The 128,490-nt window shown below is 49.4% G+C and overlaps 5 protein-coding genes and 1 long non-coding RNA gene across 10 annotated transcripts; 4 read left to right on the forward strand and 2 right to left on the reverse strand.

The window, feature by feature from the left end:
* The first annotated feature begins 17,582 nt into the window (after positions 1–17,582).
* VAX2 (ventral anterior homeobox 2) lies at positions 17,583–45,847 on the forward strand. Its single transcript, XM_049651664.1, has 3 exons — positions 17,583–17,820; positions 35,924–36,111; positions 45,130–45,847. The coding sequence occupies exons 1-3, from the start codon at positions 17,583–17,585 to the stop codon at positions 45,574–45,576; spliced, it is 873 nt and encodes a 290-aa protein (XP_049507621.1). The 3' UTR covers positions 45,577–45,847.
* Positions 45,848–48,175: 2,328 nt separating this feature from the next.
* On the forward strand, positions 48,176–75,244 carry ATP6V1B1 (ATPase H+ transporting V1 subunit B1). The gene is made up of 14 exons (XM_049651663.1): positions 48,176–48,372; positions 54,188–54,243; positions 68,100–68,198; positions 68,397–68,490; positions 69,063–69,140; positions 70,027–70,166; positions 70,575–70,676; positions 71,261–71,358; positions 72,745–72,868; positions 73,049–73,199; positions 73,447–73,529; positions 74,357–74,461; positions 74,660–74,789; positions 74,893–75,244. Exons 1-14 carry the CDS (start codon positions 48,255–48,257, stop codon positions 75,054–75,056), a joined length of 1,542 nt encoding a protein of 513 aa, XP_049507620.1. The 5' UTR covers positions 48,176–48,254; the 3' UTR covers positions 75,057–75,244.
* A 2,080-nt stretch (positions 75,245–77,324) lies between these two features.
* Positions 77,325–89,347, forward strand: ANKRD53 (ankyrin repeat domain 53). Of its 3 annotated transcripts, XM_049651652.1 has the most exons (7): positions 77,350–77,483; positions 77,680–77,938; positions 78,271–78,470; positions 79,755–79,919; positions 80,324–80,444; positions 82,443–82,844; positions 89,324–89,347. In XM_049651652.1, the coding sequence occupies exons 1-7, from the start codon at positions 77,419–77,421 to the stop codon at positions 89,330–89,332; spliced, it is 1,221 nt and encodes a 406-aa protein (XP_049507609.1). In that variant the 5' UTR covers positions 77,350–77,418; the 3' UTR covers positions 89,333–89,347. The 3 variants fall into 3 exon arrangements, with proteins under 3 accessions (XP_049507606.1, XP_049507608.1, XP_049507609.1); XM_049651649.1 differs by lacking the exon at positions 89,324–89,347 and having other exon boundaries at positions 77,325–77,483; positions 82,443–83,199; XM_049651651.1 differs by lacking the exon at positions 89,324–89,347 and having other exon boundaries at positions 77,325–77,483; positions 77,734–77,938; positions 82,443–83,199.
* TEX261 (testis expressed 261) lies at positions 83,698–92,580 on the reverse strand. Of its 2 annotated transcripts, none has more exons than XM_049651656.1 (6): positions 92,400–92,580; positions 90,677–90,756; positions 89,389–89,542; positions 87,445–87,512; positions 86,614–86,716; positions 83,698–86,446 (listed from the first exon to the last, which is right to left on the reverse strand). In XM_049651656.1, exons 1-6 carry the CDS (start codon positions 92,416–92,418, stop codon positions 86,331–86,333), a joined length of 540 nt encoding a protein of 179 aa, XP_049507613.1. In that variant the 5' UTR covers positions 92,419–92,580; the 3' UTR covers positions 83,698–86,330. The 2 variants fall into 2 exon arrangements, with proteins under 2 accessions (XP_049507613.1, XP_049507612.1); XM_049651655.1 differs by lacking the exon at positions 92,400–92,580 and adding an exon at positions 91,696–91,835.
* Positions 92,581–105,862: 13,282 nt separating this feature from the next.
* Positions 105,863–115,266, reverse strand: LOC125937091 (uncharacterized). Its single transcript, XR_007462251.1, has 2 exons — positions 110,723–115,266; positions 105,863–106,063 (listed from the first exon to the last, which is right to left on the reverse strand). It is a non-coding gene; the product is annotated as an uncharacterized LOC125937091 (long non-coding RNA).
* Positions 115,267–115,358: 92 nt separating this feature from the next.
* On the forward strand, positions 115,359–127,659 carry NAGK (N-acetylglucosamine kinase). Of its 2 annotated transcripts, XM_049651653.1 has the most exons (10): positions 115,359–115,546; positions 117,303–117,387; positions 117,541–117,639; positions 118,214–118,355; positions 119,161–119,271; positions 119,972–120,084; positions 121,542–121,629; positions 122,626–122,723; positions 123,217–123,295; positions 124,140–127,659. In XM_049651653.1, the coding sequence occupies exons 1-10, from the start codon at positions 115,518–115,520 to the stop codon at positions 124,328–124,330; spliced, it is 1,035 nt and encodes a 344-aa protein (XP_049507610.1). In that variant the 5' UTR covers positions 115,359–115,517; the 3' UTR covers positions 124,331–127,659. The 2 variants fall into 2 exon arrangements, with proteins under 2 accessions (XP_049507610.1, XP_049507611.1); XM_049651654.1 differs by lacking the exon at positions 117,303–117,387.
* Positions 127,660–128,490: the final 831 nt, after the last annotated feature.

The following is a 128,490-nucleotide window of genomic DNA, read 5'->3' on the forward strand; positions in this document are numbered from 1 at the left end:
ATGGTTGATTCAAGAGTTAGCACATGGAAAAGTACAATGGGAAATTGAAGCATCTTATGCCAGAAAGTCACGAAATGCTCAAATGATAAGGACATGTCAAAAGGAAACAGGAATTTTTGACAAGGGTGCCAAGACAATTCAATGGAGAAATAACAAAGGTCTTTTCAACAAATGGTGCTGGAGTAACTAGATGTCCACAAGCAAAATACTGAAGTTGGACCCTTCCCTTACACCATATACAAAAATTAATTCGGGGTGCCTGGGTGGCTCAGTCGGTTGAGCGTCCGACTTCAGCTCAGGTCATGATCTCACACTCCATGAGTTCGAGTCCCGCGTCAGGCTCTGTGCTGACGGCTCAGAGCCTGGAGCCTGCTTCAGATTCTGTGTCTCCCCCTCTCTCTGCCCCTCCCCTGCTCATGCTCTGTGTCTCTCTGTCTCAAAAATAAATAAAAAAACATTTTAAAAAATTTAAAAAAATTAATTCAAAATGAATCAAAGATCTAAATGTAAAAGCTAAAATTATAAACCTCTTAGAAGACAGTATAGGGCTAAATCTTCACAACCTTTGACTTGGCAGTGGTTTCTTAGATACAATACCAAAAGCAACCAAATACCATAAGCAACGAAAAAAATAGATAATGACTTATGAAAAGTAAACACTTTTGTGCTTCAAAGAACACTATCAGGAAAGTGACAAGACGACACACAGAATGGGAGAATAGATTTGCAAAGCATATATCTGATAAAGGACTTGTATCTAGAATATGCAAACAACTCTTACAACTCAACAATATAAAGACAAGTGACCCAATTAAAAATGGGCAAAGGTCATGATCTCATGGTTCGTGGGTTCAAGCCCCATTTTGGGCTCTGTGCTCTGTGCTGACAGCTGAGAGCCTGGAGCCTGCTTTGGATTCTGTGTTTCCCTCGCTCCCTGCCCCTCCCCCTGCTGGTGCTCTGTCTCTCTCTGTCTCTCTGTCTCTCTCAAAATAAAAAATAAATAAACATTAAATTAAATGTTTAAACAACCCAAATGTCCAACCACTGATAAGTGGATAAACAAAATATGGTATGTCCATGCAATGGGACATTCTTTGGCATTAATAAGGAATAAAGTGCATGCTATAAGGTGGATGAATCTTAAAAGCATCATGCTAAATGAAAAAAGTCAGTCACAAAAGACCGCATAGTGTACACTTCCATTTGTATGAAATGTCCAGGAAAGGCAAAGCTATAAGAGACAGGAAGTAGACTAATAATTGCCTGGGACCTGGCAGCATGAGAAGATTGAGAGTAGAATAGTTAAAGTTTCTGGTTGGAGTGATGAAAATGTCCTAAAATTGATTGTGGGGATGGTTGAAGAGCCCTGTGAGTATACTAAAGACCACTGAATTGTACACATTAAATAGGTGAGTTGTATGTATGTGAATTATATCTCAACAAAGCTGTCACAAAAAAAAAATGGGGACTCAGAAGCCAGCTGAAGGGACTCCCACTGACTACCTGTGGGACAATTTGCAAATTACGTAAATAATTATAGTAACAAGTTATAACCCATTGAATAAAATAGGAACCTGTTGTACTTATTGATATAAACAATGCATAGAAAATTTGATGAGGAGCAGGAGATATATGTAGTCTCAAATTCCTCCCTGAAAAACATTTATTAATTACAAAGGTAAAAAATACTAATTTTACAGAAAGAAGCTTAGCAGACACCATCTCACTCAAATGATCAAAGGTGACATCGCCACTAATGGGATAAATGAAAATCATGCCCCTTCTGATAGGATACAATGAAAGAATTCAGCACCATTTCAGTGGTGTTCCTGCCAAAGATGCATAATCTGAATTGAATCATGAGGAAATATCAAACAAACCCCTGCTGACGGACATTATATGTAATAACTGGCCATGGAAGTCAAGAAAAGACTGAAACTGTTACAGCTTGAAGAATAAGGAGACAATGACAACTAAATAAAGCACCTAATCTTGCCTGGATCTTTTTGCTATAGAGACGTTGTCAGGACAACTGGCAAACCTTAATGAGGTCTGAGTAGTCCATGGCGAAAATGTTCACTTTATTATTTTGACGACTGTATCATGACTATGAGGGAGAATGTCCTTACTTGTTGGAAACAGAAAAGAAGGCATAGGTCAGCAATTTATGCTCACTTGGGTCCGGGGCAGGGTGAGTTCTTTATACCTGACAATTTTTCTTTAAGTTTCAGATTGCTTAAAATAAAGCAAGAAAGCATAATACATATAAAACAACTGGCTCATATTCTTCAAGAAATGTCTATGTTTCAAAAAAGCAAAGAAAAGTTGATGAACTGTTTCCAGCTAATGGAAACTAACAGGAAGTGGAAAACTAAATACAATGAGTGATACTGGGTTAGATCCTAGACTAGAAAAAAAATGATAAAGGATCTTATTGGCACAATTGGCAAATTTTGAATACAATCTGAAGATTATATAACAGCACTGTTACCAATGTTGTTAAATGTCCTGATTTTGGTCATTGCACTGTGGTCACGTAAGTAAAGGACTTCTTTCTCTGGGCATGATGTCTGCCATTTATTCTCAAGTGCTTCAATAACCATAATTTAATAAATACATAGAGAAAGAGAACGATAAAGCAAATGCAGCTCAGAAACAGGTTTACTGAAGTTCTCTGTACTGTTCTTGTAACTTTTCCATAAATTTAAAATTCTTTAACACTACACTTTTTAAAGTAACGTTTAAAAAACAAAATGAAATATAAAACCCAATGTGCATGAGTGAAAAGCACACACACAAAACAATGCATATTTTGTGAGAAAGCATAACACAGACATACACACTAAGCACAACTCAGTGGTTCCTTACTGAGGGGGGCGGGAATGGGAGCGAGCGTGCAGGCTAAAGAGAACAAATAAAGCGATTCTTTTAAAGACTGGAGTTGTTGTCTAGAGGAACAAAAGCCAAATTTCTGACCTCAAACTTCTGAGGCATCAGGTGGGATAAGAGTGGAGGCAGGCATGAAGAGGGGAAACCAGACAAACACACTGTTTCGTGTTTTATTTTTATGTTTGGTATTGTCTGAGTTGTTCTGTGATATAAAATTTATTCACATATTATTTATGTAATTTATGAAATAGAGAAAAATGGAACATCCATATAATGCTATCTAGACAGCTATCAAAACTGAGATAGAGCGACATCCACTGATATGTAAGAATGTGGTGGCCTCTTGTTAAATCTGTTTTCCAATGGCAATTTGCAGAGTAGCAGGAATAGTGTAAACCGTTGTTGAAAAACACATAGCACATGCAACGCTGTAACTATCAGCTGCGCTACTTACGAAGGGAGGATTAAGAGAAGAACTTCTATACATCTCAGCCTGATTATTTTACAGTGAGTCTGTGTTAACTTATAATTTTTAACCACAAAACGCATGAATATATTCTCATTATGGAAAATAATAAAATATGTATTGCTTTTAAGATACGTGCACTACTGTAGCTAAGGTAAGGAATTGTTTCTTAAAGGACAATTGGTATTTTTTAAAGGGAACGCAACCTCCTTTTCAACAAAACACAACTTCAAACAATAATGATTATGTAATTACGCCTCTATTAATATAGCAACAGTTTAAAATCGTCCGAATGCCCCACGAGGAGATTGTCGGTTTCCAATTTCGGTTCCCGATTTCGCCACCCTCGCTGGACACTTCGCAAAGTATAAGCCACTGCGTGCCCCTCCAAACCCACAAAGCTCTCCAGATACCCAGCACATGAAGGTCCCTGTGTCCTTCCCTTAGTGTCTACCTAACATACTTCAGCCTGAGGTTGTCGGGTCCTCCCCTCCACTGGAAGGTCTTACCTTTCTCCAAGCCGGGGAAGGAACCTCCGTCCTCCTCTCCCCTAACCCCAACCTCACCACTCCACCCCACCAACCCCACGCCTTCCCCCACCTTCACAAGGCTTCCATTGTCTCACCTTCCCTCTCCCTAGAGGGCTCAGCACTTTGCGCGGTAACTCTTGTTCCGGAGACCCGTTTCAGCAGAGGCTTAGGGTGTGGGGAAAATGCTTTAAGGCAGTTTGGCGCGATATTAAGAGCAATGAAAATGTCCCTACCCTGTTGAGCCAGTAAGGATCCTAATGAAATAATCCTCCCCAAATAATTTGCTCCCCAAAGGAGCAAACGATGTATTTGAAGATTTTTGTTTGAGCATCATTTTAATGCTGAAAAACTGGACACGGCGGACTATTTAACAATTGAACAGCTAAAGTAAATTACACTAACAAAATATCTCTCGGCCGTTGAAAAGTACGTATGAGGATCATAGCACACGGCAAATATTTAGGTGAGGCAAATGGAAACTGCAGAATACAAAACTGCATGTTCACCATGACTGAAACGATGCAATTCAAGTGTGCACCGAAAATAAGTCTGAGTGATTATATTTTTCGTCTTTTTTTAAGAAGAGAAAGTGGTGAATTTAGGTTTGGGCCCCAGGATTTTTTCCTTCTTTCAATTCTATTATTGTTCTGACTGTATGACTAGTGTGCAAAGGCTGGAAGCGGCGTTAAAAAGAGCCTCAATATTGTCAATACGATTTAAAAACTGAGACAAGTTATTTTCAGCAAGAGGACCGCATTTCTAACGGAGGGACTCTGGCACCTAGACCTGCCAGTGGGGGCTGGGAGCTGGGAACAGGAGTCCCAGGGTCTTTTAGAATAAAGCCACGACCACCGAGTGAACCTGGACGAACCGGTACGAAAGGGACCCGCGAAGGGTCGCCCACTACCCATCTTCTCCGCACCCGCGACTCGGGTCCGGCTGAGCGGAGCCGATTGCCCGTTCGTGGGTTGAGTGAGTGTATTTCTCCAGCGATCCATCCCTTTAGACTACCTTCCCCATTAGCAACCTGCACGTCCCCACCGAGCCCAGCCGCCCTGCTGACCAAAGCGAGGGAATCGAGGGAATCCAGGGAAATTGCGGGAAAGGCAGATCACTCTCGGTGGAGACCCTGCGGCGCTTTGTTTGGGTCGCGCTTGGCCTCCCCATTTCCGGCCCCGCCCCTTCCCACTCTCCCGCCCCCTCTCCCTGACCCGGCTTTCCCTCCCGGGCTCCTGGCACCCTGCTTTCACTGCTTCTGTTCCCCTCTCCCCGGCCTCCTTCTTCCCTCTCTTTCCCTTTCTGCCAACGCCACACACACACACACACACACACACGCACACACCGCTCTCATCACCACTACCTCCTGCACTGCCTTCACCACCACCGTCTCCCCAAGCATTTGCAATATTTGCCCCAGAGGAGCAGACTCTAAAGAGGGTTCTCCGCGGAAAATCAGCAGGACCCAATCCCAAGGGGCGGGCTTTCGCGAAGACCTGGACGCCGGCCTGAGCCTCCCGCCTCCATCTCTCCAGGCGGCGGCCTCGCCCCCGGGGAAGGGAAGGCGAGAGGCAGCTCCCAGGGGAAGGAACGACCAAGCATCATCAAGGCCACTAGAGACGGCGACCAGGGTGGGGGCCACCTCCACTTAGTGCCGTTGAGCGCTATCCGTCGTCTGTCCGTTTATTGGGGCTTGGGGGTCATCTACCAAGGCCAGGATTTCAGACTGGCGAGCCCACTTGGCATATCTCCGAACTCCCAAGTTCTCCACGAGTATCAGGGGGAGGTGAGGGGAGAACGAGCTCAAGCAATACATTCTTGTTCTCCTAAAATTCGTCGGGTCAGGGGCTCACAGAGTGACACACACTCCCCCAGCGCTCACTTCTTTCGGGGAAGGGCTGTGCTTCCAGCTCTCCCTCCACACACGTACAGGACTCCGAGACGTGTGAAGGGTGGGTCGTGAGTATGTTTACACCAACGGTGTGACGCTCCCCTATTGCCCCACGGCGCAGGCCGCAGATGTCTGCCTCGGGAAGCGAGAGGGACAAGCCCTTGGCAAAACAAATTCCTTCTCAATGTCCGGGGCAGTCTGTTGAATTATTTTTTGCCGAAGAGGTGTTCCTTGCCAGAAAGAAAACAAAAAAAAAAAACATATATATAAATAAAGAAAAGGGAATGGGATTCAAACCTACAAGAAAAGTAGGTAAGCCTTGTTCCTCAGACACACAGGCGCACGCACGCGCGTCGGGAGCTCGGGCACTTGTTCTCTTTATCCATTGAAATTGCCTCGGACTCGTTTCGGGGCTCACGTCGCTGTCCCCTCCTTTCGCGTGGCTGAGGCCCAGAAGCGGAGGTGTCTCAACGCCACGGCCGCCAGAACAGACGGCCCTCGCTCCAGAGCCTGCCGAACCCATCCACGCGCTCGGAACTCGGTCCAGCCTCCCCGCGATCGCAATCCCCCTGCTGCTGTCCCCTCGCGCGGCCCGCTGCTACCAAGGACCTTGACCTCTCGCGGACCCCGTCGCCTCCTTTAGCTCTCCCTGACCTGCTTTTGAACCCGCTAATCCAGTCCGAACTCTCGCCCCGCAGCGATCCTTCGCCCGGGCCCGGCGCGCTAATTCCCACTGACCCCCGCCGCCTCTCACCGTTCTGCAGGCTTTGAAGGGTGCGGCCTTCGCGTGCGGTGCTATCCGGTGCACGGGCTCAGACCGCCCGGCCTCGCTGCAACCCACGTACACGCCCTGGGACCCAAACTAGCAGTCTCGAGTTGCAAACATTCTTTCCTTTCCTTTTTCTTTCTCTTGTTTCCCCTCACTTTAATTCGTTTCTTTAAGAAACCTATCAGACCCACAGAGATCAAAATTGTAGGTAACATACTAAGTTGGCGAGGCTGTTGGGGAAGCGGACACTTTCACACGAGGCTGGCAAGCAAGGAGGGCGCAGAAGGGGTAAGCGGAGTCGGGCTACCAAGGAGCAAGCGCCTAGGGTGACGGCGGAAAGGGCAGGCGGGAGAACAGAGGACAGTGGTGACTTCATTCCTGTTTTTAGACGGGAGCGGGGATGTCCGACATGCGGCAAGAAATTGGGGCCTCTGTGATGGGGCTGAGGATCTGGAAAGACACCTACTTGTCATTTTATAATCCTTTGTGCTGGTTAGAATTTTTTCCCCCCTCAGATGAATGTTTCCCTTTTTTAAAACAAAATTAAAATTTAAATTAAAAGTTAATGAAATTACTGGGGCGCTGGGTGGCTCAGTCAGTTGAACGTCTGACTTCAGCTCAGGTCCTGATATCGCTGGTGAGTCCCAGCCCCCGCATCGGGCTCCCTGTTGACAGCGTGGAGCCCGCTTCTCTTCCTGTCTCCCTCTCTCTCTGCCCCTCCCCAGCTTATGCTTTCTCGGTCTCAAAAATAAAAACATCAAAAAACAATTTTTTAAGTTAGTGAAATTAGTGCTCAACAAACACACTTACAAACAAAAGCCCCCCACCCCCACCCCCCAAAAAAACACACACCTAAGGCATGGGTCTGCATGTTCCGGGGGTTTTTTGTTTGTATGTTTGTTTTGCTTTTTTTTTTTTTTTTTCCCCAGCCAACTGAACAGGAAAAAATGTGTTTCCTTTCTTAGATTTTTCTTTATTACAGAATCACTGAGGCTGCAGGAAAACACCTCTTTAATGGAAGTTATTTTCAGGGGCCATTTTCTAGCCACCAAAACAAACCTGTGCTTAGGCACCAGGTGGTCTGTGTATCTCTTCCAAACCATCAGAGGTGGAGTGGCACCTCAGGATCAACTTCAGAGGTTCCCTGCCATGACTCCATTTTGGGTTTCACTATCCAAGAAGATGTTAGCTGTCTCCAGTAATGTAGGCTCTCTGACTGTGGGGATTTAAGTCTGTTTGGTTCACAAGTGTCTCCTAGTGCCTGGCATCCTATTCAGAATATAGTAGTAGCTCAATAAATATTTGTTGGAAGAAGGATGTTCCAAAGAGTGCAGCAGCTCCCAGAGAATAGTTCCCAGTAGGTATAAATTCTTGACAACATCTTGGGGGTAATGGAATAGGCTCCCTAAGGGACTATCTGGAGGGGACCTTGGCTAGTGCTCAGGGCCTTCCCAGCATTCCAACAAAGGCACAACAGTCACCCAACATAGGCTACCACACAGCTTCTTGCCCTTCCACTTCTGAAGTCCTTTCTCAAGATCAGAAGATGGAGAATTCCTTCCTACAGGCTCACCCCCACAATCATCCCCAGTTAACTCCCTGTTTGCATGGCAGCAGGTGCCTGGCCACATAGTGGAGGGGCAGAAGATGCTCCAATCTGGACCAATCTGACCCAGAGAGCAAGGAAGCTTCTTTGGGTGGAGAAGCAGGGGAGTCCCCAGAGCCAGGGTAACCACTGAAGGGGTGCCAGACATCATGCTTCCTGGCTTCCCTTTCCCCAGCTTAGTCTGGAATCCACCTTCGGGTGATGCTGATGGCAAATGACCTTTCTTAGGACAACAAGATTCAAGACTAGCGAGTTCCCTGGCACTGGGGACTTGGGACTGGGGTAGTTGGTGACCCTGAATGTGCAGTGTGACAGCAAGCATAGCAAAGAGAAGAAGGAACCAAGTCTACAGGGTAAGTCGCTGTGGGCAAGCTTTTCTGAGGCACAAAGCAGGGGAAGAACAAATGAGCATCTGCCCTTGATGCAGGCATCAGAACAAAACGCCTCTTCAAACTTATTCTAACAACATTTAAAAAATTATTTTACTAGATTCATTTGAATTGCAACACCCCAAAATTCAAAAGGCATGAAACGATATAAAAGCCACCATTGCTGGCCTCCAGGCCACTCCCCAAAGGCGGCCCAAGGAGCCGCTCTGGCTCTCTCCTGGCCAGGCCTGGGGGGAAATGCCTGGGAAAGGTGGGAGGCCAGGACACTGCCTGTGGGGAACCCCCTGTCCCCAGGCTGCGGGAAGTAGATCCTTCTGGGGCTTGAGTTGCCATTCCTTCCACTCCCAAGCCATGGACCTACACCTTGGGAAGGACCATGGGCTGGCTGGGGTTCCCCAACAGGGAAGGGAAAATCTGGCTTGGGGGTGGAAGCATGAGTGGCATTTTAAACACGGAAAACTCAGCAGTGTCCAGGCCATTGGATGACTGAAAGCAGGGTTCAAGTCTCGGCTGCACCGCCCACTGTCTTTACGGAGCTCGGTGTTTGCTTTCAAGAAACACGAGGTTGGATGAGAGCAGCTGATTAGCTATCCAGAGGCTTTGGCAGTGAAAAGCATTTCTCCTGCACCCCCACCCCCACTCCACTTAGGCAGCTGGAGTTGAGGGCCTGGAATCTGGATTCGCAACCCCCAGGCCAGACAACCTTTCCCTGTCCCTTGGGCCATGGCTAACCTTTTCATTCTTTCATCCATCCAGGTGGAAGGGAAAGGGGGATGAACTAGTGCTACCTGTGAGCTCTGGCTCTAAGCCCTAAATGATAAAAGCTTAAATTTACCTCCCTCTAGCACCCATTGAGGGCCGGGTATTAGATAAAGTGCTCCACACAGATTAACCTACTCCTCAAAACAACTCTGGGAGTTTGGTACTAACATTATCCCCATTTAATGGGTGAGGATGCTGAGGCACAGAGAGGTTAAGCAACCTATTAGCAAGTAGGTAGTGGTAGAACCAGGATTCTAACCCAACCTAGCCAAGAATCAGGGCACTGAATTTTTACCACAGAGCCTCTAATTCCTACAAACCTCCCAGTCCAACCGTCTCCTCCTCACTGGACAGGAGTGGAAAGGGGGCTTCTAGAAGGTGACCTATTAGCTGGGGACAAATAGCCAGTGTGTGCCCTATCCCTGAGCCTCACCATGCTCCTCCAGCTGCCCCCAGAAAACTTCCTACCTCTTCTGAGCTGCGAGTGGAGCACCCCAAACTAGGGGTACACCCACACTCCCACACAGATAAGGTAGAAACCACCCAAATGTCTATTAATAGTGAATGGATAAGCAAATGTGGTATAACCCATACAATGGAATGTTAATCAGCCATGAAAGGAATAAAGTACTCATATATGCTATAACATGAATGAACCTTGAAATATTATGCTAAGTGAAAGAAGCCAGGTGCAAAGGCCACTTATTGTATGATTCCATTTATATGAAAAATCCAGAATAGGCAAATCTATACAAACAAAGTGGTTGGTTAGGTTGCTTGGGGCTGAGGTTGGGGTGGAAAGTTGGGTGATCGCTAAAGGGTACGGATTTCCTTTTGAGGTGATGAAAATGTCCTAAAATGTACTGTGCTGATGGCTGCACTGTACATCTGGACATAGGCTACATATTTTAGTATGTCGGTGAAAATACTAAAAACTTTTGAATTCTACAGTGTGTGAATTGTAGGATATGTACGTTATAGCTCAATAAAGCTGTTACCAAAACAACAAAAGCAAAACAACACATAGTGAACCCAGCCACGGTAAACTCAGGTTCTGCTCTTTGAAAGTCTGCATCCTCACAGTCCAGGTTTCTTTTGGTTTCTGGAGAGGCCACAGCTCCCCCTTGAACGTGCCAAGGTACCGCGTCACTCAATCTGAAAGTCCCCACCCCAGTGTCTGTGCGAGGAACCGCCAAGTAGTGCCAGGCTGGTGGAATCCATCGCTGAGTGTGGGGGGGCAGCCCAGTTCTCAGAGTGAAGTGGGAGGGAAGGGGAAGAGATTTTTGCCTTAGTAGCACCTTGGGACCTGGCACCTGGGTGTCAAGCCACACAGACCAGGTTTGTGACCTTGGTCTGTTTCCTCCTCTGCACAACGAAGCAACCAAGTCCCACCCTAAGGGTTGTCACGACTATTTCATGACAATGCAGCACCTTTTGGGGGCACTTAGGCCTGTATCTCTCGCCAGAAAACAAATAAAACGCTGATTGATTTAAAGAATGATCCAGATAAAATCAGACTGCGGTAGGGGTGAGTGAATTTTGTTTGTTAAGAAAGAAGGAAAATGTTTAGAAGATTCTTTCAAGTCTTTTCGTTGGTTTAAACTCTGCACCTGGATGGGATGGTAATGTCCTAAGAAAGACAAATAAAAGAGGGTGCTTCTGCCCCAGCGCGGAGAGGGCTGATGGGAAATGGGGAATGTAGGAGCCAGCAAGGGGAGTCAGAGGGAGAGAGGATGGAAACAGCCACGGAGGCTGAGGGGCTGGGTGGGAAAGACCGCGCAGGGAAGGGAGGAAGGCTGGAGAACCAGAAGGAGAAAGGAGACAGAAGAAGGATGCGGTGGCAAATCACCAAAGGAGAGAGAGGGAAGTTAGAAGATTCACAGGGCACTACCAGGAAGAGGAACAGGAAGCCAAGAAAGCTTTGGGGGAAATCTGTCTGGAGGAAAGCAGGTGAGAAGATCACCAAATTAGGAGTCCCCCCACCCTTCACACCAAGTCCCTGTCCTAGAACCTGGGGGCACCCATTCCTGCGCTAGCGGCTGACTCTACCTCCAGCCCTGCCCCGCCAGCCATCTCCTCTCCTCAAGAGAATCCCGAGTCCTGTGGGTGAAGGGAGCTTTTCAGATCAGGTTGGACACCTTTGAGTTGGGTCCAGTTGTATCCTGACCAGGCCTGTTCACCCTCTCTGATCCTCCCACTGCCAACCTGCTCCCACCTTCCAGGCCTCTGCTGGCTTCCCTCCTCCCCCACCCACCCAAAAGCCTGGCTGAAATAACCATATCTCATTCCCTGGATTACCACATACTGACCACCCAAGACCTGGGTGAAAGCTCCTGGCTTTCATCCAGCAATGCCTTCTTCCCCTACCCTTAGTCCAATACAAAAATTCCTTCACCTAGAAGCCTCTTAACTATCAGAAACCCACTGGGGACCTGATTTGAAGTCATTAGACCTAAACTGAAGCTATTTGGTCTGCAGCCCAGCACTGCTGATTTTTTTTCTAAGTTACTCAGGTGATTTAATACATGGCAAGTTGAGAAATCCTTTGCCCCCTCCTGTAAGCCTTCCTGGCACTGGTCCAAAGTCAGAGGCAAGGCAGGAGTTGCCTACTGGTAGCCACTGGGTGGTTGGTACCTGGAAAATATTGTCAGCCCTGCCCTGCTTGCAGCTGTCACCCCAGTGTGGCCCTCTTTACAAACTAGACCCATAGCCTCCCCTGGGCAGCTCTCCCCATAGGCCTCAGGACTCACAGGCTCAAGAAAGGCACCAGCAGATTGTACCAGACTTGGCACTGGCAGATCTTGACAGCCCTACAGCTCGGAAAGCCCGCCTGGGATCCTTGCCTAAGAAGAGGGGGCAAAACAAAGCAGGGGAGTGTTGCCTTGAGAGGCCAAAAGGTGGTGCCGCAGCTGGTGCCTCCCCCATCTCACCCTGTACCAGCCCACCCTAGCCCAGCTAACTTGGGTTCCCTGCTCTGCTCAAAGAGCTGACCTCTGCCCTCATGGTGGGCACCACTAGGGCCCAGAACGTCCTGTTCCCTGCAGAATCCTCAGAGGGCAACACTGGCATCCCGCAAAGACAGGCCTCGGGCATCTTGTATTGCCTGAAATTAGTAAGTGACTGACTTGCAGTTCCTGAGCCTGCAGGTGGTTAGCTACCTAGGAGGGACCTAAACACTGGGATCTGAGGAGCCTCACTCTGCCCCAGCACCTCTCCCACCAACCCCAGGAACAGGTGTCTCACCATTAGAGCACCCCTGCTTGGGTTTTAGCACCATTACTCTTCTTAGAAATGAACACATTGTACTGTCTTTTACAAAAATAACAATGCTCATTGTAAAAAACAAAACAAAACAAAAACTCCAACAGCACCCTAGCTCCTTTTAAAATGCCAATCCCTTCCTACCAGACAGGGGGACAATAGGTACCCTCTGAAGTGCCAGTACAGAGATCTGGCTCCCAGGCACATAGGGGTGCATGTAGGGTCAGGGGAGGAAGTGATGCATGGATTTTTTTTTTTTTTTCTGCCAGCCTGGTCTTGTGCTCCCCAGCCGAATCTTCAAGGAGTGTCCTTCCCTGTTCACCCAAACCCCTAACTCCCTTTAGCTGCAGGAGAAACCCATCCCAGCAGTAATAGTGGGGGGCCAGAAGAATGCCACCCAGCATCTCCCAGGGACCCTTATATGGGACCCCAAAACCAGAAAGAAGAAAGACAGGAGACCCAGACAAAAAAAAAGGATCAGGCAAGGCAGAGGAACCCGGACCTCCTGAGTTTCTAGGCCTTAGGGAAAGGACCGGGGAGAAGCACGGGGCTGAGAGAGGGGAGTAGGGAGGTAGAGACAGAGAGGCCAAGGAGGAGTACAGGAAGGAAGCCAGCTGGGGAAGGCACCTGCAAAGGCTGCAAGCTCAACCCAGGCTTCTACCATGAGCCTCAGCAGAGGGAAGAGGCACCAGAAGGAGCAGGGCTGATCTGGGGCCAGGGCTCCAGGCCTGGAGGGCTGGTCTGACGTGCTTGCCAGAGCACTGTAAGGATACAGAAGAAGGGAGAATAACCAGACACAGAATGGGAACTCCAGTATTTCAGGTTCTGAGGACCAGAAGGCGATACTGAAGGCTCCAGCCAGAGCTGCAGGATCACTGTCAGTGAAGGACCAAAGGGCTTGACTGTGAGATACGGGTAGCATGTGGGGGAACCTAGGCCCCAACTCCCACCCAGCCATATGCACATGTTGGCTCCCCTAGAGCCCAGGATGGGTGGCACACTTCTGATCCTAGAGGACCTGCTGCCCAGCAGGGTGAGGGTAGGAGAACTATTTACCCCTAGGTGCTGGGGACCTAGCTCTCACAAGGACTCAGGCTTAGGAAGTCAGTCTCATTTGCTGAGCTGCTAGAAGGCCTGGTGAAGGTGGATGGGAAGGGCCTGGAGAGTCCCTGAATCTCCACACCAGGGGAAACCTCCCTCCACACCAGGGAGACTGAATCAAGTCCACACCAGGGGAATGAGTGGCAAGAATTGGAGACAGCAGTTAAGCAAGGTGCCAAGCAAGGCAACACCTGAGAGAGGACAGCCTCTTACCCTAACTCAGGCCATTTGGGGGAAACCCTCTAGAGACCTAGTCCTAAGGAGTATCTGTGCAGAGGTGGGTTGGTGGAGCTCTTTCCTGACTGACGGTCTCCCCACTCCTGCAGCTGAGTGGAGGACCAGGACCACCATGTGGCCGGGGAACTCCTTACGGCAGAGCATCATGGGACTCCAGCCCAGGATGCGGCAGTTCCTTGTGACCAGACCTGCTCATCCTGCAAAGCAGAAGCCCACTAATTCCCCAGGACCAGCAGAGGCCAGGACAGACACTGATAGCAGGGATGGACCTTGGGCCATGAGCTGCTAAGGCCCTATGGGACCCAAAAAGGGCCAGATCAACACCTGGAGTTTGTCTACACTGGAGCCCTGGCAGCGACAGAGCCACTGAGAAAGCAAGTTTAGGCCATAGCCCTGCCCCCTATCGGCTGGGACTCCCTTCCCGCCTGTCCCCCCACACATGCCTCCCTGCTAAGGATCCTGAATCACTTTATGAAAAAGGGGAGACACAGAGATTTTCCAGATCCCTGGGATCTTGCCCCGGTTGAGATGACTGTGAGACCGCGAGTGTAGACTGGCAGTGAAAACATAGGATATAGGACACATAGGCCATCCAATCCCGGATCCCACTGCGGGGTGAGGAATCCCAGATCCTAGTGAATTCTGGCCAGGCGGACTGCACCCCTGGAGCTCTGTGTCCAGCTTACCCCGGGGCCAGAGGATCTCCCAGAGCCAAATGGCATCCCAACATGTGAGCGCGCGCACACACTCAGCAAGGCCAACCCTGTATCTCGCTGCCACGTGGCCATACTCAGGTACTGGCGCACCCAGCGATCCTCACCCAGCACACTCAGGAGCTAGACCCGAAGGATAAAGTCTCCAGAGAGAAAAGGATGTGGGTGGGAGCCCAGTGGCCCCGCACAACCTGCCTACTGGCTTGGCAGTGGGCCACCCAGGCGCTAGGATGTCCTGGCAGGCATCTCCGTTGGGCCAGAGCCCGGGCTGGGTGAGTAGATCTGACACCACCAACCCCCTCTCCCCTGGCCCACATCCACACAAGCACACCGCACAGGTTCCCTGCTTCAGCATGCAGAACCCCTGAGTTCCTCACTCGCTGGTCATGGGTACAATCACCAGGAAGGGGGACCCACCTGCTAGGCCTGCGGAGAGGAGAGCGCCCGAATGCCCTTGGGACGCCAAATCCCACCCCGCAAAGAGGGAAAGTGAGGGGGAAAAAAAAATAAAGGGCTGGAGAAAGAGAAAGAGTGGGACCTCCGGAGAACCAACCCTCCTCCTGTTCTCCCAGCAGGGCTCCCCGAAGCTAGGGAAGGAGAGTCCCGAAGTGCCTGGGTCCTGTCTCCGTGGGATTCTGCCTCACCAGACAGACTGGCCCGGATCACCCAGGAGGGTGCAGATGCTGGAAAACTGATCCCTGGACCTCAGATGAGTTTGCTGGAGGGAGACTGGAGTTACCGGCACTGAGAGCACTGAGATGTTGTGAAATTGAAATTTAAAGGGCAAGAACAAACAAAACCCGGCAGGGCTCAGCAGGTGTCGTTCCCTTTTTCTTTGAACACAAACTTGGCCGTGAAAGTGGCAGGGGAAGAGTGAGGGCTGGGGAGCCGGGAAGGTTCCAGTCAAGTTTTTGCTTTCTGCTTCCTACTTGAATAATAAAAACAAGTAAACTTGAGAGAGAGGGCCAGAGAAGAGAAAGACTGAGGTGCAGAGCGGAGGCCGGATCCCGCGACCAGCATCCCACTGGTTTGCGGTGGAGGGCGTGCTGGCCCGTGTGGGTGGGGGTCTCTGAGGAGTTGGGCCCCTCTAGTGTGCACTGCAAGGGTCCTTCCAACCAAGATAGGTCCAGTTGGGTCATACTCCCCAGGTTCTCCTGTTACTATGAATTTCCTTTCTCCCAGCCCCCCAGGTGCCACCAACTGGCAGCACCCGCAGCTGGTCCAGACTGCTCTCCCTCTGCACAGCCTGTCCAGGATCCTGGCCACCAGCCTGTGCTCCTCTGCCCCACCCAAAGTACCTAGTGGCCAAGTTTTTTTCCTTCCTTCCTTCCTCCCCCCCCCCTTTCTGTTAGCAGGTAGCAGCAGTGCTCCTCCCCTGCACTCTTTACCCTCGCCTCTTCCTAGGTCTCAACCCCTTCATTATCAGCCACCCAATTAAGTAATTGGGGCATCCAGTCCACCTGGCCTTCTGCAGGGGACATTTATGACTGGACACAAATACATGCACACTGGACACACGCTAAGGCAGTAACACACACACATTCATACACTGGCTCACCCAAATCATGGAGGCTGCACCAGCAACAGCTCAGCTCGGACACAGTCACTTACCCTCTCACCTCACTCCCCACCCCCACACACGCACACCATGGGCCCTGCCCCCACAAACACTCAATCAGCCCCCCAGACAGACCGAAGCACCCTCGCTCACCCGGGAATGCGAGCCAGAAAAGAGAAGCAAAGTCTGCAATCGCGGCGCTTTAGGGGAAGGGTCATCGGCGCTCCCGCCCACAAACAAGTTGAACACACATCTTCACTGGGGTCTCTCAATCTCTGTTCGAGCCCCTTTCTGAGTCAAAGTAAGGGAACGAAGGGCCCGGCCTCTCGGCGCTGGCAAGGCAGAAGCTAGACTCAGGCGGGCACGGGCTCCTCAGAAAGCGCTGGGGGAAGCCTCGGAGGGCCGAGCACTCTGCACAGGAACCCCCACCACCTGGCTTCCCAGCCCAGCTGGCTTCTAGCCACGCGGACCTCCGCGCCTCGATTTTCCAGGGAAGGTGGGACCTGGGACCAGGGCTGGCTGGGGTGGGGGGCATCTCCACAGTAGCGGGGTGAGGCTGGCACAAGGAAACGCCCATCTGCTTCGCAAGTCTGAGGGTGCGGGCCCCGCGTGAGGGCCTCCAGGCCGTGGGGGAACCGGGCGTTTGCTGCCCACCACAGTCTCGGCCTCACTCGACCCTCTGGGCTCCTGGCCCCTCTCTGCACGTGTTTTCTCAACCCCCCGCGAGTGCGGGTCACTCTGTCAGTCCCCTGGCCTCTCTCGGGGTCATTTACCACATTCTAGGCCTTGCTCTCCCAGGATCGCCGGGACGCGCCTTCGGTCCCGCTTCGAATGCGGGTGGCGGTATGAGTCTGGGGGCAGGGGTGGGGCACTGAACCCCAGACCTGAGGCCCTGCCTCCAGCCTCCCCCCCCACCAGCCGAGCGCCCGAGCAAGGCCAACCTCCTGTTTTCTGCTGGGTCTCGCCGGGGTCGCCTTCCTGGAGCACTTTGGTTATTGATCCCGCCGAAAGAGCTGGAGCGCGGAGCCTGAGCGTCCCCGGGGAAGGAGGGAGTGGGAAGCACAGAAGGCAAGGGACTGGGGGAGGGAGTTGATAAACTTTAGGGGTGGCCGTAGGGCTAGGCCAGCACCCCCAGAATACCGCCCCAGCCTCCCTCTGCCGGACTGGGAGTGGGGCTAGATCCGGGGTGGAGGAGTGGGACCACCCTCCCATCCTTCGGCGCTGCTCCCTCGTGAGCCGCTGGGAGTCAGAGAACCCCGACTCGCGCCCAATCAGCAGGGATGGGTGGAGCAGCCGGGTAGGGGCGGGGCCCGAGGAGTAGGGGCCGGGCGGGGGGGCGCGAGGGGCGGGGAGCCACGGGCTTGGCCAGCTCAGGCTGGCCGGGCGGTGGAGAAGGCGGTGGTGGCGGCCGGCATGGGCGATGGGGGCGCGGAGCGCGACCGCGGCCCGGCACGCCGGGAGTCGCGCGGCGGGCGCGGCGGGGACCGCGGCGGAGCGGAGGACTCGGGCGCCGATGCCGGCCGCCGCAGCCCAAGGGAGATTGCGGGGACCTCCGCCTCTAGCCCCGCGGGCTCCAGAGAGAGCGGCGCCGACAGCGACGGCCAGCCCGGGCTCGGAGAGGCAGACCACTGCCGCCGCATCCTGGTGCGAGGTAAGCGGACAGTTCTCGGTTCTGGCCCACCGGACCCCCACCCTAGCCCTTCGGCTGCCTCCACCTCCCAGTTCACACAGACAGCCAGTCATCAGTCAGTCATTCATTCAGCAAATACTATTTTGAGCTTCTATTGTGTGCTGAACACTGAGCTGAGTGCAGGGGACAAAGCGGCGAACGGGACCAAAGAGATGTCCGTGTCACTGCCTTACAGTTCTCAGCCTCTCGGGCCGGCCGCTCACCCTAGGCCCATCCCAGCTGGGTACGGCGGCGGGGACCGGGATACAAGTGCGGGGCGCGGACAGCCGGGTCCCCGCCCCGCGTCCCTCACGGCTGGTGCGGAGAAAAGCGTCACGAGCGCTCCGCGGGGTCAGGACGAGGAAGGACCAGCGTCCGGGACCGCGGGAGGGAAAGGCCGGCGCTCCGCTCAGCGGCCGGGACGCTTCCCGGCCGCCTGCCCAGGCTCGTTTCCCGTTCCCGGCGACGCAGACCGCACCGGTTGCTCGCGGGAGAGGGCATCGGGACGCGGAGGGCGGCGTGCGGCGCTTGCCCGCCTGGGCTTTGCTCTTTCGGCTCGCGCTTCCTCTCGGCGTCTGGGCCCAGCCGGCTCTCGGTGCGGCCTTTCCCCGGCCTGGCCTTTCGCGTCTCTCCCGTTCTCCCTCGCCCTTCGCCCTCCTCTCTTCTTTCCTGGCTTTTCGCTCCGCCGAGCTCTCCTTCCCAGCCCTCTTTTCCTGCAAGCGCTTCTGGACTGCGCTCGAGTACCCAGCTCTGCCTGGTCTCCTCGCCGCGAGGCCGACCCCCAAAGCCACCCTCACGCGAAGCTCTAGATCAGCTTTCGCCGGATCCGGGCCTCGCCCAGAGAGATGGAAGGAGAAAGGGGATTCCGGGCACTTGCCTTCAGGCTGCCCCTAGGCCGCGGCCAGAGCCTGAGATCTGTTTCCCCCACTCTGAGCGCCGGCACCCGGAGACCGAGCGCCCAGAAGACGCCACACGCGGGGAACGGCTCCCCCGACCTCCTTCTCCTACTGCCTGGCTCGGCTTCCTCCCGCTGCCCTTTTACTGCCTCAACTTCCGGAGCGCCCGCCTGCCAGCCGCGGGGCTTTGGGAGTCGACCGGCTACAGCTGATTTCCGCAATCACCGCGGCCGCCTGGGGAACAGGAACCAGCTTGAGACTGGCTCCAGGACCCTCCAGCGCCAGGATCCCGAGTTTGTCTGATCTGAGCTGGGCCACCCACACTCAGACTGGGATACTGTGGCCCGGTTGCCCACAGCCTCCCCACGGCTGCTGAGTTTGGGTAGATCTGGGAATGGGGGACAGGGCCAGGGTAGAGCACGGAGGCAGCCCAATCTAAAGTCGGCTGATGACCGTCTTGGACACAGACTCAGCGACCCATGCCTTCCTGAAACACTCCTGGTGTCAGGTGTGGTCACCTAGAGATGGGGCGGTAATCGATGTTCAGGACACAGGCTGGAGTATGAGGGTGGTCCCCACCCGGCAGCAATTCCATCAGGTGTGTGGACCTGCTGGGCACCTGGGGTTAAGTCAGATCCCTTTTCATAGACTATGGGGAGTCCTGAATGCAAGATGTCAACAGCCACCTTGGAGCTCTATTGAGAAAATTTGCCTGGCTTCCAGAAATGGAGAAATCAGTCCCTTAAATTACCCACACTCCCTGTTTAAGACCCTCAAATCCCTGCTTGTGACACTCACCACCTCATACCCCATCTATGGGTATTTGTGAGTTGTGGACAACTGAAAGTTCTGTGCCCACCTACTATCCCTTCCACTCTACTAACTCTGCTTGTATAACAAATAAGTTCTATGTACAGATGTCAGTTTAGTAACTCCCAGGTGTAGACTTAGAGGAGGTAGGAGTCAAAAGTGACCCTCCACCCTGTGGGATGGGAGCCACCCATGCTAGGAGCAATCTAGAGCTGAGTAGAGATGGACACCACCCCCCCCCATATGTGGGATAGCTTGTGTGCATTGTCAGGAGATATACTTTTATAAATGCATGTATGCATACACAGCAATGCCATTATATTTGTACAATATAATGGTAATATAGTATAGAGGGTGTATTTACATGCCTAAAAGAAATAAAAGGTAAACAGGGCCCTCGTAAGTCCCTCTGCCCTTTCTCATTTAATGGAAAGGCAGTTATTACAGGCCTGAGATACCGGGCACGTCATTTGGCACTAATCCCTCCCAGCCAGGGTCACCTGTGTCACTCCTGGCCCCACAGGGACTCAGGGTGGAGGCTCTGACAGATGAAAGGCTTGGTACTGGTGAAGGGAAGTCTGCAGCGCATTGGCCTCCAGATGAAATGTCCCTCCAGTGTGCTCTTAGCAGAGAGTACATTTCACCCTTGATCTCCCAGGACACATCCTCCCAAAGTACTTCTGGAGGAAACCATAAAAAGGTGGAAGGGAGGTTTTTGCCATCGCATCCCGTCAGGTTGTGGGGAAAGAACCCCACTTCCCTTGGGTCTTTGCACTTCTTTCTGCCTCTTTTCCACTAGGGACTTGCTACCTGAGGGCCCCACCCCAGCATAGCGCATCTGTTGGGGGAGTTCCAAGGCACAGGGGAATAGAAGGAAAGTGTGGGGGGCTGGAATAAAGTGAAGTTGGTTTAGAGTCCTTTAAACTTGAGCCAGTTCCTTTGCCTCTCTGTGCCTCAGTTTCCACATCTGTACAGAGGAACCTATAGCTGTTACTTGAAAGTCAGTGCTAAAGGTCAGAGGTGATGTCTATAAAACTGCAAACACCCAGCGGGACCTCTATAAATATTCTGTTAAATGAAAGGGGGTGCTCTGAGGTGACCTACAAACCACTCTGGGAATGGGCCTCCTTCCTCAGAAGCCTCCCCCAGCTCACCCCCGCCCCTTACAGACTCCAAGGACTCTGTGCCTTTTCCCCTTGGCTAAATGCTGCCCTCCGTTGGGAGGTGGGCAGCCCTGGGGGTTGAGAACAGCTGATGAAAGGAGGATTAGTGCCACCTTGAAGACCACGAGGTGTGGCCTTCCCCAGTCCCCTTGGAGGAACCCCTCACTCCACCAATCACTCAAGTTTCCGGCTGCCTCCCCGAAATGCGGGTCAGGGAGCCAGGGAGGCCGACCGTGCTGCATCCCCGCCTCAAAATGGAGGCCACTTCGTGCCACACATGGACACAAACAAGGCCACAAGGATGACAGGGGCGTGTGCACACAGGCAGGCCAGCGCACCTCACCGCACACACAGCTAGGCTTCTACGGGACCAGACGGTGGCTTAGGCCACCCCACACCTCTGCGTGCACAGCCCATTGGCCAGTGACGGGTATGGATGGGGGTCCTTTTGTTTTATATTTAGGAAGGACGCACCAACTGCGAGGAGGAGGAGGAGGAGGAGGAGGAGGAGGAGGAGGAGGCGGAGGCGGCAGCTGGAACAAACAGGCCTCCTCCCAGCTGTGGCTGTAATCGCCCGGTGCAGCCGAGGTGCAACGGCCCTTTCGGCCCTTTCGGTGGAGCCGGGATACCGGCGGTTAGAAGAGGTGGACCAACTCTCACCCACAACTTCCTGCAACCTCAGTCTCTGCTGGCACCCGCGCACTCAGATGCGCCTACCTGATTCCCAGATTAATCCAGATGCAAATTCAACAATCCATCTGAATAGAGCCCGTAATGGCCACCTGTTGGTGTCACCGAACTTTTATGAACAATGCACGGCGCTGCTACCTGCTCTCTTGAAGCGGTCCCTCAGGCCTATGCATCTCAAAACACCATTTGGGCCGCATCCTGTGTCCTCAGCCCTGTGGCCTGGTGAAGCAGGATCAGGCTGCCCCCAGAGGGCTCTCCCTTTTAAGAACTGCGGCCAGAGCTCCCCTCCTCATTTCCACACTTCTCTGGGAGCAGGAGGGCAGGAAAAATTAGGGATCCCTTGGCTGAGTGAACAACCGGCCACCACACCACCACCCATTATCCGGAGTGCTTTCACCTGGGAGCTTTATGGATGCACCTGGGAGCTAAGGACGTAAGAAAACCCATAAAGACCCAGACCTCCGGCTCCTGCTGGCAATTCTCCTTGTGGATGTGGGTGTGGGGAAGGGAAGCATTTAGCGGGGCCCACCGCCCCCCACCCCCATCAGAGAGCAGTGCTGAGGCAGTCCAGAACCGGGAGCCTCTGAACACTTATAGACTGCACAATGGTATACACCAGGCAGGGTCCTGGCAGCCAGACTCATCGGAAGACGCTGGGCAAGGCGCCAAGACTTCTAGGGCTTGAGCTGAGAGAGGCCTGGGGAAACAGACTCTCCCTCCCACTCCAGCAGCCAGATCTGGGTTTAGCGTCATTCCGAATCTGCTGGCTTTCTGCTTGGATTTACTGAAGCCACTGGACCTACAGGAGCTCAGCTGGGACCTTGCAGGCCTCACCCCGCAAGTCGCAGTGGCTCTACAAGGGCACACCTACCCACTTGCCCAGTAGGCATTTTGGCAACTATGAAGGTGGGGCAGATTGTTGTATCGAAATGAGCACTGGATTTGGGGTCACAGCTCTTCCACCCTGGATGGACCTCCGACCATAACCTCAATATGAGTCTCTTAATAGATACAATAACCAGGACCAGGCCTCAGGCAGCAGTTGAAAGGTTTGAACGGTTCATGCAAGGGACTGCACTTTGAAATTTTTTTATTTTCATTTTTGGTTTTGGGATTTGTGGGGGTATTAGATTTCTTTTTTTTTTTTTTAATTTTTCTGGGTTTGTTTTGTTTTATGTTTGTTATGTTTTTCCTTTTGTTTTGTTTGTTTTTGGCAGAAGGACCCACATTCTTAGCAAGGGTCTGACGGGGCTCTATCGCTTTGGTCTTATTTTTCCCTTTGTTTACATGCGCGCTGCGCCCCCCTCCCCCCACCCCCAACTCGCAAGCAGCCCAGCAACCAAATGTGTTGTCTTGTTGGTGTGTTTTGTGTGCACTGTTTTCATTTTCAGGGAACTATGCGTGGCTCCTTGTGTTCTCATGCTACTTTTGTTGTTCTGGGCAGTGGCTTGGACTCCGGTTCCGTGCACCCATCGCAGGGTCAGAGCTTCTAGGTGCCCCCCTCCACCTTCACCCGCTTTGGCCCTGCTGGGCAAGGAGGCTGATTTTCCCCGAAGCTGGGGCGATGAGTGAGTACATGCACTGGCAAGGAGGAAGGGGACCACGGAAGCGTGTGTCCTTGGGCTTATATAGGTCGTTTGGATGTCGTTTGGGGCATTGGCCCACGGTGCACCACCTGTAGGGAGAGAGCATCTATGGGTCCTGTTGGCTCTATACCATTTCCTCAATTACCCCTGACTGAGCCTGGGGTCAGAGTAGCCCTGAGCTCCCTCCCTATATCTCTCCGATTTGTATTGGGGGTGGGGTGGGAATACGAATCATATTAATTTTGTTTCTATTTCCTGTTTGCTTAATATAAAATAAAGATTGGCCTTACGCTTCGTAAAGCCGGTAGCGGGTTACCGGCAGTGTATCCCGCCGAGTTCCCTACCCCAGTTTGAGAAACTGATAGAGGACGAGTGGGCCTGTCCAGGAATCCCTGCAAGCTGGGTAGTCTAGGCGCCCTGTTCGTCCCCCACCGCATCCAGGAGGGAGGTTGGAGGATCTGAAGGTGCCTGAGTGGCACTGAATAGTGCGGAAAGAAGTCTCGGCGCCAGGCCCGGATCTTGTCCCCAAAGCAGAGGAGTGGGCGGACCTGGGAAAGCCCGGGTGGCCAGCGCAGGAAGTGGGGAGTCAGTCGGTTGTAAGTTCCTAGTTGGGGCCCCCCCGCAAAGGCCTCTCAACCATCTCTCTCTGTCACCATGTTCACCCGCGGTCTTGCCCGTCACACGTTGATTCTTTCCACGAACATTAATGAATACCTACTATGTGCCAGACCAACCCGGCAGGGGCTGCTGGCTCCCAGCTTCCCAACCGAGAGCCTGTCTCTCTCTGAACACTGCGGGGTGCGGGCTTCCTGACCCGCCCCCCGGGGCGGCCCGCGGAAGTGGCTGGGGAAGCGATGCCCGCGCTAAGTTTGATGGGGGCAGGTGTCCGAGGCCGGGTTCCCTTGATGCCGCCCCCGCACCACAGACGAGGCTGTCACCGCGCCCAGCCAAATCCATGATCTCCACAGATATGTTCTTGGCACACAGTATACACTCACTAAATATTTGTCGAATGAGTGAAAGGAGACAAAACTGTCAACATCTCTCATCTCATTTGGTAAAAGACCGCAACGCCCTTCCCCCCCCCCCGCCCCCCCAAGACGTTCGTTCCAAGAGGACATCCTCATTTTTTGACGTTACAATGTTGTTCCTTACAACTGTTACAATATAAATTTGACAATGCCACATTTTTGGCATTTTGTGCAGTCCTCAACTTTGGGAACCACCGAAATATAAAACCTCAAATATGGTTCTTTTACTGGACGTGGAAAACCTCAAATACGGTTCTTTTACTGGTAGCTGGGTCGGCAGGGCCTCCAGCTGGGACTGGAGCAGGAGGTCGCTCCAGGAGCAGGGCGGCGAGCGGAGGGTAGTGAGGCTCCCGCCTGTCTGCGGCTGCTTAGTGTGTGGTTCCACCAGCAAAGCCAGCCAGGGGGCGAGAAAGAAATAGCTGGATAAATCTGCGCCCCTCCTCCCCGCTCAATTCACAGGCCTCCAGTTATCCGCTGGAGCTTGAAATCACTGGGTGACTAAAGCCTGGGTTTGTTTGGTGGTTTGCTCCTGCGGCCGCTGCCCAGCCACCCACCCTCGCGGGGACCAGTCGACTCGTGGAGCTGCGGGGAAGCCAGGGCTGGGCGTGCAGGGCCACACTTACAAAGTAGATAGGTAGCTAGAGGATTGAATTTCAAAAAGTTATGCGTGCTCAACATAAAACAAAACCGAACCCGAAGCGGTAGAAGGCTCCCCCAAATAGCCACCATTCTCAGTTTCAGGTGGGCCCTTCCAGATTTTCCCACTCTCATATGTAAACATCAGCAAAAGTGGAATCGTATTACATAAGACGTTTTGCAACTTACCTTTAAAAAAAATTTAATCCGCAGGGGTCATCTTTTCGGGTCAACCATTTCGCGCTGTTCCGTGACCGTGACCGAACCGAAAGTATCCCTTTGGTTGGGGAAAGCCGAATTCTCCCCACCTCTGCAGGGAGGGTCCAGTTGGTTTTCCCTAATATAAACACTGTGGAATAAACTTCCAAGACACAGGTCTTTGCGCACTTGAGTATTTCCGTGAAATAGATTCCTAGCAGTGGAACTGCTGCTTCAAAAGGTTTACACACACTACAGTTTTTAAAAACGTGTTTTGCTTAATTTGAAAATGGTAATTAGCTCCTGTGATTCCGACATCAAAACGTTGTGTTGTTAAGTACACCGTGAAAAATCCCTTCCATCCCTGCCCTCTCTCTTCCAGTTCCCACCTGGCTCTAAGGCAGCCATTTTTTACTTTCTGGTTTGTCCTTCCAAAAGACATTCACCCTTATGCAAGTCAGGGCTGCTCTATTGTTTTCTTGCTTTTATTTATTTATTTTTTACTCATATATGACACCTCCCTATATTTTTCTGCACCTTGCTATTTTCACTTACCAGTACATTTTGGGATGTAAAGAACGTCTTGTCCCTTTTTTCACAGATATATAGTATTCCATTTATATGGACTGGGTGGGCCATAATGCATGTTGGATAGCCCATGTCCTATTGGTGGAACAGTTAGCTTTTTTCTCATATGTTGCTATTATATACAATTCTGCAATAAACTTGTTCCTTGGTCATTTCCACGTGTGTAGGTATATGTCAGAGAAGTTCCTAAAAGGTGGAAGAGTATGTTAGTTTGTAATTTAGAAGATAATGCCAAATTCCCTCCATACATGATACACCACCCATGCCTTATCTACCCACCTCTGCTCCCCCACCCCTCTCCCCAGTCCCAGCAGCAATGCCTGAAAGTGCTTGTAGCCCCAAATCTTGCCATCACAGTTTAGGCTTTATATCTTGAAAGATACTGTCAAGTTGCTCTTTGTGGGGGAAAGTTTGTAGTTTATACCCCCATCTTTTTCCTCTGCCCATATTAGGCATAGATATCTTTTCTACCTTTGCCAGTCATATAGGTGATAAGTAGTACCTCACTGACATTCTAATTTTTATTTCATTGATTATTAGTGAAGTTGACTATCTTCTCATATTTGCCGGCCAGGGTATTTCTTCCGGTGTTATCTAACAACTCATTTCCTTTGACCACTTTTAATTTTCAAATATTCCCTTCCTTACTGATTTGTAGAAACTCAGCATTAAGGGTAGTAGCTCATTACTTTCAATATGTGTTGCAGCTTTTTAAAATTCATAATTTGCTTCTAATTTGTTTCTGATGCCTTTTGTTTTCTAAAGTGTAAAATAACTTTCTAATTATAAATCCAACCATGTTTGTTTTGCCATATCATGTATAAACGGAAAGGTCTTCATTTTTTCCTGCATAAAGCATGTACACTCCCAAGATGGAACCAACCAAACACTCATTAGTAATTGAAAAAGATAAATATTTTCTTTTCGTAATATGTTGCAAAAGTGGGAAATTTTTTGCAAATTTTTTTCCATTTAATAAACATTTGTAGAAATCTTGCTTGCTGTTTAAAACTGCCTCATTCTTTTAACAGCTACATGGTATTCCATTCTGCAGATATCATTAATTTAACCAGTCCTCTATTGATGGGTATTTAAGTTGGTTCTACTTTTTCACTATTACAAGCAATGTCTCAGTGAACATCTTTGGATCCTAATTTGGACAGATGGTTTTTTAAAGTCTCATTTATGAGACAATCTGAAAAATGTGTAACCAAGTGGGACTTTTTTATATTAAGGAATGATTGATAATGTCTTTGGTTGAGACAGTATTGTTATTTTGCAAAGGAAGTTTTTTTTTTTCAGAGACACATATAAAAATATTTCTGGATGAAATGATATGATGTCTGAGATTTGCTTAAAATTATGAGGATAGAGAAGACACAGGATTATTCATGAATTTATAATTGTTGAAGTTGGGGGATAGGTATGTCAGGGCTCATTATACTACTTTCTCTAATTTTGTGTATGTTTGAAATTTCTCATAATAAAATGTTTAAAATAATAGGCATTATTTCACACATATGTTAAAGTTGTGACATATTTCTGAATTCCATGCCCAAAATTTATACTCCCAGCAATTGCATATAAATGTGTCATTTCACCTCACCCTTCCAACCAGGATAAACTGAATCTTTTAGAGTGAGATCTTGTCAAGTGAAAAACATTTTTATTGACATTTTTAATCACTAGTAAGGTTAAGCATATATATTCATGTACTTATTCTTCATCTTAATTTCCTCTTCTGTGAATTTTTTTATTCATGTGCTTGGTTATTTCTCTATTGGTTTATTGTTTTCTTATAGTTGTGAATGCTACTTTTATACTAAGGAAGTAATCCCTTTTTCTGTGATATGTGCTGTAAACATGCCCAAATCTTTTTCTTTTTTTAATATTTTTTGTTTAACATTTTTTAATGTTTATTTATTATTTTGGAGAGAGAGAAACAGACAGAGTGAGAGTGGGAAGCAGAGAGAGAGAGAGACAGACAGACAGACAGAATCTGAAGCAGGCTCCAGGCTCCAAGCTGTCAGCACAGAGCCCGATGGAGGGCTCGAACTCATGAACCATGAAACCATGATCTGAGCTGAAGTCAGTTGTTCAATCAACTGAGCCACCCAGGCAGCCCTCTCTTTCTTTTTTTAAACTTTGTTGTGAGGTGTTTTTTTTTTTACTGAACTCAAATTTAAATTGTAATCACATCTAATGGTCATTCCTTTTGGGGATTGTAGTTCTCTGTTAGAAAGGTCTTCTACCAAAGATAAAACTGCATTTTGCTACATAGTCTTTGTGACAAACCAAACAATAAAAATGTACACAAGGTAAGATAGAAGAAATCTTTCCTCCCTGACCAGCTTTCACTCCTAAACAGTGAAGAGAGGTGTTCATCCTGCAGACTTGATCCTACACAAACACAAGTTCACACACACACACACACACACACACACACACACAGTGTTGTTTTACTCGTTGTTCTTTATAAAAATAGGTTTATACATACTTGCCATTTTTATATAGCAATATGTAATGGACATCCATCAAGTCAGTATATGGGGATGTACCTCATTCTTGTTAATGTTGACATAAAAACCAAAGGCATCACTAATACTGTGATTTTATTAACAATATTTCCATTGATAAACATTCAACTTTTTCTTTTATTTTTCTCTTACAAACTATTCCACAAACAGTAAATCTATCTTTATCAAGTATATCAATATTTCTCTGGAGTCAAAACCTTTATAAAATTTCTAGGACAACAGAACTATGCCATTTTTAATTTAGCTAGGCATTGTGAAATTGCCCTCTAAAAATATTCTCAACAACAGAGCTTGAGAGAACCTTTATTTCCCCCAGCTTTGCCAGCACATTTTCTCTAGTCTGATAGGTAAAATACGGCATCTGGAAAAAAGAAAAAACTAGCTGTCTTTTGCTGTTCTAACTTTTCATTTTCTCTGATTCTCTCTAAGCTTGAGTACCTTTTCATAGTTATTAGACACTTACATTTCTTCCTCTCTGAATAACCCATTCATATAATTTGCTCAGTTTCCCACTGGGTTGCTCGACTTTACTCCTTGGTCTATAGAGGCTGTGTATTTAGACATTAAGGCTCTGCTATGCATGTAGTATGAATATTTTCTCCTAATCTGTCCTTTGTCTTTCAACTGTCTCTCATCCTGCAGAAGCTTTTATTTCTAGGTGCTCAAATCTATCATTTATTTTTTAAAAATTTGTCTATGTGGGGCGCCTGGGTGACTTAGTCAGTTAAGTGTCCAACTTCGGCTCAGGTCATGATCTCGTTGTCCGAGAGTTCAAGCCCTGCATTGGGCTCTGTGCTGACAGCTCGGAGCCTGGAGCCTGCTTCGGATTCTGTGTCTCCCTCTCTCTCTGCCCCTCCCCTGCTCACTCTCTCTCTCTCCAAAATAAATAAATATTTCAAAAATTGTTTATGTATTTCTTTAATTTTTAGAGCTTATTTTTTATATTAAAAATTTTCTTCTATATTGTGTTTATTTTTACATGCAGTGTGAGATGAATTATTTCAAATAACGAGCTAATTGTCCAAAAGCCAGGTCTTTAATAATCCTATCTTTCCTCCCACTAACTGAAATGTCCTCATATATGCATGAATTTGCTTCCAAACTCTCATGCCAGCATCGTACCATTTTCATTGCCATATATTTGTAATATATTTTGCTGTATGGTAATGCAAGTATTTTCTCCTCATTCTTTAACATTCCTTCCTTAACTGGTCCTCCATTTTCAATTTTCCTATTCAATTTGAGGATGAATTTTCCATAAGGAATTTTTATAATAATCACATCGTGGATCAAGGAAGGAAGGACTTTGTCACACGTAAAAATAAGCACCTGAGCAGCTTGCCGTGCAAAGGAACTAGTCTGGTGCTGGGAGATGAAATCAGTTAGGGTTTTGTGGGAAGCTACTGGGAGGAGTACCAGAAAGGGGTAATAGTTCATCCTAGAGGTCAGGGGCATTAGCTAGCCATTATCAGAGATCACCACCCCTCCCAAGGCAAAGGCTGGTTGGACAGAATCACCCTTTCCTGTCCCCCTAGGGCTCACTCCTCCTTGAGGAGACCAGAAAGGCAGCCAGACTCAGGAGTCATTCCCTTTAGACTCCTGCATTTTCACCCTACCCACAAAAAGACCCTGGAATTAAATCTGTGTCCTTCCTTCCTGGTGCTTCCCCCAAACTCCACCCAGAAGAGGAACAATTCAGGAAAGGGGGCTGTGTCAGTAAGGATGGGCTAGGTTTTGCTGCAGAGACAACCCCAAATCTTAGAGTTTTAACAGAACACAGGTGTGTTTCTCACTCACATGATAAGTCTATCACGAGTGGGCATAGGCTCATCTTCATACTCAGAAATTCAGGCTGATGATGCTTCATCTTGACTCTTGATTCCAGGACCATCACAGTAGGGGCAAGAGGGTGTGGCAAATTATGAACCAGCTTTTAAAGTGTTCATCTGAAGGTGACTTCATCTTTTCATTTTGGCTGAAGTAAGTCATGTGGTCATATCTAATTTCAAAGGGCAGAAAATTAGTGCAACCCTACCATGTGCCTGGAAGGAGTTGGGAACACTGGTGAACAGCATTCATGATTTATCCACTATCTTAACTTTGATGAGTAGCCTTCTCTGGCTGTCATAGCTAAAATAGCAAACACACACACAATGGTTATTGGGTTTCGGTTATTTGGAGAGGATCAGTAATATCCTCTTATCTTGTTTTATTGTCTTCCCAGCATTTCTCATTACATTACATATTCATTTTTTAAATTTATTATCTTCCTTGCTCTGCAATAGAAGGTCTATGGAAACAAGGACCTTGTTTATTTTGCTCATTTCTATACCCCCCAGACCGTGGAAAAGTATTTGGTGCATAGTAAGTGCTCATCAAATATATGTTGAGTGGTTGAATATGCCTAGTTGTTTATTTACATAAATGAGATATTACTACATATTTTATCCTATAACTTTCTTTCTCTTCATGTCAGTTCATATTGATATTTTGTCATTCTTTTAAATTGCTACACAGTATTTTGTAGTATATGCATTAGTGTGATTTGTTCAGCCGTTTCCCTTGTGGGGAACCGTGAGGTTGCTTTCAGATTTTCAGCATCTTGAACACTGCTGCAGCAAACATCTTTGAATATACCTTGGAGCAGATGAGCCCATGCTTTGTCTGGATAAATACTTACTAGAATAAAATTGTTAGGACAAAAGTTACATGCGTTTAAGGTTGACAAATGCAACCTTAAAAGGTGGTGACTATTTACGGCCCTACCAACATTGAATGGGAGTGTGGAATCCCCTACAGCTCACCACTGATCTATTAATCATTTATTAACGTCTTTCCAATCCTACAGGAAAGAAATGATTTTCCATTGTTGTGTGAATTTACATCATCCTGATTTCTGTGAAGCTGTACTCATTTTTCATATGTTTATTGACCATTTGGCATCTTTTTCTGGGAATGGCCCACATAAATTGTTTGACCATTTTTCCTCCTGGACTATTTCCCTTTTAAAAAATCATTTATTTATAGTTGCATTATTTGTCATTTCTTTATCTTTTTAAAGTTTTTCCTTCAAGTCTGTTTTATTTTACTTTGGCTTTGGTACTTTTGTCATACAAAAGGGTTTAGCTTCGGGGCGCCTGGGTGGCTCAGTTGGTTAAGCAGCCAACTTCAGCTCAGGTCACGATCTCGCGGTCCGTGAGTTTGAGCCCCGCGTCGGGCTCTGTGCTGACAGCTCAGAGCCTGGAGCCTGTTTCAGATTCTGTGTCTCCCTCTCTCTGACCCTCCCCTGTTCATTCTCTCTCTCTGTCTCAAAAATAAATAAAAACGTTAAAAAAATTAAAAAAAAAAAACAAAAGGGTTTAGCTTCAATATAGTTGGTTATATCCTTTGTCTATGTCTCCATATATCCTTTGTCTTTATGGCTCCAGTTTTATATCTTGTTCTTCCCAAGCTTAGGATTATAAAAATATCATCCTATGTTTTCTTTTTTAAAAATTTTTTAAAGTTTTTATTTATTTTTGAGACAGAGAGAGAGAGAGCATGAGCAGGGGAGGGGCAGAGAGAGGGGGAGACACAGAATCCGAAGCAGGCTCCAGGCTCTGAGCTGTCAGCACAGAGCCCAATGCAGGGCTTGAACTCATGAACTCTGAGTTCATGACCTGAGCCAAAGTCAGATGCTTAACTGACTGAGCCACCCAGGTGCCCCTCATCCTATATTTTCTTTTAGTGCTTTTATCATTTTATGGCCTATGATTTTCCCTCTAATCCATTTGAAATTTGTCATTTATGATGAAAGACAGGAATTTAACTTAATTTTTTTACAAACAGGTAATTTATGGTTACCAATCTATGTAACTCCATTTATTGACTACGCTGATCTTTCTCCATTTAGAATGTTCCTGTTATCATAAATCCTATCAATATATATAGTGGGTCTAATTGTCCACTCTTGATTCCATTGTTTCCCACATTTCAATCACTTGAATGTTCACCATTTCTGTTATGTTCCATTTATTTACTTAATATTTTAGCATAATACATTTAAAAAAATTTTTAATGTTTATCTATTCTTGAGAGAGAGAGAGAGAGAGAGAGAGACATAGTTCAAACAGGAGAGGGGCAGAGAGAGACAGAGGAAGACACAGAATCTGAAGTAGGCTCCAGGCTCTGAGCTGTCAGCACAGAGCCTGACATAGGGGTCAAACTCATAAACCACGAGATCATGACCTGAGCCAAAGTTGGACGCCTAATCGACTGAGCCACCCAGGCACCCCAAGCATAATACATTTTAAAATTAAATACCTACTTCTGCATTATCCTAAGCACATAAAATCATAGGTTTAAATTTTTTTCTAGTAAACATTAAATTAAGTGCATAACTTTTGAAGTAACAAGTGTTTATTTATGTAGCATTTAAAATCATCTTACAAACCACAAGTGGAATGCAGAGGCACTTTAGGGAAATGCTGTTGTTATTTTTTCCACCAATGGATTTGTCCATCTCTGTGACAAAACCTCATGGTAGCTTCATGGTATGTTCTGTTGTTGTTGATGTCTTATTTTGAAATCATTTTAGACTCACAAGAAGTTGTAAAAATAGTACAGAGAGGTTTGGCAGAGAGGTCCTGTGTACCCATCACCTTCTCTCGAAGGTGGCAACTTACGTATTTATAAAAACATTGTCAAAATCAGGAAATTGACATTGGTACAATATAATTGACTAGACTACAGACCTTCCTCGAATTTCACCCATTTTTCCATGCACTCATTTTTTGTCTTCATATATAGTTCTATGAAACTTTACCACATTTATAGACCTATATGACCACCACCACGATCAAAATACAGGACTGTTCTGTCACCATCAAGGAACTTCCTCAGGCTACCCCTTGACAGTCACACCCTCCCTTACCTAACCTCTGGCAACCATGGATCTGCTCTCTTCCTCTATAACTTTGTCATTGTGATAGTGTTCTATAAATGGACCCATGCAGTACATAATCTTGGGAACTGACTTTGGTTTTCTCCACTCAGTAGAATTCCCTGGAGATTCACCCAAATTGTCATGTCTGTCAATAGTCATTCCTTTTTATTGCTGAGTAATATCCCATAGTATAACTGTACCCCAGTTTGCTTAACCATTCACCTATTGAACATTTGGCTTGTTTCCATTTAGGGACTATTATAAATAAATAAAGCAGCTATGAGCATTCACGTATAGGTTTTGATGTGAACCTAAGATTTTGTTTCTCTAGGATAAATGCCCAGGAGTGTGGTCACTGGGTTTTATGGTAAGTGTATGTTTAACTCTTTGAGAAACTGCCAGGTCGTTTTCCAGAGTGACTGCACCATTTACATTCCCACCAGCAGTGTAGAAAGATCTACTTTCTCTGTATCCTCACCAGCCTTTGACACTCTCAGTATTATTTCTTTTAGTTATCCTAATATGTGTCTCTCGTGGTTTTAATTCGCCTTTCCCTAATGGCTGGTGATGTTGAATATCTTTTCATATGCTTATTTTTATGGCACGTTTTGATATCTGGCGGGCAAGTTGCCTTTCTTATATGATTCCTGCCTTCCTTGACCCTGAGAGGAAGAGCTAACCTTGGCTGTTCCCTGAGGCAGGAATGCTTGTGTTAGCTCTTCCACAAAGAAGAAAGGGCGAGGGACATCTATGATTTGACCTCAGTGGTCTGGAACACAGGCTTAGAGCTCTAGGTGGGCTCCAGGAGGCTCTCTGGGAAGAGGATGTAAAGCTTCCAGCACCACATACAACACCCACCACCCCTCCTCCAGTCCCCCCCCCCCAAAACACTTCTAATAAAATCAGTGCCTTTGGATATGGAGTCATTTGGGTTTTGTGAGGGAAGTTCTGAGACCGGTCCCACAGTTGGAAATAATAGGATCTGAGCAAAGGGGACCCAGTTGATGGGGCCGCAAATATTACCCCACCTTTTCAGAATGTAGAAAGTACCGGAGAGGGAAAGCTTGAGTTGTCCCAAAAGGCCTGTGGGGTTTCCACCTCCACTCCAAGAGCTGGGCCCATGTCCATCTGATGTGCTCTGCCCAGTGTGGGGGGGAGGGCCACCTCTGAGAGTGACTGCATCCCCTGACCCAGACACATCTTCCTCCCAGGGCTGACTGAGCACAAAGGTTCTTGAGAACCTCTGAGATCAGGGGCAGGACTTGCAAGGCAGGAGGAGCTAACACATACCGTGGAGGAGTAAATGTTAGCTGGCCGGGGCAGGAGCCAGGAAGAACCACTCTCATAAATCACATGGCGGAGGATTTGGAGGGAGAGATGTTAGACTCATTCTCTAAAGCAGGGATTCTAAAAGAAGAATCTATAGTGGTGAGGCTCACAGGAGCCTCCTGGCAGACAGCAACATTCCAAATGCAGGTCCTTTCCTATGTCTTCCAGGGCACTTGATGAACCCATCCAGAAGATTCCATTTTGTTACCCATGACCAAAGGTCTCTTCATTATAACCCATCCATTGAATCATTCAACATTGCTAAAAGAGGGTATTCGTAAAGGAAAATAAGGTTGTTTCTAGAGCTTATGGAACACTGTCAGTGTGACCTCGGGGAGGTTATTTAAAATGTGTTCCTCCTTTTCCCTATCTGTAAAATGGGACTAATAATAGTTCCAGCTTCACTGAGAACATTGGGAAGTTTCAAGTCCTCAAAACAGTGCCTGGCCTCGAGCAAACACGGCCCAGGTGTCAGCTTTCGTTATGACTGAAACACGAGCAGCCAGGCCACTAGCTTCTGGCCACACGGCAGAATGTGTGACCCCCGGGGGAGGATTAAAACTCCCCCAACCGTGGAGGATTGCTCTGTCACCTGTGCTTGATCAGCAGTGCCTGCGTTGATCAGGGCTGCCTTGAGCTGGTGGGTTTTCTGCCGACACTCATCTTTCTCCCTAATGGTAAACTACTGTTAGTTCAGCTTCATTGTCAGCAGTGTCATGTGCTGGAAATGGTTTGCTAAGTCCTACAGAATACGAGACTGCATATTTCCACGTGCCAATTTTTGACACAAATAGCTAATAACTAGATTTCCAGCTATCCGAGTGTGTGGTTCAAACATGTTATCATCTCTGCCCCTATTGCTAAAGCTGATGTATATATACAACCCACCCTCCCCCAAATCATATTTTACTTTTGCTGAACACTTTGTTGCCATTTCTCAGTTCTTTAAGTGGAAGTATCTGGTGAACGTAGGCTGCAAGGTGTTCAATGTCTCTTAAGTAGCCTCCAAAATTTTGGAGACCCTGTGCATGGATGGCATTGGTTTAGGATCCAGGGGGGTGGCCTATTGTTCAGGACGAGGTACATGGGGAGTGGCAGAAATCTCCTCTGTAGAAGGCACCCCAGCAGCTTGATGTAGTGGCAATGGTCCTTGGACTCCTTCCTGGGGACCCCAGCTTCCCAAGCTGCCCTCTGCCCCTTACCAGCTAGCCTCTTCATGGAACCCAAGAGGGTCTGGGGACTCAGGTGCTCATGCATGCATACACACCCAGCACAGGACCTGGCTCAGGACATCTCCTCCAGTAAGCCTTACCTGCCTGGTCATACACAATTCTAGCCCATCCTTTCCTCTACACTTGAGGACTTAGTATATCTGTTTCCATTTATTCTTTTATTCTACTGAGGAAACAGAATCCTGGCTGGGTCAGAGTGAATTCTTTCTGCCCACGCTACGGTGGTAGACTTGAAATTTGTAACAAGGCCCATTCACACACATATACCCAATAGACACGATATACTGCGTTGGATGATTAAAGAAGCTAGGTCCAGAGAGGGTAAGCAACTTGTCAGAGGTCACAGAGCCGGGCCCCGGCTCAAAGAGCTCCCTGTTAGATCACACTGCCTCCTGTTAATATGACTTTTGGTGGCCTATATCCTTAATTAGCGAACTAACCTGCCTCTTGTCATGGCCCCTGCAGATGCCAAAGGGACCATCCGGGAGATTGTCCTGCCTAAGGGTTTGGACCTGGACCGGCCCAAGCGGACCCGCACATCCTTCACGGCTGAGCAGCTGTACCGCCTGGAAATGGAGTTCCAGCGCTGCCAGTATGTGGTGGGCCGAGAGCGCACCGAGCTGGCCCGCCAGCTGAACCTCTCCGAGACCCAGGTAAGAGTGCAGGGCCAGGCCACTCCACCCCTGCCCTACAGCCTGGGAACTTCATGGGGTGTGAGGCCTATGGGCTGCTGCAGGGAGACCCAGCTTTTGAGGAGTTCAGACACACATTAGGGAAACGCTTAGAGTTATAGGCAAACCAGAGCAATGAATATAGCGCTGACAAGAGAGAGCTGGCATATGCCAACAGGGGGCCTTCCAGATACGTCAGGCACTTTGGATGGAACATGGGAAAAGGCCAGAGAAATAGGAAGGAGGGGCATCCAGGATGCAGGGAGTTACTCGGGGCTGTTGGTGCGTGAGGGACCCTGCAGGAAAGGATGGTGAGGGGTTGGCTTGCTGGGAGCAAAGGTTCCAGGGAAGAGAAGAAATGATCCAAAATTGGATAGGGGACTTCTCATTTTCCCCTCCTGGGCTTCTCCCCAACCTCCGTACCTGCCCTGCATCCCACTGTGCCTCAGAAGCTCTTGCTGGAGAGGAGTCTGAACACCCCCTTTACTCAGGAATGCCTTTGCATTTTAACAATAATAAGCTTAACCCAAAGGAAAAGCTTTTGTAAAGTGAGCACCCCCTCTGCGCGAATGGAGGCATTTCAAGCTGGTAACAGAGACACATAATGATAACAATAATACTAATAATACCTAGTACTCACGGTGCGGAGGCAGGGCTCTAAGTGCTCTGCCTGCGGTAACTCACCAATGCCTCCCAACAACCCCGATGATGTAGCTGCCTGTATTATCCCATTTTACAGAGGAGGAGAGGTTATGCCCAAGGTCATACAAAGAATACGCTCCAGAGCTAGGATTGGACAAGCAGTCTGGCATCTTTATGCCACCCGTAAACTGGCAACCATCCTGGGGCTTATAAAGAATGACTCGAGACCCTTAGTCAGGCAACAGCTCTGGTAGTTTAGCCTCATATATGAGGGAGCTCATGGATAGATGTATTACAGACATGACCAAAACAGGACTTACACAGGGTAGAGGCGAGGAAGGAGAGAGTGAGCAGGCAGACAGTCTGGAAGGGTGCGCTTCCTGGAGAAGGCTGTGGTGGGATATGCAGGGGTCCCTGCTGTGTCTGTTGCCGTGCTTCCCTTGGCACCCCCACTGCAATTCAGTCAGGACCGGCTGCTGTCCTGCAGGCCCAGGCCGTCTCCACCTGGACCTGTTGTCCAGCAGAGCCCCAAACAACACGGCAGATGGCCTGGGGCAGCACGGGCCCTCCCTCCAGCGACACTCAGTCAGGAGGCTGGAAAGTCAGACTCTGCCAGAGAGAGGGCTGCGGTGGCTGGGCCCGGCCAGAGCTCCTGGGGGAACATCAGGCATAGAGTCACCCCTCAATACCTGCCCCTCTCGTCCTATCTGCCCTCCGCATAGCCTAGTTTTGCCAGCACACTCTACCCTGAAACTTTGTTCTCCAAAGGCACCTCAGATGCCCAGGCCAGCAGCTCCTTCCCTGTCCTCATCTTTCCCCTGCCCTGCCCCCTATACGCCCGACATTTATCTGCCCTTGGTGGTCAGGGCCAAGCCCCTCCTCTTCCAGGAAGACTTCTTGACTTCATCCCAAGAGACCCTTCCACATGTCTTGGTAGTGTGTGTGTGTGTGTGTGTGTGTGTGTGTGTACGTGGTGGGCACCAACTAGCACACACTTCCCAAGAACAAGAATGTGTCTGAAAGCCACATCTCCTCTTCAGGCCTCCATGGGGAGCTCAGAACACAGCTGAGCAAACAGTGAGCCCTCAGTGAATCCTCAACTTACTGACTTGCTTACCACTCCCCTTTCTTTTTCCCCCGTCCCCGGGGTCTTACAGGTAACATATGGTACAGGAAACCTCTGTTGAGACCTTCCCCTGTACCGGGCACTGCTCCAAGGGCTTGACGTGTCCTAACTCATTTATTCCTCTCACCACAATCTTATGGGATGGGAGTGAGGTTTTCTCCAGACAGCACTTCTGACACCAAATGTGTGGTGTTTTCTAACACGAACAGCAACCAAGTCCCCCTTTCTCAATCACCAACTGGTACTCAAACTATTCAATTCAATTCTGACACTGGCTCCTGGAGTTAGCACAGACACTATAGGTTACAGCTCAGTCTCACAGGACAGTCCCACATCAGATGCCAGTTGCATGTCCCTGGGGCCACCTGTACTTCCGACTGGCCAGCTGAAACATTGGGGGTTCCCTCATCTTCCTCCTCGGGCTTGTCAATTTGTTGGAATGACTCACAGAACTCAGGAAAACACTTTACTTTCCTTTACTCGTTTATGGTAAAGGATACAACTCAGGGGGGCACCTGGGTGGCTCAGTTGGTTAAGCATCCAACTCTCGCTTTTGACTTAGGTCATGATTTTGCAGTTTGTGAATCTGAGCCCTGCACGAAGCTCTTAGCTGGTGGTGTGGAGCCTGCTTGGGATTCTGTCTCTCTCCCTCTCCCTCTGCCCCTCCCCCTGCTCTCTCAAAACAAAGGAATAAACTTAAAAAAAAAAGGATACAACTTAGAAATAGCCAAATTTTTTGGGGGGGGAGGGAGAGAAATAGCCAATTGGAGAGATGCACACAGCAAGATGTTGGGGTGCGGGTGTTCAAGGAGCTTCTATACATTTTATGGATGTGCCACCCCCCAGAACTTCCTTGTGTTCAACCCAGAAGCTCTCTGGATCTCACTGTTCATGATTATTTATAACCCAGCCCCTCTCACCTCCCTGGGGAGCCAGGGTGGGGGTTCCAAACCTCTAATCACAGACGTGGTCTTTTTGGAACCAGTGCACATCCTGAACTATATAAGGTCCACCCTGAGTCACCTTGTTAGCATAAACTCAGGTGTACTTTAAAGGGGCTTATTATGAATGACAAAGGGCACTCCTGTCACTCAGGAAATTCCAAGGGCTTTAGGGGCTCTGTATCAAGAATGAGGAACAAAAGTCAAATATGTACATGTTTTAATTTTTTTTTAAGTAGGCTTCACACCCAATACAGATCCCAACACACAGTTTGAATTCATCACCCTGAGATCAAGACCTGAGCTGAGTTCAAGACCTGAGCTAAGATCAAGAGTGGGACACTTAACCAACTGAGTCACCCAGGTGCCCCGAATATGTACACTTTTTAAATAACAGAATGCGGGACACCTGGGTGACTCAGCCAGCTGAGCCTCTGACTTGATTTCTGCTCAGGTCATGATCTCACAGTTTATGGGATTGGGCCTTGCATCGGGTTCTGTGCACTGACAGAGTGCAGCCTGCTTGGGATTTCTCTCTCTCTCCCTCTCTCCCTCTCTCCCTCTCTCTCTCTCTCTCTCTCTCTCTCTCCTTCTCTCTATACCCCTCCCGAAATTGTACTCTGTCTCTCCCTCTCAAAATTAATTAAATAAATAAATATTTTAAAAATACCAGAATAGGCCTTTATTATTCCTGTGTTAAAGAAAGGGAAACTGAGGCACAAAGAAATTAAATAACATGCTGAAAATTTAAAGCAGGAACATTTGGGGCACCTGGCTGGCTCAGTGGGTGGAACACGTGACTCATGATCTCGGGATTGTGAGTTCGAGCCCCATGTTGGGCACAAAGATTACTTAACCATAAAATATTTAAAAAAATAAAAATAAAGCAGGCACATTCATTAGCTCACCAGATTAATCTTTATTAAAAGCTGGCTTTATGGGTAATATTATCCCCATTTCAGGAAACTCAGAAAGTTTATTAACTTGCCCTTGGTTATATAGCTAGAATTCTGTGGAATTCTCCATATATTCACCCATACGTTTGTTCAAAAATATTACTGAATACCTACTATATACTAGGTACTGTTCTAGGCACTGGGGATATATCAGAGAACAAAATAGATCAGGCACCTAGCCTCAGGCAGCTTCCATTCTGCATGAGAAAGACAAATAGCATTTATTTATTTTAATGTTTATTCTTCTTTTTTGAGAGAGAGAGACAGAGTGTGCGCGGGGGAGGGGCAGACAGAGAGGGAGACACAGAATCTGAAGTAGGCTCCAGGCTCTGAAGTGTCAGCACAGAGCCTGACGAGGGGCTTGAACTCACAAGCTGTGAGATCATGACCTGAGACAAAGTCAGACGCTTAATCAACTGAGTCACCCAGGTGCCCTGACAAATGGCATTCAAAAGAGTGATGAGTACTATGAGGCAGATAAAATGTGATATGATAGAGACTAGGAATCTTTGACTGGGGTCATCAGGAAAGGAGATGAATGACAGTGGGCTGAGGTGTGAATGACAGGGAAGAGACAGCCAGAACAAGCGCCAGAAGAGGAGTCAAGACACAGGGTAACAACTGTGAAGACCTGGAGGTGGGAACTAGCATAGAATATTCTGGAAGTGTCTGAAGGCCAGCGTGGCTGGAGTCGAAGGGTAATAGGGAAGGTAGGCGGCAGAGCATATAGTGTTTGGAGGCCCTGATGAGGTGTTGAAGAGAGAGTGCCATGAGAGGACCAGCATTTTACAGAGCTCACTCTGGTCACCATCTGGAGAGTGGTGAATGAGTGGATGAGGTGGGGGCCACTGCCATGTTGTCTTGAACTCTGAGTGATGGTGGAGGAGAGAAGTGAACTGATCTGAGATGTCATCTAATTTGGAGATAGAACTGTTAGGACTCGTTCACCATGACTTACGTGCACAGGGCAAGGGAAAGAGAAATGGTTTGGGCTTGAACTGGTGAATGGTGAGAAGTGGTCAGTGATGCCATGTAACAGGTTGAGAAAGCTGGGGAGGAGCAGGAAGGTGGGAGAGGAATCTGGAGTTTTGTTTTGCATCAGTTCAGTTTGAGATCCAAGCGGAGATGTCAGGAAGGTATGTCAGATATTTCTCCAGGGGCTGGTGTTTCTCTGATTTTACCTAGGAGTCTTGGTCAGGGCTCTTTTGTGGGAAAGGTAAGAGATTCCTTCAAGGGTGCTCAAATAATAGAGGGACTCCTAAGGGATAGAACAGGAGGCACAATCTTGTGTAAGTCCAAGAACAGGGACCACGGTGTAGCCAGGCCTCATAGGGACCGACCGAAAGCTGAAGACCATGTTGGATCCCAGGACTTCAACATCACATGCAGCTCTCCCCCTAGTGCTCTCCTGAATATGCCCCCAACTGCTCTCCAAGTGATTGCCTCCCTCTCTGTGTCCACTTCTCTTCCTCCTGCCAACCAACATCTTTACCCCCTTCCTGGACATCAAGAGGGTCCTAATCCAGACAGAGAAAATGAGGACTTACTCAGGACCCGTTCTCACTCTAGATCTCTTCCTTAACCACTATGTGCCCAGTTAAGTTGTCTGCATTTTTATTATTTTTTTAATGCTTATTTTTATTTTGAGAGAGAGGGGGTGGTAGAGACAGAGTGAGAGAGTGGGGGAAGGGCAGAGAGAGAGAGAGAGAGAGAGAGAGAGAGAGAGAATCCCAAGTAGGCCCCACACTGTCAGTGCAGAGCTCCATGCGGGGCTCGAACTCACAAACAGTGACACCATGACCCGAGCCGAAATCAAGAGTCAGATGCTTAACCGGAGCCACCCAGGTGCCCCAAGTTGTCTGCACTTTTAATGAGAACCCCCCTTATAGGACCTGGTGCGCAGAACCATGAAGCCTTCCCTTCCCACCACTTACAAAGTTCTGCAGGATGAAGTGTCCTTCGGATATACGGACAGGGACCCAGGCAGAATGCAACTGATCTCTGGGCCTGGCCTTGCCCAGACCCCCAGGCTGTGCATTACAGGGAGGCCCTGGAGAGCAAGGAAGGGGTCTTAGAGGGATCTAGTTCTTGGACACACCAGAATAACTCCCACCCCCCACCCCAGAGTGGCATGTGCTCTTCTCCATATCTGAGAACAAGGATAGTCCCACTTAGTCTAGTTCTCCTTGTTTTTATACTTTATCACCATGCTTTGTTTCAAGGAAAACATGTGGTGCTTAATTAAAGCAGTGTTTCTCAAAGTATGGTCTGCACACCACCTATATGTAGGACCGCTGGGGTTCTCATTAAAATACAGATTCTCGCTTAGATTCCATGTTCAGCCCCCAGGCTCCAGTCAGAGTTTCTAGGAAACACCTGACAACCTCTATATTAACCTCTGTATAACCTCAAACTAGATTGACCACATTAACCACATTGCTTAAAAGACTTCAGTGTCTCCAGGCACTTTGCTAAATCCATGATTATAGCTCACTGAGTGATTACAACAAACCTATGAGGAGGCATGATTATAATCCCCATTTTACAGATAAGGAAACTGAGGTACAGAAAGGTTAAGGAACTTGCCCCATGCCATTCCAACTAATTAAGGAGAGAACCATAATTGACTCCAGGTTTGTCCGACCTCAGGATCTTTTCTACTATCTTGTTTGCTACTTCTACCAAAACACTTACTGTCTTGTAACACTTACTGACCTGTCCATTTCCCCCACTACTGGTGTCTGAGACCCATAGAGTTTTAGGTATTCCTGTTTTCTCAGCACCTGGCAATGCCTACACCTATTGGATGCTTGCTGTTCATGTGTTGTATGAATGACCACAGTCAGAGCAGGAAACAAGAAAAGAAGATGTGGCAGTAGAGGAAGGAAAGGTGGGAGGCTGGCCCCAGGACTCCCCTCATTCTGCTGGCATGAGGGACTTTTTTAAGGCCGGGCTCCCAGGATCCAGGCTGAGGACAAACTGCCAAGTCCCAATACTGACAGCATCACCACTTGGCTTGGATAAGAGCAGCTCTGATTCTTCAGCAATTGTCCTCAGCCCCTTACCCATCACCTCTGCCCCAAGATGGCTTCTTCCAGAACAGCAGAATAGGCGGTATCTTCCAGATTACAAAAACCAGGGCCATCCCAGATACACAAGTGCCATTCATAGGAATGTGCCCACAGTCACAGGAAGCAGCCTCTTAGAGATTCATGCCATTTCCAAATCAACAAGGAGGCTTGGGATTTAACACCAACCATGAGCCCAAAGAGGGTGATGGATGATCTCCCAGAAAATACCTCCCTAGTCCGGGCAGCCAGTTGAAAACCATGGCTCATGGACCACGGTGTGGTCTGGCAAGGGATTAGGGGGTGAAAGGTACCAAGCATTCACTGAGTTCCAGGGGAACCAGGAGAGGGAGGAGGCAAGATGCAGCCCACAGGAAGACCACAGAAGGGCACCAAGAAGACAAGCAGAGGCCAAAGCCTCCGAAAGTGTGCTTCTGGATAGCACCCTGGCCTACCCAGCATGCAAATGAACTGGGCCTTGAAGGACCTGTACCCAGATTTAACCCTGAGAGAGGGTGACCCCTGTGGTGGAACTGAAAGCTTCCTGGAGGAGAGGAGGGATGAGCCCAGAGGCTCTGAGCCCGTCTCTCACTCAGTTTGTCCCTTGTTTGGTGAGCCTTATGAATCAGCCCTTTAGGGACTATGGGACTCATGGTAGGAGGTAGACAGGCAGGGTGCCTCTCCCCGACCTTTGCAGTTCTAGCACCTTCCATCATAGTTCACAGATTAGAATCACACACAGAACTTAAAAAAAAAAAAAAAAAAGAGGATACATAGGCCCCTCCCCCTAGAGATTTAGTGAGTAGGCATGTGGCATGGGCATTGGGATTTTGAAAAACATGACTCCAGATAATTTTAAAATGCAGCCCAGATTGACAAGCCCCAGTGTAGCCCATAAGGGCCCAAGACATAGGCCTGCCAGATCCCAGCCCCTGCCTCACTTCCTCTCCAGGAGCCTCCTCCTCCCAGAGCCAACCACATCCACCCTATCTTGTACCCCTGGAGCTGCAGAAGGACAAGACACTTTGCAAAAGCTTTGTCATTCCTTATTGGTCACACTCCTTATTACTGCCACTCCCTTTGTTGCTGGGAGTGGGTTAATGCCACCATCCCACTGGACCCTCAGCTTCCCCAGGACAGGAATCATGACTTCTGGGCCTGTCCTCTCCCACTAGTTCAGAGCTGTGAACAGAGAAGGGAGCAATAAATGATGACTCCAATTCAGGGTGGGCCAGGCACCACGTGAGGCCCTCTACCTGGACTTCCTTATCTGATCCCTGCAACAGCCCAGGTATTTTTGTCCCCATTTTTGAGATGAGAAACTGAGGCTGGGGAGTTCGTGGGGTGGTGCCTAGGGCCTAAAAGGGTGGCTGCTCACCGGGGCAGAGAAGCCAGGGGGGCTTCCCGGCAGGGGAGGGAATGCAACCACACGCAGAGCCACTTTCCCAAGGATCTGGTGGAAGGAGCAATTGAGTTCCGGGAGTGACAAACATAGAGGGTTTTCTTCTTTCCAAACGCTTCCTTCAACCATATTTGGCCGCCTGTCCCTTGGCCTTCCCTTACTGCTATTTCCTTCAAATGTCACCTCTTCAGAGAGGCTATGTTTGCCACGCATTAATAAGCTAGTCCCCTCCCCGGCCACTCCCCTCTTTATCCTGCAGCCTTTTTCCAAACAGTGCCCCTCAAAGGGTGGTTCTTGCGCTGCTGTGCACCCCGTTCTGTCCCCAGCAAACTCTTATCTGTCTAGGACAGGTTAAGTGCAGAGATGGAAGTAAGTGTAATCCATTTTCATTGTATTTGACAAAAACATTGGTCCACAACAGACTGGAAAACTTTAAAAAGTGGTTCCTCGGCACAAATAATTTGAGAGGTGCTGCTCAAAGCACTCAGAGCCACCTGACAGTCACGGCTGTTTGTTTTCATTTCCTGTGCACCATCTGCCTCCCTGTCTGCGCCGTCCCCTCCACACCAAGGATTCCCTCCACTCTGGTCACTACTGATTCCTCGAGTCTAGAGCAGCACCCAGCAGGCAGCAGGCACTAGAGGGCGAGGGTCCCTTACTGGTTCACCCAGAGCAGGCTGGTGTGGAGAGGCCTTAATGACACTCTGAATACTCTTCTTCCCCCTTTCACTCCACCCTTATCCCCCCACTCTCTGTCCCCTTGCCCTCCACGCCCTTCCTCTTCTTTTCTCCTCCCACCTGCCCCCACTTTGCTTTGCCTGTCCCCTCTCCCTTCCTGACACCCCTCCCTGTCCTCCACCCCAAGGTGAAGGTCTGGTTCCAGAACCGACGCACCAAGCAGAAGAAAGACCAGAGCAGAGACCTGGAGAAGCGGGCGTCCTCCTCGGCTTCCGAGGCCTTTGCCACATCCAACATCCTGCGGCTGCTGGAGCAGGGCCGGCTGCTGTCTGTGCCTAGGGCCCCCGGCCTCCTGGCGCTGACCCCTGGCCCACTGGGCCTGTCTGCCAGCCACAGGGGCACCTCACTGGGTGACCCCAGGAACTCCTCCCCGTGCCTCAACCCACTGACCTCAGCGTCCACGTCCCCGCCCCTGCCACCCCCTCCACCGGCCCTCTGCTTTTCCACTGCCCCACTCCTGGACCTGTCTGCCTGCTATGAACTGGGCTCCTCGGCCTTCGCGCCCTACAGCAGGCTAGAACGGAGAGTGGGCAGCCCCAGCGGCAGCGGCGGTGACAAGAAAGCCAACATTTAAGCCTCCACCTCCCTGCGACACCGAGTCCCCAAGCATGGCACCACCCCTGCCTCCCCTGCCCCATGGACTGCCCTGAGCAGGCTCCCAGAGAGGCGGGCAGCCTCACATCTGGCCCCACCTGCCTTTCAACTCAGAGACTGTTGCCAGAAGGCCTTGGTCCCGCAGCTTGTGTGTGCGAGTGCAGTGTGCGTGTGTGTGCCTCTCACTGAAATAAAAGGAAAACAATGACAAGAAGGGAAACAGAGTCTCCACAGCACCACCACTGCCCCTCGATCCCATCCCTCCCTCTCCTCACCGGGAAGGAAAATGGGCTGAGCCAGGAGGCCTCTAATGGGAGGGAGCAAAAACTGAGCCACGTTCACAGTTACGGGGGATGGGGTACCACACTCCTACTCCCAATTAGAGCTTCTGCCTGGGCATTGCAAAGCCCATGATAGCCACATGGACGCTTCTGCTGGTTAAGCATTGCTCTTTGCAAGCTCCTCTTCGAAACATAACAATATTTGAAAGGTAGAAATGTCAAATTCTTCAAGAGGGTAGACAATGACAGGTGCCTGGGTGGCTCAGTTGGTTAGGCCAGGCTGTTAAGTAACTCCTGGTTTCGGCTCAGGTCATGATCTCATGGTTCAAGAGGTCCAGCCCCACACTGGGTACCCTCCCCCTCACCCCAACAGCACGGAGCCTGCCTGGGATTCTCTCTTTCCCTCTCTCTCTGCCCCTCCCTGGGCTTGCTTGCGTTCTCTCTCTCTCTCTCTCTCTCTCTCTCTCTAAGTAAATTAAAAAAAAAGGGGGGGGGGCGCCTGGGTGGCTCAGTCGGTTGAGCGACCGGCTTCGGCTCAAGTCACGATCTCACGGTTTGTGAGTTCAAGCCCCACGTCGGGCTCTGTGCTGATGGCTCAGAGCCTGGAGCCTGCTTCTGATTCTGTGTCTCCCTCTCTCTCTGTCCCTCCCCCACTCATGCTCTGTCTCTTTCTGTCTCAGAAATAAATAAACATTAAAAAAAAAAGGAGGGTAGACAATGCAAGGTGAGATCAGGATCTAGAAGAGAGCCAGAGAATGGATATAAGAGGTAAATCCAGGCAAGATCCCACATGCCTAAGAGGGCATGCTCATCACAATCCCCACAACACAAAGCACTTTTTTTTAAAAAACGTGGTTTTTTTCCCTCAAGTAAGACACTTGTATTTAACTTTTTGTTTTGCAATGACCGTGGATTTACGAGAGGTTACAAAGATACTTTAGAGAATTCCCTGTACCCTCCACCCAGTTTCCCCCAATGGTTACATCTTCCATAACCAAAGTGTAATATCAAAACCAGGAAATTGACATTGGCACTGTGTGTGTGAGTGTGTGTGTGTGTGTGTGTGTGTGTGTGTGTGTGTAGTTCCCTGTCATTTTGGCCCCTGTGTAAGATCTGTGGAACCGCCACTGCGATCAAGATGTAGCACTGCCTATTACCACAAAGCTCTCCCCTTCATAGTCACCCCTGACCCACGAGACTTCTTTGAAAGAATGGAAATCATGAGAGAGGGCCCAGGGACCAGAAATGGGTCCTCAAATCAGAGGCCAGAGGTGAGATTTCAACTCCATTCCGGGAAAAAAGATGGGCACAGTCTGTTCCAGTCTGCTCTTGGAAACACGTTTGGTTTCAGATTGGCTGTCCTTAGTCACCCAGACAGGGATCCCCAGACAACTGTGCTTCCTCCCTTCCCTCTGCATTGGCAGTATAGTTTGGGGAGGTGCTTAGAAATGCCAGGACATCCTGAGTCTGGAATAAAACATGGGGTGACCAGGGCAGACCTTGGGTTCAGCCAGCCCCTAGTGTCTACCTTGCCTTGTCCAGCAGACCTGTGCCACACACAACTCCTTTAGCCACTCACACAAAGAGGGTTCCTCCATTTGTACTCTCTGTTCTGGGCTGAAAAATGTCAGGACAGACCTGCCCCATGAGACCGTACAGGTGAAATATAAAGAGGTAAGACAGAGTCCTCTGCCCAGATGGAGAGAGACCTGCCCTGCTTCCCTGGGAGTTCTGGATACTGTGAGAGAGAAAGGGTTAAAGAAACCCAAGTCTGATGCAAGAGACAAACTCAGTTCTTTGGGGGCTCAGAGCCTAGCAGCAGTGACAAGAGAGAATTCTCCAAAACGGCATGACAAAGGAAAGACACCACATATGTGGTGAATCAGGAGTGCTGAGAAGTCTTCCTGTAGGAGGTGGCACTGAAGTTGGCACAAGAATGATCCTCTATAGATGTTCAAAAAAAAAGGTGACGATTGAATTGTGCAGGGGAAGAAGTATGTAGGTATGGTTAGGGCAAGGGGTACAGGGTGAGGGCAGGTCAGGGGGAGGGGGGGGCCGTAAGGAAAGATGTGGAGAGAGGGCAGCCTGCCAGAAACTGCATGTGGTGGGGAGAACAGGATGAGATGTGGCCTGTGAGAGTGCCTGAGGTTCCAGGGGGAGGAGCTGAGTTCACACCAGCACCTCCCAGATCTGGAAGAGCTCCAGGGCCAGAGGCTGGTTTCCCTGTTTACAGTCAACTCCTGCAGGAGAGGAGGGGTGAGGGGAGGGGTGGCCACAGGGGCAGTCTGGTAAGCTCACTCCGGCTCCAGCTGGGCCCGAAGTGTTGCACTCACCACCAGCAGGCTCAGGCACTCGGGTCCCGGCCTGCCACCGCGCCATGGCCACGAAGGCAGACGGTAGGCCTGGGGGGCTCCCCAGCGGTGGCTGTGACCTGGGCATAGCCCAAGAGCACATGCAAGCGGTCACCCGAAACTACATCACCCACCCCCGTGTCAGTGAGTACAAATCCCCAGAGGGTGAGGTTGGGGTGGGCTGCTGGGTCCCCAGGCTCTGCTTCTCAGGCTCAGGGAAAGGGGAGGACCGAGACTGAGGAAGACCAAGGGGGCTCTTGGTCCAGCAGAGTGATGTGGTGGACTGCCTGGACGAGGAGTGACCTCTGCAGATGGAGGGATGGGGTCCCCAGCCCAGGCTACCCCAGAGGAGAGGGCAGGGGTGTCCTTGCAGGAACCTCTCAGTCATCACCCTTATCCTGCACTGAGACCCCAAGTTCAGAGAGAGCTCCCAATGGGCCCAAGTGTGTGTTTGTGATGCACGCTCCTGTGTGAATATGTGTGTGTTTGGAGTACGAGCATGTGTACCAGAACATTCAGCATGAGGAAATTATGATCAAGTGTTCTTAGGGAATATGTGTGGCAAGGCCAAGTATGTGCATTTTCAGGATGGAGAAATACATAACACTGTGTGTGTCACGTCAGTGGGCACATGTCATGTGTGCCTTACACGTGTCTGTGTGTATAATGCAGGGGAAGGATGTGTGTGCTCCCCCACTCGGGTGCGGATATGTGTAAATATGTGTGTGACAGCTTGCATGTGTGTATGACCAGAGTGAGGAAATGTGACAGTATATGTGCATGCTTTTACACTCAGACTGAGGGGGAATGTGTGTGTATGTGCACGAGTGTGCGTGCTCATAGGAACAACATGGGTATGCGGTCAGGTGATGTCTTATGTCTGTGTATGTACAGTTGGGGGAGGGTGAGTGCCTGGCATGGCCATGGGTGCTGGATTATTTACCCTTGTAGGCTTCCTAGGTGTGCCCAGATGTCTGGGGCACAGAAAGTGGTGAGGTTCTGAGGACCAGAGGGAGAGCCCCCTCCATCTGTCCTTGCCAAGGTCATTCTCCAATTCTCAGATTCTTAGACAGCCCCACACTGGAGTAAACCGGCCTGGCCAGCACCAGCCAAGCAGAGCCAGAGGCTCTTAACAGGGTGTGTATGGAGAGAAGCTGGCCCTCTCTAGTTACCTAGGCCATAGTGGGAGTGACCTGACGGGGCAGCTGCGCGAGCTGGGTCTGCATTGAATGGAGTTGGCACCCACCCAGAACAGAGCGAGTACAGAGGGGGCAGGTCCAGAGAGGGCAGGTCCGGGGTGCTTAGGAGCAGAGCAGGGCGTGAGCAGGCACCTCCAGAGGCCTGAGGCAGGCACTGAGGGGTGGAGTACATTCCAGCAAGGAGAAACTGAGTGAGACCGGATGTACCAAGGAGGCCCTGCAGGCCCTACGTCTTGGAGGTATGGGGGAGGGCAGAGATCCAGATTCTCCCCTGGGGCAAAGCAGGGGTCATGAAGGCCCAGAAATTTGCAGTGACTGGAGGCCCCCTGGAGTCCAGAGCTCAGGCCTGGAGACCTGAGCCCAGTTGTCTCAAGTTGTCTAACTCTCATCCAGACCCAAGTGATGGCCCACCCCTGCGGGACCCTCCCCCACCATCACTCCCTGCAGTGTGCCCTCCCAGGGACCCTGTGGGTGCAACCTCACCCCAGGGCCTCCTGCAGCCAGTTCCCTCCAGCCATGACCTTATTTAGAGTCAACAAGCCCTGGAGATTTGACCCAGGCTGGAACCCAGGGGTGTCAGCGCCCCCATGCCTGCTTGTGTGTCACTCCATGTGGCCCCCACCCGGGTGAATGTGTCACACCCAACAGCTGACCCAGAGACCAGGGTCTGCAGAGGGGGAGCCCCTCCACCACGACTCTGCTCCCTGTGTTAAAGATGTTCCCGCAGTGACAAAGGCTACCTGTGCTTTTGCTGCATACTAGTGTCCTCACAGGGCACCCCCAGGGGCCAGCCCCAGCCTGACAGCCTCCACCCCTAGGAGCATACTGAGTTCCTCAGGGTGCTTCTGCACCCACAGCCTTCTCTGTTCCCACCTTCCGCCTCTGGGGCCTGAGGGGTTTCCTCTCTGAAGGGTGAGGACCAAAACCTAGAGCTGCTACCCTCAGTTGGCTGGAGGCAGGACTCCTGCCCTGGCCTCCTACCTGAGCACTGTATGCGCTCTGGGCAGGAGAACTTTATGCAGAGACAGAAAGAGCCCAGGAGGAGAGCTGGGGATCCCAGGGGGACAGGGGATGGGGCAGCTGGCTCCCAACTCCAGGGCTTCCTCAGCCAGAGATGGGGTGAGTCCAATAGAAGGCTTCCTGGAGGAGGAAGTGAACCAAACAGGCCTGAGGCATTAAGGGTGATTTCACTGCAGTGGCTGAGGGAATGGGCCAGAAGGGAGGGGGCAGGGTAGAATAAAGTGGGGAGTGAACCCTAGCAATATCCACCCTGGGCAGAAAGGAACTCCTTCTCCTCCTTCAGAGCTAGAACTCTCTCCCTGAGGGGAGGCGGCAGCTTGGGGCTTCATCCATTGTGTGGGGCAAAAGATGCTAGGTGAGGTGGGAGGGAAGGGGGGAGGGGAGTAGTGCGCAGCACGAGCAAAGGACGGATGTCAGGCTGTCAGCCCTGCTGGAGGGACAGAGCCTGGTCAGATGATCACCCAGAGGCTGGAATGCCAAACCACTGAGGCAGGCTTTGCCGCCTGCCTCAGTTTCCTCAACTGAGAGGCCAGGAAGGTCACACTGAGTTTCACCGGGCAGGGTCTTGGGCTGATTCTAAGAAGCCTGGTCTTCCAGCCCCTGCCCTCCCTCCCCTAATCCCTCTGGAGGGGATCAGGGAGGAGGTGCGGGACCTACTGCCCCGGGCTTGCCCCCACCCCCACCTCACGCATGGGCGCCTGGCTCAGCCGGCTCCCAGGACGCTGCAGGTGTGGCTGGGCAGGCCCTAATTAGTGGGCTGCATGGAGCCCCGCTGAGCCTTTGACCGGGAAGGCAGTGGGGAGATGGGGGCAGGGAGGGGCTCCAGGCCTGCGGCCCTAAGTGCAACCCAAAGTGTCAGCTGGGACAATGGAGCAGGGGAGGGGGCAGAGCAGAGGGAGGGAGTGTCTGCAAAGTCTCAGGAAGGCCTATTGAGGGAGTGCCCCTCAGAGGTCTTCTGGGCCAGCCCACTGCCTCCAGCGCTACCCCCACCTTTCACCTCTCCAGGGTTGAAGGGTATGTCCCAAGGCTGGGGGAGTGCCACAGGATGCAGACTGATTTGTGGTGTGCCCCAGGAGAAATCAGCCAACTTCTGGGCCTTAATTTGCCACTGCATGCAATGGACACAATCAGTTGGGGGTGGATGCAAACAAAAGGCCTAGCTTCATGTCAAGGACACTTTGGTTGCTTAGCCACCACCTTGGCGGTGTCCAAACTAGACAGCTTCTAAGAAAAGATATGGTCTAGTCTGACTGGGGAGGCACAGAGTTCTGGTCTGAGGGGAGAGACATGATCCATCTCATTAAGGACTGACAAGCTGGAGAACAGGATGCCTTCTACAGTGGCATGGCTGAGGGCTGTGGCACTTCAGTGGGGAGCAGAGCCAGTAGCTGTCGGAGTCAGTTAAGGGCAGGGCACTGAAGGACGTCAAAAGTCAGGTGATAAACAGAAACGGCCACAGTGGAGTATCTGCAGTGAAAGGTCTAGGCTGTGGAGTGATGGACTCCTCCAGCAAGCATTTGGGAAGTCTACTAGAGCTAGGCCCTAGGGCTCTGGAAATCCAGAAAGGCAGCTTATAGCTGAGGCTGGTGGGATAAGGTAGAGGCTTACAGACCACACGCTGGGCACCCAGCCCAAGGGCCCGGCCAGCAAGCAGCACTTCGTCCTGGCCCCTTGGCTACTCCCTGCCACTCACTGCTGCCCTCCCAAGGTAGAGTTATTGGATGTCCAGGTTAACAGGCTTCCCTCGACAGAAGCTGTGAAATGTAGGGAACCGCTGTGAAGGAAGAGAGGAAGTTGAAAGACCCGTCTCCTAGGTAGAACTGGAAAGTGTTCCCTGGGGCTTTCTGGACCTTGGGCTCCTTCCCCTCCCACACTCTCACCTCCCATCCAGCCTACCCACTCTGCATCTTGCTTCTGCCATCTCAGCCCTTTTGGCTTGTCTGGTATTTTCTCTATAGCGCCAGCAAGAGGCTTGTCCCAGTGCTTTTTAAAATGAGGCTCTGATCCAGTGTACCTGGTCCTGTGGGGTGGCCTAGAGAGAAACCAGGTTGGAGAGTGCAAGGAGAGGGTGGAAGGTGGAGAAAGGAAGTCAGCAATGGAGCCCGACTTGCCAGAAGTTGGGCTGTGAAGGGCAGCAGCTTTGGAAGGACTGGGGCAGAGGGAGGGTTTTAAGATGGGAGATACCAGAGTTGCATGATGGAAGGGGCACAGAGAAGGAGGCACTGGCCTTTGGCCCTAGGGAGTAGTCATCTCTGGGGTCTGGGCCTCAGGACCAGGAGAGGCTGGCCTAGAGGGAAGGTTGGATACCTCCTCTATGGGAACTCGGAGGAAGCTGAAGGAGTTCCCCTGCTCCAGGCCCAAGCCCTAGAAGAATGGATCTTCTGGCGCCTCTTGTTCTTGAGTTTTCCTAACAGTCCATAAGCTCAGAAGAGCCTTGCAAATATCCCCGCAAGGATCACCTTGCCCAGTCATCATCCTAGCCCATGCCCTGGTGAAAGGAATGCAGATCAGACAAAAACAGGGGGATGATCACTGAGCCCCATACTGGGGAAGGTGTGAGCTGGGGGCATTTAGTTTCCCTTGGTGTGGGGTGACTTGGCACCAGACTTGTATGAAAGCATGAGGGCTGGAAGCCTATGTGGTTTGACGGGAAGCAAGAGGTGGGGTCCCAGCCCCAGCTCTGCCACAAGCATGTTGGGTGACCCTGGCGTAGGTTTTCACCCTTCTGGACCCCATTCTCCTCCCCTTTTGAAAAGAGGCTTAGACCACTCTCTTCCCTTTGATGTCCTTCCAGTGAGTGACTCAGTGACCTCACGGACACTCTGGCCATCCTGCCATGCCACAGTCTCCGTGGTCTCATTTGTGCTTCACAGGGACCCCAGGGAAGAGCTATGTCTCCCAGGTTGTAGTTGAGGGAGAGTCCTAGGATCTCTCAGCCAGCCCCTAGCAGAACCAAGAGAGGCTTCCTGTCTGCCAGTCCATGGCTTTCCTATTGGGGTCCCCAACACTGGAGTTTGGGGCTCCCCAACACTGGAGTTAGAGGCTCCCTGTAAGCTGAGCTCATTTCCCCATTTGTGGATCTCTCCAGCCACTAGGGCTGGGACATTCTACTTCTTCCTCTTTCCTTGTCACTCTCTCCCCTCTCCCACAGGCACCCAGGGAGCCCAGGTTGTCCAGGAAGGAACTCTGGCTGGTTTTTCTCACCCATGCATGCACCAGCCCCCACCCCTCACACACCCAGACATGCGCACATGCACCATGCTCAATGAGTGTCAGGTGATAGAGGGAAGTGTGGTCCTGGTGGGGGGCAGGGAGGGCAATTCTCTACCCATTTCTAGCTGGGGACCAGAAGCTTTTGGAAAATGTTGTGGGTCAGAGATGTAAGATGGGGGCTGAGGCCAGAGGGGAAGCAGCTTCAAGATAAGAAAGACCTCTTCGTAGTTGAGAGGGGAGGTGAGGATTCTGAAGGGCCTCTGCCCTTGCCCTGGCCCTCCCCCCAGCCTCCTGCAGGTGTCCAAGCCAGCAGGGAGCCCTGCGGGCAGGGGCATGACCCTTACAGCAATGGTGGCTGGCCCTGTCACAGCTAATGACCCTGACAGCCCAGACTGGGAAGGGGGTGGGGGTGGTGCATACAGGGAGAGAAAGCAGAAGATGCTTCTGTGTGTGTGTGTGTGTGTGTGTGTGTGTGTGTGTGTGTGTGTCTGGGTGTGAGACCTCACCTACCTCCACTCCTCCCCCAGCCTACAGGACAGTGTGCAGCGTCAATGGGCCCTTGGTGGTGCTGGACCAGGTCAAGGTAAGATTCTTCCATATCTTCCCAGGCACCAAGGCCAAATCCCAGGGCTCCCCAGCCCTGGGTGCAGATCTCTTCTAAATTGCCCTACCTCTAGCTGTCCGCCATGGGCCCATCTGTCCCTTCTAATTCCCTGTCCCCCATCCCACACTCTTCCTCCCCAGCTGTCTCCCCCACCACCCTGGGTTTCCCTTCCTGCCTTTTCAGTGTCCCCCTCTGCCCGCTCTGGGCCCTCAGAGACCACTCTTTACTGCCAAGGGCCTGGGGGATCTGGGCTATTGTGCCTCTTTCTACAACGGTGGAATGGTTGTACTGAACTTCCTCACAAAGCTGGACTCTTCCACCTGCTGCTCCCGTGGGTCTTCTTTTAAAAGGAAGAGAAGGCAGAAGAGCCATGCCAGCTAACTTTTCTCCAGAGCTCAAGGTTTTCAGAGGCTTTTGGACTATCTTAGCCTGGGAACCAGCAGCGCGGGTGGGAAGTGAAGCGGGCCTCACGGAAGGAGATGGGATGTGGGCTCCTTTGTGTCCCCTGGGGCACCGCAGGACCAGGGCAGACTGACGGCATTTTGAGTTTGGCTTTGGGGATTCTTAAGGCATAAAGGGCCCTGCAAAGGTGCCAGATCACTCTGCTGTCCCCCTTCCACCCAACAGTTCCACCTCTCAGGCTCCCGCCAGACACCACCCTCCCCAGCCTGGAAATCTGGGGCCACCCTTGATCCCTCCCTTCCTGGACCCCATCTGTCAGTATCAGTGATCTATCAGCAACCTCCTACCCCACTGCTCCCTGATTATAGCCATGGTCTCTGGATCCCCAGCCTGGTGCCCTGCCATCCTCCATGCTGCCCCCCTGCAGCATTGACCCCTTTGCTCCCCTGCTTCAAACTCACCTAGCACGCACAGCACCTTCACCTTATAGGCCCCATGTTCTGTAAGTGTCCCTCCACACTTTTCCACTCTCATGACGCATCCTCTCCTTCCCCGACGCCCACTGTGCCACTACTTGGAAACCCACCCTGCCTCTGCACGGAGCTGCCTTTTGATGTCTCTAGGCCTTTGCTCCTACTTTTCCCTCTGCCTCTCCAACTACCTTTCCTCCATACCCTTTATTCCTCTGACTCCTCCCCAAGGCTAGCTGAGAGGTCACTTCTTCTGGGAGTTTCACCCAGGCCCCTAGACAATGAGCCTGTCCCTCCTCTCCCTCTTCTGTACTGTCTTGTTGGCAACATCCATCAAGGCATCGATTGGATCACCACCTGGCCACATGTCTCCTCCCTGCCCCCACAATGTCTCTCCTATTGGATATTACTCTTGAGCCCCCAGAGTCCCATACCACACTTTTACTGAACACCCAGTCCATTGTAGGTGTTCAGTTTGTTCAGAGGAAGGGTGACTAAGTGAATAAGATGAATGAATGAGTAAGTGTTAGAATGACTAAACCAGACCCTCTTGTTTCTGGAAACCAGATCCCAAGTTCATAGAGACCTTACTGTCTGACCCACTAGTGCTGGGGATGCCCTGGGAGGAAGTGTGATGGAGTGGTTATGCATGTATGCAGGGGGCTCACAAGGTCTGATTCAGACCTCTTCTGTTTTCACCTCAGCTCCATCTAGCTACCTCCTACTAGCTACCTGACAACCCTAGATTGGCAGCATCAGCACAGAACTCGTTAGAAATGCAGGTTCTGGGGCTCCTACCCCGGACCAACAGAATCAGGAACTCTAGAGAGCTGGGGAGATACAGAAGTCAGACTTTAAAAGCCCTCCAGGTGATGTGATGCTTCCTGAAGTTTGAGAAGCAGCTGTTTAGGTTTTCAAATCCTAGTTTCCTCATCTAATATAGAAGAGAGTTGTTGTGAGGATCAAATCAGATAAATGTATTTTTACTATTCCTGCTTGAGAACAGCTAGCGTTAGCTCTGCCTGGAAGACAGAAATGCTAATATGCTGGAGTAAACAGCTGGTGCCATCTGCCGCCCCCGCTCATAGTATGGAGAGTCAGTACCTATGACATCCACTTTCCCAACTATAAAATGGGGCTAGACTGGGAAATGAGATAGACCCCCAGACCCATGGTTCTGCGATTATTGGATGCATCTCTCTCATAGAACAGAATAACTGGGTGATGGAGATACCCAGGGAACCCTGGACTTGCAGAGGGCAGGAAAAGAAGCAGTAACGTGTAGTCTCTTAAGTTCAAGAGGCGGAGAAGACAGCTTTCCGTACTCCTCTCTGCGGCCCCACATCCCTATCCCCAGGCTAGAGTTGCTAGGGTAAAATACCCCAATTCATCCTCTACAGCGCCACCTTCTGCCCAAATTGAATCATACCCGCAATTAGGCCTCCCACTTCCATCCTTCCGAAATGGAAAAATTCTTGGGGGAAAACTTTTGTGTAGATCAGAGGTTCTGAGCCCAGGCAATAAGGGACTCGAAATCGTATGCAAACCTTTGAAGCTGGGTATTCGTGTGTCTGTACATTTTTCTAGGGACAGTTTCCATGATTTCATCTGATTTTTGGAGGTCTGAGTGTAGAGCATAAAATGTTAAAGCCTAAACCCCTGAGTGTAGAGTGTAAAAATGACTCCTCCAGATTATTAAACAGGCCCAATATGACAAACAATTACACAAGAGTTTCACAGGCATTAAAGAGGAGTCTGGTTAGCTGACGTCCACCTGCCTGGGATATATTAGAGAGATTTCACTTGAGCAGTGGTTTTTAAACTAGAGCATGCATGAGAATCCCCTGGAAGAACCCAGAGTTATGATTCATCAGTCTGAGGTTGGGGCCCAGGAATCTGCATTTCTGACAAGCTCCCAAGCTGCTGCTGCTGCTCGCCTGGGGCCCACACTTGAAGATCCCCTACTCTACAAGATCTTCCGACTGCCGTATTTTGAGAAACAGCAGTCCTTACTGAGACTTGGAGAAAGCTCTCCCCTTATCCACCAGACTTGGCTCCAAGTGTCTGTGGCCACTTCCAAACTTTTAAAAGAAAAAGCTTTCAGAAGTATGTGTATCAGCTCTGAAGACAGTTTCCGAAGAGGGGCTCCAAATTGCCCTGGGCATTGGCAGAAAGAGAGGCCTTGGAGGCCAGGGCTTCCCTGTACAAGTCCTGCCAGGCTTGCCAAGAACTTCCCAGTCCTCCGAGTGTGTAGAGCAGCTCCCCTCTGCCCCCCCCCCCCCCCCCCTCCCCCCGGCTGGCTGAGAACTCAGTGAAGCACAGAAGGTTGTACTGAACCATCCGCACCCTCTGCGGTCCTCCTAGTAACCAAGAATGGGAGGTGAGAGGATCAGGCTCTGAAATGGGGCTCCTTTGAGTATAAACTCATTGTTGCATCCTGGAATTCTCCCCCTGCACTCCCTGTCCCAACTGGCTATGGGCATCCCTGCCCCAAATAACTCACGCACGCACACACAGAGCCTAGTATTCTCTTCCTAAAGGATTCCAAACTATACACCCTCCATGACTGGGTGTGATGGTTCTGACAGTTCTTTCAGGCATCTGACTGTAATCTCTCTGCTATTTAAAGTTCATTTCCTCTGATTTCACCTCTCAGGGACACACAGGGCGCCACCTCCTCCACTCTCCTTTCCTTCCGCCCTCCGTCCCCCACATAAACCCACATGAAAAATGATGGCTTTTTATCACCCGGCTGCCTGGTTTCTATTGGGCCCATGGCCTGATTTCTTTGGGGCCCAACCTGGCCTGTGCTCTGTCCAGCAGTTTTCCTCCTGAGGTTAACAGCCCACCATGCAAGGAGGCCAGTGGCTGCGTCAGGTGGACAGGCCAACAGAGCGGCAGAGGAATGCCCCGACTTTTTTAAAACTTCTTTCCGCGGGGGACTTCCGGCCCTTGCTCTTGGGCCCCCTCTTGTGGTTGATGAGCCAAAGACCGCTAGACGTGAGCTGCCCCGCCGACCTCAGCGCATTCCTCCTGGGGGGAGCCCAGCTCTCTCAGCAACCCCACTCAGAGGGGCTGGTTTAGGGGGCAACGGAGGTCGCCTTCCTGGCATCCTTTTCACAGGACAAGGAGGGACCCAAGCTGGAGATTCCTCCAGTGACTTGTCAGAACTGCAAACCCTCCTGTCTCAGGTTTGACGCCCCCCCCCCTCCTCCCTCGCAGGGATGCACCCTGTCACACCCCACTGGGAAATTGAGTCATAAACCCCTCCTCCCAGACACTTAAGGTCACTATTTTGGGTAGAGCGGGGATTTAGTGATAGTAATGATGGTGGTAACCAGTCGCACTGTACTTGAACATCCCAAATTTTTATCACATTTTAATTACCAAAAAAAAAAAAAAAAAATGCTCCTTATTACTAGTGAAACAAAAGACACGCAAATTTAACTATTTGTCCCTAACCTCCTTCCTCCCAGCCTCTTGAGACAGCCACTATAAAGATCCTGCTGTAAAGGGGCAAATAGATAGTATGTTAGAGGTTTACATTGGTGTTAGTCTCTTAAAACATATCAAGGATTTCCTCCATGTCAGTAGTTGCCCATTTTATTCATTCTTCTCAAGAGCAACATAGTAGGCGATAGCATGGATGTACTGTGGTTTATTCAATGGTTCCATTTTTTTAATGGTTCCATTATTGATAGACATTCAGTGTGTTACCAGGCTTTGCTATTGCAAATGGTACAGCAAAATAGAGCCCCTTTACACTAGTGCCTTTATTGCTATAAGATAGATCCTCCGGAATGAAGTTGCTGGTTCAAAGTGTATATTGCTTTTAAAATAGATTTCAAATAGATATTGATGATTTGGGGCAACATTGCTAGCCCGGCAATGTTAAACAACCGTGTGTTAAAGGACCCACCCTCCAGCATCCTTGCCAGCCCTGAATATGTTCTTTCCTGGAATTTTGTCTATCTAATTGATGAAAACTAGTACCTTCCTGTTTTTATTTACATTTGAGGATCTTTTTATAAGTTTGGATTTTACTTTGTCCTCTGTGAAATCTTCCTACATACTGAGGTGTACATTTTGAGCTATGGGTGCTCCTTTTTTATTGTTCACGTTTGTTTTTGGTATTTTGCCATGCAGACATTTCAAATGTTTGTACAATCAAATATGTCTATTTTTGCATTTATGGCTTCTGGATTCCATACCTTGTTTAAAGACATCTCTCTTATCCAGCTTTTCTAGGAAAGCTGAGAAAAGGAAAGAAGAAAAACTCTTCTGGTTTTCTGTTTGTTTTAGCTTTGTATTTAAAGGTTTTATATGCCTGAATGTATTTGTGTTTATGACGTGGGTATCTTCTAAGTCGATACCCAGTTACGTTAGCACCCTTTGGTCAACAGATTTTGGTTTTCCCCATGAAGTAATATACCGCATTTGTTCTATAACAGTTTCATAAAATCTGGGATCTGTTTCTGGACTCTAATCTCTCCCACTTCTCTGTCTGCTTCACACCAACACTTAACCATTTGACTTTAGCAGTTTTAGAACACGTTTTAATATCTGATACATCAAATCCTCCACCTTGACGATTTTTGGATATTCTCAGACACTTATGAATTTTAAGATGTTTATTAAGTTCCAGAAGAAACAGCAATTTGCTGGAAATGCATTTAATTTCTATGCTTTTGAAAAGGATTTATATTTTTATGACAGTAAGTCATTCTGTCTTGGAAAACACTGTTGTTCTCCATTTGTTCAGGGCTTGCTTTATATCCTCAGTAAGATTTTATTATTTTTTTGTACCTTTCTTGTTAAATTTTTTTCCAGATATTGTATGGCTTTGGGCCCTATTGTGAATGGATGTTTTTCCTAATTTCCTCTTTCGTTTATGGCTGGAATAGAAAAAAAAAAAAAAGAGTTGTTGTTGGTTTTTTTAAAATCAGTGTATAGGTGACACACAGTGGTACAAGAGATGGATTTTTATATATTTATCTTGTATACAACCAACTTCTTTTATTAATTCTGGGCATTTTTTGTTTTGTTTTTTAAGTAGAGCCTCTTGGGTTTTTCTAGGTATGCAGTATCATCTGCAAATGAAGGGAATTATGTCTGCTTTTCTATTGGCAGACTTTAATTTTACTTGTGATTTTGAAGCAATTTCAAATTTATAAAAAGGGGCAAAAATAAAAATAGTGCAAGGAACATGCATATGGCCAATTGTTAACACTTTATTCCATTTGTTGTATCTTCTGCTCTGAGTGTGTGTATGTGTGTGTGCATAATTTTTTCCTAGGTCTTTTAAGGGTAAGTCATCCCCCAAAACTCCAGCATTTATTTCCAAAGAATACGGATATTCTCTTACATAACAACAGTAATTATCAATATCTGAAATTTACACTGATACTTTTACCTAATCTACATCTATATTCCAGTTTATCAGCTGACCTAATAAAGTCTTTTATAGCATTTTTTTCCCCTCCTGCAGGGGATCCAGCCTCATCATGTCTGTTTAGCCTTCTGTAATCTGGAACATGTTCACAGCCTTTCTTTGACATTTCTGAAGAATACAATCTCCTCTCACTACCTTTAAAAAAAAAAATTAAATAAATAAATAAATAAATAAATAAAGCATTTTCTATTTATGTTTATTGGTATACTTTTTCTTTTTTCTTTTTTGGTCTTATTGTACAAACTACAATTTCCAAAACACATTAAGTAACAATGGTGACACAGACATCTCTGTGTGTTATTGATTTTATTAGAAATAAAAATGGATTTAGCATTTCACCATTTAGAAGCTTATTGAAGTTGGTTTTGTAAATAGTCTAGTGTTCAAGGAGTTGCCTTCCATTCCTGTCCTACACAGGATTGTATAAGAAACGCTGCCAAATTTTATCAAAAGCCTCTGTGGTTTCTATTTACATAATTCTGTAGCGTTTCTCTTATAATTCATACGTACAAACTCCCTATTATGAATTATATTGTCAAATGTTGAGATTGCCAGAAGTTGATTGATCTAGGCTTGCATTCTTTTAATAAACCCTATTTGGTCAAACTTGTTTGTTTATTTAATACACTATTTGATTTCACTGGCTAATAGTTTATTTATAACCTCTGCATCTATAAGAGAAATGGGTCTATGGGGTTTTGGGGAGTCCTATCTTTACTGGATTTGGGGTTGGGGGAGTTTTCTATTTTAGGTTTTGTTTCCTTCTAATGTTTATTTTCTGTTCCTCTTATTATTTTGGCTAGTTCTTCCAGTGTAATGTGGAATAGAATGATGATAGCAGGCATTATTGTTTTGCTCCTAATTTTAAAGGGAATGTTTTATACATTATATCAGAGTATGGTATTTTCTGTGTTTTGTGGATGCTTCTTGGAATTAAGGAATTTCCCTTTTATTCTCTGTTTTCAGAGAGTTTTGTTCTTTAATCATGGATATCATGATTCCCTAATCATCAAAATTTTTAAATCAGGGATAGTTTTTTTTTAAGCTTTTTCTAGAATGTTTTAAGATGATCACAGGTTTTTAAAAAATCTTTCAATCCAGGGGCGCCTGGGTGGTTCAGTCGGTTAAGTGTCCGACTTCGGCTCAGGTCATGATCTCATGGTTTGTGGGTTCGAGCCCCGCGTCGGGCTCTGTGCTGACAGCTCAGAGCCTGGAGCCTGCTTCAGATTCTGTGTCTCCCTCTCTCTCTGACCCTCCCCCGTTCATGCTCTGTCTCTCTCTGTCTCAAAAATAAATATTTAAAAAAAAAAATCTTTCAATCCATTAATAAGGTAAATTACATTATTAGATTTCTAATATTAGACTAACCTTGAATTCCTAGAATAATTCCAACGTGGTCTTTTTAATTTTTATTTGTGTGTATGTGTGTATTTGTCTTCATTTTTTGTTTTTTAATATTTTTCTTTTATCATTTGGTTTGTAACTTGACCTTTTTTATACTTTTCTGGATTTGATTTGTAAGTATTTTGTTCAGGACTTTTTCATCTATATTCATATGTGAGATTGTGTATAATTTTCTCATAATTATATTATTTTGTATCAAGGTTATCCTTGCCCCATAAATTAATTAAAGACCATCTCTTTTCCATTAGTCTTTTTTTAAATATGAAATTTATTGGCAAATTGGTTTCTATACAACACCCAGTGCTCATCCCAACAGGTGCCCTCCTCGATGTCCATCATCCACTTTCCCCTCCCTCCCACCTTCCCATCAACCCTCAGTTTATTCTCAGTTTTTAAGAGTCTCTTATGGTTTGTCTCCCTCCCTCTCTAACTTTTTTTTCTCTTCCCCTTCCCCATGGTCTTCTGTTAAGTTTATCAAGATCCACATAAGAGTGAAAACATATGGTATCTGTCTTTCTCTGTATGACTTATTTCACTTAGCATAACACTCTCCAGTTCCATCCACGTCGCTACAAAAGGCCGTATTTCATTCTTTCCCATTGCCAAGTAGTATTACATTGTATATATAAACCACAACTTCTTTATCCATTTGTCAGTTAATGGACATTTAAGCTCTTTCCATAATTTAGTTATTGTTGAAAGTGCTGCTATAAACATTGGGGAACAAGTGCCCCTATGCATCAGCACTCCTGTATCCCTTGGGTAAATTCCTAGCAGTGCTATTGCTGGGTCATGGGGTAGATCTATTTTTAATTTTTTGAGGAACCTCCAAACTGTTTTCCAGAGCGGCTGCACCAGTTTGCATTCCCACCAACAGTGCAAGAAGGTTCCCGTTTCTCCACATCCTTGCCAGCATCTATGGTGTCCTGATTTGTTCATTTTAGCCACTCTGACTGGTGTGAGGTGGTATCTCAGTGTGGTTTTGATTTGTATTTCCCTCATGAGGAGTGACGTTGAGCATCTTTTCATGTGCCGTTGGCCATCTGGATGTCTTCTTTAGAGAAGTGTCTATTCATGTCTTCTGCCCATTTCTTCACTGGATTATTTGTTTTTCAGGTGTGAAATTTGGTGAGTTCTTTATAGATTTTGGATACTAGCCCTTTGTCCAATATGTCATTTGCAAATATCTTTTCCCATTCCGTCAGTTGCCTTTTAGTTTTGTCGATTGTTTCCTTTGTAGTGCAGAAGATTTTTATCTTCATGAGGTCCCAATAGTTCATTTTTGCTTTTAATTCCCTTGCCTTTGGAGATGTGTCAAGTAAGAAATTGCTGAGGCTGAGGTCAGAGAGGTTTTTTCCTGCTTTCTCGTCTAGGGTTTTGATGGTTTCCTGTCTCACATTTAGGTCCTTCATCCATTTTTAATTTTTGTGAATGGTCTAAGAAAGTGGTCTAGTTTCATTCTTCTGCATGTTGCTGTCCAGTTCACCCAGCACCATTTGTTAAAGAAACTGTCTTTTTTCCATTGGATATTCTTTCCTGTTTTGTCAAAGATTAGTTGGCCATACATTTGTGGGTCTAATCCTGGAGTCTCCATTCTATTCCATTGGTCTATATGTCTGTTTTTGTGCCAATACCATGCTGTCTTGATGATTACAGCTTTGTAGTAGAGGCTAAAGTCTGGGATTGTGATGCCTCCCACTTTGGTCTTCTTCAATATTATTTTGGCTATTCGGGGTCTTTTATGGTTCCATACAAATTTTAGGATTGCTTGTTCTAGCTTCAAGAAGAATGCTGGTGCAATTTTGACTGGGATTGCATTGAATGTGTAGATTGCTTTGGGTAGTGTTGACATCTTAGCAATATTTATTCTTCCAATCCATGAGCACGGAATGTTTTTCCATTTCTTTGTGTCTTCTTCAATTTCCTTCATAAGCTTTCTATAGTTTTCAGCATACAGATCTTTTACATCTTTGGTTAGGTTTATTCCTATGTACTTTATGATTCTTGGTGCAATTGTGAATGGGATCAGTTTCTTTATTTGTCTTTCTATTGCTTCATTATTAGTGTATAAGAATGCAACTGATTTTTGTACATTAATTTTGTATCCTGCAACTTTGCTGAATTCATGTATCAGTTATCCATTACTTTTGACGAGCTCAAGTAAATTTCAAATTATTTGCTGATTGTCAGAACTCACTTGTAAAACCCTCTGGGACTGGTGTTTTCTTTGTGGAAAGATTTTACCTATGCAGTATCTTAAAAATTGTAGGACTATTCCAGCTTTCTGTTTAGTTTTTGATTGGTTTTGGTTTGAGTTGTATTCTTTTGGGACTTTATCCATTTCATCTAAGTTCCGAACTGTATTGCATAAAGTTGTTTATAATTCTTTTTTGTTACTTTTTAATATTATCAGTATAGCTAGTTTTGGCTTTTTTATTCCAATAATTATTTATGTCTTTACCCTTTTCTTAATGAGTGTTGCTAGAGATTTGTCTAGTTTTTTTTTTTTTAATGTTTATTTATTTTTGAGAGAGAGACAGAGCATGAGCCAGGGAGGGGCAGAGAGAGGGAGACACAGAATCTGAAGCAAGCTCTAGGCTCTGAGCTGTCAGCACAGGGCCCGATGCGGGGCTTGAACCCACAAACTGTGAGATCATGACCTGAGCTGAAATCAGACGCTTAACCAACTGAGCTACCCAGGAGCCCCTAGAGATTTGTCTATTTTATGAGGCTTTTCAAAGAACCAATTTGGATTTTGATCTTCCTTGTTATATATTTGTTCTCTGTATTAATGATTTCTGCCCTTCTAATATTTTTTACTATATTGTTTTTTTTTTAAGGATTTTCTTTTAATTCCATTTAGTTAACATACAGTGTTATATTAGTTTCAGGTGTACAACTAGTGATTCAACAATTCTGTACCTCAGCCGGTGCTCATCACAAGTGTCCTCCCTAATCCCCATTCCCTATTTCACCCATCTCCCCACCCTACTTTATTGGTTTTTTTTTTTTTTTTTTAATTTTTTTTTTTCAACGTTTTTTATTTATTTTGGGGACAGAGAGAGACAGAGCATGAACGGGGGAGGGGCAGAGAGAGAGGGAGACACAGAATTGGAAACAGGCTCCAGGCTCCGAGCCATCAGCCCAGAGCCTGACGCGGGGCTCGAACTCACAGACCGCGAGATCGTGACCTGGCTGAAGTCGGACGCTTAACCGACTGCGCCACCCAGGCGCCCCTATTGGGGGTTTTAATGCTGTTCTGTTTTCTAACTTTTCACGTTGCATAGTCTTAAACTTCAATTTTTTTTTCTTTTTTAATGTAAGCATTCAAAGCTTAAATGCATCACAGATGTTGATATATAGTTTTTCATTATTAGTGCAAAATATGTTCTAATTCTACATTCTCTATATTAGGTGTTTAAATTTCCAAATACATGTTTTTTCTAACTATCTTTTTATTATTGATTTCAAACTTATTTTGATTATGGTCAGAAAACATGGTACAGCTTGATTTATTCTATAGGTCATGACATGAAGTGATACCCTTTTTCATTCTTTTCTATTTCATTTATCATTTAAGTTTTTATTTCCTCTGATATCCAAAGGAGTTATTTAGAGGAGCACATTAACTTCTAGGAACACTGTGGGGAGTGGGGATAAAAAAAATATCATATTTTTATCATTTATCTTTATCAAATTATGATTATGGGGGTGCCTGGGTGGCTCAGTTGGTTAAGCATCTGATTTCTGCTCAGGTCATGATCTCATGGTTCATGAGTTCAAGCCCCCACATCTGGCTCTGCACTGACAGTGCAGAGCCTGCTTGGGATATTCTCTCTCTCTGCCCCTGTCCCACTTGTGCTAGTTCTCTCTCTCTCTTTCTCGCTCTCTCTCTCTCTCTCTCTCTTTCTCAAAATAAATAAACTTAAAAAAAAAAAGATTATGATTATGACTTACTCCCTGAAGTAAATCAACCACCTGGGAAGCAAGGTGAGGGAGCCTGAAGGATGCTATGCATTCTCTCCAGTACCTCCCCAGAAAGAAAGTGCTAATACAGGTACAGGGCTTAGCTCTCTTGGTGCTGACAGCCAGTGTCAGTGGGGAGGGTCTGCTCTCTCAGCCCAGACTCCTTGGCCCAGCTCATACCCTCTTCTAGATGTGGGGAAAGACCAGGAACCTGGTTTCCTGAGCATGTGCAGACTGCAGAGCTCAGGATTCCCTTGGGGCAGACCTCCACCTGCCTGACCTGCTGCCTATGGTCCTGGAGGGACAGCCTAATCATTTTTTAATTAAATTATAATTCACATATCATAACCTTCATTCTTTTATTTATTTTTTTTTAATTTTTTTTAACGTTTATTTATTTTTGAGACAGAGAGAGACAGAGCATGAACAGGAGAGGAGCAGAGAGAGAGGGAGACACAGAATCCGAAACAGGCTCCAGGCTCTGAGCTGTCAGCACAGAGCCCGACGCGGGGCTCGAACTCAGACCGTGAGATCATGACCCGAGCCGAAGTCGGACGCCCAACTGACGAGCCACCCAGGCGCCCCTAACCTTCATTCTTTTAAAGTGCACAGTTCAGTGGCTTTTCGTATATACACAGAGTTATGCAACCATCACGACTACTTGATCGCAGAACATTTTCATCTCCTCCAAAAGAACACCTGTACCTGTTAGTCATCACCCCCAATCCTCTCTCCGTCCAGCCCCCAGCAACCCCTAATCTTTCTATCTTCATGGATTTGGCTATTTCAGACACTTTGTATCAATGGAATCATATAAGACGTGGCCTGTCATGTCTGGCTTCTCTTAGCATGCTTCAAGGCTCATCTATGTTGCAGCATATTATCTTATTTCATTCCTTTTTAAGGCTGAATAATATTCCATGCTACAGATACACCATCTTTTGTTTAACCATTCATCAGTTTGTGGACATTTGGGTTGTTTTCACTTTAGGGCTATTATGAATAATGAGGCTACTTGATTATGAACACTTATATGCTTTCACACACAAGTTTCTGTGTGGTCATGTGTTTTCATTCCTCTTGGGTTTAATACCTGGGAGTGTAATTGCTGGCTCATCCAGTATCTCTGTATTTAACCTTTCGAGGAAGTGCTAGATTGTGTTCCAAAGTGGTGGCAACATTTTACATTCCCACCAGCAGTGTCCGAGGGTTCCAAATTCTCCACACCCTCAACAACACTCATGATCATCTGTCTTTTTTATTACAGCCACATTCGTGAGCGTGAAGTGGCATCTCATTGGTCTGCATTTCTTTAGTGGCTAATGACGTTGAGCATCAACATGTGCTTATGTGCTTACTGTTTGTTTGCATATCTTCTTCAGAGAAATATGTATTTAGATCCTTTGCCCATTTTTTAAGGTAGGGTATTTGTATTTTTACTTTTGAGTTGTAAGAGTTCTTTATATATTCTAGATATTAGCCTGGTTCTTTTTAAACTGACAAGAAAAGATACTACACTTGATCATAGCCAAAAGAGAAGTGATTGCCTCATTCTTTTTATTTCTGAATGCTGTGAGGATGACATGTGAATCAGCCCCAGCCCCATAGCTAGGGAAAGACTGCCACTGGCACAAGGGGACACCTGGCAGCCCAGGAGAGCACTGTGCCAGTGTTTTCACCATTAGTCCCCAGGGGCAGAAACAACTGTCCATGGGACCTGAACAGTCGTAATAACTACTACATTTTACAGAGCTGTTACAAGGTGCCGGGCACCAGCTAATGACTTTACACATATCACTTTCTCTCCGTACAAGCTCTTTGAAGTAGGTATTATTATCATCCCCATTTGAAAGATGAGGCTCAGAGACATTAAGGAACTTCCACAAGGTCACACAGCTTCTAAGCATCAGAGCTTCAATTCTAACCCTGGTCTCCCAGCTCTAAAGTTGACACCCCTACCCGTCCAGGTACACTGACTCCCAAACAGAATTCAAACGTTGCACTTCCCAGCCCCTCAAGCTCACTTCCAAGAGGGGAGATAGAAGCTTGAGACAGGGTCAGGGAGGGATGGGGGGAGACAGGGACTTCACCTCTGGTCTCACCATTGCTCTGGTCTCATGTCTGCTCTCCTCTCCTGCTAGTTTGCCCAGTACGCTGAGATTGTCAACTTCACCCTCCCTGATGGGACTCAGAGAAGCGGGCAGGTGCTTGAGGTGTCAGGGACCAAGGCAATTGTTCAGGTAAGTGGTGTCAGTGCCATGTTGGCTGAATAAATGAACAGACCCAAAGTTCCTGACTATCTTATAAGCTCTGAAGGCAAAAAAAAAGTCCTATTTTCCCAGAGTGTCTTGCCTAGAGCTGGGTTCCAAGGGAGCATAGAATGGAAGGCCCCATTGTCCCCAGCAAGCCCCTTATTAGAGTAACCTCTTGTCCCGTAGGTGTTTGAAGGAACCTCTGGGATCGATGCCCAGAAGACCACCTGCGAATTCACAGGGGACATCCTACGGACTCCAGTGTCAGAGGACATGCTAGGTAAGGGTGGGGGTGAGGTGGGATGGGGAGCTCCTGCGTCCTCCCAGCCTAGCTTCCCTAACCACACACTTAGCACTGCATAGCCATTGACTCTTTGCATGTCTGCCTCCCTGTGAGTTCGTAGAGGTCAGAGGTTTTGTCCTCTCTTTGACCCCCAGCTCCAGCTCAGGGCTGGACATGCAACAGATGTCCAGTAAATGAGGAAGGCAGTTTCAACAAACTGGAGGCACAGTAGGTAACCATCTATTTGTGGTTAGGCTGAAACAGAGTGCACATCCTCCAACTTTCTCCCAAGATCTGCCACACCTGGACCTCTCCTCTTTCCAGCCCTAAAACCCTCCATTAGAGTCATTTCCTGGGCCAAGGCCTCAGCTGTAAAGATTTCTAGGCAAGGAGGGAAGATCCCCAAGGAAACAGTCACTGTAGCCAGCTCTCTGGGGATAACGGAGGGTTGAGGGGAGAGGGACGTGTAAGAGGCAGGTGGGAGCCAGTGATGGTGTGGATGGTGAGCAGCAGTGAGGGAGACGTGAGGCTGGCCCTAAGCATCTCCCAACATCCTCCCCCACCCTCAGGTCGGGTTTTCAATGGCTCCGGTAAGCCCATTGACAAGGGGCCAGTGGTCATGGCAGAGGACTTCCTGGACATCAATGGTGAGTGACCAGAGAGGCTCTGGACAGCTTTCAGGAGCCAGCTTCCAACCACCTTCCCCACCCCTAGCCATCACCTTTGCCACCTTGCCCTTGGAAGTTCTGCACCAGACACAGGCCAGGGGCAATTGGCCAGGGCTCACCTCCAAAGGCTGGTCAGACTACCAGGCAGATCAGGTGTGCTCTGAGCACTGTAGAGGCCTGTCTGTCCCCAAATCTGCCACAGAGCCTGAGATACTGCCGTAAGCCCTTCATATCCAGTTCCTTTAAATGCCATCATCATGTGCAAAGTTCCATGTGTGCCCCAGGACCATCACTCTCCTGCCTTCCAGTTCCCTGTCCCCACCCCTCAGAGCTGCCTGGGGTGGCTTGCAGAAGCAAACACAGCCCCTTCCCGGTGGGAGGCCCTCCTGAGTCCTCCAATCCTGTCAGTTCTGAGGACAAGATGGAGGCCCACAGAGGTCTGTGGCTGGCCCCAAACCACTCAGCAAGTCAGAGGCAGAGCGGAGCAAACACATCCACTCAGACAGCTCCCCAGGTCATCCTCAGTTCCTTCGTGCCCCACAAAACACCTGCTCAGCCTGGACTCCTCCCACCTGCCTGCCGCTTCCAATGTGCCAGGTAGTGCTATCCAAGGGAGTACTGAACTGTGGCTATTTAAATACGAATTAATTCAAATGGAATCAACTTTCATTTCAAAACCACATCTCATGCTCCCAATGCCACATGTGGCTAGGGCTAGTGTAACTGGGCAGTGTAGTTACAGTACATTTTCATCACCACAGAAAATTCTGTCAAATAGTGCTGCTCTGGAGTCTGGAGCAGGGTTGGGGGAGGGCAGGGAGGGACTTGAGCCCTTGAGCATGGGTCCATGATCGTCCTCTCCCAGGCCAGCCCATCAACCCCCATGACCGCATCTACCCTGAAGAGATGATTCAGACGGGCATCTCTCCCATCGATGTCATGAATAGCATTGCCCGTGGTCAGAAGATCCCTATCTTCTCAGCAGCCGGGCTCCCCCACAATGAGGTGAGGCCTGCGGGGTCCTGCGGACATGACCAAGAGGAAGGGATGAGGCAGAGGCCAGGGCTGGTGGGCCAGTGAGGACGGTCTCCTGTGTCAAGCAGTCAGGGACCAGCCAAGCAGGGGTCTTCGCCATCCAGACTGGCAGTTGTCCTCTGGCAGCTCATGGACTTGGAGCTGCATAGGCCTCCTCATTGTCCCCAAGCAGGTCTTCAAGCCTCGACCCTGGGAAAGGCTGTAGGGCCTGGGGTAGCCCTTTCGCCTTTCTGCCCTGGGATCCCTCCTGCCAAAGGCCTTGGCAGGAGGATGGATTGGAAATTGCTCCATCCATCATCCTCAGTGGTGCTGAGTGGGCTGGACTCTGGGTCTGGGCTCTGACTCTGACGTTCTTCCTCCCAATCCACTCCACCCCAGATTGCTGCCCAGATCTGCCGCCAGGCTGGGCTGGTGAAGAAGTCCAAGGCTGTGCTGGATTATCACGATGACAACTTTGCCATTGTCTTTGCAGCCATGGGGGTAAGAGGAGCTGGGCAGATTGGCAAGTTCTGGCAGCCTTGTCTCCCTTGGACCCTGGCTCTGTCTGATCTGATGAGGGAGGCATAATCCTTCTCCCTGAGAAGCTGTCAGAGTCCAGGCCTGTCTGGTGGGAGAGGCAAAAGCATGACTGAAGGTGGGCTCAGTGACTAGGACAGTGTGTCCCTCAAGCCATCCCAAAGGACATGGCAGCTATAAGATGAGCCCAGGATGACCTGGAGGAGGGAGAAGCCAGGGAATTTGGGGAGACAAGACACCTTCAGAGAGGGGATATGATGGGGCCCTCAGAGGGCCAGAGGAGGGTTTTAGCAGGGGAGCAGCTGGCTAAGTAAGGGGTTGGGATGGCACTGAGCAGAGCTCAACCTGAAGAAATCTGAACTCTTTGGGAACCTGATGAGATCCCAAAGATGAGAGCAACCCAGCCCCTGCCTTCTCAAGTTCAGGGTCATCCCAGGAACTGGTAGCCAGTCAGTCAATAGGCTTTACTGAGAAGAGATGGGAGGGGCCAGGGCCCCTGCCCTTAGGCTGCAGGGACCCCTCTCCAGCCCTCCCTGCTGTGTGTCCAGGTGAACATGGAGACAGCCAGGTTCTTCAAGTCCGACTTCGAGCAGAACGGTACCATGGGGAATGTCTGCCTCTTCCTGAACTTGGCCAACGACCCCACGTGAGCCATCCCCTGGTATCCAGACTGCCTTCAGGCAGCAGGCCCCGTCCCCTCCCAAAATCCAGAGTACCAGGGCTCAGAAGTATCCCAGAACCACAGCCATTGGCCCAACCCCTGGTTGTGCAGAGGGGAAAACTGAGGCTCGGTAAGGGGTAGGGACAGCCCACAATCCTGCCTGCCACCTGCAGTCCTCTGTCCTTCCTATAGTCTGCATCCAGCCACTGTCCCAAGTCAGGGCTCCTCATCCTTGCACCACCACCAAAGTCCCCACTATAGACAGATTTCCTTAAACGCTTTGTTTGCAAAAACTGCTATTTGTTAATTTTTTTTATTTGAGTATAGTTGACATATACTGTCACGTTAGTTTTAGGTGTGCAACATTGTGACTGAATTTCTCTATAGGGTATGCTGTGCTCACAAGTGTAGCTGCCATCTGTCCCCAAGCAACATCGTTACCATACCATTGACTATATTCCCTCCGCTGTGCCTTTCATCCCTGTGACTTATTCATTCCATAACTGGAAGCCTGGATCTCCCACTCCCCTTCACCCATTTCACCCATCTCCCCACCCCTTCCCTCCAGCAACCATTTGTTTATTCTCTGTATGTATAGGTCTGATTCTGCTTTTTTGTTTGTTTATTCATCTGGAAAAACTGCTATTTTTAAAGTTTAGGAAATGTGAGTTTAAATCAGTAGGTCAGGTGGATGAAGAAAAAACATCTAATAAGCTGTCCTGGGTACTGAAGGTATTCCTAAAAGTAAGTAACAGAATTCTGGAGGCCAGGATGATGTCACCAGAGGAAAGGCCCACAGGCTCAGAGCTTGAGGACTGAGGGCACCTGGAGTCAGAGGAAGGGATTCAGGAGAGCTCCAAGTGGAAGGGAGCTGCCAAGCGGGCAGGGCAAGTGTACAGAGCACGCCCACTACGTGTGCTCTGGAGTAGTGAGGGGAACCTTACAGAAAGAATCCAGAGGGTGCCCCAGCTGAGCCAAGTGCAGGGGGATGAGGGGGCAGGGGAGGCTGGGGAAGAGAGAGCTACAGCAGGAGCCCTGCCCCTGCCTAGCTCTGATGGACCAGAGCCCCTAATTTTCGGGCCCTCAGGGACAGGGTGCTGTCACCCTTGCCAGACACTCCCGGCCCTGCCTGTCCCACTCTCACCCAACTCTCTGCCTGTCCCAGGCTCCCTACCCCTTCCTACCTTGAACAGGAAGGAGGAGTGTCAGGATCGGCAGACTGTCCACCCCCAAGAACCATAGCCGTGACCTGGGGGCTGGGAGCGGAGGCTCATCTTGTCCACTCCTCTGCTGCTATGCACGGTTCCCTTTCCACTCAGCACTGGGGCTAAACGGACCTCTGAGCTCTCTAAACACTGGCTGTACCTCCAGGATCGAGCGGATCATCACCCCACGCCTGGCACTGACCACTGCTGAATTTCTCGCCTACCAGTGTGAGAAGCACGTGCTGGTCCTACTGACCGACATGAGTTCCTATGCAGAGGCCTTGCGGGAGGTGAGGCAGCTGGTGAAGGGTGTCAGGGTCACGCCTGCCTCTCCCTGGTCCCTACACCCCAAAGCTCTCCTACCCAGGCCTGCCCCTATTCCATTTCTCATAGTCACTGAACCTCCCACTCGCCCTTCCTTGTATTAGCCTCTTATCCCCTTCCTTACCCCGGTGACACTGATATCGCAGGTCTCCGCTGCCAGAGAGGAGGTGCCCGGGCGCCGAGGTTTCCCAGGATACATGTACACAGACCTGGCCACCATCTATGAGCGGGCAGGCCGTGTGGAGGGCCGGGGAGGATCCATCACTCAGATCCCCATCCTCACCATGCCCAATGATGGTGAGCCTCTTCACTGCCCAATACCCTCTGCAGCCCTACTGCCCTCCTTTCCCACTGGGATGCTTAAAGGGCTCACGGTTTTTTTGCATAGATGTGCAGTAGCTCTGTTCATCCATCAAGGAGTTCACTGTCTTTTCCTCGCCTCCACATACCCCATCACTCCCATGAGAGGAATAGAACCCACGTGGCCCTGATTGGGTGGAGATGTGGGCCGTGTCTACACTGAGACCAGTGCATTTCTTTGCAGACATCACCCACCCAATCCCAGACCTGACGGGCTTCATCACAGAGGGACAGATCTACGTGGATAGACAGCTTCATAACAGACAGGTATTGTCCCCTCCCTACCCACCTAGTGCTCTCCTCACCACCCCCAGAGACACTGGCTGTCTGATGCCCCATCACCTGCCGTGCTTGATTTCTCTGTGAATTAGGAGGGGCCAGGCAAGGCTAACTCCAAAGAGGAGATGACCCGGGAAGACTGTGTGGTTCACAGACACAAGACAAGTCTGGCTAGAATCCAGCCTACCTGACTGGAACCTTGAGAAAATAATCTTTCTGATCCTAGGTTTCCTTACCTATAAAATAGAAATAATAGTATTTATCACACAGTGGAGTGCGTGGCAGCATGTAGAAAGCATCCAGCAGATAGTAGATACTAAATGAATACCACTTCTCTTTCCTTTCCGGTAATTTGCTTTGGTGAACAAAACAATGGGTAACTGACACAAGTAGATGGTGAATAATGTGCTAACAGGTGAGAAAATGTGTCTGTCCCATCTGAGGTTAAAGGCAACCCCTGTGACTTTTTCCTCTTTGCTTAGTAGGTTCCTTCTTTGCAGCTATTAACTAATAAGCTTTAACCCGGTTTTTGTCCAAATAACCAAAAGTTTTTAAGTAGTGACTTTCATTACCTAATGTCATGTCATCTCCGCCCTCCACCCTCCTGTCCAGGAGCACACCTATAGACACCCGCATCCCAAGCCCTAAAATCTGTGGGCCATAAAGGAGGACAGGGTATGAGCAGCCCACCTCTCTGTCAGATGAGTGAGGACCAGTCTCTTAAGATTCTCAGGGGGAAGAGAGACAAGTAGGGGTAGGAAGGAAAGGAAAGTTTGGACCCTGCCTTTTGCCACTCGCTTCTTTTGCTCCCCCAGATCTATCCCCCCATCAATGTGCTCCCTTCCCTGTCGAGGCTAATGAAGTCCGCCATTGGGGAGGGCATGACGAGAAAGGACCATGGAGATGTCTCCAACCAACTGGTAAGAAGGAGAGGGCCCAGGGGCTGGCGGGTAAGTTAGCTTCAGAAGCTGGAGGTTTGTGCCGGTACCCGGACCACGAGCTTTTCTCTGGCAAAATCCCTCCCCCTTTGGGGTCCCCACACAGCCAAACTGGGGGCCATTGGACTTCTGTGATATGCCTGCGGTGACCGATGGACCGTCCCTCCCCCCTTCACCCAGTATGCTTGCTATGCCATCGGGAAGGATGTGCAGGCCATGAAGGCGGTGGTGGGGGAGGAGGCGCTCACTTCCGAGGACCTGCTCTACCTGGAATTCCTGCAGAAGTTCGAGAAGAACTTCATCAACCAGGGTGAGGCGCATTGGGGGTGGTCAGGCAGTAACTCCCTTACCTGGCTGCGTATGCACGCACGCACGCACGCACGCACATGCACACACTCCTACTCTGTCCCTAGGTCCCTACGAGAACCGCTCCGTGTTTGAGTCCTTGGACCTGGGCTGGAAGCTGTTGCGCATCTTCCCCAAGGAGATGCTGAAGCGCATCCCGCAGAGCGTGTTGGATGAGTTCTACTCCCGCGACGGGGCGCCGCAGGACCCTGCGTCAGACACAGCGCTCTAGCCCTGCCCACAGTCAGACCCCAGACTGTGTCCTGGGACCCCTGCTATACCCGTTCTACGCACGCCTCGAGTTCCACACACCCAACCAACCGCTTGAGTGCTCACGGTCCGCACCCCGCCCACTCCCACGCTTCATCCCTCTGCCTGGAGTCCCTGCACTGGGCAAGAACAAAAGGTTGTTAAGCCTGTATCAAGCACTTGAGAATCACCTAGAGAACTTTGCAAAATACCAAGGCCCAGGCTCCAAACCAGATCAATTAATACAAATCTGTAGGCAGAAGTCCTCTGCATCAGTATTTTTCCCCCAGGTACAGCCAGATGGCAACCACTGGTATAGAGATGGCAAGATAACCCAAGGAAGGATAATTAAGGTTGACACACACTCTAACCCCAACACATACATAGGGCTTGCTGTCATTCTTAGGATCCTAGCACCCCAGAAACAACAGCCCACAGAATCCCCCAACTGCCAGGACCTCCTCAAGCTTTGTCCCTGCAACGCATTGTCACTTTATCTTAATTTGTTCATTAGAAGCCAGTTGTTAAGGCCCCACCTGGGGAAGGTATCCAGTAGAATTTGCTGGTTCTTGAGGTGCATAGGAGGGGTGCTGACGCCTTTGGACCACTGGGGTTGGGAAGGCAAGTGGGCTACCAGAAGAGGTTTCCCTGGAATGAGGGAGAGCTGCTTCAGGGTGGAGAATCTGCATTTTTGTCCCTCCCTGTAGGTCTCTGTGGTCTTGGGAGAAACTGCGGCCCCTTCTTAGATTTCTCTGGGGGAAATACCAGGAATGATGTGGCACAGAGGGAAGAAGGTAGTCAGAAGTGGGTGGTATGGTCGGGTATATCTACATTTGACCCTGGGGCCTCAGTAAACCTCTGATAAGCTTGGGGTCATTCCCCCCTGAGAAGGGATGGAATGTGGATATGGTTCAGTAACACTCAACAGTGACTCAAGCAACACTGATGGCCTGACTGCCATGTATTGTAAAAACTTAAAAAGGCAAACTGAGGAAAACATTGACAGCAAAATATGTATAAAGGGTTACTATGTTAATAGGTTTTACAAATCAGTAAGAAACACTTTTAGGACCTTCAAAGAACAATGTGAATAAACAGATGATTCCCAGAAGAGAAAAACAGTGATGATTATTTAACTCTTGGTAGTAATCAGGAAGTCAAATAAGAACATTCCCACTACCAAATTAACAAATGTTTATTTAAAGTCATACTATTCAGTGCTGGTGATGATGGTTCAAGTATTTGCTTTTAATAATAGCAAATTCATAGATAGCTGGCCCAGTCTCACTGCTCCAATTCCCTCCCTCCTTGTTTGGAAGGTAGTATTATTCCCATTTTGCCAGTGCAGAAACTAAGACACAGAGGTCAAGTAACTCATCCAAAGTCACACAGGTGATGTGCAGTGAGCCTGCTTGACTGCAGGTAGAAGTATGAATGAAGAGGGGCCTGCGAGTCTCAGTTGGTTAAGTGATCTCGGCTCAGGTCTCTTGCGTGGGGGCTGGTGTGGGTTCCAGCCTGGGTCCGACTCTGTGCTGACAGCTTGGAGCCTGGAGCCTGCTTCAGATTCTGTGTCTCCCTCTCCCTCTGCCCCTCCCCTGCTCATGCTCATGCACGCGTGCGCTCTCTCTCTCTCTCAAAAACAAACAAACATTAAAAAAAAAAAAATGAAGTGTAAATGAATATGAAACCTTGCCCGGCGGGCAGTTTGGAAACACATACCAACCCTTTAAGAATGTTCATTCCTTTTTACCTAGTAATTCTACTTCCAGGAATCCATCCTAAGGAAACAACCAAGATGAATCATTTTGTTTTCCAAGGCACATGTGAAATCATAGCATGTCCATTATGATGCTGGGTTGCGGTTGCGTCATAATGTACGTTTAGTACGTGGCATGACAGTGGGGGCCAGTTCATGATAAAACGCTAAACGAAAAGAAGTTCAAAAAAATATCTATATGATATGTACATACGTATGGTAACAGACTGTGGTTTCTGTGGGTGGTTGGATTCTGATTTTCTCGTCATCTTTTTCTCTGTTTTTACAATCAGCACTTATTAATTTTAAAATCAGAAACAAAACCTCTGTGTCTTCTGGTTTGTGTGTGGTTGATGCTGTTTCCAAGGCGCGCGGGGCGGCGGGGATCCCGCGGCAGGATCTCCTGAAGACCGCCTGCCCGGCCGAGATAGCCAGGGACGCTAACGGGTCTTCGCCGCCCGGGAGCCGGCGGTTACTAAGCCGCGAGGTGGCGCGGCTCCTCGGAGGAGGGGCGCTGCCCAGAGCGCAAGTTCGAACACCCTCGGGAGGGTGGCGCGGGCGGGGGCAGTCCCCGCAAACAAGTGTCGCCATGCCGCCAGCGAAGAAGTTCTCCCACAAGGTCTCCTGGGGTGGTTCGTCGCCCAAGCAGCCCAGGTGAGCCGGGGATGAGGTGGTCCCGGGCTGCAGGGCCTCCCAGGAGGGGCAGGGCCCAGTTGGGGTGGGGGCCTTGTGCAGGAGCCCGAGGAGCCCGAGAGCCGGGCTGGGGTCCGGGCTTGCCTCCGGAGACGTGCCCGGGGACAGTGGCTTCCTCATTGCCCTGCTGACCAGCGAACCCTGGCCTGGCCTCCAGAAACACCCCGGTGCTCAGTGACAGCCCTCGCCGTCACGCACGTCCCCTCTGCAGGGCCTCCGGCCCAGACCGGGACTCCGCTTTCTCACTCACCTCCTCGCTTCCAACCCTCCACTTGCGCTACAACTCTAACCCGGATGAGTGGGACAAGAGGGCCATAGGGAGCTACTACGAGTTGTACGCGGCGGCGCTGGGCAACCTGGAATGGTTGCGGTTCTGTCTGAGTCGGCACCGTGAGGAAATCCCGGCAGATGACAAGGTGAGGCCTTGGAGCTTGGGGGCAAGACCTGAAGTCCTCTGCACTCACAAAAATCTCCTGACATACTTGTTCCCTGGCAAAGATGTGCCTGTGCAGCATCCGCAGATGTCCTTTTCTGTGTAGATTGTCCTAATTCACCTTGCTACTGTGGGAGAGCCATTTGGGGGCGGCCAGCAAGGGTGCGCACATATGGGGCTGGGGGGTGGGAAAGGAGTGTGAGCAAGGGATCCCTGGGGGTCAGGGAAGAGGGATGGGTAATCCTAAGGAATCGCTCTCTAGGTTAGGTCGTGAGCCCTGCTCAGTCTTCTCCTGTCCTCCTCTGGTCTCCACAGGGTTTCACTGCCATCCACTTCGCAGCCCAGAGTGGCAAGCTTGCATGCCTGAAGGTCTTGATAGAGGAGTACAAGTTTCCCGTGGACCTGCCCACCAACAATGGCCAGACACCCCTGCACCTGGCCATCCACAAGGACAACAAGACCATGATCCTCCCCTGCATTCACTACCTGCTTAAGCAAGGGGCGGCCCTCAACACGTGAGTCCAGCCTGTGTCCAGAAAGTGTCTTGGAGCATGGGCAGATAGGAACCCCACTTCCAGGTAGGCAGATCCATGCAGGACAGGGAGAGGGCTATGGGGTGACAAGGATTGGGTCCCACATAATGCAGCCAACGAGCCCACATAGTGTGGTAAGGAGATCAGGCTCTGGGAGAGGACAGGCCTAGTTCACATCCCAGCTTTGCCATCTGCTAGCAAACGGAAAGACCTCAGGGAAGCCACTCGACCCTTAGCCTCAGTGCTCTGGTTCCCCAGCTTGTCAGTACACTAGAGTCACCTGTGGAGCTTCACAAATACCAGTGCCTGTGTTTCAATCAAAGGTTGAAATCGGTATGGGGTGTGGTCTGGGCCTTGGAAAGCCTAAAAGATCCCCAAGTATTTCTAATTTGCAGCAAAGTTTGGGAACTATTTCCTCAGTGTTTTCAACTGAAATTTGAGAGGATGACATGAGACTATTGTGATAATGGAGGAAGTACATGAAAAGGGCATGGATGGCATATGAGGGACTGCACTCATTCATATACACAGAGCGCCAAGCCAGAGTTGAGGAATAGAGCAGTGAAGACATAGAAACGGTCCCTGCTCTTATGAAGCTGATATACTAGTGCAGGAGCAGACAGGAAGTTAACTAATAATAAATGATCAAAATGACAATGTAGTGAGTGGTTACAAGAAATAAACAGGGTGATGAGGTGGTGAGTAAAAGAGGCAGGGAGAGGATCCATCTTGGAAGGGGAAGTCACCTCTAAGGACATGACATTTAAATTGCAGCCTGAAAACTGGGAGCAAGCCAGCCATGCAAAGAACCAGGGAAAAGTGTCCCAGGTAGAGGGAATATGATGCGCAAAGATCACATGTTGGCAAAGAGTGGGACAAGGTCAGAAGATGAGGTTGAGGTGGAGGCAGGGCTCAGGTCATTCAGGCCTTGTGCGTCATGGCCAGGCAGGGGTAGGTACAGGAGGGCTGACTGACTTACGAACCAGTAAGGTTAGTGCCTCTAAGCTCCAGCCAACCCAGCTCTTCTTCCAGCAGTTCTTAACAGTTGCATTTCCGTATAATCAGACTTTTATCATTCACTTAGTCCAAACCCTCCTTCCACAGTTGAGGAAACTGAAGCTTAGAGAGGAGAAGGGATGTGCCAGAGTCACCCAGTGGGGCTGGTGGCAGAGCAAGTCCGGAAGCCAGTTTGCCCACCTCTCTGATGGGCAGATGCCCTTTGTCCCTCCTCTCTGCCCTCTTCCCCCCTGGTGGGGCCCTCTACAGTCAGACATGCAATGGCTCCACACCCCTCCACCTGGCGGCCTGCCAGGGCCTGCTGAAATGTGTGAAGGTCCTGGTGCAAAATGGGGCCGATGTCCATGCCCGAGATGCCATGGGCTGCAAACCCATCGACTACTGCAAAATATGGAATCACCGCGACTGTGCCAGGTGAGAGAGTGAGAACCACCCACAGCCTGCCGCCCTTCCCCTGGGGCCCTCACCTAAGAACTTTTGAGAGGGGGGTCCGGGCTGGGAGAGAGGTCTGCTGAGGAGACTCCTGCCCAGGATATTATTCCCAGGGCTTTCCGCAGGGCCTCACTCCTTTGGGTTTAGCATTACCCTTCCTTGCCCAGAGGCCCTGGGTCCTCAGCAGGAGGGTGGTGATCAGACCATCAGACACTTTCCTCTCTCACCTTAAATGACAGTAGTTAGTCAGAGGGGCCTTGAGCAGTGGAGGAATGTGTCTCTGGTGGCTCCTCTCACCTATATCAGGCCTTCAGCAGCCAGTCTTCCCAGCCTTGGTTAAAGCTCAGTCATCAGAAGGATGACACACACCCCCACCTTGGCACCAGGTTCTTGAAGGATGCCATGTGGAAACGGGACAAGAAGGACTTTGCTTGTGAGATGGGGAAATTGAAGACGCTCAAGGACCAGCTGGCCCTCATGGAACAGGACTACCTGACTGAGTATCAAGTAAGGGGGAGGGGTGGACAGGGGTGCCCAGCAGCCACTGCTATCCAAGCATGTGAGCAGAGGACAAGTGCACTCACATGCACAGTTATTTAGAAGAGTGGCTGGTAGCAATCCCACCCAGAAAAAGCCTCCCTCTCCCCATCCTCTGAAATTCCACCCTTAAAAGCCACTCCTTTACATCAAAAGTCTTGTTTTGTGTTAGAAAGCAAATACAGCTTAAATTAGCAAGAATTTATGGCACCCCTCCCTAGTGCATTGCCTCCTTCTGGATTAGGAGGAAAACCTCTAATGAGACCCATTCCCTGCGTATACTGGGATTCACATTGATTAAACAGACCCATCCTTTGGGGCACCTGGCTGGCTCAATCAGTGGAGTATGTGACTCTTGATCTCAGGGTTGTGAATTCAAGCCCCACATTGATTGTAGAGATTACTTAAAAATAAAATCTTAAAAATATCCATCCTTTCCAACACACTGTACTCTCTGCTAGGAACCTGCTGGACCCTGAGGCTCCAAAGATAAATGAGATGTGGTCCCCTCACTCAAGAAGCTTAGGGTCTAGTAAAGGAGGTGGGTTATATTCCCACAGAGGAGGAAGGGTCCAGGAAGATGCCAGAGAGATAATGCTTAAGAGGATCTTTAAAGATGGGCAGCAGTTGGCCATAAGAAGAAGGGAAGGGGTAACCAAACAGAAGGAACAGACAGCCCTGTGGACAGGCATAGAGGTACAGGAGAATGTGGTATATGCTGAGAGTAGGCGATCAGATGTGAGTCGGAGATTGACAAACTAGAGACTTGGCAGGGGCTCAGATCTATCATGGACCTGGGCTGGGGAAGAATGGGGAAGTAGCTAAAGGATTGTAAGCAGGTGTCATTATATAGGATACGAGTCCCAAAACACCAAAAAGAAGATCCTGGGAATCCTAAGTGAATCCATAAGTGGGGAGGGCATCAGGCCTGGCAAAATCCAGTACTCCAGCTTGGTTCCAGCTGCATTTTTCTCCAGCTATCTCAACCCTACCCTCTTCTGTTGTTAGTGTCACCCAGTCCCATGTGCCCAGAGGAGGCAAAGCTCATCCATTCCCATGACTCTAAACTTTCCCAGAAGCCCCTTGCAGCTCTCCCCTTATCTCTTACTGGCCTCATTGGATATGTCCATTCTTGCTCCAATCCCTAGAGGTAAAGGAAAGCCATGTGCTGGCTGACCTGGGTCTGGGGCAAGGTTGATGGAATTATTATGATTGGCTTAGCCTAATCAGAGCCTATCTCCCAAGCTGGGTCAATCTCCATACCACTTGATTGTTTAGCAACAATCTGGGAAGTGAGACACTGAAACAAGGGTGTGGAAAGGGGGCAGTTCTGTGACAAGTTGAAGGTTCAGTTCTAGTAGAGGCAGAAACAGAGAGGTAGGCTGAGTCATCACCACCCGGTGCAAAGAGCCAGCCAACTATATACCCTGACATACAAGGCCTACCACTTCAAGAAACCTGCCCAGATCGACTCCCCTGGTTCCAGACCTTCCAAACCTTTCTTTCTCCTTCCAGAGTCAAGGATTTGCCTTTCCCCCCATCAAACCAGAGGTTCTCTTAGGGCAGGACATATCTCCACTACCAGACTGGGGGCTTCTTTGGGGGTGGAGGCTTGTCTCCCCCATGAGACTTGAGGTTCCCCATAGGGCAGGGACTGTATCTCCCACTCACTCTGGAAACCTAGGGCAGAGGCTGTGTCAGATTGGAGGTCTCCTCTATGGGAGAGCGTCTATCTGCCCCATCAGCCCAGGGGCTCCCATAGGGTAATAGTTGTCTCCCTGTCAGAACAAGGGCTCCCATAAGGCAGGAGTTCCTCTCATCAGACTTAGGTTTCCCCTGGGGCAGCACTGTATGATGGGTGGCCAATGACACCTGAGGTTTTCGACGGCTATAGCCACAGGGCCCCCTTCCACAGAAGCGGGGAGGGGGCAGCCCTCCACGACTATCTTGTACCCTCTGATGTTGCAGAAAGAGCACCAAATTCTGAGAGAAGCTAATTTCAAGAAGTGGCTCCACTGCAAGCAGCTGCTCCGAGGCCAATCCCTGATCCGGACCGCCAAGCGAGAGCCTTGTACCCCACGCCAGGCTATGGCCCTCTCCAAGGCCACCAAGTACCAGAGACTGAGGCCTCCCAAGAGCTTCTACCCCTCCCCAGAGGCGCGCCTGCGAGAGACACTGCGGCCCAAGCTGCAGCCCTTGAGGACACACACGCCCATCTACATGCAGCCCATGGTCAGGCGGCCCAAGTCATGGAATGTTAGCAACAATCCTGCCAGATCACCCACCACCCAGATCGGCTACATGCAGGGCATCCGCCTGGGTGTGCATCCAGACCCCAGCTCAGAGCATGACTTCCGCAGCTTCCTCAAGGTGAGGTCCGACAGGCACGGTAGTGCCAAACTGTGCACAGTGGCCGGCAACCAGGTGGCACCTGTGCCCCAGCTGCCTTTCCAGGTGATGGTCCAAGAGCTGTACCCTTCAGTGCGGCCATACAGGATGAAAGTGCCCCAGGGCTTTTGCTCTGTCAGCATGAAGGATGTGCCCCAGAAGCAGCACTTGGGTGATAACAACTTCTGGACTGACACTCTGGCCATGAACCTGCGTGAGACATTTGATGAAGCCTTCCTGGCAGCTGTGCAAGCCCATCAAAGGCTCCCCACTCGACCCTACCTGAAAAGTCCCCCATAAACTTATTTTGGTAGGCTCTCTACCTGAGGCAGCCCAACGAAGGCTGAGATGTGATTCGTGGTGTGGATGGAGGACAGGGAGAAAAGTGCCCACAGGCTTCCCACTCTCCAGCACAAAGATCTGAGCTTCTCTCAACAAAAGCCTATATCCCAGGTCTCCCTTCTCCACAAAGTAATTTCTTGGACCCCCTCCCCCCCAGGAGATTTAAGTTAGGGCAAAGGCCTCAGAGTGGGTATCAGTCTCTATCCTGGGCCCTAGCATTGTAAAAGTGACACTTGGGTGTCCCCAATACCTCCCCTCCCTCTCAGCCCACCAGGAACAAGGCTTCCAGGATGAGGGACCGCTGGAAAATTCTGCCTCTTGTTCAGATTAAGTCCTTCAAGGTTTCTGTAGATCAGGGAGGCACAAGCAGCATATCTTGGGGGAAAGGAGGGAGGACATGTGGCTTCAGTTCGAGATTATAGAAGCACTTGCACTTCCTCCAGGTAGCTATCCTGGATCCCCTGCTATCCCCTGTACACATCACTACAAATCCTTCATTAAACAAACATTTATTGAGTGCTTTCTATGTACCAGGCACCAAGCCAGGCACTGTTGATACAAAAACTGAAGGACAGTCCCTGCCCTCAAGGAGCTTACAGTCTAGTGGGGAAATAGACCAGTAAGCAGGCAAGTAAGCCTAGAGTGAATTTGTGTGGTGTGCTGGGGGGGAGAGGGGACAGAGCTCAGAGGTAATGAAACCTAAGTTGAGAAGGTACCCAGGTGAGCAGAAGAAAGGGGAATCAAAGTGGCATCTCTGAATACAGGAGGCTGGAGCACATGGTGCAAGGTGGCAAGTGATGAGACCAGAGGAGAGCAGTAATCAGGTATCACAAGTCTCACAAGCCATGCTAAGGGGTCTGGACTTTATCCTGAGAGCAGTAGGGAGCCATGAAAGGTTATAGGCCAGGGAGTGACCTGATCAACTATACATTTTAAAGACAACTCTGGCTGTGGGACAGAGAAGCAGAAGGAGGCTGTCACAATAATCCAGGTATAAGTTGATGACAGTGGCAGTGGCTTGAATCGAGATGTTAGGAAAGTAAATTTAACAGTTTTTAGAGACTGGATGGGGGTGGGGAGGGGCCGAAAAAGCAAGCAGGGCTAGAAAGCCGGTTTCTGGTCTGGCTCCTGAGAGGTCTTGGGGCCACAGCAGGTACCCAAAAGAGGCAGGTTTACAGAGGACAGCAACAAGTGCCCTCTGGCCCATGAGAGTTGTCTGTGCACCCAAAGGCAGAACTATGGTTCAGAAGACCAGGAGGGACATCGGGGCTGGAGGTCAACTCTCAATTCCTTGGCAAAGAGTCCTTGAAGCCATCAGCATGGATGGGCTCCTCCAGGGAGCCCACAACAGAACCCTGAGAAACCCCACGTGTGGGGGGCAAATGGAGAGGCCTGTGCAGGAAACTGAAAGGAAGAGCCAGAGGTAGGAGGAAAACCAGCCAGAGGAGTGCCAGTAAAGTGCAACTCAAGGAGCTGGGGGTGGTCAGCCCTGTCAGATGCTGCAGAGATCCAGTAGGATATGAGAGGACTTAGCACAAGGCCACCGGCAACCCCCAGGCGAGAAGCCATATCATCATGGTGAGGAACAAAGAAGTGGATGGCAAGGGAGAGCAGGGCCAGCTGCTCACCCACAGTGAAGATGGTATCGGCCTCCTGCGTCTTCCACCTTGTCCTCCCTTGTCTGCATAGGACAAAAAGGCCCGGCCATCTCCTCCCCACCAAGAAAAAACCAAAATGTGCTACTCCTCTCAGGCAAAGGGGCAGGCTGGTATTTTTAAGAGAACAGGAAACACTAACGTCAGGAGATGCGGGGCTGTGGTGGGACTTGAGGCAGGATATAGAAAATTTCAAGCACAGACGCCTTCCCCAGCTTAAAGGTACTACAGGTGCACTGTCCATCTCCGCACCCGCCAGCCTCGCTCTGAGGTAGAGGACGTGGCTAGGAACGGCTCTCATGGGGGCTGCACGCCAACGTGTACGGCTGAGTACTTGCAAGGCACTGTAGCTGGAGTGCAAAGTCAGCATATGCTGGTCTGTGCCAGGATCTGGCCTGCCTTCTTACAAGACTGAGGTCATCTCCTCAGGAGCCAAGAGCACACAGAAGAGAGGGCCAGCCCTCGTGTGCTCTTAGAGTGACAAACCATTTCTCCCCTCAGTCCCAGTTCTTAAAAATTAGGCTGTAACCCAGGCTGCCTGGAAGCCAATTTCTATTTTGTTTCTCCTCAGGCCTGAGACAGAATTCGGCCAGAAACCACTCCTTTTCCCCAGGGGAAGACTTGCAAGTAGGATATTGCAGATATTCTGAAAATCCAACCCAGTCCCAAACTGTGCCTCTCTGTACCCAGTTGTGACAGCCATGGAGCCGCAGGTAAAGAAGAGATGGAAGAAAAGGGAGGGGGCATGAGAAAGGCCGCCTCCACCCAACTCCCCTGATCTGGCTCAGCTCCTCAGCTCCTCATCGCTGCTCATTTCCCACAAAAGGCCATGACAGCAGTCCCTTCGAGAGGGCAAGACCCAAACCCAGAAAAGGAGCCACTGGAACAGAAAAGCCCGTCCAGTCCAGGACAGAAGAGCAATAGGAAGAAAGGGAGATGAACTTTCAGGGTATTAAGGCAAACAGTGCCACCTAGAATCTTTATTCAAATGGGAATCAGCACTTGGACAGAAATCACAGTTCAACAGCAAAAACGATTTCTCTTGGAAGTGCCAAGCCATGGCCCCTCCCCACGGCCATCTGCCCAGAGAACTTATCCCTATTTGCTCTCCAGCTTCACAGCCCCTGCTCCACCTGCCCAGGCTGAGCCAGAACCTCCTGACCCACCACAGAAGCCGGCAGGAGGGTCACAGGGAGCTCAGCTTCCGCATAACCAGGTGGACCATGGCCTCCTGGCTAAGCAGGCTCTGCCATTCCCCCAGTGCCCTCTGAGGTCACGCCCTCTAGCAACGTCAGATCTGAGCCAAGCTGAGCCCCTCGAGGAAGGTGGGGACGAGGGCTTCAGGGAGAGTCAAGGGAACGAGGGCCAGGGCTGGGGGAAGGTGCCTTCCAGGCTCACGGCCCCCACCTAGTGCAGAGGCCCAGGGGCCTGACTCTCCTGATCTTGCTCCCACATCCCCTCCCCAAGGGGTTCAGTATATCTTCTGACGACTGGGTAGAATGGCCTCTTTGATGAAGGAGAAGACAACCAGGATCCCTAAGCGTTTGCCCCGCTTGCCTTTGGTGAAGTAATTGGAGACCACGTCATCTGTGGAGACATAGGCAGGGAGATGAGTGTGTGTGTCTAAATGTGAACACGGCTCTCCCCACCTGGAGCCCAAGTGTCTCCCTCACAGGGCTGGGCTCTGGCTCCCCGTGTAGATCCAGGTCTTCCTGGTGTCATCCCACCATGACCCCTGACAAACCCCTTCTCACCTCCTGGCTGCATGGTGGAGGGCAGGATGTTTTCCCCAGCCGACAGCGACACAAAGAACGCAAACGGGATTATCCACAGACAGAAAGTGAAATAGGCCAGGACCTGGCAACAAGAGACACTGAAAAGAGGGTGCCCCGTAGGTGCCAAGGGTGGGCCGGACATGGTCACCGTGTATCTTACAGAGGCGCTCAAGGGTGCACAGAAGGCCCCACACCTGATCTCTGAAGGAGGCCAGGGCCCAGGAAGCAGAGACACGACAACCTCAGACACGGAGATAATTCAGTGGGGAAAGGTGAAGGCTGAGGATGACTGAGTGTGACCACAATCCCCAAATCCTGGTCACTAGGAAAAGCAATTCCTCTGAACTAAAGGAGGCAGATGGAGGGCAAAACCATGGCTGACCCATATTCCCCAAAACAGTGACCCTGTTCTTCCCAAGGGTCTGAACTGCAGCAGCAGGGTGTGGAGGGACCCAGAGAGGAGAAAGTCTTGGCGGGCCACTGGGAGGAGCCGGGCTTCAGGACTGCAACCTGCCCAGCCCCGTGAGATGTGCATCAGACAAGGCCACCCCCCTGCCCCATCCTGACCTCAGGTGATCCTGGGAGAACCAAAGGACTTCCCGTGGGAGAGCAGTGTCCTCCCCACCTCTGCCAAAGGGTTCCCTGCTCCTCATCCACACTGCTTTCTAAAATCATCAGTATTATTTTTTTTTTAAATGTGTTATCCCTAAATAGACTGTTTCAAATCATAGCTAAGTTCACAAAGCAAATAATGCAAGTCCCCTTTACTTCCCCTGGCCCTAATAGTTCGACGTACTGAACACTTCTTACCTCTGAGAAAGGATAATATTCCTCTGCAAAAAACTGAAACGCTAGGTAGTGATTCACCACCACTAGCCCTGTTGAGGGAATGAAGAGTCAGTCAGTTTGGGGAGAATAACATAAAGCTAGACTTTTAACCTTCAAAACGCCCCTGGGAGTGGGGAGCCCTGAGTCTCAGTCCTGATTTTACACCCATCTCACAGTATGGCTATAAGCCAAGCACACCACCCTCCAGAACTCAGTTTTCCATCTGTTAAAATGGGAGCACTAGCTCCTGCCTGCCCACTGCAGAAGGCATTTATGAGCAAAATTAGAAGGCATTAAGAAAGCTCTTTGAATGGTTTACAAATGAGACTTTAATGTTACATAATTCAAAGCACTGTGACAATCAACCTGGTTTTAAGTGGACGTGAGTCCTGAAGAGTGCTCTCCCATGGGCGTGGGTGCAGGAAATCATGGGTGTGCAGGTACCAAACATACTGCCAACAGATTCTACTCTGAACTGGGCAGCAGGGAGAGGGCCTCAAATAAAAAGGCTCTCTCTCCTCAGGAATAAAAGGGCACAGTTTGCTAGGCACACTTTTAGGGATCCTCCAGATTCTGGGGGGAGGGGTCCTTCCTCGTTCTGTCCCAGGGTAGGGCTCCCTGGTCTAAACTAGTATGTTCTGGACTGACACCCACCTCCTTAGTGTACACCCACATTCATGGAGGGAGAGGTGACGTGTAGATCCCGGGGACGGGCTGCTCAGAGACAGGCATCCCTGCCTGTTCACACAGTGAGGTGAAGGGCGGGCACCAGAACAAAGCGCAGCCTCAAACTGAACGCCCCGCACAAACACCTCACAGCCCAGTGCCATGTCTTGCTTCTCTTTCCTCCTCTCTGGTGTCTCCCTTTCTAAGGGAGAGCTCCACCATACCTAGCCATACTCTAGAAATGAGGGGAAACTGGAAGACAGATGGTGCCTAATGCCCACAAATCTTCAGACGAACTCTCTCGGGCATCTAAAGGGCAGGTTGGGGGAATGACAAAGGGAAGCCAAGAGGGCCTGCTGCTGTGGGGGGATGGGGAGGGTTCTATCCCCTGGGAAGATGCAGGAGGGGTCTGGTCTCCAGACTCCCCACACCAACCTCCACTGAACACATCCTCTGGTGGAATCAAACCAAGGTGCTCAGGGAAGAGGCCAGTCCTTGCTTTAATGCTATGCCCTCCTTGTGGATAATATTCTCTTTCCAGATTATCCCACAGAAATAGTAAAGTGGCTCTAAGAAACCCCCAATTACATCTCATATCCTGACCAAAGGCTAGATGACCAGTAATGTTTAATGGGAGAAAAGGCAATCCTGAACCAAACACTTCCCGGAATCTTTTCCGGGAATATCTATAATCGCCTACCGTGTGTCACTGGAGTCCATCATCTTTAAACAGATTGAGAAGCTAAGGCCAGAGAGGAGAAATGACTCTCAGGACCAGAAAGTAGTGCCAGGTCAAAACCAGAAAAGTCAGGGTTCTCCAAACACATCTGTCTACCCCAAGGCAGGTGCCTGCAGGGGGACCCACAGACCCTTGTATTAAGACTTCGGGGCAGACGACTAGCTGGCGAGCTACCTGCCTTGCCAGGGTGGGGCCCTGGGCTTTTCCTGGCTAAGTGGTTTCTTAGGAGCCATGACTATGCATCAAACTCACCTTTTCTCCCTTCTCAAATTTACCTCCCTGGGAAAGCCCTCCCTGTCTGAGTATCCCACCCCTACCACCCCATCCCCCCAAATTCTAGTCACTAGAGCCAAGGTTCACTCTAGGCTCCTCAAGTGTGAGCACCCCAAGTTCCCCATCAGCCTGGCCTCCTGGAGGACCTCAGTGGTTTTGCCTCTTTTCTCTATATCCCCACAGTGCGCCTGACTGAGCTGGGCACATGCGACCACCTCAACTGCCTCCCCAACTCTGCCCCCTCTCACCGCACGAAAGGATGAAGTTAGGCGAGGTCAGCATGATGAAGGGGAAGGTCTGGAGGAGGCCAAAGTAGACGAGGTTGGTGAAGAGGCCCACGCCGATCATGAAGGTGGGGAAGCGTTCAAAAACGTAGAGGCCAATCAGCACAGCCGTGGAGAACTGAAACAACCAGAGGTACACAGTGCAGGGAGCCTCTTCCAGGCAGCCTTCTTGGTCTCACTAACCCCCAGCCCACTCCGGGGAACACTAGGTTCATATGCTTCAGTCTCCTCCTGTTTCACAGTCACAGGTCTGGCCTCCCCAACTTGTCTCTCAGCTCCCAAAGGGCAGCGTCTTTTCACGCCATTCTCAAAAAGTTGACGGCAACCCACCATAAAGGAAAAGAAAACAGTTTACAGATCAAAGTTCAAATTTCAATTCTAGTCTTTTCTGTTTTCCTTAAAATGCTGATCATGACCTACTGAATTGATTACACAACCCAATAATGAACGACACCTGCAGTTTGAAAAAACACTGTTCTGAAGGACTTATAGCTGTCAGCACTTAACAAATGGCAGTTGGCGGAATGAAGCTATAATTCCTATAGCAACACCCACAAACCAGGCCCCTGAACCCAGAGCTGAGAGCTATGGTCTTGTCTCCACTACTAACCCTCCACCCCAAGCCGTGCCCAGAGTGGCTGTTGACACCAGGTGACTTGAGCGGCACTGGGCTTCTCCTGTCCAAACATATGCCCCATCCCCGGCCCTTCCTGCAGCCGGCAAGAATCTGACCGCACCAGCAGGCACTCTGGTAGCTTTGACATCAATGGCAAGGATTGTGTCCTCAGGAACAGAAGCCTTCCATGAAAGCTCCGGAGGGCAGGGCTTGGGCAGGCTTCTCTCTCTTAGGACAAGCCACTTGACCCAATCAGAAAGAGGGCAATGAGTACTCCAACTCAAGTACTCAAAACTGTCCTTAGGTCCTTCTTAGTTCTAAATGCCATGAGCAGAGCAAGGGGCTACACACAATGGGAAACAACCAAGCAAAGGCCAGGCCGTGGTGCTGTCAACAGAGATGGCACTCAGCTGTCACCTGAAGGAACTGAGTGAAGCAATGCCACTTGGGGAAGGAGGTGAGGGAACACCTGTTCCAGACAGCACACTTAGGAGCCCAGGTGCAAGTCGAGGGGATAGGGGTGGCACCCTCAGGAAACAGCAGGGACACAGTTTCATCATCCATGCCAAACTCTCCCCACTTCCTCCTTTGGAGGCAGGGCAAAAGAGGGGAAATCCTGGGAAATCTGCCACTTACCCAGATCATGTATTTTATGATCCTGCTGGTGGCCACTGTGTATTCTTCTATCAGTTCTGCCAGGTAATAGAGTCCGGCAGCTGAGGGGGTTAAGAAGAGGAACAAGCGGGGAGAACATTAGCCAGAGTCACTTCACCATCCTGGTCGTTCCTCTCTCTGCAGCTGGTCCCCACTGACCCTTCATGAACTCCAGCACGTAAGGAAAAACCAAACATGCCATGTGGTGTCCTCCCCTGACAAAGCAAAACCGTCAGGGCAACTAAGGAGACTTCATAAAACTGAATGGAAACCTGTATTTGACGCTTCAGCACAATGCTAACCTCTGGTTCATAAAGGACAAGTTCATTCATTCATTCAATAAATATCTGTGGGCACCCGGCACGGGCCAGGTGCGGGGCTGAGTAATGAGAGTACAGAATAAGACAGACAAGGTCCCTTCCTTGACCCAGCGTGGGTGGGTAGGTAGTAGGCAGAGGAATCAGATGATCCCAGTGTGATAAGCCCTACTTCCGAGAAAGCAGAGGGCACCACCAAACCCCATAAGGAGAGCTTCCTTGAGGAGATGACATCTCAGCTGGGACCAAGAGTAGGAACCAGCCGGATGGAAAGAGAAAGCGTGTCAAACTCCGAGAGAGTAGGCAGTACAAAGGGCCGGAGGCGAAAGAGCGGCGATAAGCCTGGAAAAGTTCAGCTCCGTACGCCCGCGAGGGTGGGACCCGCAGCGGCTGGCAGTGCGCGAGCTCGGGCAAGGGGCAATGGAGTTAGCCACTCCCAGGCAGCGCCGGGGTGCATTTTGTGACACCGGGAAGGACCCGCGGTCCCGAGGACTGCTGGGTTCAGCAAGAGAGGGCAAGACCTGACGGGACGAGGAAGGAGAGAGATGCGAGGGCCGGGAGCACCGGACAGAAGTCCCCCGGGTGGCTCCGGCGACCCGTGAAGCGACCACCCTCGAGATGCGATCCCCCGCCAGCACAGATGCCGGATGGGAGCCCGCGCGGATCCGGGTCGCGCACTCTCACCGACGGCCAGCGTGATGAAGGCCACCTGGATGAAGAGCGACAGCCAGCTCAGCACGTACATGAACCACATGGCGCCCCCGCCCCACCCGCCCCCCGACCGCCAGGACGGGCCTGCGCGCTTCGGCTCCGGCGACACGGAGCCGCCGCCACCGTCGCCGCGTCCCCGCCCCGCGGACGGCGGGACGACCGTACGCCGCCGCCGAGAGAAGCCCGGTCGGGGCGTAGCCCCCTGCCGAATCCGGCCTAGCGCCGCCCGCCGGCGCGGAGGACCAACCGCCGCGGCCGCGTATAGCACAGCTCTCGGGGAGCTGCATCCCCGGGACTGCACCGAGGGGACGGCCGGCAACGCACGGCCGGTGACGCAGCTCGCGGAGGCAGGACTGTCCCGGGGAGCCGGGAAGCGGCGCCTGCCGGAGGGACAGCCTTCGGTGTGCTCCCTGGGCTCTCCCGCTTCCAGCGTGGAGGGGTCCAGGGCGCGAGAGGGCCGCCTGACCGCTCCCCAAACAAGCACCGACCAGAAGCCTCTAGGCAGGTTTGCCTACAGCACTTTATCTCGCTACCGCAGGTAACCGGGACACAATTGTTGCATGCCTAACGCGTGCCAGGCACTGTGATTAAAGGCTACGCTGCATTTTCGTAATGGAAGTTGATTGGATGACGTAGATCATTTTATGGATAGGGAAGCTGGGGCCAAGGAAGGTTACCTTGCCTCAGGTCATACATCTAGGAAGCGGCACAGGCAGAAGTTGGGGCGCCTTTAAATCAGTCATCTTCAGGCGTAACTCTCCCTTTAGGCTGAGTTCCTTTAGGGTACTTTCTTCACCTTTGTATCGCCTGCACACCGCCAGTGGCTGGCACGCAAGGCGCCCAGTTGCAGCCGAATGCATTTACTATCTACCATGGAGTGAGTTACCGAGGGGGAGGAAGGAGCAGGGCAGCCCTTGTTAAGAAGTTCTCCATCTAGTGGCCAAGACAGGCATGCAAACTAAAGTGTGCGGGATTCGGCCATGCTACTCCTCTCAGAATAACCTTTACATGCATAAACGTAAATACAAAATTAAACATTAATCAAAAATTAAATATAGAATTACTATATGGTCCATCAATTACACTCCTGGGTATATACCCCGAAATATTGAAAGCAATGACTCAAAAGAGTTATGTATAGTATACCAATGTTCACAGCAGCATTATTCTTAATAGTCAAAAGGTGGAAACATCCCAAATGTTCAGCAACAAGTAAATGGATAAACAAAATGTGTTTTATGTATGCAACGCAATATTATTCAGCCTTAAAAAGACATGGATGAGCCTTTAAGGCATTATGCTAAGTGAAACAAGCCAGACACAAAAGGGCAAACATTGTATGAGTTCACTTATCTGAGGTATCTAGAGTACTCAAATTCATGGCAGTTGCCAGAGGAGGGGAAAGAGAGTAAAGAGGAGTTATTATCTAATGGGTACAGAGCTTCGGTTGAGGAAGATGAAAAAGTTCTGGAGGTGGATCGTGGTGACGGTTGCACGACATTGTGAATGTACTTAATGCCGCTGAATGTACTTAATGTAACTGTATGCTTAAAATGAATAAAATGGTCAATTTTATGTTATGTATATTTACCACAATGAAAAATACATACTATCACAACAAAGAAATTATATTGAAATGCAGATATCAAAATATTTTATAGAAAGCCAAATATGTGATATAGTAACATATGTTCCTTTATTGATGCATAGCATAACCAGATCTAATGGAAAATTTAATAACTATCTGTGACGTAATAAGAAATATATATAATTTGGTCTCTGCCCCCAGTTCCTGACACAGCCCTCCTAAAACCCTGTAATTTCTGAAGTGGTAGAGGTGATAGGAGTATCTTACAACAGGGCTCCTAAATCCCTTGGAATTTCCTGGGTGAGAAGAGCATCTTTTGTCCTAAAGAGGAGAGTCTTGGTAGGCTCCTGGATAGGATAGGGCTGGTCACCAGAAAGCCCAAGCCATGATTAGAAGCTTGGAACTTTTGGTCCCATCCCCCATCCTCCACAGAGGTGAGAGGGGCTAGAGATTGAGTTAATAATCAGTCACGCCTCTGTGATGAAGTCTCCCTAAAAATCCCAATACTGTGGGGTTCAGACGTTGGTGAATACATCCCCATGCTTGGAGGATGGCACACCCCAGCTGCACAGAGACAGACGCTCCTGAGCTGGGGACCCTTCCAGACCTTGCCCTATGTGCTTCTTAACCTGGCTGTTCATCTGTATCTTTATAATATCCTTTGTAATAAACTGGTAAATGTAAGTAAATGTTTCAGAGTTTTGTCAGCCAATTACCTTTGAGTTGTCATTTCCAAGTTTTGTCTAGCAAATTACCCAACCTGAGGAAGGTGGTGTGGGAACCCCCTACTTTGTAGCCAAGTTGGACAGAAGCGTAGGTCCCCTGGAGACCCGTGACTGTAACTGGCATCTGACTTGAGGGCAGTCTTGTGGGACTGAGCCCTTAAACTTACAAAATCTCACACCAACTCCGTGTGGTTAGTATCAGAATTGAATAAAATTATAGGACACCGAGTCTGTGTACAGGTTGTTGGAAAATTGGTTGATGTGAGGGGAAAAGCCCACATGTTTGGTGTCATAAGGGTTGTGAGTAGAGAAACAGTTTTCCTTTATTACCACAATGACAAAGTATGAATGAACGTAAATGATGTTTCAAAATACCTTCAATCATGTGAGAGAGTTATGGATATTACTAACAAGTACTATGAGTCTGTTGCCTTTATTCACCATGGAGGGAAATGTTTAGTTTCAGTTAGAGGTTATTAGTGCAAAGAAGATGGAATTTTTTTTCCTTCCAATTTTCCAGGGTTCTGGAGTTGATCTCCCTGAATTCTACGTCCACTGTTGACTTCTAAGGTGTCCCAAACCTCTGCTTAAGAATTCCTGAGAAGGGGGGCCTGGGTGGCTCAGTCAGTTAAGCGTTCGGCTCAGGTGATGATCTCACGGTTCATGAGTTCAAGCCCCACAGTTGGACTCTCTGCTGACACCTGGGAGCCTGGAGCCTGCTTCCAATTCTGTGTCTCCCTCTCTCTCTGCCCCTCCCCTGCTGTCTCTCTCTCTCTCTCTCTCTCTCAAAGATAAATAAACATTTTTTTTTAATTTAAAAAAAAGAATTACTGAGGAATATGTATAAGGGGCAGTGGGAGCTTAAAGGGCTGTGTGCCTGTTTATAAGCCTCTTTGTTGCAGCATGGGCAAACACTGAAAACGAAAGTTTATTAATAGGAAATTGGATAAAGTACCTTTTGATACATCATAGAGTAAAGCCATAAAAACAAATGAGGATGGAATAAGTCACGGGGATGAAAGGTACAGCAGAGGGAATACAGTCAATGGTATTGTAATAGCGTTGTATGGTGACAGATGGTAGCTACACTTACGGTGAGCAGAGCATAGTGTATAGACTTCCTGAAATCACGATGTTATATACCTGAAACTGATGGAACATTGAGTGTCACCCATACTTTAATAAAAAAGAAAAGAGTAGAAACGAACAACAAAAATGAGGATATTCTTTATGTACCCATGTTAGAGGATCCCCCTTTTGAATAAAGTAAAAGACTGGGGAAAAACAATCTAGGTATTCTTTATTTAGGTATTTCTTTACATAAAACATTTCTGAAAGGATACATTACAAAATGATAACATTAAAAAAAATGGCAACATTATGGGGTGCCTGGGTGGCTCAGTCGGTTAAGTGTCCGACTGTGGCTCAGGTCATGATCTCGTGGTTCGTGAGTTCAAGCCCCGCGTTGGGCTCTGTGCTGATGGCTCAGAGCCTGAAGCCTGCTTCGGATTCTGTGTCTCCCTCTCTCTCTGCCCCTCCCCCGCTCTCTCTCTCTCTTTCTCTCTCTCCCTCTCTCAAAAATGAATAAATATTAAAAAAAATTTTTTTTAATGGTAACATTGCTTTCTTCCTAGGAAGAGAGGGTGGGGTTCAAGAGTAAGAGAGAGCCTTTCCACTGTATGTCTTTTTGTCTTCTTAATACATGAAACTATGTAAGTATATGTAAACACATTATCTATTCATAAATGAAGTTTAAAATTAAAATTTTCATAGTATGCTGGATCTTCTGGGAGGGCTCAGATTTCCTGTTTTTACCCCATCCCTTTGTAAGAAAAGCCACCGTGTAGTGGCTTACAGGGAAGATGCCTAACCTTGGATCATGTGGCCTGGTCACCTGGGAGTTTGAATTTGAGACACAGATGCATCAGTGAGTAGAGGCACAATAAAATATCAATTGTTCTTATTTTTCCTAAATATTATCTTCCCTGGGAGGGAGAAGAATATAAAAGTATTCCCCCAGTCCTCCCAGAATTATACATCAGGGGAATTTGAGGGCCACAAAGTAAAGCGCGTTGTGGTGACTGATGCGTGGTTGTTGCTGCAGAGCTGGGCACCTTCACTTCCCCGCACTCTTAGGGCCCAATTGGCCCCAGGAACCAAGGCTTGAGCACTGGCATTTCCTCCCACAGCAGAAGCCATAATTTCCTGAGAGCAGTGAGAAGCAAGCCCAAGGAACTGGCTCCCGTCTGTCTGCCCCACCTGACCCAACAGGGCTGGACAGGGCTCAGGGAGGCTCTTCAGGAACCATGCGTAGTAGGCAGGAGGTCACAGGGGAGAGCAAACCCAGCCTCCCTTGAAGGAGGGTTGGGAGGAAGCAGGAGGGCTTCCCACCTTCAGTTCAAGGGACTCAAGAGTGAAAGGGTCTGTAGATTCAGAAGTTGGTTGATTTACATATTGACAATAAGTATACACACTTATTCCAATGTTACACACAATCCTTTAACTTTTACTAGTTCACACACTCATGTGTTACCATTTAATGCTGGCATGTGTGGGGACCAATTTCCATACATGCCATGAGGATGTTCTAGGGGAAATTAGCTTTCAACATCATATGTATCTCTTCCTCAAAACACTTAACTGCTAGCATTTATAGTGTTCTTACTCTGTGCCAGGCACTGTTCTAAATGATTTGTATGTTAAAACCCATTTAATGTTCACATCTAGCACAAGAGATAGTGCTCCTATTATGTCCTTTCCACAGAGAAGAAACCTGAGTCATAGACACCTTGTCTATGGTCACACAGCTAGTACTTAGGAGAGGCGGGGTTTGAATCTGGGCAGTCTGGCTCCAGAGCCACTGTTTTTTCTGGTCTCTTAAAAGTCACTTGCTTTGTTGTGAGAGTGATTCTGCCCGTCTTGTCACCATCTGCCATTTGGCTAGTGGGCTGGATTCTGCTTTATCTCCCTGCAGCCTGCTGGTCCTCTGGGTCTTCCTCTTTTCCCTCTACCTTTATCCTTATGGGAGCTGATGAACACACCTCCGGGTTCTGGTCACTTCCCATCCCTTCCTGCATCTTCACTCTGACACTCTCACAGCCTTACACCTTCCCTGAGCCCCAGGCCAGGGATGGGAACTTAGCTGGTTCTGTGGTCCCACTGGCCCACACAGCTGGGGCCGGCACATCCCCAGGGGCTGGGAAGAGCAGGAGGATTCCGAAGGAAAAGGCTGGGGAGGGCAGCAGTGTGCAGCTTCAGTTCTGCGTCTTGGCTGCTGCCCTCTAGTGGCAGCCAGAGGATCTGCAGAGGACCAAAGCCAGGGCTAGTTCAAGGCCTATTGAAGGAGTTTTGAGAGACGGTGGGAGGCCTTATCACCAATGTTAACTGTGTGGGCCAGGAGGGCACGCCAGGAGAACACACACACACACACACACACACACACACACACACACACACACATACATTACACACAGATGGAGACAAACAAAGTCCACATCGGCATCTGGGCCTCTGCTGCCCCTGCCAGGCCTGGCCTGGTTGTGTGAGAGACACAGTGAAGTCAGAGACAGACGGTGGCAGGCCTGGAGACCCAAGCCCCTCTTCCTTTCTGATCTTCTTCTCCCCCTGTGGAGCTCCTTCCTGCCCCTTTCCCTGTCAGCACCCCAGCCCCAAAGGAAGCACAGTTATGCCCCCCACTGTACCCTCAAACATACAATGTCACTGAATGATATCCCCTCTCCAAGATGCCCATGTCCTAGGGGAAATTTTTCCTACGATGGTCTGTGTAATCAGCGGCTTTATTGTGTGACATCTCACCTCTCTGGTCTTTGTTTTGCTGCAGCTTAGCCAGAGCAAAATTTGGTTAAGAAACAAACCACAAACAATGAAAAACAATGACCCCTGCTATGTTCACATAATCTATATGTCCCAGGAGTCTAGGCCTCCTGACCCTGTTTCTCTGCTCTGCCTCCCCCACCCCAAACAGCTGCCCTGGTGTTCCTGGCACCCCTGTCACATGCCTGGGGCCCCAACTCAAGTGGCTGAATTAAAGGGCCTTCTAATGACAAGTCCTCAAAGGGCTCTATTAATTGCCTTTCATTAAGCTACTAGGCCTGAGAGGACCACGTGGGAGGTGAGGGTGAGGGGGTGAGGCTGGGGAATAACAGGAAAGAATAAGGTGGGGGAAGGGAAGCAGTCTGGGACTTCGTACAGATCACATGAGACCCTTGCTGACCTCTCTTTCTCTCTCTCTTGTCTCTCCCTGGCTCTGTGTGTGTGTGTGTGTGTGTGTGTGTGTGTGTGTGTGTGTCTCACACACACACACACACACACACACACACACACACAGAGCAGAGCCCCTGAGCAGGGTTGTGGGGAAGCAGCCAGCTAACGGAAGCCCAACCAGGGCTGGGAGCTCCTCTCCAAGGAAGGAGGCAGCCCCATCGGCCAGGACGGCAGAGAGCCATTCGTTTGTGTCTGTCTTTAGCATAACACAGATCATTGGAATCATGGCTGGAATGTCTCCCCATCTTTATTCAAGCAGCTCTGAGTGGTCTACCAGACCAGGAATTGCTGATTAGAAGAAAAGAAACTGCTCTCTCTGACAAGCTAGCTCCCCTCCTTGGGGGGGGGGGGGGGGAGGAAGGGGGGAGGGAAAAGGATGAAATGAGTATATCACAGGACTAAGGTTTCTCAGGACCAGGAGATGGCTAGTTCTACCATCCACTTCACAAAGCAGGCCAAACATTAGCCTATATTTGAACACCTTAGCAAATCACTATCCCCAGTCTATAAGGAAATTTTTCCTTCTACTGGGCAGATTGGTCCAGTTTTCTCCCTTGGGACCACCCAGAAAAAGTCTATATCTAATATAATATTGTTATTAATGGCTAATGTTTGTTGAACATATCTTTGTGCTAGGCACTGAGCTATGTCCTTTACACAAACTCTCTTGTTTAACCCCCACAAAAATTCTATAAAGTAGGTATTATTTTTATACCCATTTTACAGGCAAGGAATCTGAGGCACAGAGAAGTCAGCAAATTGATCAAGTTCACTCTGCTGGTAAGCCCCAGCCCACTCTGCTGGGCGACCAACCATGCTGATATACTCAGCGCTAACCAGGAAAGTCACAGGCAAACTGGGATGAGACCAGTCCCTAGTCTTCTGGGCATGAGCTACCCACATGCTTAACCACTGAGATACTGTCGAGCAGAGCGCCGTGCAGCAGGAACCAGTGCCAAGGGAGGACTCCAACTACAAGGAGGGTAGCCAAGGTCATCACAATGCGAGCCACCAGGACCAGAAATCCAAACACTGCCCACTGCCATCTTGGTGTTGGACTCACCAAGGAAAACATCACAGTCAAGCACTGGATGGAACAACATTTTACTCACATAGAAAAGAGAAGATCAGTTTCAGCAGTGAGCATCTGTCCCTCATGGCCAGCGGGTGCCCCCAACAACGGATGCAGCCGGCAGGGCATTTGACTTCTGTGCAGCCATCTCCTACCACAGCAGAAGGCCCCAACTCCTCCCTGGACTTTGAAATATGGAAGGCTGGGGGTGTGCCCGAGGGCTACTGACACACCGCTTGGGCAGAACAAAGAGGCGCACATCCAGTCTGAAACAGGGAAAGACATTCTCACAAGAGGTGATAAGCCCAGCATAGCTCTGTGGGCTTTTTGTCTCTTGGTGAAGAAGTGGTCTGGGCCTGAGGCTTGTTCTTAGGCACACACGGACGCCTTTCCCCAGGATACTTGGCCTCAGAATACCCATTCTTCAGATGCTTCACATGCACACACTCCCGCACGGCCTCTCCTTCCAGCCAGTCTCATATGTGACACTCTCCTCCACTTTGACAAACTTCATCACCTCCCTTGTGGCCCTGAGGTAGTCTGAGTCAGGTGCTTACAATAAAGGGGAATGGCCACATGTAGGCTGAGCAGGCTACTGCCAGACCTCCTCCTTGCCTTGTCCCCTCCTGCCAGAACCCCTATTTTGTTTAGGGCAGCAACGGTGCCCTGCTTTTCAAAACAAAACAAAACTCTCTGTTATCAGCCATGGGGGGCGGGGGCAGGCACTGTAAATGTAAAGCCCCATTGGGGAGCCCTCCTTGCCTCGGCATGCCCCCTCTCTGCTCACACAGACGAGAGAGAGAGAGAGAGAGAGAGAGAGAGAGAGGAGAGGTTTCTTCTCTTTCCGTGCTTTCTTGCCTCAGATGCAGACTCCAGCCTTGCTCGTTTCTATATGTGCTCATTTTTATACCCCAGCACCTGGCACGGAGCCTATCATGAAGAGAGGCTTCTGGTGGGCAAATCTATCCCACCTACAGCCATATTTCTGCTGGGTGATACTGCACCCCCTGGAAAGGTAGAGCCTTGATCCAAGCTAGCCAAACTGATTTTTTTTTTAATTTTTTTTTCTTCTTCAACGTTTTTATTTATTTTTGAGACAGAGAGAGACAAAGCATGAACAGGGGAGGGGCAGAGAGAGAGGGAGACACAGAATCCGAAACAGGCTGCAGGCTCTGAGCGGTCAGCACAGAGCCTGATGCGGGGCTCGAACCCACGGGCCGTGAGATCATGACCTGAGCCGAAGCTGGACGCTCAACCGACCAAGCCACCCAGGCGCCCCTGATCCTCTTTACCTAAGCTAGCCAAACTCATCATTATCTCCCAGAACTGGAAAGGTGCCTAAGAGAAAGCAGGACCAGCCTGTCTGTGGTGTGTGGCACTTGGCCATTAAGGGGTCAACTTGCAGGCCTATCATGTGGATGACAACAAAGGAAGCCAGGCCGCCATGAGAAGGCCCAGGCTGTTATGTTCCTAGGGTACAGTCAGTGGAGCATGGCCTGGGCCTTCCAGATCCTAGTTCCAGGCCCTTCCCTTCCCAGCTACCTTCTTATCCTTGGTTCTGTGAGGCACCACTGAGTTTCTGTTTCTTGCAACTCCAGAATTCTAAGTGTCCCAGGGGAAGAGGTTCCCAGGGCTCAAAAGTGCTGACCCCAAGTTTGGGCCCTTTCCATCTCACGGCCAGCTGGACTGACCCTTCCCCCTCCTTGTCCAACACTGAGTCAAATGGTTCTTGGTCCTGGTCACACAATGTAATGACCTCAGACTGATGGAATCAGACTCTCTGGCTGGGACCTGGGTGGCAGCAAGTCTCCTGTTTGCACAGGGTTTCCTCAGGGCAGCTGGATGGGAACTTCTATCCTAGGGAAAAGGAGAGCACAGGAGACGGTGGGGTCACAAGAGTCCTGAGCACTCATACCCACCTCCTCCTCTCAGCTGCCCTACCCAGCCTGCCTTTCTTCATCCTCCTCTCATCCCTACTCAGCCAAGGACAGCTCTCTGGAGCTTTCCTGGCCCTACTCCCAACCCCCACATGAGACATTTTGAGCCATGGCTCTAGAACCCTAAAGAATCCCACTCATCCTGACCCCTGCCCTGCACAGACTCTCCTACTCACCCTTCTTACTTCACAGTGCTCTTCCTGCCCCTTCTCTCTGCCTGTCCAGTCAGCTCCTACCAGTCTTTCAAGACCCAGGCAGCATCCCTCCTCCACAAAAGCCTTGCTGAGAGTTCTAGGCCACTCTAACCCCTTTCTTCTCTGACCTCCTGTTTAAACTGAGTCCACAGTCCTCATCAGTCTCATCTGCTGCCTCCCTGTGACTTCTGGGCTTCTGAGTGAACTTTCTAGGAGGTGACGCCTTGCCTGCCCAGCCAGTCTGTGAGACCCACGTCTGTCCACCTGCAGCCTGGTTCAAGCCCTGGCAGGCACGTGAGGGTGCTCAGAAGGGATGCACTGGTTGCCACTAGAAGCCCCTTTCCCTTACTTCTGCGTGTCAGATTTTCAGGGAGGGGTGCCCACCCTTGGGAGAGTCCTAAAGGGGCGGGGTTAGAAGGGAGCAGGCTCACCCTCACACGGAGCCACAACTGTAGCTGATTAAACCGGTTAAATTGGGGAAGAGGACCAGATTACCTCTTAATTTCCTCCCAAATCTGAAATCTGAGCCCAACATAGTGGATGAACTGCTGTCCCAGCCAGCCTGTCTGCCTTTCCTCATCCCCAGCCTCCATACTCCTTCAGCGTGGGCAGCGACAGTGATGAGAGCCTGAAGCCATAGCCAGAGGCCAGTAAGAGGCCAGAATCAGCATGCCACTGGTCTGCCTAGCTGTGTGGCAGCGGGAGTGGGGGTGGGGTGGGTGGCAACATGTAGGCAAAGCTAAGTGCAAATCTCTGCCAGTCAACAGCAGCAGAATCACATCTCCCAAGAACTACGAGTCTTCTTGCCACCCTGTCTACAGCCTTGACAAGAGTGGAGCAGGCAGCTTCTCCCCAGAGCCTCAGGGCCAGGCTAAGGAACAGGGTGGTGCAGACCTCAGAGGCTGACAGGTGACAAACCTCAAGACAACTCGCCCACTCATGCCCAGAAAGGCATGTACACACAGAGGCCCCCACACAGCCTGCATGTTCAGGGGCCACAGAGGGGCCCACAGGCAGACATATAGGCACATGGGACTCACTCACAGACACGTGAACAATCAGAAAGGTACCAGACTGACCTAGATATCAAAAGCACACATGCACAAGTAGACCCACAGACACAGCTCCCAGTGAGACACATGGACACAGGCTCCATGCCTGACATCATCCTGGGACACACAAGTCAATCTTCCACGGTGGCAGGAAGGCTTTGGCTGGTTTGGCAAGGCAATAGCAGTGTTTCCCACCCAACCACCTCCCTTTCCTTTCTTTCACCTGCCCTTTCCTGGAGGTCTCCTGAGCAGGGCACAGCTCAGCTTCCCCTCCTGAGCTAATGAGGCTCTCTGTTCCAGGGCTGTGGGGTTTAGGCAATAGAAGGCAAAGTCTGAAGCTGGCTCTTGGCCTCTTTGCTGGGAGCTGGATCCTGCCTTGTTTGTGAAGAGGGATTGGGCAAGACAGCAAGGGCTGGAGAGGTCACCAGCTTCCCTCTTTTCCACCCTGGTTGCTACACAATGCCAGACCTCCGAAGGGGAGCCTGGGCTGGATCCCCAGTGTTCCCCTCCAGCCTCTCAGCCATCACATCACACCGACCTGCCAGCAGGTCCTACACATCACGCCAGTTGCCTCTGGCCACTAGGATGAGACCAGTTTCAGGCTCTGGTTTTAGGGCTGGGAGGGTCCTGTTCTCTCTTCCTGGGCAATGGCTTCCTGTGGCTGGCACTATATGGGCACAATTGGATTGGCAGAGCTGAGGGGACTGTGCCTGGGGACAGTCGGGACCCACACAAGGAGAGAGGTCTCTGTGTGCTCGACCCTGGGACTGGATTTGGGGGAGGGTCAGAATTACCCCTTAGAGCTGAGCTGGGCAAATAGATTTTTACCCAGAGGGCTGTCCCACTGTCTGGACCATCAGATGTCTCCACAGCTGTGGAATCTCCCTTTTCCTCCTGTCCACGCCATGCACACCGGCAGCGTGGTAGAATTCTAACTCCTCTTGCTCTGTCCCCGATGCCCGCCATCTGTCTACAGCCATCCTCCTCCTGATATTCAACAGGCTACCATCATTTAGGTGAAGGTCACCTCTTCAGAGGGGCCCTCCCTGATCACATTCTCAAATAACTCCCCCACCCCATTTCCTGTTTTACCTTTCCCCGTGGCACTTACTACTGTGCTTCCACATAGATGTTTATTTGTTTCTTTTTTGTCTCTCCCACTAGAATGGAAGCCCCATGAGGGCAGAGACTTTGGCCCATTTAGTCTCAGAATGCCCAAGTGCACACGAAGTCGGCATGAAGTAGACACACAAAGTACGTTAAATGAACGAAACGTGCTGAACGAACATGAGCAGGCAGGCACACAGACACGCAAGTCCTCAATTGTGAATGTGTGCGTGAGCACTCACAACCACGCACATGGGCGCAGGCACAGGCAGAGGCATGCGTGCTCACGTGCCCAGCTCCCCAGAGCCCAGGGGGAAGTGTTATCACCCATGTTCCCCCATCCAGGCAGCCTCCAGCAGGACTCCACTCAGCCCTCCCGGTGCTAACTCAGCCTGACATGCCGGTTGCACGTGGGGCTTCCTGTGGAAGCTGTGGCAAGCCCACCACCATCGTGGTGGCCGCTAATTGGCTCTGTGTTGGGCCTTGGGTCACCGCTCGGTCAGCCATGGCTGATACCTTCTTCCCACTTGTCTCAGGAAAGGCACTGCTGTCCCCTCTGCTTAGGCCTCAGCCAGCCACTGAACCGCACATGCCTGGCCATGTGGGACCGGCTGGGCCAGCGAGGCCCTCTGACGGTGGCCCCCGCTCCTCTCACTCCCGAAAGGGAGCAGAGAGATCTCAGCAAACAGGATTGGCCGTGGGGTGGGCATGTGCCTAAGGGCTGTGGTGTGATAACAGGGGTATGGGGAAGATTCCAAGCCCAAAGATCTCTGTCACAGCACCTGAAATGCCACCATCGGACATTGGGCCCTCTAGGTCAATCCTTGCTCTCCCACAGGGTTTCTGTTAAAGTACACATCCCCTGATATGGCAGGGGGTGGGGGTGGGGGAGGTCCTGAAAGGTGGGAAGAAAAAACACCGCTAACTGGAACATTAAAATCGATCCTTGCTTGTATCCATCTGTCAGGGCCGTAAGCTTGATACGCTTATGCTCTCAACACCCCATTGCCAGGGATTTTCAGTGAACTGTTTTTAGAGTAGAAGCAGCTGCCCTAGCTTAATGCCACCACAACCCATTTCTGAGATATTAGGGTTTGGGTGAAGATAAAGTGGATTTTCCTCAGCCGTGTCTGGGATCCTCGGGTGGGTGCTGGGTTATCTGACTTTCTTCCCAGACAGCGGGGTTGTGCCTGGGCCTTGAGAAAGCTCAAGACCTGGTTTCCTGTACAGAGGTGCTCTCCTTGCTCCCACTTTTCATTCTTCCAGATCCTAACTTATATCCTTTCACAGTTTTGCCAGGCCCCAAGCTTCCTTCCAGTTTGGGACTGTAATATCTGTCACTCTCCACGCCATCCTCCAATGCTGCCTCCTCCAGGGAGGCCCCTCTACTGGTGCTCTGGCCTGGTTTTGCAACCAACCTGTGGCCACACCCTTGCCTGATCTGCCCCATGTAGGGGACTGCAGAGCTCAGCGAGGATTGGGGCAGCACCATCCCTCCCCTGTCTTTCTTCCCCCAGTGCCCCAGCTGGGGATTCATGACTGCACAAACCCCATCTGGTCAACAACTCCAGGGACCTCCTTTGATATATTCCACCACCCAGAGAGAGGCAGTGTGCTAGAGAAGGTCCACAACAGGCTCTGGGCCTCCCAGGCCAGCCCTGACCCCTGCTCTGGGTCTGGAGAGCTGACAGCCACCTTGCCCCTCTCCTTAGGAGGAAAAGGCTGGGGCAGGCCAAGGTCTTACTGACCCAGAATCTGGGCTGCCCCAGGGAAGGAGGAGTGGAGGACAGCCAGCCCCTCCTCCTACCCTGCAAGGCAAGAGGATGATCCAAGGCTTCTGGTGGTTCCAGCCCAGAGAGAATCAAAGCCCAAGCCTGAGGCCTTAGGGTGAAGAGCGGAAAAGTCCAGCATTTAAAAGACAATGGATTATTAAAGAAAAAGAGAGAGAGAGAGAGAGAGAGAGAGAGAGAGAAATTGAACACGAATGGAAATTACACTTCTAGCTGGATTATCTTTAAAGTCTGCCCATGGGATTACTGAGTTGGTACAGGCCCTCCAGGAGCATGAAGTGGGTGATCCTAGAGATCTATGTTCTTTTCCAGAGTTTTCCAGTCTGGAATTATGAGAAAATTTGTATGTGTTGGGTGAAAGCATTTGCAGCGGGGGTAAAGACAAGGCTCCTTCTGTGCAAATAACCTTGTTTATTGAGCCATTAAACAGGATGAAACAGGTTTCTCTCCCTTGGGGCTTTTCTGAGCCTTAATGTACTGACAGGCAGCAGAACTCTCCAAGGTAAGGGTATGGCAGGCGGACCGATGGTAGAGGACTGTGTTCCCAAGAATCACTGGAAGCCTTTGTTCTGGAATTACCAGTTAACATCTCCTGAGGAAACAGCATTTGGGAAACATTCCTGAATTGCTCTGTGGGTAATACTTCATTCTGTTATTTGCTGTCACATGTAAATCCTGCTCTCCTAAAGTACTGGAAGACAATTCTATAGAGCTGAAATCTGAACATTTCTCCTAAAAAATACTTGAGTCATATAATCTGTCATGGATCGTTGGGGCAGCCCCTTCAGACTTGCTCTAGGACGGCCCTCTCCAGAAAGGATTGTTTTTAAAGGGTGACCAACTCATCCCATTTTTACAACTGCAAGTGCCATATCCCAGGACCTCCCTCAGTCCTGCACAAACCAGACCACTGGTCTCATTACTTCTTTGCAGGTATTTCAACATAGTTCAATAGCAGGGGTCAGCTCCAAGGAGCTCAGGAGCTCTCTGAGCCCTTCATGGCACCCTGCAAGAGGACTGTTTCAACTGATTAGGCTACTGCTCAGCCTTCTTCTTCCTTCTGTTTAGTCTTCTGCCCCACAGGTCACACTGGCCAGGTCACACTGGCCAGGGAAGGAAAGTTACCCGCCCTCACAAGACACTCTGCATCCTGGCTCTGGAATCCTAAAGAATCCCACTCATCCTGGCCCCTGCCCTGCACAGACTCTCCTACTCACCCCTCTTACTTCATTCACAGTGCTCTTCCTGCTCCTTCTCTCTGCCTGTCCAGTCAGTTCCTACCAGTCTTTCAAGACCCAGGCAGCATCCCTCCTCCACAAAAGCCTTGCCGAGATTTCTAGGCCACTCTAACCCCTTTCTTCTCTGACCTCTGTTTGTACTGAGTCCACAGTCCTCATCAGTCTCATCTGCTGCCTCCCTGTGACTTCTGAGCTTCTGAGTGAACTTTCTAGGAGGTGATGCTTTGCCTGCCCAGCCAGTCTGTGAGACCCACGTCTGTCCACCTGCAGCCTGGTTCAAGCCCTGGCAGGCACGTGAGGGTGCTCAGAAGGGATGCACTGGTTGCCACTAGAAGCCCCTTTCCCTCACTTCTGCGTGTCAGATTTTCAGGGAGGGGTGCCCACCCTTGGGAGAGTCCTAAAGGGGCCGGGTTAGAAGGGAGGAGGCTCACCCTCACACAGAGATGCAACGCTGGCTGATAGAAAGGGTAAGTTGAGGAGGAGGTTGCAAACCCTCAGGATTCTGGGAGGAGGGAGCTTGGGCTGGAAGGGAAGTCTTTTGGGCACCTGTAGGGAGTGGCAGAGCCAGTCAGGACGCCTGGCTGCCCTGGAGCAAATCTCCCAACCTCTGCTTTCCTCACTTCTCTCCCTCTACCTGACTCAGGGGACCACCCCTTCTCTCATGGGCTCTCCCTGGAGGTCCTGAGCCAGTCCAAAGCTTGAGCTGCTTACTGTGTGTCCAAACACAGACACTTAGTGCCTGATAAGAGGATCCTAGCCAGGCTCAGCTCCGGGAGACAAAGCCCCAGAGGTCTGGGTCCTGAATTCCCACCTCCTTCCAGGAGCCCTGCTGGCAGAGGCCTGTCTGATCCTAGGACTGCCCTTGCACTTGTCCCATCCCCAGGCAGCAGCTGGTGCTGGTGGTGACTTGCTCTGAGAGGGGTCCCTGCCCAGCCTCTACTGGCTCCAGACAGCCTCCTCTGTCCAAAAGAAGTCAGAGCAGAAAAAGAGGCCCTTGTCTAGACAGGTGCTAGTCTGGCAGAGGCTTATTTACCTCTTCTCCCTTCTGAGGTCCCAACACCTGCAGCCTTGGGACACTGGGCTCTGCTCAGCCCCTTCCCAGAAAACAGTCCCACCCAGCCTGGGGACAAATACTCAGCCACAAGTGCTCAAGGGTGGGTGCCAAAACATGGAGTTTCTCCTTATTTTCCAGATTCTTCTGTGAGGCTCAAGGATTTGCAGATAAGGAGCCACAACTTTATAACCTTTATGTCCATTATACAGGATTTTGTATGTGGGAAATATTTCACTAGAAAGAGATGCACTCCATCCAAATGGTGGAATGCTACTCAGCAATGGGAAGGAGCTATTGAGACATATGACAACTTGAATGAGCCTCCAGGGAACTGTGCTTTGTGAAAAAAGCTTCCGTTTGTATCACATTCTTGAAATTACAAGGTTATGGAAAATGAAGAACAAACTAGTGGTTGCCAGCATCAGGAAAGGGGATGGAGGAAGGGAGGGAGTGTGGATAAAAAAGGGGTACTTTGCGGGATCCTTGTGGAGACGGGACTGTGGCAGCCGACATATGGACCTACAATTGTGATGAAACTACACAGAACTAACACACATACACACACATGTGCACACACGAAAGCAGGTACAGGGAAACTGGGAAAACCTGGGAGACTGATAGATCTGTGTCAATATCTGGGTGTGATATTGTGCTACAGGCCCTGGGATCTCTCTGTAGTGTTGCTTACAATTGCTACAGTTGTCTCAATAAAAACTACAATTCTTTATTTTTGGAAAAAGAAGTAATTTTATTAAAGGGGGTGTCTGGTTTCCCTACATTTGCACATAGGCAAGGCAGGGGCCTGGAAGAGATGAGGCTTCCCCTCTACCCGCCTCTCCCTTGCAATGGAGGGACCTCTTCCCTCCTGGGAGCATCTGACCTCAGGGCTAGCCTGCCTAACCCACCCCACCCTCAGTGGTTTGCCCTTCCCTCCTGGGACACAGACTGTCGGCAGCTCAGAAAGTTCTGGGTCCAGGGCTCCAGCTAGGTGCCAAAGAACAAATCCTGAGAAAGGAATGGGACAGGCTGGGGAGTGGAAGTTGGTGAGACTCATCCCCCCCGCCCGCCCCTTTACGTGTCTCAGACTCCCTACAGGGTCAGCCTCCTGGCCCTTGCTCCGGGTACACTTATTTCTGGATTTCCTGCTGCACTACAGCGTCAGGGCAGGTAACAACAGTTGGTGCAAAGTCAGATGACGGAATTTGGAATTCTATGATTTATTGAGCATCAGTGGCCTAAAGCATCCTGACCAAAAGTATGTACCAAGTGCCCCTAATCTGCTGAGAATTGGGGCCATCTGGTAGAGTGGAAAGGCTTTAGAGTCAGAAAGAACTGGGTTCAAACCCCAGCTTGGCCCTCTGTGAGGCCCTTGACCTATGGGCATTTTGGTCTCTATGAGATGGGCTTGCAGTTTATCTTATGGGTGTTGTGTAGTTAGGTGACATGATGCTCTCCCCCCCCCCCCCCCTAATCCTGAAGACGGCATCCTGGAGGGAGAGTCCAGGAGCCCAGGAGGAAGGAAACTAACCCCTCTGAACCTGACAAGAGGACAGGTTCCAAAAATGGCAGTCTAGACAGAACAACTAGAGGCTTCCTGGGGCCTGGAAAATCTCAGGAGAGGGAGACTGGTTAGAGGCCCTCACAGGAGAACTGGGCATCTTGGCAGCTGGTATGGCCGTGCCTCTTCACGCTGCTCCATGTTATTTAACCCTGGCCCTCAGATGCAAACCTGGGGAACTATTGGGGGAGGAGGGGCGCAAGTGTTTGGTCTACACTGAAACCTGAAATGACTGAGTTCACCTGTACATGATTAGATTAATAGCAGAGGACTGAGACAGGAATTAATCTTAGTTGTAGGAAACGAGTTGCAGTTTAGCACCCCTGAGTTTGTGGTCTATCAAAAAGTGAACCCACTACACAGGTACATACTTTCATACATGTACTTCTTTTTTTGTTTATCTATTTATTTTTGAGAGAGACAGAGCATGAGTGGGGGAGGGGCAGAGAGAGAGGGAGCCACCGAATCTGAAGCAGGGCCCAGGCTCTGAGCTGTCAGCGCAGGCCTTGACACAGGGCTCGAAACCACAAACTGTGGGATCATAACCTGAGGTGAAGTTGGACGCTTAATGGACTGAGCCACCCAGGTGCCCCATCATATATGTACTTTTAGGTACATATATGTACTGATACACACAGAGCACAGATGTCTCATACACACATAAAACATATATACCCAGTGTGAGCTGGTAAGTGTTTAGCAGTCAGCTTTCTGGAAAACAACAACCTGATTTATAGCAGTTATTGATTTCTGTGTTGTAAATATTCCCACCATGGCAATTTCGAGCTATAATGTGATTATCACCTAATGCAAGTTAGAAAGATGTGCACAATTAGTTCTTTGTGAGCTAGTGTAAGACAGTTCCAGCATAGCACTGCAAAGTTACATTTATACATCTATGCATCTGCTCAGAGGTGCCTACGTATCCAGGATTGCTTAGGTTCCTTTAAGAATTGAAATTCTAGGGGTGTCTAGGTGGCTCAGTCAGTTAAGTGGCTCAGGTCATGATCTCATGGTTAGTGAGTTCGAGCCCCACATCAGGCTCTGTGCTGACAGCTCCGAGCCTGGAGCCTGCTTCAGATTCTGTCTCCCTCTCTCTCTGCCCCCCTCCCACTCGCACGCACGTACACTCTCTCTCTCTCTCAAAAAATAAACATTAAAAAAAAGAATTGAAATTCTAATTGTAATTTGATATGTACACTAAGTACAGAAAAATGCATAAAGATATTGTCTCAAATACATGTCCTTGTAAACACAGAAGTCACTTAGAAGCCTATACAGGTCCAAATATATAAATAAATATATATACACCTACATATAGGTAGGTACACGTAAGCCAAAACATGCATATAAACCACACACACAGACACCCACACACTCAGGAAGAAGGAATAAACCAACCTGATTTTCTGGGATGGCTGCACTGGCCTAAGACCCCACATCTTCAGGCCGAGGGCAGGAGACTAGAAGATCAGATAGATTATTTATAGTCAACCATCTACACCTGCTTCTGCACTCTGTCTCTCATACCCCTCCTCACATCTTCTGACTTATTCTCGGCTGTCCTGCAGGTCTGGAAGAGCCTGTCTCTTGCCTTACCAGCCCTGGAGTCCCACCTCCATCCCTAGTAAGGGAGCTCCTTACCTGTCTTCTTTCACTGTGGGAAAGTGAACTCCAGCTTCTGTCTCTGCCCTCATCCCAGATCAACAGAGGGAGAGGTCAGCAGGACCCCTTACTTGGATCCCTCCTCCTGACTTCTGCTCTACCTTATCCCTTATCAATTCCTTGTTCATCTCATTCTTGCCTGGGCCATTGCCCCAGCTTTCTAAATGTCTCCCTGTTCCAGGTTCTTCCCTTCCATTTGTCCTGGTATAAGGAACCTGCCAGATTAATAATCCTAAGCAGTGCTGAGGTCACACTTGTGCTGGCAACTTCCCAATTTAGGACAAATTAGGGCTGGAATCCTTTGAGGCCCCTTGACCACTTCTCCAACTCTTGCTCCCCCAGGCCAGTTTCCCTTCTGTTTTCTCCAAACATCTTTCTCTCCTCAATCAGTTCTGCAAATTGTCTGTGCTATAGAAACAGCTTGGGGGCACCTAGGTGGCTCAGTTGGTTAGGTGTCTGACTTCAGCTCAGGTCATGATCTCAAGGTTTATGGGTTTGAGCCCCACACCAGGCTTTTTGGTGACAGCACGGAGCCTGCTTTGGATTCTCTGTCTTCCTTTCTCTCTCTCAAAAACATTGAAAACAAAACAAAACAAAACAAAATTGTTCGTTTCCTTCTTTCGTTCACAGTGGGGCATTTACTACCTCTCATGACTGCAGTACAGTGCTTTATAGTTTATAAGCACTCTCAAAACTACCCTGCCCTGCACTGAGGTTAGCCCTGTACTCCTCTCACCTGCCCTGGACTGAGGTTAGCCCTGGAAATACAGTGGTTAGTGATGTGGAAATGTGGGGGTTAGGAGCCGATGGCCAAGAAAGAATTCTTGACACATCTTTAGTGCAAAAAGGTGGTTTTATTAAAGCACAGGGACAAGACCCGTGGACACAAAGAGCTGCCCTAGGATTATGAGGAGTGACTGATTATATATGATTTTCTACCCTATGGAGGGGAGGGTGATGACAGGGTTCCAGGACTTTGAATCTATAGGTTTCTGGAAGTTTGGCTATTGATAAGATCGCTTTTTTTTCTTGTAAATCATTAAGACAGTTGCAAACTGATACAGACTCTTGTCCTGCCTGACTGTGATCTCTGTCAGTTAACCACTAGTTTACTGTGAGCTTTATCAGTTAACCACTTGTTTCTCCCTCCAGCAAAGCATTAAGACAATTGGGTGTTCCTGGAGGAATGTTATACTCAGCCTGTCTCAAGTATTTGTCAAGTATTTGCTGCAGGTTATAAGGAAATTTATCTACATTTCTTTTACCTTTGTTCTCCACATCAGTGACTAAAAACAGCTGTTGTGCCTTCAAGTCAACATAACCTGTTGAGGACCTTGGGCCCCAAAGTCCTCTGCCCCAAGATCATAAGTGGATTTGGGAGAGAAGATATTTTCCTACTGTCCCCTTTGCCTGCCCCAACCCCCACTCCAAATGGAAATATGGCCTCCCTGGACTCACAGGGACAAAAAAGGGAAGACAGAGAACAAGACTGTGGCTTGCAGAAGAGGACTTTACCAACCACATGAGCATCACAGGAGGGGCTGTTGGGATGTTGCAAGCCCAGTATAATGGGCCATTAAACTTTTACAAAGCTAAATAGAGGTTAACACTTGTCTCCATTGCAACATCTTTATTTCCTTCCCATAACTACCACACCCATAGTAAGGAACATTTGTGTAAGCCTAAACTAATACTTTGGTTTCAGAGCCTCAGTTTCCTCACTTGTAATATGTGGTTAGAAGTCTCTGGTATTTTCATGGGGTTGGTAAAATGATCAAACGAGATAAAGGTACATGTAAGAGTTTTATGGAACTATAACGTACAATGCTGTCAAAAGTTCAGAAATAACAGAAGTAAAACCAAGGAGTCATTGAAGTAGTAAAAGTTTACTGTGCACACTCCAAAATAAAGAGTTTGCAAACTAGGAGCACTCAAACCAAAACATGGAATGAGGTTCACTGTTGTCACATATTGTTATAAAACAGCTTATTTAGTGACAAAACAGTGACTGTTTATTCTTTACTGTGATTGGTTATTTATGGTGTCTAAATGGGTTATTTATGGTGTCTAAATGGTTATTTATGGTGTCTATCTGTCTTGATAGATGGGGCCTCCAAAATGTGGGGCAAAGATCAGGTGGAAGCTGCTGGCTCGGGAGGTGAAAGAATTCACCTTCAGCAGAACAAAGGAAACAGGTTATTGAATACACCACAAGGGAGAAGCAGGCAAAACAGCAAAGGAGAAGCTGTGGACAAGGCAGTGGGTGGGGGCTGTTTTTAAAGGGGGAAGATGAGGTACGGCCACGTATGGAATTCTCCCTTTTTTGGTAACTATACCTGGTTGTAAGTAGCCCATTGGTCAGTTAGGGCCTATGGATATTTTGAGGTGGGTGGCCCGATGCGCCTGTCTGTACTCAGCCAGGGAGCCCTTGTGGGCCTTTTCTACATTCCATTGCTCAAGCCTGTTTGCCTACAAGTGGCCTCTGCTGTTGTAACATTAAAATTTTCTTAAATGATAGGGAACTGGTCAGTGGTTACTTCTTATGAACCTTGGGAAACAGTTTAAGTTTTGCTTATGATTTCTAGAGGAAAAAGCAAGAAATGACCCAGGTCAAGTTAGTCTTGCAAAATAAGCTAAATTAAGCCTTGTTTGTTTGACTAGACTGGTTTTGTCCTCTCAGGGAGTTTTCAAAGCTGGTCTCTGTTTGTTAGCTTATTTTGCAATCCTGTATTTTACAATTACAGCACATCTCATTTTGGACTAGCCACATTTCAAGTGTTCAGAAGTCCCATATGGCTAGGGTGCTGTACAGCACATGGTAATTAACTATGTAAATAAAAATTAGTTAAAATCTGTGTAGTACTTTAAGGTTTCCAAAATTCTTCTGATATTTATTTAAGTTCTGTGTTATTCTGGGGAGGTGGATGTTAAGCATTTCCATCATAGATGGTGAGCAGCAGCAATTGTGTGTAATTCACCCAAGGTCATCAGGTAATTAGTGGTGAACCTAATCCTTTCATTGGAATCTTGGAATCTGGGCACTTTCTCTTCTGCTTCCTTTTCTAAACAAGCAGTACAAAGGGAAACTTTGTCACACATACAGGCCCCAAAGCTGACTGCACTAGTGTGCAAAAAGGCACAGTCCTTTCAAATCCACCTGTAATCTCCTCTCCTCTAAAAATCCTGCCTAGTTTAATCCCACCAGAATCTATGAGTTCCATTATTCTAAAAACGTGTGTTAGATTAAGCACCTTCCAGCTCAGATGTTCTAGGAACGTAAATGATACAAATGGGCATACAAAAATCCTCTCTCTGATATTCTCTATGACGCAGTGATTTACATTTTAACTACTCTTGAAGGGTCCACTGTGGTGTTTCAGCGTCCCAAATAGGTAAGACATGAGATAAAGACTCCTCTCTTCCAGTCTAAAAAAGCACATATATGCCAAAGGTTCACACCAAAACATAACCAGACCCAACTGGCTATCAGGGAAAGAAGCTACTAACGCAGGGTTTCTCTAGAAGGAGATGCAAGTTACGTCGCGGGGAGGGGGGGCGGGCAGAGCAGGGACCAGGCCAGGACTCCTCCCTAAGGCTGAAGAGATGCCAAGCAGCTGACTTCCCTCCTGACCTGACAAGCTGTCCCATCGTGGGCCCCGAGCAGCCTGGAGGAGTCGGCTGAGCGCTGCAGGAGCCCCAGCCCGGCTCCTAACCATGGCTAGTATTCCCCGCCCCCCTCCCCTTCTCGCTCTTTCCCTTTTCCAATTCCGTGTAAAGAAGGAGAGTGGGGTGGTAGTTGGAGGGCAACAAAAGTTTTGTAGTCTATGTCCCCGCAAATACCCTCCCTGCACAAAGACTTGAACTGAGCGCGTACTAAGAGCTGACCGCCCCCTTATCCGGGTTGCAAGGACAGCCTCGAGGGCTCTTCTTTCCCAGCCCAATTCTAGTTACTTCCGGTTACGCACATTCGGCATGAGCGCAGCAAAAAGTCTGCGTGGTGCTTGTACGCGCAAGCGTGACTTTTGCCATCTCCAGGCAGGTGCCGGGTTGGCCATCCTAATTTTTAACGCAGTGCCCCTAACTTGTGCGCTCAGCGCCCCGGGGGCCCACATCCACGCAGGGAACTGGTCGCACCTCAGTGTCCGTCACCGACAGCCAACGTGGCTCACAGGCTGTGCGCACGCGCGAGGCGGGGCTGCCAGTAACTTCCGGGCGCTGGGGGGGTGGGCAGGGCACTGACGTATCCAGCAGGTGGGAACCGGACACACCTTTCTGGCTCCTTCATTTGGGATCTGGTATCCATCTCCGGAGGCAGGGTCCAGGAGGTGGGGAGGGATCCGGCCGGCGTCCGGAGTTGCCGCAGAGGCCCTCACTGGCTCCGCCCCAGGCTAGCGGCGGCTCGCTAGGCCACGCCCCGCGCAGTCAGCTGGACGGCGCGGACGTTCACGTGACGCGGGGCGGTGCGGAGCGGGCAGGTGGGCGGGAGGAAACCGAACAGCGGGATCCGCGGCTGCGGCGGCGCACTACAGGCATGGCCGCTCTCTACGGGGGTGTAGAGGGGTGAGTGCAGCCCGGCGGAGGGAACCCGGGAGGGGCAGCTTGGAAACGGTCGGAGGGCGGAAGGAAGCACGTGCCCAGGCTGGCAGGCTGGTGACCTGCCACCTTAGGGTCTGGCCACTTTAGGCATCTGAAGTGCGGGGGCCTTGCGGAGGAGGGGTGTGTGCAAGCGCAGCGATGCCTTTCCGCGCGGGATCGTGTGCCGTGGCCACAGCCAGGGCGCGGGGTCTTTTATGTTTCACGGCGGAACCACACCTCTTTTTCCCACGAAGACCCACTCCACCGGCCCCAGTTAGAGAAGTTCCTTTTCCTCATTCCCGACCCTGGAGAGAGTTTGGCTGAACTGGTGTCAGGTGTGAAGTTGCTGGACTGGGGTGGAGAGTGGGAGTGTGGTGGAAGCCGGGACAAAGACCTTTGCCAGAGGGTAGCCCAAGTGCTAGGCTGTACTAGTGTCTGGAACCCCTCTCTGTTCTTGTCGGCACTTCAGGCTCCTCACGCTAGATCGAGCCCTCTGTCATTCTTGGATTTTTCCTGCTTAAAAGCTCGTTTACTGGATTTTTTGTAATAATACTTCTCTGTATGACTGTGGGCAAGACTTTGGCCCTATCTGGGCTTTTATCACATGTATAAAGTGAGAAGAGGGATGAATGAGAGGATTGCCAAGTCCCCTGCCAGTGAAAGCATTCTGTGGATGTGGGTGTGTCAAACCCGAGCTTAATAGAGGGTGGCTGTTGTCTCAGCCCAGGTACTTACTTTTGAATCTGAAATTGGGATTACCTCTGTGGCAGCCACATCCCACTGCTGGCTCGCAACCCAATGTCTTTTTTTTTTTTTTTAACGTGAATTTTTAAGGTTGATCTCCCCCATCCTATCTGTTAAAAAAAAGTACAGGAGCTTGTGTTTATCCATGTTCTATTCATGTGTAAGATAATGGCGTATTTTTCTAGTTTGTCAAATTCTTTTGGATACTGAATCTGCCACCTCGTGCATTGACTACACCCTTGAAACTTCTTGTCGTCTTTGAGTTTGAACAGTGGGACGTTTGGTGTCCTCTTCTGATATTCCCAAGAGTACTGATCGATAAAGAAACGTACATCACACCGCCACAGACCTCTCACCAAACTACCAATGACCGTTTCCCCCATTAATAAGCATTTTGCCATTTGGTTGCCTAAGTAGGCATAAACTCTCCCTGCCATCTGCCAGTGTTTCTCCCAAGGGTTTCTTGAAGAACTGGGAACTGGACCTTGAAAGGCAGCCTTTAGCTATTGTGAAAGAAGCAGAGATGTGTGCCGTTCCCTTTAGTCACATTTACTGAGTGTTGCTGTGCCAGGCATGAGGGTGGACACATGATCCAGAGCTTGGCCCCATGGAGCTGGTAGTCTAGTGAGAGGCAGATAGGAAAACATCTAAACATTCTTAACAGAATCTTTGAGAGTTATGGGGGCACTGATACGGCTTAACTGAGGCAGCCGTGGGGGTTGGGGTGGGCCACATGTCAGAGGTCTCAAGGACCAGGTGATCGAGAAGTAGGGTCTTGCAGGATAAGTAGGACATTCCCAAGGGAGGCTGAGCAGGAACGTTTCACTTCGGTAGCACATCAAACACCAAACCACAGAAGTGGGCTTGGGCACGGGACTTGGGTTTGCTGAAGCTGCCTCCATCTCACTGGACTCTGCCTGTGACAAAGGACTGCTTAAGCTTAGCCGTACCTGCAGGTTTGTCTGAGTAAGACTGAGTGCCGCCTTGTGTTCTGTAGGGGAGGCTCACAGTCCAAGGTCCTTTTACTCTCAGAGGATGGGCAGATCGTGGCAGAAGCGGATGGACTCAGCACAAACCACTGGGTAAAGACCACAGTGAGGGACCAGTGGGTTTGGTTGTGCTTTTATTCTCTGTAGCTCCCATTAAGGTGGTGGTTGGGGCCACTTACAGCAGCCTATAGGGGCTACACAGGTCATGTAAGCCTTTGTAACTTCTCTTCCCTTGCTTGGGGCCAGCTGATCGGGAAAGACAAGTGTTTGGAGAGGATCAACGAGATGGTGAACAGGGCCAAGATGAAAGCAGGGGTGGATCCTCTGGTCCCTCTACGAAGCTTGGTGAGTCTGGGATAGAGCCTGGGAATTAAGTCACAGAAGCACAGCGATTTTCACTAGATGAGTCTGATAACGACAGAGTGAAAGGCCTTGAGGGCTTAGTCTCTGATGTAGAAACACATATTCTCACCTGTTCTTGTGGCTCAGCACAGAGCTTGACCTATAAGCATTCATTAAATGTTAGCCGTTATTCTTAGCTCAGATGTTTCTCTCAAGTTGCTGTAGTGCTGACCACTCCCTGGCCATAGCCTCAGTGAGATGTTCTGCAGGCCCAGCTAAACCCCATGTGTTCCAAACCAAGTCTGTCTCCTCTGCTTGCTCTTCCACCTGACTTTTCTGTTCAGGGCACTACTGACCCTCTCATGCTACAAACCTGGCATTGTTGAATCTCCTCTCTGGGTTCATTCCCAGATCAGGTTCCTCTTGCAGCCACAGCCCTCTGATGGGTCATGTTTAGGGTAGAAGGAGGACTTATGCCCCGACGTAGAGAGAAGGGACAGACACCATGAAGGGAGGGGGTTGCGAAAGGATCTGAGTCTAGGGTGCTGCTCGCTAGCTCACCTCCCCTGTGGCCTAGGGCCTGTCCCTGAGCGGAGGGGAGCAGGAGGACGCGGTGAAGATGCTGACGGAGGAGCTGAGGGACCGATTTCCCTACCTGAGTGAAAGCTATTTAATCACCACCGATGCTGCCGGCTCCATCGCCACCGCTACGCAGGATGGTGAGGAGAAGGGAGGGGTGAGATTGAGAACTGGTTTTCTTGGGAAAGCCCCTTCAGGATAGCCAGCAGAACTTGTCTTACAATATCTGGAAGGCAGGCGTCAGCATACCCCGTTCCCTTCTCCCTGTTCTTTTTATTGGCTTAAGTTCCTGTCAGAACGAGGCCCGGGACAGAAGGTGGGAGGGCAGAACAGTATCTTGATGAGAGGCAAGAAGAGTGAAACCTAAGAGTGTACTGCAGAGGAGGGAGCCCCTGGGGCAGTGCGGGGATGGGGATGGCTGGGAAAGCAGTTAAGTGCCTAAAAGAAAATGGGAGGAGCTCTGTGGTAGCAATGTAAAAGGGCCTTGGTATTATTGCAAGATCAGCATTTCAATCTCTGTTCCTATTTTGCCAGCGTACCATCTTGGAGAAGTTCTAGAACTCTCTGAGTTTCAATTTCCTCCACTCTAAAATGGGGCGGTTGTATTCACAAATGTAGTTTAGAATGTTGAATCAGTATCACTGTGTGAACAGGATCTGGCATAATCCCTGGCTCATAAGAGGCACTCAGTAAGGCAGGTAGTCTCTTGGCTGGGAGAGGAGACAGGCTCGTGTTCCTCTTGTCTTCCAGAGAAGGGCTCTGTGTAGACTGGAGCTTCTTTGAGACTCAGGCCCTCCACTTTCAGGCAGGAAACTAGCTGGGCTCGGTTATCTCTACAAGATTGGGTGGTGAACCCAGGGCTGGTTTCTGTCCTGTCTTTCCTCAGAAGCTGTGTGCTCCGTGGGGGGCCTTGACTACACTGAACCTCCCATGCCCTTTCCCCAGGTGGGATCGTGCTCATCTCTGGGACAGGTTCCAACTGCAGGCTTATCAACCCGGATGGCTCAGAGAGTGGCTGTGGCGGCTGGGGCCACATGATGGGGGACGAGGGCTCAGGTGAGCTCCTGCTAACTGGGCCTGGCTCTGGCTCGGGGTCCTGGACCCTTCTCTTCCTTCACCTCCCCATCTTCCTCTCCCCCTGCCCTTGGCCCCCGACCCCTTGGGGCTTTCCTCAGACAGCTCCTGAAAAGTTGTTCTGAGTACAGGATAATGACTGAGAGGTGCCAGACTAGTGGTTGACCTTAGTCCTCAGCAGTGATCTGTATCCAGATTCAGATTCATGCCTCAGCGTAATAGTTGTTGCCTACCTGTGTTCACTTTTGGAGTCCTTTGGGAGAAATTGACACTATGAAAGTTAAGGCCATAGGTGCCAGGACATCCTGTATCAGTCTGCTAGTAGGAGAGAGGTATAGAAGCTCCTCCTGCATGACCTCTTCATAGGTAGCAGGTGTACATTTTCATAGGGGCCTTTGGGGTCAGCTCATGGCAGTGACTACAGTGGTTTGTGTGACAGCTGACCGACTTTATTTTGGGGTAGGAGCTAGTGTGACACAGCTTCCGCTGTCCTGTCTTCCCCCTAGCTTTCCCTTAGTGGATTGGTCAGATACAGTTTAAACTGAGGCCCCAAGGCTGAGAGTTGGGGCACCTAATTTGCTGTAATATCCATGCTAATCATTGACCTGTCTAGGTCTGAGTTTCCCTATCTGTGAACCCAGGGAGATTGCCCCATCTACTTAGTCCTCTCTGCTTTCCACAGCCTACTGGATTGCACACCAAGCAGTGAAAATAGTGTTTGACTCTACTGACAACCTAGAGGCGGCTCCTCATGACATTGGCTACATCAAACAGGCAATGTTCAACTATTTCCAGGTACTTCCCCCTGCCTCTGGTAAACATGCACACCTGGGATGGGCAATGGCTGCTGAGCAGGAGGGAATGTAGATGGATGAGCCAAAGGGAAGTTGGGGTGAGTTGTGGGTCAGAGCTGGAGGATGGAAAAGTTCCAAGTGAGGACAGGATTCATAATGATGTAGGTGATACATTCCATGAGGTTGTCAGGCATGAGGAATAGGTAGGCTGGGGACAAGTGGTTAGCTAGAATTCATTCTTGGGCAGCTAGACCCTGCTGGGAGATGAAGGCAGATGCCATTTTAGGCTTGAATGAGAAGTGCAGGGTGAGATCAGTTGACTGTGTACTCAGAGACAGCAGGTGAAGGTTGCACAGGTGTGTTGGACAATGAGCTGTTTCTGGCCTGTATGGGTCAGGGAGGACAGCTTATTAAAGAGTTGGGCAGGGAAAGTTCTTAGGGAGATATAATCTCCTACCCAGGGCATTAAGGACTGACTTTTCCTCTGTCTGGGCCATGCTTACTTGTAGTGGGTTAGGAAACAGCTGCCTTTAGCTGAACCTGAGGTAAAGGGGGAGACAAGGAAGAGAAATCTATTTGATAGACACCTCTGAGTGGGAGCTGCTTTACGGGGGCTAGGGATCGGCTCAGTGAAGGAAATTAGAGTTGCTGGAAGATAGGACCTGTGTTTTCAAAGTTCATGGATTGATGATTAAAGAGAAACTCTGGCCAGGGCCAAGGTGAGGAATGGGGAAGGACCAGGAAGAGAAATTACTTTGGATAGCAGTTGCCGTGGAAAGTGGAGTTAAGCTACCCTGACCCAACAGATTGGTTCTACACCCACCGATATATCTGCCACTCCCTCTTTTGTCCTTTAGTCATTCTTCTAAAGTCGTTTCAAAGATTAAGGGAGACCATGTTCATAACATGCTTAATATATTGCTGTAGGTGCCCAAATTGTAGCCCCCTTGTTCCATTTTTGTAGTGTATTCTGGGGAAGCACTGGTTCCTCAGGACCTGCAGAGGCAGTTTGTTGAGGTGAAAGAAGGGAGAGAAGTTTGTGGTCAGAGAAGTTTGGGAGAAACAAATAGATTTCTTGGTTCTGGACTTCACAGGGCCTTTAATTTGCTAATGTGCACTGTGACTCAGGGTTGCAATGTGCGATAGTCCTTAGATTCCTTTCCCCAAAGAAATCTTTTCATGAGCAACTCAAGGAACTACTGAACACACCTTGGTGAGCCCAGATCTGTGATATGTGCTGTATGTATCCAAGCTAAGGACAAGGAGTGATGGAATCCATGTGGGGAAAACAACTTTTTTCAAATGAGAAATCTCAAATCTTTATATTCTCTAGAACTTAAGAAACAAACATTATTCCAGCTTTCCAAACAGAGACATCAGGAAGGTCAACTTGGGTGGGCCAACTGGTTATTTTCCTTTGTTTCTGATAACTATCTGTGCCCTTTCTCTGTCTCTCAGGTGCCAGATCGGCTAGGAATCCTCACCCACCTGTATAGGGACTTTGATAAATGCAGGTTTGCTGGGTTTTGCCGGAAAATTGCAGAAGGTACTAGATAGAGGTGGGGCAGGGTTTTATTTAGTTTGTTTTTCAAAGACCTCCCTAATTGGGGGATAGAATGGGGTTCGTATGGAAACTGGAAGCTAATTTCCCTTTGACCAAGTGATTTCAGTTCTCTGCCCCCATGCGCCTTGGTTCTGGTGGGCCTTGGAATGGAGCTTGAAGGACACGTGGGTTGTATGAAAATTATTTTATATTATCTATGTTTCTCTTCTTGACAGCTGTTATGGCTTGTGCAGGCTATGTTTCTGTTTCTGAGAAATTTATGAAGCAATTCTTTGGTCACATCTATAATTAAAAACAAAACAAAACAAAACAACTAATGATACCCAAAAACCTAGGAGGTCATAGAGAGGTTTGGCCTGTTGGGCTGGGTGTCAGGAGAAGCTAAACCATAGGGCTTGCTTGCCTGCACATTGCTTCTCCACTATAAGGTTCATACTCCTTTCATTTGATTCCTAAAGCCTCATGGCATTATAGGACCCTCTTAGGTCTTGCTGGACTGAGACCCTTTCAGAGCAGAGCTAGGGAGGGGCTGACCAACAGCAGGCTGTTGGATGGGGGCTTAGGGGGGCGGGGAGGCAGGAGCACCAGCCAGCTGCCCAAGTAAGGTCTTGGGTCCCTAGAGGTGAGAGACCTTCAGGGATAGACTCAGTAACTGTGTAACCTGGAGTACAGACCAGGTGGCACTGTGCTCCTCCGGGGTGGGGGGGCGGGGGGGGGCTGCCCCTTCTCATGCACGTGGGATGAACCTCCTCCATAACAGGACACCCCTCCTAAGGTGGGAGTATGTGGTGTGGGCAGGGGAGTAAGGATGGAGAGACCGCTTTGGAGGCTTGCTTACCTACATGCCAATGAGGTGGGCATCCATTCCTACTTTGCTAGCTATGGGTACTCCTGTTGCTGCCCTGCAACAGAGGGAATAGCAGAGGACAGGCAGCTCGCTAGGTATTCACTAGCTCCCTTCCCTCCCCTCTCCCCCAGGTGCTCAGCAAGGAGATCCCCTTTCCCGTTTTATCTTCAGGAAGGCTGGGGAGATGCTGGGCAGACACATTGTGGCTGTGTTGCCTAAGGTTGACCCGGTGAGTTGAGGTGGGAAATGAATCCTCATTTATCCCCGCAGGTGGGATGCTGCGGGGCCAGATTTGACTCTTTCTCATTAGGGTTGAGACTGTCCTATCAAACTCTGTAAATGGGGCGCAATTTTAAATGAGCTTAGGGTATGAGAAAAATTCTGTATAAAGTCTGTGACACATGGAAATTCTTTGGTCCAGAGCCTCCCCTCTGTGGCCGGCCTGCAACCTGTGTTTGTATATAGTAAATTGGTTTAATGTGGTGCATGTTTTTGTCGATTTCCGTCTCTTCCCTTCCCTCCTCTGTATTGTTGCTTAACCCTTTTTCCTTTCCTTTCCCTCCCTTGGTTTTATGAATCCCCCTGTTTTTCTCCCTTATTTTCCATACACCTTGGCTAGAGGGAGAATAACTGGGATAGGGTAGGCTGGACTTAAGAAACTACCCCACTTCAGCACTGGATAGGTTTGGTCGCCCCCAGTAGCCATTTCTGCTCTCTGCCAGGTCTTGTTCCAGAGGGAGATGGGCCTCCCCATCCTGTGTGTGGGCTCTGTGTGGAACAGCTGGGAGCTGCTAAGGGAAGGTGAGTATAGGGTGGGTGGCAGAAGGGGGTGCTTGGGAAAGCTGCCTGCCCAGGGAGGACTTGGGACCTGGGCCCAGAGGCTTGGATAGGCCATAGCCCTTAGCCTTCACTCTGCCATGGAGCCCTTATACAGTGTCCCATCTAGCTTCCTTGAACTCTTAAACGATGTTCTTTTTAAAGGATTTATTAAATATGCACCACTTTTTTTAAACATTTTATTTTATTTTTTGAGAGACAGAGACAGAGTATGGGCAGGGGAGGGGCAGAGAGAGAGGGAGACAGAGAATCCAAAGCAGACTCCAGGCTCTTAAGCTGTCAGCACAGAGCCCATTGCGGGGCTAGAACCCATGAACTCGAGATCATGACCTGAGCCGAAGTTGGACACTCAACCAGCTGAGCCACCCAGGCGCCCCTAATATGCACCACTTTTTAAAAATTAAAGATAAACCTCACTTAAAATGAGAGCTACTGACCAGCATGTGGTGACATTTGTAGTCAACACAGTCCCAGCCAGAAGGAAACCAACCCAGCATTGGTTGGTTCGGGTAACTGTGGTTTCCATTAGACATTCTGAAGTAGTTCAAGGACCCCATTGCTTCCTTGGAGTTCCTGGCATTGGGTGCTTGGTGGCTGCAGGCTCTAGGACCCCACAGCCATTACTGGGCTTCTGTACCCTGCTGCCCTGTCTGTTAGGGATTTGGCATGTGGGCCCCTCGAAGACCTGTGTGGGAATGCCTCAGGGCCTGGGCCTCTTCTTTCCCTGTCTTTGTCCCACCTTCTCCTGGTCTCAACCACAGGGTGCTGGTCTGCTGTCACCTCCGTCATCTGCCCTCTTTCCCTCCAGGTTTCATTCTGGCACTGACCCGGGGCAGAGAGAAACAGGCCCAGAACTCCTTCTCCAGCTTCACCCTGATGAAGCTGCAACACTCCTCTGCCCTGGGCGGGGCCAGCCTAGGGGCCAGGCATATTGGGCACCTCCTCCCCATGGACTACACTGCCAATGCCATTGCCTTCTACTCCTACACCTTCTCCTAGGGGGCTGGCCCTGGCTCTACCACTACAAGCCCAGTGGACACTGAGTATTGGAAAGGAGGAGGCTTTTTTCCTTTTCCTTTTTTTTTTTCTTTTTTTAAAGAAAAACACATATGAAAGAAAATAAACACACTTTACCCACTCCCCAATTGGATTGTGTTATCAAGCACACTTGCTGTGTACATCCTCAGGGCACCTGCCGGTAGGTATCCTATAAAGCTCAGGAATGGTTTTAGTCTAGGATTTAAAGCCCTGTGCCCAGGTACTTGGCCTGTGGTTTGCGATCTGCTTGCCACGCAGTTGCACAGAACATTCACGTGTGCCATCCCTCCCCAGCACCCCCAACATTAGCATATGTACATGCTGTGCGGCTGCCAGTTAAACAGTGACCTCAGTTGTCTCCTGTCAAAATGGGTAATGATGCCTATACAGCCATTTTTAAGGAGCGAAAGGTTTTCTGTGGAGAACATCACAGGGACTAACCTTAGACACACCCTCACCTCCTGAGAGCCCCGGTAGGGTTTAGGGGACAGTACCATTCTGGTTTCAGAGAATTACCTCACTGGATTTGGTGCTTCTAGGTAAACAGCACATTTTGCAGTTTTTCCCCACGAATGAGTTCTTGAGAGGTTATGAGGATGACTTAGATCCAAGAAGGCCAATTAGACACAACTAGGTGGCCTCCATATTCCTGGTAACTCCTAGCCTGGCTCTGGTTATAGAAGACATTTGGCATTTGTTGTGTGACACATAATCATGAACATCGGTGAAGAGCAGATAGGATTCCTGTCCCCTGGATACTGTTAGTTTGATCAGTAAAGACCAGGCCAGAGCTTCCTGTTTTGCTGCCCATGCTGCTCGGTGAAGACCAAAGACGGAGTCTCTGTCCACAGTGGCTGCTTCTGTAGATGTTCAGAGTGTAAGCTGTTAGAAGGCATGGACCATGTATCAGACATTGGTTCTCAAGCTTATGTGCATCAGTTATTCTAGATTGTGTTATCAACACAAAAGACTTTTGTCTTTCTCTTCTATAAGGTGTCTGATTCAGTAGGTCAAAGAAGAGGTGGAAATGTTCATTTTTGCTGAATACCTTGGGTGATTTGTGCTGCAGAGGTCCAGCACATGTAAAAAACTTTGAGAAGTTTTTTTACATGATCTCAGGACCAGGACCAATGAGTATTTTGGATTTAGAATCTAAAACTTCGTTGGTGGAGTGTACAAATAGAACATAAATATAAGAGTTCATATTCTTCAAGAATATGGCCATCCCTCTTCCTTACCATTCATTGTCTAGGCTCTGCTATTCCAGTGGGACACTACAGGTTTTAGAGCCAAGCAAAGAGCACATCTTAATTGATTTTTTAGTCCCCGTGCATAAGGGTTGAATAAATGTTGAGAAAAATAAAGGCAGTATTAAAGTGCACAAGGTCAAATGTGTTCCTATCTCCTCATCCAGTGTAATTTTCCAGCAGGAGGGCCCTGTTACCAGAGGTTGTGGTGCAGAAAGTCATAGTGATTTTTGATGAGTTTCTCCACCTTTTATTTAAACTTATAATGTCCTTCCCTAATAAGATACCAGGAGTAACTAATGGGATTCCATGCTATGAAGGCGTTAGAGATGGATATATTCATCTCTCCTGAGCCTCAAACAGCCTTGTGACCAAGCAAAAGCATGGAACAAGAACGGGACTCCAATGAAGCCAGCACTGCTTTACTCTACCTGTACATCAACAGCACAGCCTCATCTATATCATTCATTCAGCAAGCACTGAATGTCTCGTGGCTGTGATGGGTGCTCTGAGGATTAAAAATGAGGGGCGCCTGGGTGGCTCAGTCGGTTGAGCGTCCGACTTCAGCTCAGGTCACGATCTCACGGTTCGTGAGTTCGAGCCCCACGTCAGGCTCTGGGCTGACGGCTCAGAGCCTGGAGCCTGCTTCCGATTCTGTGTCTCCCTCTCTCTCTGCCCCTCCCCCATTCATGCTCTGTCTCTCTCTGTCTCAAAAATAAATAAACATTAAAAAAATAAAAAAATAATAAAAATGAGTACACCCCTATACCTCATACCAACTGAGAAGTTGACAAAAATTTATGGAACTGCATGTTTACAATATCTGCTTTTCTGTAATCTACTTCAGTTAAGTTTAATAAAATGTTTTAAGTGAATGAAATTTATGGACAAAAATTTATGGAACTGTATGTTTACAATATTTGCTTTTCTGTAATCTACTTCAGTTAAGTTTAATAAAATGTTTTAATGAATACAACATTCCCATCTTCAAGGATGTGAATAAATGAATAGACATAACTATAGTATTTCAAAAAGGTCTAAACAGGCAAATCAGCTCAGATTCCCCCCCCCCCCCCCAAATCCTGGTTTTAAGAAGGCAGCAAAGAAAACCAGCACTCGAAGCAAAACCCATGGCCCATGAGCCATGGGCGGGTCTGACGATTTTGTCATATGACAAAGCCCCTCAAGAGAATCACTGGGAGATTAAAGCTAGGTGTAACCTGAATAAATATGAGTTCTCAAACATCCCCACAACAGAACGGACAATGTCCAGTTGTTAACCTGGTAGCTCTGGTACCTAGGTCAGTCCTTGGTACCTAGCAGGGTCTCCGACTTTTTCAGGATTTGAAAGGCAGATAGAACTTTTACATGTTTTCTAGATCGGAGTCTTTTCCCCAGAGGCAGGAAGAGAACAGCTATCCAATTTCCTTAACTTCCTTTCAACTCCAAGGATTTCCTGTTAATCATCTTTGTTCAAAGCTGTACAGAGGGACGCTTGGGTGGCTCTGTCAGTTAAGTGTCCGACTTCAGCTCAGGTCATGATTTCTTGGTTCACGAGTTCGAGCCTCACATTCGGCTCTCTGCTGTCAGTGAGAAGCCTGCTTTGATCCTCTGTCTCCCTCTTTCTCTGCCCCTTTCCCGCTTCCATGCGCACACACTCTCTAAAATAAACATTAGAAACAAACTGTGCATGTTACTGCCACGACTACCACTAAGAATGAAGCACCTTCCCTATGCCAAGCAGTATTTTGAGATTAAATGCAGTCTGATTTTCACAACAGCCCCAGGAGGGAGGTGTCACATCTTTATGACCGAGGTGCAGGCTGAAGGCACCAAGAAAGTGGTGGAGGTGGGATTCACTTGGCATGGTGATTCCAGGTCAATGCTTTTACTACTTCCTAACACTAGAATGAAAAATGCAACTAAAACCACGTTCCATCTTGGGACAGAAATCTCTCACACATACACCACACATACACTCCCTGTATGAGGACATATAATTCAACCTTAGGAAAAACAGTAGGCTGCCAGCAGTAAATGCAATTTATTCTCATTTTATTGAGACTTTCCACAGCTGCCATTTGGTTTGTATAGCAAAATTTTTAAAAAGTAACTTTTCCCCCATTTTTTATATTTTTATGAAAATCATTTTCTTCAATTTTAAAGCCCTCCCCCTCCCCCAAAGAAGTATTAGTAACTACCCTGTAATGTTTATTTGGGGAGGGGGAGGGAACAAAAACAGCTTTTAAACACTTGTGAAACGGGGATCACAGTCCAAAGTCAAGACATTGCACTAAGCTGCCGCGGGCACCATCAGCACTATGCCATCCACACCACCGATGGGTGAGCCATGCGTAGACCCTCAGGGCTTCTTGTTCCACAGGCTCCCCTCCCTTTCTCGAGACCTCCTCTGCTGGCTGTCTTCTCCAAATCCATCCAACAGAGGCAGCACAATCTTTAATACATGCTCAACTTTGTAATGGAGACAATACTGTATTCAGAAAGTTCAGAGATCCCCTCCATCCAGTTCAAGAAGATCAAATACCAACAGAGTACAGATGGTTTCACTTTTGTGTCCACTCAAAACATACTCATTAAATTATCAGATGTTTCAAAAGTCCTGATGTGTAGACAGCACGAAAGTTCCTTATAAAAAAGAAGTTGCAAAATTATAAAAATCTCTGCAGTCGAGGCTCCTCATGTGGAGCTTCTGGTGACGAAGCTGGTTCTGGTAAGCAGTTCCTTTGACATGCACAGCAGCTTCCCTAGGAGTTCTGTGTTCTGAGGGTTCTGTTCAGAACACAGGAGGCTGAAATCCAAGTTTAAAAGATTACCTGCTGACAAACTGTGGTATATCTGTCAATGGAATACTAC

This window comes from Panthera uncia (genome assembly GCF_023721935.1).
Source record: "Panthera uncia isolate 11264 chromosome A3 unlocalized genomic scaffold, Puncia_PCG_1.0 HiC_scaffold_11, whole genome shotgun sequence".
NCBI lineage: Eukaryota > Metazoa > Chordata > Mammalia > Carnivora > Felidae > Panthera > Panthera uncia.

What these genes read in the sequence shown, in the direction of transcription:
- NAGK (XM_049651653.1), top strand. Translation starts at nt 115,518, where the DNA reads ATGGCCGCTCTCTACGGGGGTGTAGAGGG. An exon ending in GACTCAGCACAAACCACTGG is followed by an intron (nt 117,388 to 117,540) that starts GTAAAGACCACA and finishes GCTTGGGGCCAG; the next exon opens with CTGATCGGGAAAGACAAGTG. An exon ending in CGCCACCGCTACGCAGGATG is followed by an intron (nt 118,356 to 119,160) that starts GTGAGGAGAAGG and finishes CCCTTTCCCCAG; the next exon opens with GTGGGATCGTGCTCATCTCT.
- TEX261 (XM_049651655.1), bottom strand. Translation starts at nt 91,765, where the DNA reads ATGTGGTTCATGTACGTGCTGAGCTGGCTGTCGCTCTTCATCCAGGTG. An exon ending in TCATAAAATACATGATCTGG is followed by an intron (nt 89,543 to 90,676) that starts GTAAGTGGCAGA and finishes TGGTTGTTTCAG; the next exon opens with TTCTCCACGGCTGTGCTGAT. An exon ending in CTCCACCATGCAGCCAGGAG is followed by an intron (nt 86,447 to 86,613) that starts GTGAGAAGGGGT and finishes ATGTCTCCACAG; the next exon opens with ATGACGTGGTCTCCAATTAC.
- ANKRD53 (XM_049651649.1), top strand. Translation starts at nt 77,419, where the DNA reads ATGCCGCCAGCGAAGAAGTTCTCCCACAAGGTCTCCTGGGGTGGTTCG. An exon ending in CAAGGGGCGGCCCTCAACAC is followed by an intron (nt 78,471 to 79,754) that starts GTGAGTCCAGCC and finishes GGCCCTCTACAG; the next exon opens with TCAGACATGCAATGGCTCCA. An exon ending in ACTACCTGACTGAGTATCAA is followed by an intron (nt 80,445 to 82,442) that starts GTAAGGGGGAGG and finishes CTGATGTTGCAG; the next exon opens with AAAGAGCACCAAATTCTGAG.
- ATP6V1B1 (XM_049651663.1), top strand. Translation starts at nt 48,255, where the DNA reads ATGGCCACGAAGGCAGACGGTAGGCCTGGGGGGCTCCCCAGCGGTGGC. An exon ending in TGGTGCTGGACCAGGTCAAG is followed by an intron (nt 54,244 to 68,099) that starts GTAAGATTCTTC and finishes CTCTCCTGCTAG; the next exon opens with TTTGCCCAGTACGCTGAGAT. An exon ending in CCGGGCTCCCCCACAATGAG is followed by an intron (nt 70,167 to 70,574) that starts GTGAGGCCTGCG and finishes ACTCCACCCCAG; the next exon opens with ATTGCTGCCCAGATCTGCCG.
- VAX2 (XM_049651664.1), top strand. Translation starts at nt 17,583, where the DNA reads ATGGGCGATGGGGGCGCGGAGCGCGACCGCGGCCCGGCACGCCGGGAG. An exon ending in CCGCCGCATCCTGGTGCGAG is followed by an intron (nt 17,821 to 35,923) that starts GTAAGCGGACAG and finishes TGGCCCCTGCAG; the next exon opens with ATGCCAAAGGGACCATCCGG. An exon ending in TGAACCTCTCCGAGACCCAG is followed by an intron (nt 36,112 to 45,129) that starts GTAAGAGTGCAG and finishes CTCCACCCCAAG; the next exon opens with GTGAAGGTCTGGTTCCAGAA.